At 38.1% G+C, this 144,179-nt stretch overlaps 3 protein-coding genes across 8 annotated transcripts in view; all 3 read left to right on the top strand.

Moving 5' to 3' along the window:
* tfdp2 (transcription factor Dp-2) overlaps positions 1–15,748 on the top strand; it is a 52,903-nt gene extending 37,155 nt beyond the window's left edge. For all 4 annotated transcript variants that reach the window (XM_079885864.1, XM_079885865.1, XM_079885863.1 and 1 more), the window contains 7 exons: positions 4,364–4,526; positions 5,329–5,475; positions 7,544–7,612; positions 10,852–11,003; positions 11,407–11,573; positions 13,738–13,780; positions 13,873–15,748. In XM_079885864.1, the coding sequence (XP_079741990.1) occupies positions 4,364–4,526; positions 5,329–5,475; positions 7,544–7,612; positions 10,852–11,003; positions 11,407–11,573; positions 13,738–13,780; positions 13,873–13,990 (859 nt within the window). In that variant the 3' untranslated portion in view covers positions 13,991–15,748. The remainder of the gene's footprint in view (positions 1–4,363; positions 4,527–5,328; positions 5,476–7,543; positions 7,613–10,851; positions 11,004–11,406; positions 11,574–13,737; positions 13,781–13,872) is intronic.
* Positions 15,749–16,772: 1,024 nt separating this feature from the next.
* On the top strand, positions 16,773–47,183 carry atp1b3b (ATPase Na+/K+ transporting subunit beta 3b). The gene is made up of 7 exons (XM_079886428.1): positions 16,773–17,051; positions 31,422–31,550; positions 35,107–35,205; positions 38,703–38,896; positions 39,447–39,497; positions 43,415–43,507; positions 46,196–47,183. The coding sequence occupies exons 1-7, from the start codon at positions 16,946–16,948 to the stop codon at positions 46,361–46,363; spliced, it is 840 nt and encodes a 279-aa protein (XP_079742554.1). The 5' UTR covers positions 16,773–16,945; the 3' UTR covers positions 46,364–47,183.
* A 22,360-nt stretch (positions 47,184–69,543) lies between these two features.
* On the top strand, positions 69,544–140,869 carry ece2b (endothelin converting enzyme 2b). Of its 3 annotated transcripts, XM_079885783.1 has the most exons (20): positions 69,544–69,697; positions 69,786–69,866; positions 97,519–97,605; positions 99,894–100,038; positions 101,204–101,419; positions 116,941–117,065; positions 120,601–120,747; positions 120,879–120,941; positions 121,046–121,234; positions 124,762–124,904; positions 125,190–125,304; positions 127,759–127,869; positions 128,049–128,147; positions 128,302–128,379; positions 133,106–133,209; positions 133,298–133,408; positions 133,504–133,571; positions 134,561–134,751; positions 135,613–135,708; positions 137,374–140,869. In XM_079885783.1, exons 2-20 carry the CDS (start codon positions 69,834–69,836, stop codon positions 137,548–137,550), a joined length of 2,298 nt encoding a protein of 765 aa, XP_079741909.1. In that variant the 5' UTR covers positions 69,544–69,697; positions 69,786–69,833; the 3' UTR covers positions 137,551–140,869. The 3 variants fall into 3 exon arrangements, with proteins under 3 accessions (XP_079741909.1, XP_079741910.1, XP_079741911.1); XM_079885784.1 differs by lacking the exons at positions 69,544–69,697; positions 69,786–69,866 and adding an exon at positions 83,373–83,459; XM_079885785.1 differs by lacking the exons at positions 69,544–69,697; positions 69,786–69,866 and adding an exon at positions 83,453–83,576.
* Positions 140,870–144,179: the final 3,310 nt, after the last annotated feature.

Raw genomic sequence — 144,179 nt, 5'->3', positions numbered from 1 at the left:
TTTAGAGCCATTTAAATCTTTAACTGCCGTCTTCTCAAAATGAGTTTTTTGTCATTCTCCAGTAGAAACATCTCAGCCTATGTAGCACCTATGTACACCAAACTTTCCAGTTATACACTTCTGAAGATATTTTCAGAGGGATTTGTTAATAAATCATTCCTGGCCTGATTTATGTGACATTTTAATTTAAAAAAATATGGCGAAAATCGATTTTTTAAGGCTATGGACAGTATATATATCCTGAAATCCCTCTGAATTTTTTTTTTCCATCTTGTGTGTAAACAAAATGAAAAAAGAATTTTGCACCTGGCTTTATCATATGTTCAGGTCTATCTACCGACAATATATGCAAAATCGTGCATATTTAATGAGATAATGCCTAATTTGCATAATTAAACATACACATTTCTAAAACTTGTAATACATTTTTTTTAAATACTTGCGTAAGTAATCAACTGAGGAAGTTTCATGGTGATATCTATTATTTTAAAATTTTACCCTATTCACCTGTAGTGTCTCGCCTTAATGGGCTTAAAGGGATACTCCACTTTTTTTTGGAAATAGGCTCATTTTACAACTCCCCCAGAGTTAAACAGTTGAGTTTTACCGTTTTCGAATCCATTCAGCCGAGTTTCTGATATTTAGAAGAATATCAGTAACCAGACAGTTTCTGGTCTCATTGACTTCCATAGTGGGAAAAAAATGTATACTATGGAAGTCAATGAGACCAGAAACTGTCTGTTTTACTCCAAAAAAAGTGGAGTATCCCTTTAAATATTATAAAAGCTTGTGTACTCCGGACCAGGCTGCCACATTGGCTCAAAGGGTTTGGAGCGGGACTGTCTAGGGCAGGGGTGCCCAAAGTGAATGGTGTCCGGGATGAATTTTAAATGGCCTGCACCTTGTTTATTAAAATGTTAAATGGCCCACCACATATAATTTACAAATCATGCAGTTTCACAGTGTCAGCACAAGGCGACCGCGCTAGATTTTAGGCCAGGTTTTGCTGTAAACCGTGAGCGAAACAAAATGTGATAACTGACAAGCACTGCCATTTGTGTTGCTTATGAGAAGCATTAAACGCGCCAGAAGTGGAACGAAACCGACGCACCATTTATTATCTCTGCTGCCCAAAGGACAGCACAGTACGAGCTCAGAACAAGTGCGCTTACTCGCTCACCAGTGATGATACAAACACAAATGTCTTGGTGATTTAAACGAATTAAAAGACATTCTCAACAACACTGACACAGAAAACACAACATTCAGTTCAGAATACCTTTCAATCCACAAATCACTAACATTTACCATGGATTTACTGTGGTAAGACTAACTGTAAATGGAATGTGGGATTTTCATATCGAGTTTTATTATATTATTAATATAGACATGTATTAAATATTAAAGGAGTAAATATAAATATAGGGCAAATTACAGAAACAAATAGTTGATTTTAATTAGAGTAGAGTTGTAACTCAGTAAAAATGTTACCCTTTAAAAATTAGTTTGTTGAAATTTTACAGATAGCATTCGGGAAACCTGTTTGAATATGGTCACTTCATCGTTAATAACTAAATATTTGCAATTTTATATTCCAGTTTGATAGATGTTTCCTGTTTAGGCCCCCGTGAATTATTTGTAGCGTTTCTTTGAATTGCTCACAGTACAAACACAGACACAGACCGTTACCCTTCTGTGACTCTCCTCGTTTTTGCTGCATTCTGGCAGATGTGTCTTCTCCTGCGAAAGGTCAGATGAATCTCCCTCCCCCTCTCCTCTCTTTCCACTTCCTCTTTTCCAGCCCTCCATCTCTCTCTCTCTCTCTCTCTCTCTCTCTCTCTCTCTCTCTCTCTCTCTCTCTCTCTCTCTCTCTCTCTCTCTCTCTCTCTTTTCTGTCCTGAGACTGCATTTCTCTGATGCTAAAACATTCTTCACAGGGGGGAACACATCTCCGCACTGTTGCTAAGCAGAAACCAGTGTGTGTGTGCATGTATGTTATGTGCAAATGCATGTCATATTCACAGTCTCACACACACACACACACACACACAGAGCTGCGTGAGAGTCCCTCTTACAGCATTGCAGTACTTCCATTCAATTAGGGGTGAATGTTGGTGAGCTGGGGGTCTGGAACTAATTTGTCCTGACGACTGAAACCCCAATCAGCCGCTACTGCACCACCCCCCCCACCCCTCCCCCCGTGTTCCTCCTGTTTCTCCGCACCTCTCTCCTTCATTGAGCGACAGTTACGTAATTCACCCCACAGTGCAGTGGCGTTTTTTCATACAGCATGTGTGTGAGAGAGAAAGAGTGAGTGAATTTTCCTCCGGACTTTTCCCGTTTGTGTACTTGGCACACCATCGAACCCTGAGCCCATCTCTTTGTTTTAACTCTCACAAGCCGCTCGCACGCACCACAGCCTCTGCGGCACACATGCACTCGACATCGGATGGTGCATCACGGCATGAGGAACAACGGTGTAATAATGTAATGATCCGTACACGGGTTATGTAACCTGCTAGTACCTGTAAAGCCCAGAGTATACTTCAGATTTTACGTCTGTTCTAGCGTATGCGTATAGCAGAATGCACGGCCTTTTAAATTATACTTAATTTGATAGCGATGGTTATTTTTATAGCGCTGGCATCATGAGCACAAGTCAGAATGATATTTAAATCTATTTTGTTATTCTCATGTTGTCTGTGTTATTCAAGCGGCAACCTTCCTGTCTCTCTGGAAGGGACTTAAACTGCAGTTCATCGACTGGCCACTAGAGACTGGATGCAAAAGAGAGTCAATCCCATAGACCCCCATGTTAATATGCCCAACTTTACAGCAGAAGAGATATGTTAACAGCCCGGAGAAAAAAAAAAAAGTGGTTTTGGTCTATATAGCTAATTTTGCCCTTCATGACAACTGTGAGGGGGGTGAATTTTTGTATAACTCACCTGTTTAAATTATATTAGCCTCAAAGTTGTGCATAATTAAGGGCGTGGTCACTTGAGTGACAGGTGGATTGCTTTAAGCTTAAAAAAGGCTCTTCAGAAACCTACGGGTGACTTCACGGACACTATGTCCATTGTTTTATACGGTCTATGGTTTTATTTGTGACACATGTTCACCGCCCCTTTCTCTGTCCTTCATTAATAAATTGAGTGAATGAGTGTGGTTGTATGCATTGCAGTGGTGCTGTCGACGTCACGTTGAGTCAGTCACTCGCACTCTCACACACGTATCATGTGTGTGCTTGATTTCCCACCTCTGTGGTTGAACTTGACGCATCTTGCAGTGAGCTACAGTGACACACGACCCAGGGCCAAGGACCCAGTGAAACACGAAGCACACATGAAAATGTGCACACACATGCATGCTGGGAGCACAAAGAGTGTCACAGCCCTGGACATGCTGTCTCTTTGCCAGATTGTGTGTGTGTTTTGGTTAGTGAGATATAGGATCACACGCTTGAATCAACAAATGACAAATAGGATATGATGGGTGTAAATGAAATATAGGGTGAAAAGTGATTGTGCAACATATATCTGCTATTTGTAACAGGAAAGAAGTGTCTCAAGGCAATCTCGAACGCGTCGTCTACAGTTACAGAGAACAGAGCTGTTTGCTGGTTCACAAACCACTTTAAACAACAGCCTGTCAGAAGACTTCCTAAGGCCACATCCACACGAAGCCAGAGCTTTCCCTCTCCGATGTTTTTTTTTTTTTTTTTTCTCGTTCAAAATTTTTTTTTCGTAAGCAAGAATATCTGCGTACACACAAAACCACTGAAACCGACTCAAATCGCAACAGCGTTTTGGTGGCCTAAAAATGCTAACTTTTAAAAACAGGTTTCAGAGTGCAAGTTTTTGAAAACGATACCATGATCGTCTCTGCGTAAACTACAAAAACATGAATTTGTGAAAACGGCGCATGTGTATTACATGTTCAGTCTATAGGCACGTAGTGTTTCTTTACAAAGTAGCATTGCCAACTACTGGCCTGGCATGAATAATACAGCATTTAAATCATTTTCGCGGATCCGTGTGAACAGAGATCATTTTGACATTGTTGTCGTCTGTTCGTGGAAAATGCAAAGGAAAAACTTTTCTATTTTTAGTATATCGTTGTCGTGTGAACGTACCCCTAGTATAAATGTTTTTTTGTATTATAGTATGTTTTACTACAATGCATTCATTTACATTTATTTTTATTTATGTGTGTGTGTGTGTGTGTGTGTGTGTGTGTGTGTGTGTGTTGAATATTGATTTGCTTTCTATTAAAAATGAATGCTACTAATCTTGACAATCTTTATTGTACTACTTAGTGTCCAACTAACAAAGAAACTCTCTCTTCCTCTGTGTCTCTGCAGTAAGAGATTGAAGAGGGCGGATAAGAACGGGAAAGGCCTGAGGCACTTCTCCATGAAGGTGTGCGAGAAGGTGCAAAAGAAAGGCACCACGTCTTACAACGAGGTGGCCGATGAGCTGGTGTCTGAGTTCACACACGCCAGCAGCCTGATGCCCGCCGACTCGGTGAGTGCCACGAGATCATGATAAGGCTTTAAGCTTGATTTCTAATTCTTTTTTACTGTTGGTCTGTTTAGAGATTTGAAAAAAAAAAGAAAAAAAAAACCTTTACCACAAGTATTAAAATTGGGCGCATAACTCCCGCACTCAGCCTTAAAAGTCATGGATTTTACATAATGCTTTCTTACAGAGCCATTTGATATTGATCTAAAAAGACTGTCCTTATCTTGTACTGCTCTTTCAGATATGAAATATGCATAGAGTAACCATTATGCCTCACTTAAATGACCATCACTTACTCAGTGTCTGTTTACACAACAGAATAATACAGAACTGGACCAATAAAACACGGTAAAGTTCTACAGGTTCCTCCTGCGGCCTCTCATGTTAATATGAGCTGTGATTCATCGGCCTGTGGTTTATGAAGAACGTTGAGCACTTCCAGTCGCACTGCACAGCGTCCACCTCTCGTCTGGCCGTATCCCAAAACCATAAGCAGGAGCAGACACTTAATGTTGATCTCAGATAATATGTCTTTTATAATGAGAGTTTGAGTTTGGGTTTTGACCGCTGGCCTCAGATCATTGCATAACAAGTGTTTCTACCTGGAGTGAGAGTGGCGTGTTGTGAATATTTTCCGGTATTAGTTCTGACAGTCCACCAGTTTTTAATCTCTCTGCCCTGGAATGCTAGAAGGACAAAGACTCAGAGTCAAAAGACTTTAGCGCAGACGCAAAGGGTTTGGGCTGCGACTGGACTCTTCATGTGCTTTGTGACATTAATAGATGGTGTGTGTTTGCACTTGCAGCAAGCGTACGACCAGAAGAACATCCGCCGGCGTGTGTATGACGCACTCAACGTGTTGATGGCCATGAACATCATCTCCAAAGAGAAGAAGGAGATACGCTGGATTGGCCTTCCCACCAACTCAGCCCAAGAGTGTCACAACTTAGAGGTGGGTGTGTGTGAAAAGACACATTCACTATCACAAATGACCTTCCCATTGATCCCAAAGAAGATACGTGCATGTGCGTCATCTTCCGGTTAAGCGTTCTGGCTAAAAGCCCCAATATACTTCAAGGGAAATTGTAAAACAAACTCGTGTGACGTCGTTTCAAACAAAATCTGGCCAAACGAAGGTTGTTTGGAATTCATTTAGGGAGATTGAAACAGCTTGCCAAAGTAATTGAATAATTACACATAATTATTTGTACATATGGGAGTAAACAAACTCACACACCAGTGAACTGCATTTTTGGCAAAGCCCTGCTGTGAACTGAGCCGGGCTGGGCACTTTAAAGTCTCAATTTTAATTTCAGGAGGGTTTAAATCTGGGGATGGGAAAACAAGAAATCACAATATTGCTTAGATGTGGTAATTAAACTTTAAATGGCTATGATTTAATCAATGAAATACCAGCACTGCATGTTTCAGTGTAAAGACGCAGTGCTGTTGAGCTTTTTACGTGCACGCGCTTTTAGAGCGGTTTGCTATCACCAAATAGCCCACATTTATGCCAAGTGTTTGTTTTGATCTACTGCTGATAAATAATAAATGTGTTTATAATGCGTATGTAATGCCTATGCTATGATGATAAGCGCAGCACTGCTTTATGTAACCGCTATAATCCTGCTGTTCCACAAGCGCCACCTTCTGGCATAGAGTGAATTTGCATTTTCACCTATATTTTACCCATACAGTATTTTTACGTTTTCTTTTACAAGTTTGGGTCTGTTTGACGGAGAGGTCGGGCCAGTACTGCATTCTTGTATATGTGTTTTATTTCTTGCAAACCTTAATGATTGTTTGTTTTGTTTTTGTTTTTTTTGTCATAAATTTAAATTTGTAGTTACAATTTGTCACCACTTGTGTACTACCATCTACCATCAGCTTGAAAGTATTTTTATGAAGTTATAGTAGTCAAAAGAGTTACATTTATATCTATAATATTACAAATCAATTGATTTAGTTTTTTGCTTGTTGGTTTTTTGTAAAGAAATTGACATTTGATGCGTATTATTAAATATTAATACAAATATTTTAACTTCAATAAAAATATTTATCAGTATTAATATTTTTATCGAGATATATAAGAATATATGGCTAAAAATATAAAGTTTTTATAGTGGAGCCAGTGTAAACGCTGACAGGGCAAGCAAAACTCTGATCTACTACAGAACGGGTCGACAGACTTTATTGTTGAACATACACTTGTTTATTCACTGATTTGGAATATCTCAATTATCTTCGACGGGGTCATTTTGCAAAATTGCCAGTGTTTTTGGCACCCAGAATCCAGATTAATACAGGCACATCTGTCTGTCTAATTCAGATTTCAACTAACCAGAATATTGGTTAAATTGGGGTATGGGAATCAATGCCCAAGACACAGTCTTACACAGATTGTGGTTAATAAGTGAACAGCTTGTTCTTTTATCAAGGAAAGGTCATGAATGTTTTAAGCAAAACCTAATCGACACGCACAGATTTTTGCCTGTTACCCAGTTCGCTTTGAGTGTGTAACAGGAGGAACAACCTGATCATTTCAAAGTCTTGTATAAATGCTAATGTCTATTGCCAGTTTATTGATTTGCATGTAAACCCAAATGCAAAGTTTTCAGCGTTTTGTAATGTATATGAACATATTCGCTGAAGACAATCAAGTAAGATTTATTTTTATTATTATTTATTTTATCTGGGCCATATCATTTGTGTTCTTGTATGTAATAGAGACACAGGTAGGTACTTTAATACTAGCCAGTCTAGCTTTGAGCAGGCATTGGCAATGAGGACACAATGTGTGTGTTTGTAAAGCCGGACACCATCTGTTAGTGTCACATCTGTGGTTGCCTGACAGACAGAAACACAGGGTGAATGGAGGATGATGATGATGAGAGGAAGGGTGGGGGGAGCAGCTCATACACCTTATCTGTTATCTGTGTGTTTCTGCACTCTAAATATAGAAATACATGACAGATATGTACATATTTACGTGTGTGTGTGTGTGTGTGGTCATCTTTCAGCTGGAAAAACAGAAGCGTTTGGAAAGAATCCGACAGAAAAGAGCCCAGCTAGAGGAGCTAATATTACAGGTTTGTACCACACCTGTTAGTGTGTGTGTGTGTGTGTGTGAGGTTTTGGTAGGGAAGCTTTCCGACCTCGCAGCAAAAATTCCAAACACCACTACATATGGGAATCATCTGTAGAAAATGAATTTAACGATTCCCATTCTGATTCCACTTAGTGATTCTGGTACTTTAACATTTAACTCTTCATTTATCCATCCATTTTAGTACTTTAGAGGAAGCTCACACCAATATAAGGACAGTTACTCAAAGTACTTCAGTGACTTAAAAGTACTCCAACTGATTGTTTATGAATGAGTCGTTAGACAATTCAAACGTTGATTTGTGAATTTAAGACAGATTCATGAGTCTTTTTGACTCAATCATAGAAATGACTCATGGTTCATGTGTTAGAATCAGTAACGGGACAATACTAGAGCTGAAAATATTTAAACCTCACAATCCAATCTGTTTCCAAATCGCAATCTGAAACAATTCATGATTTACTTTTTTTATTATTATTAATGAATGAGTTTACTGACTTTGAATATCAATTTTATTTGTTGATTTTTATTCAATTGTATAAAAAATTACTTTTTAAATGAGAAATTAATAATAAATCAAAACAATTGTATGTTAGAAATTATTAACTAACTAAATATAGCTTCCAAACACACACTGACTGTGTTGTATGTTGGCCGAGAGAGCTCAACACGCTGCAACTGAAGAAAACACACGCAAATAGAAAAAACACCAGCAAATTAGTAAACATCCTCATCAGTTTGACAGCACATGTGCTTCAAATACTCACAACTCAACCAAATACAGAAACTCGCTACAAATACTCACAACGCAACCAAATATGCAAACGTATTAAAAACACTCACAATGCAACCAAATGCACAAGCGTGTTGCAAATACTCACAACGCAACCAAGTACGCAAGCGTGTTGCAAATACTCACAACGCAACCAAGTACGCAAGCGTGTTGCAAATACTCACAACCAGGGCCTGAAGTTAACTTTTTTGACCACCAGCCACTGTGGCAGGTGGATTTAAAAATCCACCCGCCACAGTGACGTTTTACCAGCCAATTTTTTTTTTTTTTTTTTTGCCTCATAAAAGGTAAAAAAAAAAAAAAAGGATTTGCACAAACATTTGTTCTTTAACTTGTAAGAATACACATTTAAGTGCTGTCAAGTTATTAACGAGATCCATACAAGTAACTCTTAGAATACAGATATAGACCTAGTGCAGCTCGTATGCAAACAAATCACACGCGGCTGTACTAAATTAATATTGTTATTACTGGTAAAGTTACCGGGTAGGCTACCGGACATTTGGACACAACATCTGTGCATCTGTCATTGTAGGCTACTGTAGCCTATGTCAACGTTGCATTATCTCATCTCATCTCACCAACAGTTTAATACAACTCACACATTCAAACGTAACTTAGTCAGAGAAGACGCATCTTTCTCTCCGATCACATACGTTCCGAAACACTCAAACTGCGCTGCTTTCACAGATGCTTTCTTTACTCCAGTAATGTGCCGCCACATTTTTAGCTAAAATCCAACGAAACATACAACTTCGTTTGAATGTCAAAGAACAGTGGCAAAAAAAAAACACACACACACACACACACACACACACACACACACAAAAAAAAAACAATCGCCCCTTTAGTTACTGTTGCTATGTCCAACAAGCTACACCGCGCGCGCTCACGCCAAACCATGATGTCACGCAATGAAAAACACATCGCGCAGCAGAGACACTGACAACACGCTGACAGACAAGACAGTCCAGGTTACTTTTGATATTAAACAAAGTCTCAACGTTAAAATGTGGTCATTTTTAAAGAAATTTAGACAATACCGTTTTGTGGCTCTGTAATGTATCTTGACAGATAGCTGTGGTGCCTCAAGTTAAAGCTGCTCGTGAACCGATCATCTCTTCCTTCTAGTTAATTTATAGCATCAAATAAACATGAATGAACATAAGAAGGAATGTAGTTTTAACTGCGGAAAGATGTCAGTAGGCTTACTCAGTACACTCCGTTTTTTCAAGTTCAAATCCTCCAACGTTGAACTCTCCTGACTGCTTTGTCGGACAAAAAAGGCGGATTATGATTGGCCAGATCGCCTGTCAATCAAACTCCCCGCGAAGGGTCGATTCTCATTGGCTGCCTGCCAATGTGGCTGGTAGATTGACAGTGTTACCCGCCAATTGAAGAATTCACCCGCATTTGGCGTGTGGTCGGGTGTTAATTTCAGGCCCTGCTCACAACGCAACCAAGTACGCAAGCGTGTTGCAAATACTCACAACGCAACCAAGTACGCAAACGTGTTGCAAATACTCACAACGCAACGCAACGAGATCACCCTTGTATTTAGCTTCAACCTTATGCAAGTTACTTGTTTGATGGTTTTGTATGTGTGTTTGTGTGCAATTGCAGTAAGCAGAAAACAACTGTCTCTAGCATACACAAGTGCCATTGTACATGAACAGAAAAAAAAACAAATCGATTCTAAATCATTGAATAGCGAGTCGCGTTGCATCACATAATTTTTTTTTTCTCCAACCCCTACAAAACATATCAGCAACATGAAACTCAAAAACTGCTGAAAAAAATCTTTGTCTAGTTAGTGCCATCAATGCTAACCAGCCTCACTCCATTACCTCAGTAGAAGAGAAGAATAGAGGAGTAAAAGCAGCAGATGAGAGGGGGAATGAGACGTTAACAGTGGCCAGCTGTGGAAAAGCAGCAATCTCATATTATTGATTCATTTTTTTTAAAGTGAGATGAGACGGTCATTCATCTCCTGCAGTCAAATTAAAGCCCACACACAGGAAATCACTGCGGTCTGTTTGTGTTGATGTGTGACATTAACACCGAAAGTACGTACTATAGATGAGCGTAAGTGATACGCCATGTGATGCAACAGATCACATCTGATCCATCCACACATCACTGACTTCATCACGGAGGCCTTGGGATATTGATCAGGACTTGCACTGCCGCAGTCTTGGAGCTTGGAGGACTGCTGGAGCGCTAAATTAAAATGCATTGGCTCAGTTCTAGTCTCTGACCAACCCCCACACACCCCGAGACTAACATGAGTTAGCGTCTGTGTATGCATGTTAATGCTACGACTACTCAAAGCTTTGTATTTATCAACATGCTGACTGATTTAATGTCAATAAGTGCTGAAACGCTCTGTGTACATGTGTGGTGAATTGTGCATCTCTTCCCGCGAGCAGCAGATCGCCTTCAAGAATCTGGTGCAGAGGAACCAGGCCAACGAAGTGTCATCCCAGTCAACTCCCCCTCCAGGATCTGTCATTCAGCTTCCCTTCATCATTCTCAACACAGACGTGCGCACCGTCATCGACTGCTCCATCTCCAGTGACAAGTACGAGATTTCTCTTCTGTAGAAATATCCTCCACAGGGTGAAAGAGCAGATTTGTGCTCTTTTTATTTGATGTCTTTTTAATTAAAAGAGTAATTTCACAATATTACTGTTTTACTGTATTTTAGATGATTTTAGCATTTGTTTGCGCTTCATATTAGTTTCATTTAAGCGCAAGCATTTTCATGGTTGTCCGATTCTTTTCCACAAACTGGTTCTTTCGGACAGCTCTTTTCGATGAACCGATTTACTGGTTTGTTTACGCAATCACGCAATGACGTCAAATATATGCAATTCTATTATCAAAGAACCCAATAATGACGTGAAACATGAATGTTTTACATGTCTCAAGCATATAAAGTGAATAAAACTAAACTGAACACACAAACTCATTCCTCCAAACAGGTGTGAATACCTCTTTAACTTTGATAACACATTTGAGATCCATGATGACGTTGAGATCCTGAAGCGGATGGGCATGTCTTTGGGGCTTGAGAACGGCACATGCTCTCCAGAAAACCTCAACATGGCCAAATCTCTAGTGCCCAAGTCTCTGGAGGCTTATGTCACCAGTAAGTATCTCACGTCACACTTCTCTTAAACCTCCTTTTCAATCATTTTTGCTCGTGTGAATGCTTGTGCCTGACAGGATCTCTCCCAAAACATCAACATATCACAGTTCTGATAGATAATATAGTTTGAATAGATTAAGTAATTATCATGGATCTTAAAATAACTCTTCTTGCTTTTACTTTACTGATGCTAATGCATGATTGTAAATGGCTTCTTTGTCTCTTCAAAAGAGACACTTCACTACAGTCATCTTTGTGTAAAGGATTATTCAGCTCCCAATTATCTACAGCTCTCAAGTGTAATAAAGCAGGACAAAAAGAAAATGGAGTTAATGCAGGACTGTACTGTGGTTTCACCCCTCATCTCCCATGCGGACAGTAACAAGACACACAGATCAGTGCAGAGCCGAGAGTGTGATGTGTTTGTAGCTACATGCCCCATCTGCCACAAAATCTGCAAGTCACACTTTGGCAGAGTCCTAAATTAACACTCACCAAACCTCAATTTCTCAGTAATGAACATTTTTAGGCAGCTGATACTTGCTTAACCCTATAACGCCTGCTGTATCATGTTTGATACGCACATTTCTACAGCCTCTAAATTATCAACATGATCAAAACTTTACTGATAAACCTGTTGTACACAATCTACTACAAGCCTTCTGTCATCTGATTGATAGTTTAGTTTTTATAGTGACACTTGTTAAAAAAGTATAGAGAGCTTTGATCATAAAATTAAGCATTTTTAAAGGCTTATTATTAGGAGATATAGAGTGACGACTGATATTTATGCATAGAATGCAAGTATTCTCTTATACTGTCATAAAGATCTCATTGAGCACATTTACATGCATGGTAGTACGCTGATAACTCACAAAGTTTAATTAAGTTTATTGAAATAACCTGTTGCCCGGGTTTACATGCAAACCAATAACCCAACAACACAAGTAAACAGTGTTCACAAGACTGATAGTGTGGTTTTGGTGTGGCTTTCCTGAGAGTGTGGTTAAAACGTGAGCATTTCATTTATGTCGGTTGTGATGTTAAATAAAGCATTTAAAACCTTAAGAAGAGTATTGCAACTTGCAAACACACACACACACACACATATATATAAATGATGAAGATGATGATATTTGCAGCATGTGTGTGTTGTGTATATGTATGTTTTTTTCATATTTTTCATCAGGCTTTTATAATAGTACTAATATACTGTGTATGTGTGTGTATATATATATATATATATATATATGTATAAATATGTGTGTGTGTATGTATGTACTTTATTTATTTATTTATTTATTTATTTATTTATTGTTCAGGATCAATAAAGTACTAAAATGGATGGATAAATGAAGAGTTAAATGTTAAAGTACCAGAATCACTAAGTGGAATCAGAATGGGAATCGTTAAATTCATTTTCTACAGATGATTCCCATATGTAGTGGTGTTTGGAATTTTTGCTGCGAGGTCGGAAAGCTTCCCTACCAAAACCTCACACACACACACACACACACTAACAGGTGTGGTACAAACCTGTAATATTAGCTCCTCTAGCTGGGCTCTTTTCTGTCGGATTCTTTCCCAACGCTTCTGTTTCTCCAGCTGAAAGATGACCACACGAGATCAGGATCAATAAACTTCCATTTCAAAAATAAAATTCAGACTTTCTTTATTTTAGCTCCTCTAAAACTTTTTTATTTCATGTCAGGCTTTATAGGATTAATACAAACTATAATATAAATATATTTCAGGTAAATCAGAGACAGTCAGCTAAGAAAAAGTTACCATCTCAAAAATATAAAACATATAAATCAAATATAAAAAACTAAAACTAAAATATATGGAACAAAATAAGACATTGATGTGTTTTTTGCTGCAAATGAGAAAAGCAGCTAAATAATTTCTTTGTCACGGGGACAACAAAATTAATTATATTTTTAATGAATTAAAAATTTTAATTGGTACGATGTTGTGGGTTTTTTTTTTTTCTTTTTTTTCTTTTTTCGTATAAAGCATCAGTCACCGCTTTATACTTCAGCCACAGGCTTCCTTCCTGTTCGGTGAAAGTAAAGTGAAGTGCCTGTCGAGAAGCTGTCTTTATAATAGGGTTCTTGCGTTTGACTTATAATGTCTAAATAAACGTGTGGTTCTGTCCCAACAGACATGGCCAGAAACTCCAGCAGAACCCCTCTCAGCCTCACGAGGTACAGTATGTTGACCAGCACAGTGTCTCCACACATCCATCATTTACAGTAGATAACATGATCTCTCTCTCTCTCTCTCTCTCCGTCCACAGTCGCAGCAGCACTGCCCCTTCACACACCTCAGAGTCCCGCGGACAGACGCCCAGCTCCTTCAACGAGGAAGAGGACGACGAGGACGAAGACGACGACAACCCCTCTTCCCCGGAGTGACGCGCAGGATTCCCGAGCAGAACGCTACACAGGAAATAAGCTGCCACTCCTCTCTATATTACCATATTTTTAGCTTCCCTCACATTCTGTTTCTTCCTCTTTCCCAGTTTGGCTACAAAACGCCAGTAGTCTTTGGCTCCAGGGGAAACGGTTAACTGTACTTCTGTGGCGCTGTTCAGGCTAGAGAGACACAGGTCAGGCCTTAGAGGGAGCGATTAAGTGAAGTTTAACAGATGCCTCGGTCATCTCGGTGTACTTCCAGTCTCTGCTTCCCATCCGGAGGACTTTCAAATTCTTTCCAAACATGTATTTATTTCGGTCATATTTGAATATGACAGTATCTGCGTAGTCCAGTGGGCTAGTGCCACTTTATTTTCTTCTCCGTGGGGATCGGAAAGCAGCGTCCTGATCCGTTCACCGACTGGAAGGACTTTACATAAAAACAAAAATGGAAAATGTTCTTTTTTATAGGTTGATTCAGTGTGATTTTTTGTCATGTTGTATAGTTTATTCCTTGTCATTCATCACAATAGCTGAAGGTCATCTGCCGTTCTGGGTTCGGATAGCTTGCAGCTCGTTGCCTCAAGCTGTGTGAATGTTGCATGTTGGGAGATTTAGTCTTGTTGTGAGTGATTAAAAACACATTTTTGTTGGATTTGAGAGTGGCCGGTATAAAGGAAACAGCCCTGATCCACTCAGGTCGGCATTTTAAACCAACTCAACAGAACTGATATGAATTTTGGTTTGCAAATGTAAGTGTATGTACATGTATACATATATAAACATATAATTTTGGTTACCTCTGGTGTGGTGTTGTCTAGGAAAAAAAAACTGAATACTTCAAAACCATAATATGGTATTATTAAAAATACGAGTTATTAAACCTTGATATTCAGAAATGTAAATCATTTCAGCAGCAATGTCATTTAAGTATTGAAGATTTTAAGTATTTTGAAATACAGTAGTATAACTGCATCGGACATCTCCTTAAAGGGGCTATATGTAAGAATGTTCATATATTAATCACTTTTTTGTATTGCCAATGTGTGTAACGAAACAAACAAACAAAAAAACGACTTCCTAGGTTCTCTATGAAAGCCTGAAGATTGATTTTTATGTGAAGGATGTTTTTTGCCGGGAAAATCAAAAGGATGTGACGTTTGCACGCTCCACAAGCCACTCTTCCATTCAGTGACACGTGAAACGAATGCTTATACAATGTTCAGGATAATAATGAAAGAGCCATTCAGTACTGTAATATCAATGTGTCATGCAAAGAAAAGAGATTGATTCAAACTATAGTCTCACAGACATCTATATAGTCTATGTCTCAAATATAATCAATGTGTTATTCAGAGGGAAGGTGCAGCACATATTCATCAAACGTTGCTCTCTACAAGGTGGGTGGTGTTGGGATGTTCGCTACAAAGGCATTTCAAATGTTTTACTTCGAAGCAAAGAGCGGAAAATAACTTAGCCTTGAATCACATTCAGTCTTTAGTAAGTAACGTGAGCACAAGCAGGAAGTTGCCGTCTGCAGTTCACTTAACGGCCACCGGTGGCGCTAATGAGCTGAATTCTACATAAAGCCCCTTTAAACTGGAAATGAAATCAATATTTTTATGAGTTTGTAGTAAGAGGAAGAGAGGATGATCTAAGAGATTTTGCAAAAAAATATATAAAGCAGTGGTTTTTAACCAGTTGACCAGGACCCACTAGGGGGCAGCAAGATGGCATAAAATCATTTAAAATAAGACCAAAAAAAAAAAAAGGTTAAAATAAGCTAAAAAAAAATCTATGAAAAAAGATGCAATCTGAAATCACACTAGTTGTAATTTATTGTCTTAACAAAAACGGGGTTCTCATTATCTTGTACAACCTGCATATTTTGTATGTGGGGATTATAAAAGTGTGATTTCAAGACATGGAAACAAATTCATATACATTAAGATTTATATACAATTTTATTTGGTAGAATTTGCTTTTTTTTTAGTAAAAGAAACGTTTAGTTATTGGAATTATGGAATGTTATTATTTTATGTAGCCTAATTGCATATCAGAAATATTTTAAAGGGATAGTTTTTTTTTGTTTTTTGTCATCATTTACTCACCCTCGTGTTATTCCAAACCTGTATTACATCAAAAACAAAATAATGAGGAAAATTGTTCCATAAAGGATAACTGAGATCAGACGTCATTCTCAAGCCAAATATAGGCAATCACACAGGCTGACACAGCATTGTTTTATTTACAAAATAATAATGGTTCATCCTATAATTATCATAATGAGCATTTGTAAGAGCATCTGGGTAGCAATAAGGTGTTGAGTCAAAGTTGAGTTAGAATTACCTGAAAGAAAATATCCAATATACCATACATTTGGTATTTTTGTGGGCCTATGTTAACATACTAATAATGTTTATTTTTACTTTTTAAATTTTAGCTGGAAACCATTAACTAAATTGGACGACAAACTAGATATATTTTCATGTTTTAAGATTGTGACAACTTACCCCGGCGGACATGCTCAACACCTTTTTGTCGAGTCAAGATAAAAATAAAAAAATGACTCATTCCGAACCTGTGAATTAGTCAAAGGGGGGAAAAAAAGTGTAATAACTAGCTCCAGGCTCCCTATGAAGGTTTCAGTGGACGTTTTCTGTGCAGCGCAGTTTGCAAACTACGAGGCGTTTCGGTAAACCTTTTACAAATGATGTTGAACGCGCTTCATGCGGCTCCTGTAAATGCGGCGCGGCTCCACCGCGCATGCGCGTCAAGCGCAGTTCAAACGCTGCCAGTGAAGAGCTCGAGCGGACGCACTGCAGTCTCGAGCCTCGTGGAAACACCGCACACCTCTTTATTTCACAACGCGAAGTAGGCAAGCCCGAATCAACGCTTCTTTAGATCTATCCTCATCTACCGTTCTCAAACTGGTTTATTCATCCTGTTCACACCATGTCCAACAAAGAGGAGAAAGCTGACGAGAAACAGTCGAGTTGGAAAGATTTTATCTACAACCCAAGGACGGGGGAATTCATCGGGCGCACTGCGAGCAGTTGGGGTAAGTAATCGTTTTGGGGGGTTTTGTGTTGACAAGTGTCAATTGCACGCCTTTAAAACTAATGTTCAGACACCAAAAATATGATCTACCTAATGGTTGAGGTATTGTTTCACGCATTAAACGGCTACACACACTGTTCTTGACTGAATTGCCCCTAATGCAAAGCTCTGTTGTATTGATAATGATTCTCAAACACATTTGTAACCCAGCGACCTGATCTTTATGGCTCTGTGCTCCAGCCTACCTTTACAGTCCGTTACAATGTGTCAGCATGTGCAGCTCATCATGCATTAGATTTCATTGAGATGCATAAATCTCAAGCCACATACTAATCTAACCATTTAAAACTGTTCATTTAGACCATATCCTTGAGCCATAACCCGAGATGCATGTAATAAAAACGCTGGCAATCGATAGCATATTCTACGACTCCTCTTTATAGAAACCTGAAGTCAGCTAAAATAGATCCTGTTAAAAAAAAAGCTTTATAGAAGGCGTTTAGTAGTAAATGCTTGACTTTAAATCTTAAGCCTACATATGATTCCACTTACTGCAGTAAAAGAATATTACGGTACCATAATCACTTAATACTGTTGCTAAATCAAAACATTGCTTCATTGACGCGATGAATCGGTCGTCAAACATATAGCGAATTTCCGTGATTAATCGGGTTTTAATTTAACAGCATGGCAGATATTCCTCCGCGTTTGTATCCTGCAGTTTCACTTGAGGCTCGAGGTCTATGAATAGCTTTCCTTAATGTCATCACTGCGCTCTCTACAGTAGGCCGGCATGCCACATTAGCTGTGAAATCATGCGTTGAGAGAATAATTTGTACAATAGGCTACGTGTCTGTTATTCGGAACTCGATGAATGGCGGCTCCGAACTCACGGTGCCTCAAATAAACCTCATTTAAAGTCTCTTGTTTTATAGTTTAACTAAATTTGAGAAATCCCCCTCACACAAACACATTAGGGAATGGAATACCATCGCAAACGCGGGAAAAAAGTAACCTTTCATTGGAAATATTGCGATTAGTCGCAGCGATATTCGGCGAGCGAGTATCAACGCGCGCATTCTCTTGGAATGTTTCGGCTGTCAATCATTCACGGCCGTTGTGACGTAGCATCCGCATTCATTCAATATGCAAATTACCTTTGCTGTGGTTCACAGCCTTTGCTTGAGAGGATGAGAGGAAATTTCCACATCCCTTGACACAATTGGTTCACGGAGGGAGGTTGAGGAGAAAAAGCTTTCTGTTCTCTTATTTGAGAGCTTTTAGATATTCAGGAATTTCAGGGCTTGTTTTGCAATCCAGTTTACATGTATATTCTCCTCAAAGCTGTAAAGTGTCCATAATTATCGGTGGGGGTGGGGAGCAATGTCTTAAATACCCAGTTGCTTAGTAACCAGCTTTGCATGAAACTATTTTCTTGTAGTTATGTGCCTCGGTCAATCGATCAGTCGGTGGTGTTCGTGATGCTAAACTCTGCAGTACCTCTCCTTCGCTGGGATGGGTGTTTCTTGATGTGATGCATGAGCTCACGTTCAGCCCCTCCTCCCCGTCTTCCTCCCTGCTTTCCTCTCAAGGTCAAACCGGCTCTCCGCAGGCTCCTGAACCAATAGGCCTCTTGAAGGAAATCAATGTAATTTAAATGAAAACGATCTCCAGCCTTGAGGAATATGACGTGTTATGCAGATCTTTATTCATGGTCCATCAGTGCTTGCAGCTTTAATGGATCTTGGGATTGCTTTACATAATGAGGCCTGGTCATTCTGCTTACCTGGGCTTTTTCTTCTCGGCCTGTGTTCACGTTTTCATGAGAATTGCCTGTATTAGCGTTCAGCCGATGCTGGTATCAGTTTCTAGAGTGGTTGATGGGTTAATGATAGCTTGTAGTTCACATGTTGGATCAGTTGGATTTGTATAATTTGCATGCAACTATGCCTTGCACATCATGCTTTTTTCTGAACATTTGGTTGTGAATTCTGCTTGTCAACTTGCCCGCTAGGTTGAAACGGCTAACATAGTTTTGTCAAAATTGCAAGAATGACTTGTGATAATCTTGCTAGTGTCAGTAAGAATGGGTTTAAAAATTACAAACTAGTAATGTTTTTCCATTGATGCAATTCCATGGATATTTTTTTTTAAGTTATTTATGAAGTTCCCGTCTAATTGGAAGTACTATATAATTTCCTGCTTTGCAATTAAAAAGTAGCATTTGATGAAAAAGAAAATCAAATATAGGCTATGTGTAAAAAATATTTAATAATATTAAAACATAAGTGTAACAGTAGTCATTTTAAGTTGTATATCTAAATATAAATATTGTATAATACTGTAAAAAAAAAATGTTGGGCAGGGCAAATAGACAATTGAAAGCAGTTATAACTTTTTTATATATATATAAATATAGAGTGTAGTCTATTAATTGAGTCCATGAGAGAGGGTGCATCCCATAAAAATTCTCCAAAATAAGGCGAAATTAAATTATTCTACCTTTTTTTTATTTTTTTTTTATTTTTTTTTTCTCCAACGGTTGCAGTGTTTGGGTCCCAGAGCGACCTGTCCACAACTAAGTAATTGAAAAAAAATGTACACATAAGAGAAACCGTTTTGATTCCTAGGCTGCTTTTACTTTTCCCATGGGATGGGAAGGAGAACAAGAGTGATGGAGGGAAAGATGGGTAGTGAAGAGATAAAAGGATCAGGCTTGAGTTAATGGATGGGTCCGGCTCAGCGAGACATCTGCACCCTGATGCATGTCCGTTTGGATTAGCCCAGATTAACGCTTCCCAATCTAATGTTGACCTTGCTTGGGTTAGCGATCACGCTAATCTGTCCACAGCTTCTGGGATTTGTGGCGATGCGCGCAGTATGATGAGCCTGGAGCTGGGCTGGTAGGATCTCAGGATACGTTTACCACAGACAGTTTATACTGATGAAAGGGAACGTTGTTCTCCATCAGGAGTCCGACCATGTGGCAGTGATGCTTTCATATGCAACAATGACCTATTTTCTGCATTTCATCAATGAAACGTCCTGGTCTTGTTCGCCCCATTAACACGGCCTTGAGTGTGTGTGTGTGTTCAAGCATGTTTGGCTTGAGATTCACAACGTAGTAATTGAGGATCTGCACAACGGTGGCTTTTCATTCACAATTTAAATTGGAGAAAATGGTGATTTCATGAGCCATTTCACCCTTCATGAATTAGGTTAAAAGAATAGTTCGCTTAAAAAGAATAGAGTTCTTGTCATTTCAATTGTACTTTATGCTCTTATTCTGGGAAATATATTTAATCGAATTAGTTATATTGTGGATAAGCTACAGACATGGTAAGCATGTCTGCTGTGTGGATGCTAGGGCTAACGCTAGCTTTTAATGTTTTGAACATTATGACGTCAATTTGGCATATTGCATTGCCATGCCATTTTTTTTATCTTAATGTGTTGCACAGATTTCAAAGATTCAGCTGAGGGGAAGAAATTAATAACTTTAAAGCATTATAAACTCATTTACTCACCCTCATGTACCGGTAATTCCAAAATTATATGCATTTGCTTCATCTGCGGAACAAAAAAGAAGATATTTTGAAGAGTTTTGGGGTCCAAATGACACTGAACCCAGTTGACTTTCACTATATGGAACATTTTTAAAATCTCCTCGTGTTACGCAGAAAATGGTTTCGTACAACATAAGGGAGAGTACATGATGATAGATGTTTAATTGGTGAATTATTCCAGTAAATTCCATTCTGTTCTTCACTATCATCAGTATTCAGAAGACTTACGGAGAATTGTTACGGTTGATAGACGTGGTTATTGGTGCTGTATTGAGAAGAATTTAATAAAATACTTTCATAATTTATCCCTATAGTGCTAAAAATAACAGCATACAAGCTTGGAATGACATGAGATTGAGTAAATGATAACAGATTTTTCTTATTTGGGTGAACTATCCCTTTAACTCTTGGTGTTAAAATCCCTTTCCCAATATCTGGCTTGTCTCCATTTTCCTTCATGCCAAACGACGGGTGAGATTTGGCATCTTTCCTTGCTTGATTGGATTGTTGGAAACCCATTAGAATGATCTCTAGGGTATATTTTTACACTTTCTCTTATTTACTGCACTGTAGCATTTTAGAAGTCATTAATTAAAAATTGTTCACTTCAAATGTGCAGTAAGTAATGTGCAACTTGACAATTATGTTATGGTGTCATAATCACATTTCAGTTGCTCACACTTAATATTAGGGATGTCAACAAACTCCTAACCTCTAAGTATTAAACTTTGGCCTGAATGACCTAGCAACCATCCAGAAAAACCTAGCAACACCCTGGCAACCTGACAACATTAGCAACGTAGTGGTACGTTTACTTCAGAAAATTAAAAACTCATCTTTCATGCCTAGATTATTTTACGCCAATACATTTTCAGTGCTACTAATGAGAAGAGAGAAAGTGTAGTTGATGCCACTACCATGATCACGTGACTGAATTAGCACTAGCCTGAGGGAATGTAACTGTCTGTGTTTTGCCCGGAGGAGGGATTCTGGCAGGAAGGAAAGTCATACTGGGAGTCTCAGCTGTTCTCCTGGGCCGCTTCCTCTCACCATCACTGGGTGATCTGCCACTCTTCTCTAGAGCCAAGCTGGCCACGCTGTGTTACGCTTACCCCTGTTGATCGCGCTCTGGAGTAAACGTGCCTCACACCGAAATGCAGTTGATGATGGGTGGTGCAAGAAATTTCTTTGAAATGGTTTTAGCACGGTTTAGCCTACCTTCTTGTGGTAATGTATTTCCTATTGAAACAGGAAACATGGGCTGGAATATCTCAAAGTGCTGCTTTGTTGGATGGGCGGTAGCCTTAAATTAACACCTCAGCCGTTTGCTACTTGCTATTGCTAGCCGTGGGAGCAACATACTTATTCTGCAAGCTTTCGATTGGTTAGAAATATGGATGCGCCCAAAAGTGCTGGTTGAGTCATCAATATTTTTTTATCATGTTTCCTGGTAGATAAAGACAACTTTTTCTAAGTAAATTTGTGCTAAACGATTTTTTGGGCTTTTAGGAGTACACTTGATCTCCAGCAATAGATTTAGGCTACTGAAGTTAATGTGTCAAATAGGTTTGCAGAACGGATTTCTTTGAACCATTTGAAAAAAAAAACAATTCTTTCCAAAATTCTGTTTAAATTCAATATTCATTTGTCTGTTTAAAAAGTGTTTTCCCACACTCTGCATTCCCACTTTTCCACAGCTTTAAAGCGTTAGTTCACCCAAAAAGGAAAATTCTGTCATTAACTACTCACCCTCGACGTTCCAAACCCGCAAGACCTTCATTCATTTTCGTAACACAAATTAAGATATTTTTGATGAAATCCGAGAGCTTTCTGACCCTCCATAGATGGCAATGCAACAACCACTTTCAAGGCCAAGAAAGGTAGTTAAGATATCGTTAAAATAGTCCATGTGACTACAGCGGTTCAACCTTAAAGTTATGAAGTGACGAGAATACTTTTTGTGTGCGAAAAGTTTATCAAAAAAGACGGGTTTGGAACGACATGAGGGTGAGTAAATAATGACAGAAATGACATTTTTGGGTAAAATAACCCTTTAAGGCTCCGATATACGTCAAGCGAAATCAAAGACCAAACTGGTGTGACGTAATTTCAGGTCAAAATTACGTTTGTTCTTAGTCTGTTTCGGGAGTTCAAAACAGCTTTTTTTCTTAAATCTTTTCTATAAAGTGCTAGATAAATAAATGTGATGTGACTTTACTGGAGTGGTGAATTTCAGAGCTAGTTCAAACATATCCACATTGCTATGATCCGATGCTTTATTCACTGCTGTTTTCTCACCGCTGTCACTTATTTATTTTTTGTTGTTGAGAAGAAAAGCCACAGCGTTGGTTTGGGTGGTGTCGGGATGTGTTTTAACAGTAGAACGTTGCTCAGGTATTTCTAAATTCGTTTTACCCCCCAAGCGAAGGAAAAAAAAAAAGTACTTCTCTGTGAATATATCAGGGCTTTTACACTCCCATTTCAAGAACCCCTTTTGCAAATCTGAGGTGTGAATCATCAGTGCTAAAACGGGAGTTTCATGACACATGAGCTCTAGTAAATACAAATAAATTGTATTTAATGGTACAGTAACATAACACTATTTAATCTTCATACTTCATAATGCATTTCCTATTGTCTCGGAGTTGAGAAATGAAATCTGTGATAATCCTTCATGATACAATCCTACAGCTCATCTAGGCTCTTCTGTCCCGCACTGTTTTTTAATCCGGGTACAGGTTGTCTTTTCCTTACAGTGCAGGTGTATGTGATCATTGGCCCGTGCCATAGTTAATGGTGTAGGCTAATATGCAGCTCAAGCATGTCCAGTTACAGAAAAACAGACGCTTATGGGTGGTGCTCACTTTGTGAGCCACAGTCTCAGTACGGTACCCTAAATTACCCCCACGACACCACCGTTCTGCACCCTGGTGTGACGGCACACACCCTCACCCCCCCGGCCGGCTGCAGAGAAGTATTTTTATCCCAGCATTCCTCGGCACTGGAGGAGGACGAGTATCTGGTTCTTCGGAGGCTTGGGTTTCTCAACAGCTGTAAGAAGCCACTGATAAAGACTTGTCTTGTGGGCTTTTATTGTCTCCTGTCTTTCATTGTGGATCTTACTGTGTCTCATTCATTCACTCTGGGCATCTCTTCTCTCCGTATCTCCATCTCTTTCTTTTATTTCCTGTTTCAGTCCTGCCCCAAATTACAGACAGTTGATTACTATTGACTAGATTTTTGCCTTACATTTTTACATTTTACGTTACATTACATACATGTTTAGATAGTTGTATAGATATTTTTAGTGGCTGTGCTTTAATTAGCGTGCTGATCAAGGAATTCTGTAACAAGTAACATTCCAATTCATCAGACAGGGATAAACAAGTCACTAATAGAGAACATTGCAATACTTTAACATCTACATTCATTATTTTTTTGATGCTCTGAAATTGTAAAATTGCCATATTGCCCTTTTTTGAGTGATGCATGTATTATTTTTATTTTTTTAAAAGATGTGCATCTAGTTTAAACCTATCTTGTAAAAATGCATTTGAGACCACAGGGGCTGTTTACGCGGCACCGTTTTCAACTAAAAACGTAAAACTTTTTATGTGATTTGGCCATTTATTTACACGAAAAACAGCGTTTTGGGTGCCTGAAGACGATGACGTCATGCACACGCGTATTGCGTGTTCAGTTTATAGTGTTTCATCGCCATCTAATGGCCTGGCAGCAGAATACAGTGTGTTTAGTCGTTTTCACGGATCCGTGTGAATGGGGATCGCTTTGACAATGGTGCCGTCTGTATGTGGAAAACTCAAAGGAAAAACTTCTCCGTTTTAAGCATATCGTTGTCGTGTAAACGTACCCTTAGATACTTAAAGTATCTGCTGCCAATGTCTTGGTGCCAGAAACAAGGTACAAGTGGTACTGAAATTGAAAAATGTGACATTTTGAAAAATGTGTATTTCCCTCTAGCATTTTTAACACTGTTGAACGGATTTTTAAACTCCTGATTGGCCATTGTGTTCACACGCTCAACATATATGTCTATGATTGGCCATTGTGTTCACACGCTCAACATATATGTCTATGATTGGCCATTGTGTTCACACGCTCAACATGTCTATGATTGGCCATTGTGTTCACACGCTCAACATATATGTCTATGATTGGCCTAATTTGGCCATTGTGTTCACACGCTCAACATATATGTCTATGATTGGCCATTGTGTTCACACGCTCAACATATATGTCTATGATTGGCCTAATTTGGCCATTGTGTTCACACGCTCAACATATATGTCTATGATTGGTCATTGTGTTCACACGCTCAACATGTCTATGATTGGCCATTGTGTTCACACGCTCAACATATATTCTATGATTGGCCATTGTGTTCACACGCTCAACATATATGTCTATGATTGGCCATTGTGTTCACACGCTCAACATGTATGTCTATGATTGGTCATTGTTTTCACACGCTCAACATGTCTATGATTGGCCGGCGTCTATCAGCGGATCCCTAATATATCCACTGATAGACGGATCCGCTGATAGACACCTGCTTTCAAATGCTACCATGTGTAAGCGCTCAGAGCGTAAGACAACGTTTTTGAAGCGTTGATCATTGTAGCCAGTGTTGAGCGCCTCAACACAATGGCCAATCACAGACATGTTGAGCGCCTCAACACAATGGCCAATCACAGACATGTTGAGCGCCTCAACACAATGGCCAATCACAGACATGTTGAGCGCCTCAACACAATGGCCAATCACAGACATGTTGAGCGCCTCAACACAATGGCCAATCACAGACATGTTGAGCGCCTCAACACAATGGCCAATCACAGACATGTTGAGCGCCTCAACACAATGGCCAATCACAGACATGTTGAGCGCCTCAACACAATGGCCAATCACAGACATGTTGAGCGCCTCAACACAATGGCCAATCAATCAGGGATGTATATGTTGAGCACGTGAATGCAATGGCCAATCAGGGACATGTATGTTGAGCGCCTCATCACAAGGCCAATCAGGGACATGTATGTTGAGCACGTGAACCAGAGGTGTTTAAGAATCCTTTCAACAGCACTCAAAATGCTGGTATCACATTTTTAATTTCAGTACCGAAGTTGGTACTTTTGACAACTCCAGTACAATTGAAATAATAATGTTGAAATGTAATGAAGAATTTTTAAACGCCATTCAGTTAAAATTCAAACGTTGTTTTCATCCATTCCTTTTTTGCTATTTTGTTAGTGGTGAAAGTTTCCTGCCCACAGAATCGCACAGACACTCGAGCAGTGGATCTGTTGTGTTGAAGGCATGTCAGTTGTTTTGCCAGTATTGACCCGGTGAGATCAGATCTAAACCTAAGAGGCATTAGCGAGAGCATAGACCGAGATGCAGTGATATAGATTGAAGTGTAAGAGTGAAATGGAGGTGAAATGGTGATGAGCTGAGTGGCTTCCTGACAGCAATGACTGGCTACTGTTCTCAGTCATCATGCTCCGGTATTGATATCCCTTCTGACTGACTGAGGAGGAGTCTCGCTCTCTCTCTCTCTCTCTCGCTCTCTCTCTCGCTCTCTCTCTCGCTCTCTCTCTCACTCTCTCTCTCGCTCTCTCTCTCGCTCTCGCTCTCGCCCTCGCTCTCGCTCTCGCTCTCTCTCTCGCTCTCTCTCTCGCTCTCTCTCTCTCTCGCTCTCTCTCTCGCTCTCTCTCGCTCTCTCTCTCTCTCGCTCTCTCTCTCTCTCGCTCTCTCTCTCTCTCGCTCTCTCTCTCGCTCTCTCTCTCTCGCTCTCTCTCTCTCGCTCTCTCTCTCTCGCTCGCTCTCTCTCGCTCTCTCTCGCTCTCTCTCGCTCTCTCTCTTTAGTGTTATTGCTCATCTCTCCTCCTCAGCCTTCCCACATCAGCTTCTGGTCAAAGTTCAGAAACATACAGCATCCCAGCCGTATGTTGGGGTAATATCTTCCAAATGGAAATCTAATGAGAGCCAAGACCGCTTAATATCTCTTATAACGCCCATTCCTGAAACTAGCCAACATATTGTACCAGTGTACAGGTGTTTTATGACAGGGGAAGTCTTTTTAGGTGTCACATACAAGTAATGTATTATTTTCATTGGCACCCTTTCCAGAATAAACAGCCTCTTTGAATGACATTCACCTTCACATTCCATTCCAAATCTGTCAGATTTTTATTTATTTTTTCTTTAATGGAGCTTAAAATGTTTTTGAAAAATCTCTCAATCCATCAATGGGTCTATTCATGATATTTTATTATACTTTAATAAAACAGTTCTTTTTTTCATCTGTTTTGAAGCTCAACAGTCTCTGTCCACATTCACTTGGACACAGATACCAAGATATTTTGCAGAATAACTCAACTTGTGGTCCACCTATAAGAAATAATGTTAAAGTAAATTCTTTCACACTTCATTTTTGGATAAACCATTCATTGATGAAGAAACCTATATTTTTTTATTTGGTCAATGACACAAAAGTGACACATAATAATGAGAAAAATTAACAAGTTTAAATTTAATTTTAAATCACATGACATTTTTCAACTAACCTTTCCTTGTCATAAAATTGGTCAAATTATCTGAGATTAAGAGACTTACTGACCTTGCCAAATCAGAACATCAGGACATTTTTCAAATATGAATTATGCAGTGGAGGTTTTTTTTTACATAATTAAAAAAAATAATAAATTGTGCCAATCAACTTGTTTGTTTGTTTTTTTAAAGAATTGTATTATTTTAGTGAAGCTTTTTATATACAGTTGTGGTCAATCATTGGCACCCCTGGTAAATATGATCAAAGATGGCTGTAAAAATAAATCTGCATTGTTTATCCTTTTGACCTTTCATTCAAAAAAAAAAAAATGAATTGAAAGTGGGAGGGAAATCACATTATGAAATAATTATTATTATTATTATTATTATTATTATTATTATTATTTTAAAAAAGCAGTTTTGATGGAGAATGTCTTGCTTTTCAACCGCGGTAAGTAAAAATCCATACCGTCCCAGCCCTACTGATCTCGTCAGGTGTTCTCCAAACTTATCAGGCTTAGGAGAAAACTGTTATTTTGGCAAAAGGAGGTTTCAAAAAGGCAACAATTAATAAAAGGGTGCCAATAATTATGGCCAACGTGTTTTGGAGAAAAAACATTTCATAATGCGTTTTTTTTGTTGTTGTTGTTGTTTTTTCCAATTCATTTACTTCCATAAAATTTTTAATGAAAGATCAAAAGGATAAACAATGCAGATTTATTTTTACAGCCATCTTTGATCATATTTACCAGCGCTGCCAATCATTCTGACCACAAAAATCAAGATTTTTGTATTCTCTTACTTGTTACCAAAAAAAAATCATCATAATTTGGGAATTAGAAACATATTAAAAAACACCTCTATAGGCTATATTTCTATATATTTTTTTCCTATGAAATGCATTTTTATTGCCTTATTATCCAGGCTAATAAATGAGCGTCGTTTCATCAATCCTAATATAGAATTTTCTATTCTTCACCAGTGGAATATTATGAGAGACAGCAGAAAGCGCAAGTGTTTGTGTGTGCGCGTGCATTTCCTTAGGCCAGTGCTGTGCCATCACTAAACTGTCCTCCCCCAGATGCTATTTATAGTAAGAGTCTACCTCAGAGACATCTACAAAGAAGAAATGCATCTATAATTAAACTGAGCTTCTCTCTCACGCTCTTATACACACTGTCCCTTACTTTCCCCTCTTTTATCCTTTTACTCTCGCTATTTATATTTCTTTACTTTTCCTCAAATAGTATTTATGTTCCCTTACCTCAGACACCCCGTGTTATTCTCTGTATACCTACAAATACCATAGTGTTTCCATGTTTGGGTCGTTTGGTCGGGGCACCACTGTGGAATTTTGGGCATTTTGCATGGCATTCCTTGAAGTACCTTTTGAGTACATTTAAAATACCACAGTATATAAATATGGTATTTAAACCGTACTATTGTTTGTATTGAAATGCCATTAATACTGTACCATACTATCACCACAGTACTCTTTTGTAAGGGTTGCATTAAGTCTGCTGCAGAGTTATTAAAGTTGACTAAAATAAACATTAATTTAAATATTTAATTTTAAATATTATTGTATTAAAATTCTTTCATTTTATTTCAGCTAGTTGCCAAAGAAACTTCTCATTTTTAAGTTTAACTTGATGCAGTAAAATAACTAAAAGTAATAATAAAAATGAAAATAAATATAAAAATAATAAAAATGAATAGAAACAGTATAGACATTTAAACAACAAACAAAAATGCATAAAAAATAATTATAATTTAGTGATATTTTAAATTAATATTTTTCAGTAATACTAAAATAACACTGGTCTGTCCCGCCTTTTCTTAAGTGATTATCTTTTATGTAATTCTATTGAATCTGAAGCCACAAAATGTGGCAAATTTTGCAAAGATTTCCACAGGATCAGAACACACATAATTCACAAAGTTCTACAAATGCTGTGCCTCTTTAATGTACATTGTATTATAGATTTTAAATCCATTTTACAGGATTATGCAGATTTTCCCTAAAAATCAGCCCCGGAAATTGCAACAAAAAGTCATCAGATTTTGTCTTGGCCAGTCTATATGTACTTTTTATACAGGTTTTTTTTTATTTTATTTTATTTTATTTTTTTTAGCATTAACATAGGTGAACATGTTGATTTCTCTGAAGTCTTTAACCCTTGTTTCACCGCCCCCTGAAGTCTCTGTGCTGTAGACTGTCTCTCGGGCTGTAGTTATTCATTACTATGTTCTTCTCTGAACGTGCGATTTGTAAGTGGGAGGGATCCCATCAAGTCCCTACAATGTGCTTAATTTGTCACAAATGGATTGCTGGCCAATTATTATTTTTAATTTTTTTTTACTTTTCAATAATTCAACAGTCCATTTAGTTTCAATATCTAGGCACATTTCAAAAAAATTAAATGTCACGCCAGAATCAAAAGAGGAACTTTTTTTTTTTTTTTTTTGCATTTTCATGACATTTTCTTTAATATCACTCAAGTTTCCCATAGCCTATTTTAATCCAAAATAAAATAAGTAATTTTAAGTATGTTTATTTGTTGTAGTTGTAGTGCTTATACTTGTTTCTGCACATCATGATTCTCATTACATCTCATTCAACTAATTATACAGACTTTTTGCATTAAAGTAATTTGTAGAATTAAGAAACACTTTTTTTTTTTCAAATAGAGATCGCGATTATCCCACAATTTTTATAAACAACTAAAAAAGATAACATACAATTTACTAGGTTGAAAAGGACAAAATGTTAATTGCTGCAGTGTCTAAAAAAATGCTTAATTTGAATGAATTAAAAAAATTGGTTTTAATGAATGATTCAATGATTTATTCATAAAGATAATTTGTAACTTGATAACTTGTTTCATTACTGAATGAATCAGCGTTTTTTAACGAATCTCTTGAATGAATGATTCAATGACAAATACATTTTATTAACAGTCGCCACCTACTGGCGTAACAATGTAACGATACAATCTTTTTTTGAAGCGTCACTTTACTTTCAAAAGGTGATTGTCTTTTGATCGCTTCCATAGACATCAGGATTTGTATCCAAACTATAAACTTTTATCCCAGTACTTCTGTGATAATCTAAATTAATGTAACACATAAATAAGTATACTGTTTGTGAAGCCGTTTCATAACTATACATGACAACCGTTGTCATTTAGGAATAAGATTGCGTGGGTGTTTGAATCGAGATCATGATCTTTTAGCGATTTATCGTGCAGGTCTTGCTTGAATTGTGAATTTTTTTTTTTCAAGTGTCCAAAAACAATCTTTTTTAAATTGCAAACAAATTACGATTCAATTATATATATATATATATATATATATATATATATATATATATATATATATATATATATATATATATATATATATATATATATATATATATATATAGCAAATATTTTGACCTCAAAGCCACACCAGTAGTTCGATCCAGACATCCGCTCCCGTCAATTGTTTTGAAGAAAGTCACAATGGCAGAATCCATAATTGTGCAATACATATGCTTCATTTTCTTTTGTGTAAATATTCTTCCCATTGATTTGTGGAGAAATATGACCTGACCATTCCTTGGTGCCAATCTCCCTTTACATGATTCTCCCACATTAACCGCCATTCATTATTTTTCCACTTGTTGACAATGAGCAGATATGTTAGGCCTTTCTCTAAAGCATTCAGCTGTTACATTCCTCATTTTACTATTGCACGGTAACCTCTCCCCCTCCTCCCTTCCTCATTTCTGTTCTGACATGTCCTTTTCTAGTTACACTGTATGGAAGTGCAAACTGCCAGAACTAGTTTAATCCACACTGTTGTACTTCTACTAGCTTCAGACCACCAAGTCATCATATGAGTGTGTGAACTTCTGAACTTCTCAGACACACAGGCTCTTTCCTGCTTATTCCTCAGCTCCGGTTGGACGCTAGAGTAACTGACGTTTTGCTCGGTTTATGATTCAGAATGTTTGTGAATCCACTCTTTTTACAACGTTTATCACACGCTCATAAATAAAATGTGATGCTTTCCAGATGACACACTCTTAAATGTTCTGTGTTTGTGCCAACCACCGGTTGCTCCAAGTGGGCTTGTTCTGTGACGCTACATGGAAGAGTTATGGGAACAAATTCCCAATACTTTATAGGTTTGGGAAAGAAATTGTGACCATTCTGCCATGTTTGATAGTGTATTTCTTCTCTCTGCAGGTCTTATATTACTCTTTTATCTGGTCTTCTATGGCTTCCTGGCTGGGATGTTCAGTCTCACCATGTGGGTGATGCTACAGACGCTGGACGATCACACTCCCAAATACAGGGACCGAGTGGCCAATCCAGGTAACAATCCCACAACATTAAGGTACTATTCTTTGTTGAGCCCGTTTGGAAATGTATGTATTATGTAAAGCGGTACAAATTAATAGAAGTTGTAAACTGAAATTCAACAAGATGCAGCAATACATTTTTCAAACAGTAGTATGCCGCATTGAATATTGTACGTAATTTTAGCAAGGTTTTCTTGCAAAATAAATACGAAACTGAAAGAAATGTTAGTTCGTTGTACATGAGGAAGTTTTATTGGGGAATGTAGAGGGCTTCTAAATCAGCTCTATTGTGTAAAACTGTAGATGACAAAGACAAAATACTTTATCTACTTGTATATACACCTGCATTTTAATCTCTTAAAGCAAAGCTGTCTATTATCACAGCAAGCCTCACATGTGAAACGGTCCATCACACCCTATTTGATAATTTTGTAATGCATATCTCTGTGAAACCACTGTTTATTAAAAAAGAAAAATCAAATTCCTTTTTTCAACACTCCTTTTGTTTTCTTTGCCTTTGTTTTCTTTATGCGTGTGTGTGTGTATACACTATATACTGTACTAAGATATGGTCACACTTTAGATTAGGGTCCAATTCTCACTATTAACTACGACTTTTGCCTCAAACTCCTAATTACTTAATTATATATATATATATCTGAGTAGACACAGAGAGACTGACTGGCCAAAAATGATGCTTGCACAATTTGACATGATTTATTGCACAAATAAAACAATTGACTCTGTTATTTATTTATTTATTTATTTATTTATTTATTAATAATGGAAAGAATTAGAGCAGAATTTGTTTACTATAAAATTACCAACAATTAAATGTTTTTTAATGAAATTTTGAGAATTGGAAAAACTTTCTCTAGTTGACGAAGAGGAAAATGTCATTTTATTATTTTTATTTAAAAAAAATATATATATTGTTATATATATATAACAAAAAAAAATGTTTTTAATTTGGAGGAACATTTTGTAAATGGTTTATATTTTTAAATAGGAGTTGAAATTATAAAAGAAAAAGAATGTTAATAAAGGAGTGTAAAAATCTCTCTCTCTCTCTCTCTCTCTCTCTCTCTCTCTCTCTCTCTCTCTCTCTCTCTCTCTCTCTCTCTCTCTCTCTCTCTCTCTCTCTCTCTCTCTCTCTCTCTCTCTCTCTGGTAGTAGTAAATTTATATTGTATACTGCACTATTTATACAGGTAGGCTAAATAAATGTGTGATCATACTTGAAATATTTCAGTGGATTATTTACACGTTCTAAGACTTATTGATCTTCTCACGTAGTTACTGGTTCTGAAGTGACTTGAGATTTATAAATCCTTCTATATATACAAATTTTGACATTGAAAGTAACGGAAAAGACAGAACTTGCATTAGAGGTGCCATTTAGCTGGTGTGATTTATTCAGTGCTATTTTTATCATTACCTCTATTACAGTCAGAACACACAACACCAGTCTCAGCAGTGTTACACATCATCCATTAGCCTCCCACTCTCTCTCACACACACACACACGCACACATGGTTGTACGCTGTACAGCCCCCACACACTTGTGTACAGTGGTTGCGATGAGAGCGCTCCAAATCCATCCTCTCTCTCAATTATGAGCACCGTTAAACCCGGCAAGTGAGACACTCTCGCTCGCTATCATTCATCCTTCCCCAAGTGTCAATTTATTCCTCCCACTGATCTTTTTTTTTTCTTCCCTCAGCTTCCCCCACCTTTCTCGAGATCTTTTAGTAACAGAATGTTCTCAGTACAGACACAGTTGGACATCATGTCAGACAAGTTGCAGTTTAGTGTCTCCAATTATCAGTGCATTGAATGTTCCAAGCAAGATTTTGAGTGTTAATGATCACAAATGCGCATTGATTACGAATCGGAGCCGGTGTTCTGATACAATAATGATATACATTTCCCAATGAGCACACATACAGTCAGATGTCTTTTGAAGGTTTGCACCATTTTGAAAGCATATTATGCTGTCATATTTTTATATGGACATATTTTTAAGACATAAGTCTTAAATTCCCACATGGAATTTATATTTCAAGGAGTAGTGGAAATAATCAAAACCTTAAACTCCCTTCTAAAATATCTTAGTGAATATCATTATTAGTAATCCGACAAAGTTTTGCAGATGTGTCAACACTCTAAAAATGCACATATTGAATCAATGTATTGGGCACATATATGTAGGGCTGTACTCAACCAAAGAAAATCTTGGTCGACTGAAGTCCTGAAATTTTCGACTAAAAATCGACTAAAATCGACTAAAAATGATGTTAGAAAAAAAAACGTTAAATTAATTAGATGCGCACTGTGCGCAGTACTTGGTAGCCTTGTTGTCCGCCTAAATGAATTATAAATAAACATAAACAACTAGTAGGCTATTTGCAGTATATTAAATCGTTTTTGACCTAATTATTTTGCACTGAAATGAGTCTGACACTCGAGTCTGTCAGCTCTGACAGCGCTGCATCACGTGCACCTGCGCAATATCATAGCTTATGATTTCCGAAAATAGTACTATGTTGTCAACTAGTGATATCATCACAAGAACTGTTGAGGAATATGCAACATAATTTAGACAATTATTTTTGTCATATGTTATAATAATAAGTTATAACTGTCAGACACTATCATTTCACCGTGCATGTCCTCGCACCGAGCGAGGCTGAACATGAGCTCAGCTTCGCAGCTGAGACACGAATAGACTATTAACTTAAAGCTTTTACTCTTAATAAACACAAAAGGCACGTCCACTTTAATAAAAAAAAAATATTTATTAAACAAACCAGATCAAGAGCAGAAACGAAATAAAGTGCATAACTGAAAAATAAAGCATCCTAGGCTCAAAACTAACACAACCAACAGCACAGCGCAATTGCGCATTAGGCTCCAAATAAAAAATAAAAAAGTTAGGTTATCACACTAAAACATTGAAATATGCAAATTCTGATATGTTCATAGCCTACTCAAAACAGACTGGGCAAGCTAACGCAGACAAGTGAGCTTACCACTTTTAGATGATATGTCATGTTTGTCGTCAAGCTGTGGAAAACTGTTGCTTGCAAACTTTGCATTCGACCTTTTTCCTGTTATCAATTTTAACAAAATGCTGGCACACTGTCGATTTCTTTGTTGTTGACATGTTAGAAGAGGACTGACTATTAAACGCTCTCACAATTAAATAAATAATATTCAGCATCAAACCTTCTACGCTCGACGCTCTCTCTTGGGTTGAACTAATCCAAAAAAGGTGAAAACAAGGGGGGTGTTTTGAAGACAGACTGTTACAGTGAAACAAGGGTACTCTGAAAACACCCCCATTAGCAGTTAGTGCTTTCCACCTGATGAAATGAGCGCGCCTCAGCGCGGCAAAACTGATGAAATAAACGCGGCAGAAAATCGACCAATCAGAATTTTGGTCGAACCAGAACGTATCGACCAACTAATCGACTAATCGACTAGGACAGTACAGCCCTACATATATGTGCTCTAATCTGCATTAAATTTGTATGATGTTTATCTGCATGGCATATTTTTGTCCTCAGGGCTGATGATTAGGCCGAGGTCCTTGGAAATTGGATTTAACCGATCCATTCCCCAGCAATATAGCAAGTATGTGCAGCACCTGGAGTCGTTCCTGCAGCGTGAGTATCAACGCTCTTTTTAAGTACCTTACCTCTCGACATATTTGCCTTGTAAAGGTATAAAGTGATACTGAACATAGCACCACCTGAACCTAACCAGATAAATCAGAGGATACTATAACCCCCCCCCCCATTTAAGAACCAGAGTTGGAGTCAAGACCATATCCTCAAAGACTCAGACCAGTACCAGACTGCCTAAAACCCAAAACAGTAACACCTTCCAAGACCATGACCATTATCAGGCCTCCCCAATACCTTGACCATTTAAGACCCAGACCAAACTAGATCTCATAACACCTAAACCCAGAGTCTAATTCCAGCTAACCAAAAACCAGGCTGTCCATTTTAATGATTTGACATGGTTACAGCTCTAAGCAGGTCAGTCTTCTGTAAGAAGCTGTTCAGAGCCAGTAGTCTTGTGAAGCGGAGAGAAGGCACAAGATCAAGACTCCAATTCTGTTCAGAACCAGCCAACATTATCCATGTATGGCAGGCAATGGGTGGATAAAATAAATGTTTTGTAACAAATCATATTAGGAGGATATTGTTAATACAGCCAGATTTTAGATAAAATAATGACATTTTTACTAACATAGGTGTTTTTGTTACACTATTGCTCATCAAGGTCATATTTGGAACAAGCAACCGCTACACTTAAATTGTTAGATTTTGCTGTATTTGGCCGAGCAGTGGTTTGGGTGGCTCGCCAATGTATTAGATTTCTCCAATACATAAAATAAGTAAGCTTGACCAGAGTTCTTGTGGGGAGAAGAATTTATTGAAGGTTTGTAGTGTAGCAGTCCTTCAGTAGCGACGTTGGCATGCCGCCCTTCAAAGTTCTGTCTGTGGGACAGAACTTTATACATGAAGACAAATGGGCTACAAACAATAGAAAACTGTTAGGGCCTCCCACACGAGATCGATCTACTCTGAGCAATGCTGTTTCTTTGTCATTCACACCAATCAGTTTCTGTGGGCCATACACCTGTATGGGCCATTCAGTTTCTATAGACCATACACCTGTATGGGCCATTTGGTTCACACCTTTACAGACACAGATAGAGTTGATTACATCTGAGACACAGTAACAATGTAAATGCATCTGACTAAAGTTAACTGAAAATACACACTCTTTCAGTAATCAGGAGGAGGTGGTGTAGTCAGATATTTTGCAAGACAATAAGACGACTTAACATCCATCATAATATAAAAGGTATATTAGGAAGTGGTCTAAATAGTGAAATGTTTTCAGTTTCTTTTGATTTGCTTCTCTCAATACATAAACCTCTCAGATAATGTCCCCCTTGTGTAGCCTCTGTCTGGATGGTTTGAATGTGATCTTTGTAATACTCCCACTGCTTAAATGTGCTTGAATTTGCACAAATTGTTCTCAGCTGTATGCGATCACCACCCCACTTGAGGACGTAGAACTTAAAGGCTGCATCCGGAAACGTTGGCAGCTGACTTGTTGCCTCACTGCCTTATCAGGCAATGACTTTGTAGGCAGTGTTTGTGCATGAAGGTACCGCACGAAACCGATTTCGGACAGAATAACAGTTTAATGATCTACAACAAAATAGGGCGAACTTTGGTGACAACCAAGCAAATATTTCATTTCCACGATGGTAATTTCTAAAAGTAAAAGTGGAAAACGTTGGTCAAAAATGTACATTTACACACATGCTGTCCACCAACTGCAACTTTCAGACACCATCTTTATTTTTTAGCTCAACTGTCACATAATTGAAAGCACAGGATTGTGGGATATTCAAGGCAGTGAAGGATGCATCTATGCTGCCTTCAATCAGATGAAGGTATCTCAGGAGATAGGAAGGGAAGCTAACATTGGATTTGGACATGCCTTGATGCCTTCCTACCTTGCTCCGAAAGGGGCGTTCAAACTACATTTTTCGTTCCATTGACTTCCATTCATACACATGCGATTGCGTCAGGCCACAAACGCAAGCTCATGCAAAAAGTTTTTTTCTGTGATCAAAAGTTCAAGTTTGGTGAACACTGAGCCGCGAATTTGCATCACGTGAAGACGTGTGACAAGTAAAAGATCAATACATCACGGCGTGACCTTTTAGCTGAATTAATTCAACAATATCTTTGCTGTAAAGTCGAGTAGAGTAGATTAAAAAAACAAAAAAACATTTTCAGTTTATTACTATTTGTTATAAGTTAAGTTCATGTTTATAAATAAGACTCTGCAGACCGTGACGTCATATCATGACCATTGCAGTGTCCGAAGATATTTCGCATGCTCATATTCTAGTGTGACCGTGGCTGAAGGCAGCATTTTTCAGCTTTCGGACATGCAGCCAAAGTCTTTATTAAATAGATCACTAATGATCTGATACAGCAGTCATGAGTGACTCATTTAAGGACCCCATGCAATCAAAATTGGAGTCTTGTGGCTTTAAGTCAATTAGTTTTAAGGTTATCTAGATGTTAGTTTTAGGAGATACACTCATTTAAAGTGATTCTACTCTGGGAAAATGGACCAGAAATATAAATGACATCATCTGCTGCTCAGAGGCATTTAGACATTCTTGTCCGATAAAACACTTGTCCATCCCTAAATACACCTACCACTGATTAGCAATAGCAAATCATGGTTCAGTGGTTTGTCTGATGCTATGTTCAATTATCTTGCTTAAGTGCAAAGATCACCTCTTGAAGTCGCAATTCCAACTTGTATACTCTTTTGGAAATCCACAACTGTGATTTTAGTCGAGATGAGCAGGACCCAGGTCTGTGGTTAATGACAAACATGACATTAATTTTAGAACTAAAAGTCAATAAGTTCCTCCATTGCATTGTTAAACCCTGTTTCGAAAGTATGTGCAGAAACGGGTGTGTAAAACATGCCCTGCATTGGAATATGCCTACTTCCCTACTATATAGTGTAGGGTAAATGAGTATTTATAGTATTTAGAAAACCTCCTACTTCTGGCGAGATTCTGAACTGTGCATCTGATGGACATTTTACTATCCCTTTAGCCCAAAGGAGAGGAGTTGTGAAGTGTCGTAGGTCATATGACAAAGCAAACATGGCGGATGTAGTATGTCTGGATTTCATTACCATAATAGAACATACTTTTAACAGTCATAAAGTTCTTTCCTCATCAGATGTAGTGCCTACTGGGTGCTAAAGACAACTACGATTATTTTTCTTATGTTGGAGTTGATCTCAAGTAGAAATGTCCCAATTCTGACCTTGATTTTAAACTCAAACTATTAGCAATTGAAAGAGCAGTACAACTTTTGATATGTCTTTCCTCAACTGGACATATCAAACAGGAATGTTGCACTTCTCAAACCATTTTGGTGGGCATTTAAGCTCTTATTTGGAGCACTCAAAGACTTCCCAATTGGCCACACTTGTAGACAAGAAAAAATGTCTCCCAACCACACAATTGTATCAAACTACTGATGATTTTCAGCTCAGCACCGTTATCTCACTATCTGTTCTCTCTCTTTTGTTACTTTAGCGTACAATGACTCTCTGCAGGATGGGAACCAGATCTGTACCAAGGGGGAGTACTTTGAGCAAGGTGATGATGTTGTTGGGGAGAAGAAGGCCTGCCAGTTCAAGAGAAGTTTTCTACGACAGTGCTCTGGACTGGCTGATAGCAATTTTGGTTATTCAGAGGGCCAGCCATGCATCCTAGTCAAGATGAATCGAGTGAGTCACATGTTTTTATGCGCTTCCCAGTAAAAGGTACCTACTGGTGAAAACGCAGGCTAGCTGTTAGCATATGAAGACTTCAGATGCAAAAACCTCTAAGTCCATCTAAAGTTTTTGTTTAATAATATTAACATTTTTATCAGGCTCCTATGTATAGGTTTCTACCCAAGTACCGGCATTTCTGAATGGGCAGAGGCTGGAATTTAGTGAGTTTGAAGTGAAAGTATTTGATGAACATATAGTATGTGCGGAGAGCATTCACTCAATATTATCTCGTTTTTGGCAGAGGTGGCTTTTAGAGGCTTTTGCATCGGAGGTCTTCATATGTTCTCCAGACAAATTGAGCCATGGTGCTAATGCATGGACAAAAACTTGTAATTGCATCTCAGAAATTCAACACTTCCCCTTTGAAGAATGAGAGGCCAGTCTTGTTTATAAATTTCTGCGTTTCATTTGTTCGTCAACTGAAGCGTTATGCTGTTGTGGAATTAGTCGGATCATTATCTAAGGATGTTTGTTCAGTGTATATGTTCCTTATCCTTTGCAGGTTATTGGGCTTAGGCCAAAAGGAGACCCACGTATCAGCTGCGCAGCCAAGGTAATTCCTTCATCACACATTGTATTCTAGCTTAAATGTGTACAATATTAGGTGTAACGTGATTTCACCAAGTACAACATGTTCCTGGATCAACATCTTTGTTGATCCTGGAACAACATTCCAATCAACCAATCAGATTTGAGGGACAAGTTTACAGTTTATGTCAAGTTATAAGTAGGCCTATAACCAGGGTTAGTTGCTTCTACATCAGTGTTATTCACCTATCATTACCCTCTGATTTTAGGGAGAAGTAGGGAGAAGTTATGGGTCGGGTTAGGTTTAGGGGTAGGGATATGGATGAGGCTTAATTTTTCAGACAGAAAAGTTGTTCCATGATCAACAAAATAAGTTGAAGAATATGTCTTATTTGGCAGAATCACAGTAACGACAATGTCAGGATGAGTGTATCATGATGGTGCGAGTCTGAATTAATGTGCTTGGGTTTTCACACATCTGTTTGTATCTGGTCTCTCTCCACGCTGCCTATAGGGCCAGCAGTATTAATGGTGGGTAAGATGTTGGGCCCCCCTCCCTCCCCATTGTTTCCCCAGGGTCCTTGTCCCGGGCCTTTTCCATCTCTTTGCTGCCTCTCTCCTGTACTGCTTTGTCTATGGTGCTTTTAACTGCCCTCTTTCTAGAAATGATGTATACCTTCAGATCCCCCAGCCATTGAGAATGAAAGGCATAGTGTCTTGGTAGAACAACCCTAGCGGTGGATCCTTCCACACCATAGGCACCCCTTTTTATTCCTGATATTAACATCTGATTTGAACAATTCAATCACAAGATTTCCGTATACATCTAGCATTAACATGCAAATTGTGGAATGCTTTTAAACTAAGGGTGTGTGTCATTGCGTGTTCATTTTTGGGCATAGTGAAGACATTTCCAATCTGTCAGTTGTTTTCTTTTAGCGCTGACTTAGCAGGCAACCCTTTTTCGGTGGAAGGGTAGCATGTTAGGTGGTTTTCTCAGCCATACTTTGGACCAGGGGTATCCCATCATGCTCCACGAGGGCCGCTCTCCTGCAGAGTTCAGCTCCTGCCTGGGAGTTTCAAGTGATCCTGAAGCCCTTGATTAGATGGTTCAGGGATGCTTATTTGAGCCAGAGATCAACTCTACTGAAAGGTGGACCTCCAGTAGGATTAGACACCCCTAGTCCAAGGTATTGCTACGCAACGAGCATATTAACCCTTGTGTGGTGTTCATATTTTTGTTATTCAGCCAGTGTTCGTGGGTCTGGTGGACCCGCTGCATTTTTGGGTTTTTAATTCAACATAATCAAACAATTTCTGTTAAAATACTCAACAGATGTTTACTTCATCCCAATTACAAGCAATATAAACAGCATATATGGTTAATATTTTCCCTTTACCTTTGTTAGATCACATTTAAGAATTGCAACCTTGTGCGGGAACGGCAGGGGTAGAAACACAAAACTCACTCTTGCACTCACACTCTCTCACACTTGCACACAATCTCTCTCTCACACTCACTCTCCAAAGGCGTAATGGTTTTATTAATGTACAAACTATATGATCTATCCCCCTACACTAACCCTACCCCTAAACCTACCAATCACAGAAAACTTTTAGCCTTTTTGAATTTCAAAAAACACCATTTAGTATGTTTTTTTTTTTTTTTTTTTTTTTTTTTAAGCCGTTTGGTTTATGAGGACACAGATGTCCTCATAAACCATGTTTACGTTGTAATACCCATGTGTCATTATACACATTTGTGTCCTCATAAACCATTTACAAGAACACACACACACACACACACACAATAACAGCAAGCCCTGACAGGAGGAGGACAGAGTAAAGGTACACAGGACCTAAAATTTCCACACTTTTATTAGCCTGACCCGAACATCCTTTGTGTAATATAAATGTGTAAGGGGGGTGTACAGTGTGTGGTCATTGAAAATGTGTTCTGATATATGTTCTTCACAGAAAATGAGCCAAGGCCATTGAGTCTGAGGTTGAAAAAAATAATTAATCGTATCATTTTTCTTTTGATAAAAAATGAAAACGGGTCCTACAGACCCGAACACCATACAAGGGTTAAGGACTATTAGCAGAAGGTTTGCTACTCTTGACATCGTATTCTGGTCAGAAAGGACCAACTTGTATAGGAAAGGACCAAATTATGACATGTAAATGAACAAACAGTTTGTTTTACATTGACAATATCCTGTCCACTTGCTACTGAGTGCTCAAAATATCTTGATGCCATGTTCATGGCATCAAATCTGAACTAAAAATCACAGGATTTTGCCTTGTTCATGGCATCAAGATATTGATATGGCAGCCGGTTACCTTGTAAACATGACAGGTCTTTAGGGTTGTTCAGGCCACATAATGTTTACATTACAAGTGCTTATTGAGCACTTATTTTTGGATCACCATATCAGGTGTAAACAGTTGCTATTGGGAATCTACCACACATAAGTGAAATGTGTTTGGGTCAAATTCATGGTTTTTCCAGGGATTGCAATTGATTTTATTGACATAGTAATATTTTTTTTTCCTTGCAAAACATTGCCTTTTGACCTCAGAATCCTCTTACGAATTCTTATGAACACGTCCACAAACATCTAACTGATATCAGGCACGAGTTATGCAATGTTGGACCCATTTCAAACACTTGTTTGCTTCCTTGACGTAGTTCTTTGCCGCAGATGTGAGCCGTTCCTATCAGACCTGCACTGTTTTTGACTCGACTCCCACGAGAACTTCTTTACTGGCCTTATCATTTAGTCATTCTTGTACCTCATGACTTCTCTGAGAGCTCTCACCCGTGTGACCCTTGAAGGTATACAGCGGACACAAGGAAGTGCTCTCTCTGTCCTCTGAACTTTTAACGCTTTTGCAAAATTATGCTGATGGATTCTGCTGTTTCTATCTTGCCATTTCTTACTAAACAAACTTCCACAAATAGTCCTTGCAATGTTTCAGTGGGACTTTCACACAAGAAAAGCTAATGCGTTTTTGACGTTAACTTTTCCAGTGATTAATACCACATCTGTTAGCGCACAAGCAACTGTGTTTGGTGTTTTACACATTTTGATACCACCCCTTATCATCAAAATTGCATTAAAACCACTATTGTGAAAATATAGTGAATGCACAGTAGTGGTCATTCATAAATTGTAAGCAAATTATTCTTACATAAATTGTAGTATCGAACAGGAGTAAAGTGAATTTCTCTAACAATCTCTAGTTTGCGTTGAATGAATGCTGTATATTTACAGCAAAAGCAGTTTGTGTGAAAGCAACAAATGAAACGCTGCACTTTTTGAGCTTCTGTGCTGATTCTTAATAATTACATTCTTTATTTGAATTTGATTATTAAATCATGAATCATGGTCTGTAGTCTTTTGATGCTTTAAAATGACTGACTAAACATCTTCTTTTAGTGTTTTTTATTATCTTCTTTTTCGTTGGACTTACGCTGTCTGCAAGCATGCATCACTTTGACCTTTCTCTAGATACACAGCCATTTCAAAAGCTTCCAGCATATCATCTCATTCGGTTCACTTAATGAAAGATGAACTGATTACTGAATGCACATTAGGATCAGAACCTTGCAACTGTTCCTGAAACAGTTTGTTGCTTCTTCCTGCTACTGCTGGATGGACTGCGAGCAGAGAGTTATGGATTCATGCGTTCATATACAGTACATGATGCAAAATCCTGTCTGTATTGTATGAAAGGTTGTTCTGTGTGTGTGTGTGTAACATGCTTTATGAAATATCTGATGTCTTTGTGCATTTGAAGAGGGTCTTATTTTTCCTTGTCATCAGTTTGAGTGACGTGAGGGCAGTCTGTTGCTACTGGCAACTGCTCATGAGTCACATGACACATTGTCTATGAAGTGCAGCAGTGTGATCTCACCCTTTGTCGTCGTGTCTCCAGGTACAGAGAGAAACTTCCCTGCAGATGCAGTATTTCCCCGATGAGGGCATACTGGACAAGAGTTACTACCCCTATTATGGCAAGAAATTGCATGTGAGTACAATGCAGCTAGATCACAGTGTTTAAATGTGGAGATGCACAATATAGTGGTGACCATTGTCAGAATAAATACAGTGGAAAATATTACATGTATAAAATATAAATATATTTGACATATTTAAAAAATATAATAAAATATAAATATAACTTTTAATGAATTTTATTATGAATGAAAATGAATTATTTGATGTATAGAAAATGTATACATCTTTCATATAAAATATTTAAAATGCGTTTTAAAGTGTTATGTATGAAAATAGACGTATAAATAATATGTAAAATAAAATTAATTTTAAATGAACTGGTCTGATTACGCCTTTAATGGGAGATGTAAAAATAAGGGCTTGTTTTGTATGTATTAAACATAAAATATACATATAATATTTATTTTAAAATATTCTTGTGTGTAAATGTGTATATATTTTTAAATATTATATGTATATTTTGTATGTAGAAATGTATATAATTGTCATATTTATATATTATTTTAATGTTTACATTAAAAAAATATTCTTTGTATATTTGATATAAAATATATAATCTATAATATAAAATGCATATTTAAAAGTATTTAAATTTTAAAGTGTAATTTATAATATGTATATTCTATGTACAGAAAATATAGAAAATAAACAATTAAAATATTTTTTTTTAATGATTGGTATTTTGATTTTGCTGTTAATGGGATAAGTCATTAAGTATTAAACCCAAATATTTAAAAAAGAAAAAAAAAAAAAATTTATAGACGTTTTACACATGTATCAAACTAAAATATATAAGAATTTAGTCTATTTATTAGGATTAACCTCTTGAGATGTACAGTCTCATTTTCAAGGGGGCCAAACGCAACACAATCACAACGTAATAACAGAAACAAAACATAAAATACAATTATCAGTACATAAACAACAAATCAAAAAACAATACTGAGAAATATTACACTACCAAGTTACCAGAATAGTCAATAATAAATGCACAACAAAATATAATGATCTGTGAATATAAGTGTAAATGAACATCAAGTATAAAACAATAAATAAATAAAAAACAACCAAAAAAAAAAAAAACGTAAAATAAGATGACCAAGATTGTTTGAAATGACTGAAATGATGTACAGGATCTGTAATGTCTGCAAGTAAATTATTCCAGTCTATTCGGGCTTTAAATATAAAAATGTTTTTTTTTGTGTGTGCATGAGAAACAAGGAAATACGTCTGGGAAGAATGTCTAACTTGGTAGTTTTCACTGGGATAATTAAAGTGATGATATAAATTGAAGAGAATGATTGTCTTCTATGAGCATTGGAGTGCATCATGCATTATACTGTGAGTAAAAAAAGAACGATTCTGCAAAGATTATTATACGCCGTCTTAAGCGAAACGAGATCTAATTTTGATGCTGTTTTTTTTCTTCTGCCTTATTTATTTATAAAGGGACCATGTACAATTTTTTTTTTTTTAATATATATATATATTTATTTCCATTTCATGCATTGTACTGGATTTAGCCAAAGGCTAATTGTCATCTGTAGTCCCCAGGCATGTCAACAAACACTAACATAAAATTACACAGACAATACCCATGTGTTCACATACAATAAAATACATGCATACACACACATACAGGTACTATCAGGGCAAAAAAAAAAAAAAAAAAAAAAAATCAGTCAATTAAACTGCAATGTTTACAGAGTTGGTTTGATTTTAAAATTTGATTTTAACTTAAATTTAAAAAGACCAAGAGCTTTACACCCTTTTATATCCTCTGGTAGGGCTTTCAGAGTGAAAATGAACAAAGTCACATAATACAGAAGGAGCCAAGCCATTTCAGATTTTATAAACCATACACAAACTTGAAAAAAGTCTAAAATTGACAAAGTTCAAAAAAATATTTTTCTCTATGATCCTACAATTATGAAAATGTTTTTGTTTATCTAAAATTTTTAATGTCTGTTTATATAGGGATTTTAAGGGTTTAATCACAGTTTCACCAGCTTGACCCCAACATGTCAGACAATAAGACGTGAGAAAGGATTGTAGTATGCTTAAAAGTCTAAAAAGTCCAAGTTATATTTAATATTCCTCACCATTTTCTTTACATGTTTTTTAAAACTGAGATTTGAGTCCAATATTATGCCAAGATAATTGAACTCATTAACTATTTTATCTTTTCACCATTAATAAACACATCAACATCAGGAGATTGAACTTTTTTTTTTTTTTTTTTTTTACTAATGTTCAAGTTAAGATATGATTGTTCCAGCCACTGTGTAATAGCAGCTTTTAACTTCTCAGCCGCTAACTCTGCTGTTCTCTCATGTGTGAAAATAACAGTATCATCAGCATACATTTGCACTTGTATCCCTTCACACTGTTGCGGGAGATCATTAATATACAGACTAAATTGAATTTTTTTCTACGAAAGATTAATGTAAAATACTAATTCCAAAGTTGACTTTGTGTAAAACATGATTATGTGATTTGGTTCAGAATCAAGCCATACACCCAAGATATTTAATAGTATCTTCTTTACATGATCGAACACAAGAACAAGTTCTAGATTTGTTCAAGTTCTAGGAAAGTTTGTCTAGAACCAAAAATCACAATATAGGTAATCATAACCATATTTAATTATTGCCGAGTTTCTTACCATATTTCTCCATTTTTGTGTGGTCTCCACCAGGCGAGCTACGTCCAGCCCGTTGTAGCCGTGAAGCTTCTGCTGACTGAGGAAGACTACAACTCTGAGCTCCTCATCGAGTGCAAGGTGGAGGGATCGGACCTGATCAACAACGACGAGCGCGACAAGTTCATGGGCCGGGTCACCTTCCGGGTCAACGTGTCCAAGTAGCCTGGACCAATCCCCGGAGACGCACGATGTCAGTTCCTCTCACTCAAACCCGGTCCCTTCTCATGTTTATCACGTACACCTCGTCCCCTATGTGGCGTCCTGCGAGTTTAAATCAGGGTCGTACTGCGAATGCTCGTCTAGGGTCCGGTTTAAAACTCGTCCTGGATTACAGTGTAGTTCGATGCATGCAGACCTTCTCTGGCCCTGCGTCAGGGTTGGGAAAGTGTGCGGATGCGTGACGTTATTTAAGGTTTTAGGACTTATTTCTCATCAGAACCACCCTTTTATCCAAAAACACCCCACTGGAAAAGAAATGCAAAGGTAAAAAAAAGAAGTCACATTGATTCTCCTCTGATGCCTCCCCGTACGAGAGAACCTAGTGTCATCGTGTAGTAAGTATAGGGACCTGTAAATATATGCATCAACACATGATGTGCTCCCCTCATAGTACTGTTTAGCCTGCCGTGTGTGTGTGTGTGTGTGTGATGTGAAGCCTCTATGTACATATTTAATGGATTTTAAACACTTTTTCCTCTGTCATCGCTCTCACTTTGTCTGACTGCTGTAAGAAATCAAGAGTATGAAATTATATAATAGCTGTAATTTAAGATTATTGAGAAATTAAACATTATTAAGGAGGGGGGAGGGGGAGGGAAAACACCAAAAAAACATCTATATCAAGCCCTGTTTGAAAACCCGTCCACCATCTGAGGGAAGTGATTTTTTTTAAACCTCTGCAGAAACTGTTCTTTGTGCAGATGCCTTACGATCTGTATGAGTTTAAAAATCTTGAAATAAAAGTGATTTTAAACAAAGGTTTGTTTTGGCTGTATCGAGTGTTTTCTTCACAGAGCTGCTGAATAGTCCTACTTGTGGAAATTCATAACCGCAAATAATTAACTTCATGTTTTTTTAACTTGAAAATGCAAGTCAAGATGATAAAAGTGTCTTTTTCTCAATTATATATTTTTTCACTCAATGATGGCAGGATTAATTTACAAATCCTGCTATCATTGAGTGAAAAAATATATAATTGAAAAAAAGCCATTTTTGATTTTTAGGAGTCTTTGAATAATAGAAAATTTTTATTTCTATATTTTTTTTTTTTTTTTGAATAAGTGTTTTTATAATAGGTCTTTACTGTCACTTGATCAAGCTAATGCGTCCTTGCAGAACAAAAGTATTAATTTCTTATATTATTACTGACCCTAAACTTGATCAGTAGTGTATAACTGCTCATAATTCATAAATATGAAATGTTAAAATGCAACATGAGATGGCAACCTTTTCAGAATAATCCTGCTACCAATCAGAAAAAAGATTATATGTCAGTATGTACTCTTAAAAGCAATAGAAATAAATGACTTAAATGTTCAATCATTTACAATTGCCATATAGTCAAATGTAGGCTATCCATCACATAATTGGTTATTCAATGAAGTGATTTTCGTCATACAATACATTATAGGGGAGAGTGGGGTAAAATGAGCCAGTGGGTAAGTTGACCCACCCCGTTTCTAGGCAACTATGCACATTTGGTGTCATGGGACCATACATTTTGAAGGACTCCATCATTTATATATTGCTGTGAAGAGGAGAAGCACATGGGACCAGAGGGAAGTTGTCTTTTCCACAAAAACACCTTTTTTGCTTGTTAAAGTAAATTTTCTGCATTTCAGGTATATTAGCCGTTTTGTCAAAGCAAATTGATCTAGGTCTAAAGTTGTGTATGGTACATGTTGGTGATTTGTCAACATTTAAAACCATGTGAATCATTAAGCTAAAGGTTATCCTGAATTGCTAAGCTAGGCCATTTTTACCAAAATGGTGGCTATGGGGCAAAGTGAGCCAGATGGTGTGGGGTAAATTGAACCAGTGGTTCAACCTTTTTGAAATGGAGAAAATCGACTAAATTGTGTTGAAATAAAATGTCTTTGTATAAGCAACATATTAAACTGTAATTAACATTTATATGCCCTAATATTTCATAAAACCGATACATTCGGCCGGAATATGAAAGACAATATTTTGTTGACTAGTTTTGGATAAATTATAAAGTTTTTTAAAATAGACTACTGCCACATCAAATAAGCTTTTGTTTAGCAATTTCTGCTCATATGTTGTTATATATATATATATACACACTGTATTTATTTATTTTTTTGTCAAAAATAAAGTCATCAACTAAGATGTTACTATAGTATTTGTTCCAATGTAGGCTATATTCAAATAAATGAATACATATAGTAAATGTAGGCCTATAATTTATTTTTTACAAAAAAAGAGTACACTTGCAATATTGTTGAAATTGTAATTGTTGTTGTAATTGTAATCTTTTTAATAAAATAGCAAAACATATATTTACAAGGTAGATGTAAGCTAAATCTTAAAAGGTCAATATAAGCCTTCTCTTTAAATTATTTGTATTGTGCTTTATATTAGTGACACATTTGGGGAGAACATTTTGTTTTTTTTAATAACCACGCATAAACATTATACTCTCAAAAATACAAACATGTACATACATGTTGCTCACATATTATGGTAGCCCTATTTTGTGCTAAATAGTGCATTTACACCTTTGCCATTAATATGTGTATAAGCAACTGAAAAAAGCACAAATGTCAGGGCATTTCAAAACATCCCAAGGGCCCCAAAAACACCTCAGACCCCAGAGGGTTAACATTGTTTAGAAAGGTAAGTGTGTTATTAAATTATTATTTTAAAGAGGCAAGTTTTTATTATTATTATGCTTGCATAAAAAAGTTAAAGATAGGTTGGTCAATTTACCCCCAGATGGCTCAATTTACCCACTGACTGGGATCAACTTACCCCTAGCCTGGGGTAAGTTGAGTCACATGAACACTTTTTTTTCTGAGGTCATATTTTCAAGGCTCTTTGTCATAGGTGCATTTTTTAATTTTCAGTTTATAGGCAACATCCCAAATTAACAGTGGATGTCTTCATTGTACTTCTGTCTCAATTTCCCTTGCCTTGAGATCCACATAAGTAAAAACTGGCTCATCTTACCCCACTCTCCCCCTACTGTTTATCACACTAATATTTCTCTGTACCACTTAAATTCAGACGAATCGCCAAAACGTAGAATAGTTACAAATTGCTTTGAGACTGTAAAAAATTCTTACTGTCTGTCACCTGTTTAAAAATGATAGAATGACAGAAACACGTTGTAATTCTGCCCTCTAGCGGCTGTCATGCGTGTCACATGATTCTGTGAGAGAAGGGTTTTCTCAAAACAAACCGGGAATCGGGATTTTATACAGTGCATTGTAAAAGTATTTGTACCCCTTTATTTATTTTTTTCACATCAAAGCAAAATCCAAATAGTGAGGTAAAAGGAAATGCCTGTAGAGCTCAGAGACGGGACTGTATCAAGGCACCGATCTGGGGAAGACTACAAAAGCATTCTGCTGCATTGAAGGTTCAGAAGCGTATAGCCTCCAATGGAAGAAGACTGGGACTCTTCCGAGACCAGAACTGAGCAATCTATGGAGAAGGGCCTTGGTCCCTGTGGTTACCAAGAAGCTGATGGTTACTCTGGTTGAGCTCCATGATCATAGATGGAGAAATTTACTGAAATAAAGTGGCCAGACTCAAGCCTCTCCTCAGTGAAGATGCATGAAAACCCACTTAAGACCATGTGGTCTCAAGACAAAGACCACAAGATCTGTACAATATTTAGATCAAAGGGGTTCAAACAAACAGGCAGAAATGCATGAAATATTCAATGAATATAACTGTATAAAAACAACAATATAAGCAGATGTTACTGCTGGTAACATCATGAGAAAAGTTAGGCTAGGCTACGCACAACAACACTTTGTGACCTGACCTGACCTGGCACTTATGCCACTATCTACAAGGTACAAACCTCCAGCATGTGACTGGTGTGTGTGTCGACACTTCAGAGAGTTAATGTCTGAATTCTTGTGCCTCTTCACTGGCTTTCAGGCCTCAAATCTGCCCTGCTCTTGATAACAGAAGCATTAACACTCAGGGTCAAGAGCAGAAATCGGGGCTTGAGAGAAGAAGTGGCATGACCAAGTGGCTGGAGAGTGTGTTGATAAATGAGCTTTTGCCCTGCAGGAACCTGACCTCTGACCTGGAACCACTCTCAGTGGATTGCTATGAGAAAGCTGGTCCTGCTCGGCACAGATGTAGAACCATCATGTGAACTCTTTCTTTAAGTTTTGGACCACATGATGTGATAAACATTCATCACGACTCAGAAAGCTTTACCAGCCATTAGAGAAAACATCTGAACTAACAGTTGTTTGTTTCGTTAGGAACCATTGGGCCATCTGAACTGATTCCCAAAAGGGTCAGCTAACCCAAAAATTAAAATGATGACATTAATTACTCACCCTCATGTCTTTCCAAACCCGTAAGACTTTTGTTCATCTTCGGAACACAAATGAAGATCTTTTTGATTAACTGAGAGCTTTCTGTCCCTCCATTGACAGTCTAGCCACTTTGACGCTTCAAAAAGTTCATATAAAGAGATCGTAAAATGAATCCGTATGAATTGAGTGGTTTAGTCCCAAATTTTCTGAAGAGACTTGATTGCTTTAGCAATCCAAAAATATGCAGCTGGTTCCTTTGAGATTTCCCAATGTTTTTTTTATTTTATTTATGTGTTCAAATAAATCCTGTGGTAAACATAACTTGACCCATGCTTTGACTTTGACAAAACGTCAATGTATAGTCAAGTTATGTTTACCACAGGCTTTATTTTACACGTAAAAAAAAAAAAAAAAACCCATATGAAAATCTCAAAGGAATGGGCGGCAAATTAGTCTTCCGGGTTCTGGTGTAATACCTGCATCACTCTATAGAATGGAAGTATTCTTTGTGACTTTTAAAGGGTGTTTTTGGAGACTTATTTGGAGAAGGTTCCTCCTTGTACAGTGGCAGTGCAGTCAGGATCTGTTGACCAGTGGAGGGCAGTAGTGAACCGAACACTCAGTCTCAACCAATCAGTTCTGAACAGCAGAGCAGGGTTCGAAATGAGGGGGGTCTGGGGGGGTCCCGGACCCTCCATAAGTCATTAGGGACCCCCCATAAGGATTTATTTTTGGATTTTGGGGGGTCCCCGACAAATATATTTTAACATTAATAATGACTGTGAAAATTATAGGTCTTTAGTGACGTTTTATATTTATAACAGTAATTAATTTATTTCCTAGCGCGAGGCAGCAATAAGGGCAGCTATTAGCCGAGTGAGTTCCTACAGCGTCACAGATTGTTGTTGTGGTGCTCCCGCAGACACGCACTGTAGCTGAACGCGGCAAAACGAAACCTCACAAAGAGTGAAATCCTGAATGAAAATCCTGTAAGTGCTTCGATTATGTTTATATCTCCATAATTGCTTATAGTAAAATAATAGGAGTTCGAGTTCCTATATCAAAAGTTGCATTATACCCAGTGTAATGATTAGAAGAGTAGGCTACGTCAACGTTTCTTGCTGTATGTGTATGAAGCCAAATGATCTGCCAGCTAACACAGCAAACAATGGGAGCTTGTTTCCGCCACAGAGTGAAAAATAAAAAAGGTAATTGCGACTTTTTAATCTCACAATTCTGACTTTTTATCTCAGAATTAACGTTACGTGATATAAAGTCGCAATTGCAGGTTATAAAGTCATGCGTGATATAAAGTCGCAATTGCGCGGTGTGTTTTTAAGTCAGAATTGCGTGATATAAAGTCGCAATTGCGTGTTATAAAGTCAGAATTATGAGATACAAACTCGCAATTGCGAGAAATATACTTTTTATCTCACAATTCTGACTTTTTTTTCTCAGAATTGCATGTTTATATCTCGCAATTCTGACTTTATAATACGCAATTGGGAGATATAAAGTCAGAATTGCATGAAATAAAGTCGCAATTGCGTGTTATAAAGTCAGAATTGTGAGATATAACTTTTCTGAGGTAAAAAAAAAAAAATAAAATAAAAAGTCTGTCTTTTTTCCCTTAGAATGGATTTTTTCTGAGGTAAAAAAATAAAATAAAATAAAATAAAAAGTCTGTCTTTTTTCCCTTAGAATGGATTTTATATGAGTTTATATCTCACAATTCTGAGAAAATATATCAGAATTGCGTTATAAAGTCAGAATTGCGAGAAAAAAAGTCAGAATTCTGACTTTATAACATGCAATTGTGACTTTATTTCACGCAATTCTGACTTTATATCTCGCAATTCTGAGAAATAAAGTCAGAATTTCGAGATGTAACTCATGTGAGATAAAAAGTTGCAATTATCTTTTAAAATGTTTTATTCTGTGGCAGTAACGAGCTTCCATAGCAGACCTAGCAGCTAGACTAGTTATTCAAAGCTAGCTTAACAACCTACTTGTCCAGTCAGGGATTACGAAAGATAGCCAGTCCAGGACTTAATTCAAGTCTTTGAGTTGATTAAAGTGAATGTGATTTGAGCATGAATGAGTATACATGAGAGCTTGGTAAGCTATCTAGGAAGCTAATATTATGTTTCTTAATTTAGAATCCTGCATCATGGAGAGAAAAAGAGGAAAAAGAACTTGTAACTTTGTTGCTCCAGAGTTAGAGGTTTACCTGTTAGATTATAGCCACTTCTCCAGACACCACTACAATACTGGGCCTAGCCCAAACCATGAAAAACATCCCAAGACCATTATCCCACCTTCAACATTGGTCCATATAATTTTGCCTACAGTATATAATGTAGCAAGGTAGTCTTCAGAATTTTTAATAATTTAATCATAAATTTTAGGGGACCCCCCAAGAGTCTTAAGTCATTTCGAACCCTGCAGCAGAGCCCTATTACAACACGAAGAGAGCAAAACTGCACCTTAAATTTGTTTTGAGCCTTTTAAGGATTACTTATTTTTATACATGGTTGTTTCTTTAAAGTCCCTCTGTGGTGAAAATCAAGCTTTTACTGTAGTTTATATGTCTATGTAGTGTTTTTGATATGCTTTAAGACAAACCATGTGCAAATTCATTAGTCAACATCATTGCTGAGTATTTCCTCCTTAAAACTGCAGTGAACCAAATACAGTCTCAAAAACGCAGTTTGAAATCGCTGGTGTTTCTGACGTCACAAACTACCTTGTAGCCAATCAGGTCAACAGTGATCGGCAACGAGTGGATCTCTAAGGTGGTGTGAGTGAGTGGAGGTGGGGCTCATTTGCATATTCATAGAACCAGGTATACTAAATGAGGCAAGGGTGTAGAGTTACATTGAAGCTATTTAAGGCATGAATCATTTTTTTCAAGAAGAAAACGTTTAAATATGTCATTTTGGTGATCAAAGATGAGTTTTAAGGGATACAACTATTGACTATGGCCATGGGAGACTTTAACTTTATAGACTGTCACGCCTGTCAGCTGGAGTGCCGACGATAGCCACCAGAGGGCACTCCTCCTGTCTCCTTGATCTTATAATGAACTGCATTTCCCATCATTCATTGCCTGGTTATGTTCTGCTTCCTTCCACCTGTGTAATCAAGTCTGCAACTCCGAGTAGTAGACTTCACACAGACACTTTCATGTCCCAGGGATTGAAGTCTTTAAAAACAGATTCAAATTTATAGGCCTATACTGAAGGACACATTCAAACTGTATTGGATCATGCATTCATAATTTATTTATGCTACTTTTCAAATAGGCCTACATTTCATGTACACTTTTTATTGTTTACCATTGCTCCAGAAACAGACTTTAAATTAAAATAATAATAAGATTATTAATAATAATAATATTACATTCCATCTTTCCATGTTCTCCACTTTCTTATCCTGTAAAGGCAAATTGTAAAAATGTGACACTTTCTTGTAGTCAAACATGTCCATAGTCAAAGTAGCTATGTTTCCATCCAAAGTTGCGAATTTAACTTAAGCACAAAATTGGAATATTGCATAAAACATTTGCAAATAAAACAGCGTTTCCACCCAGCAGGGTTTTTTTTAATGCGATATCCCAAAATGTGCCTAAAAATAGGTGGATGGAAATGATGATCTACACTTGTGGTTACTCTGTCAGAACACCTGTGTGAAACTGAGGAGATCTTCACATCCACTGAACTCACTGCTGCAGATGGTCAAAACTTATTAAATAACACAAAATTTCAAAGACAATTTGACAATCTGCTCACAGCTCTTGGCTGGAAGCATAAGATACAATTTGAAAGGCAGCGTAGAAGTGTGTCCAGGAAAGTATTGCTTTAAAAAAGATTAAATGGCAGGATTTAAAAGAGTAGTTCACTTTCAAATGAAAATTAGCCCATGGTTTACTCACCCTCAAGCCATCCTAGGTGAATGTGACTTTCTTCTTTCAGACGAATACAATCAGAGTTATATTAAAAAATATCCTGGCTCTTTCAAGTTTTATAATGGCAGTGGATTGCAACCAACAGATTGAAAACGTGCATCTATCCGTCATAAACTAACTTCACACGGCTCCGGGGGGTTAATAAAGGCATTCTGAAGCAAAACGATGAGTTTGTACAAGAACAATCTTAATATTTAACACGTTACAATGTAAAATTCTAGCTTCTCGTCTACTCGTGCCTACTGCACAACTTAAGCCGTCAGAAGTTGCGTAGTGCGTCATGGCGTCACATTACTCGCATAAATTGCGTTTTACACTTAAGTGGAATCCGTATGTTCGTTTGGCCGGAAGCTAATTATTTTAATTTATAAAGTTTTCATTATTAATATTTTTCTTGCACAAACGCATTGTTTTGCTTCAGAATGCCTTTATTATCCCCTCAGAGCCGTGTGAAGTTCGTTTATGTCGGATAGATGCACGTTTTTGAGCTTCAATCTGTTGGTTGCAATCCACTGCTTTTATAAAACTTGGAAGAGCCAGGATATTTTTTAATATAACTCTGATTGTATTCGTCTGAAAGAAGAAAGTCATATTCACCTAGGATGGCTTGAGGGCGAGTAAATCATGGGCTAATTTTCAATTTAAAGTGAACTACTCCTTTAATTTGACTGACATGCCAATATTAATTCAGGCATTACAACTCAAATCAATATTGGTTTGTTCAATCTACTAATATACAGACGAAATAAAAAAAGAATGAAACTGTTCATATTGACAGAAAAATAAGCAATCAGGAAGGCATTATTGATTCCTGAGGGCAAATTCTTTATATACCATGTTGGAAAGCACAGTGGGCCCTAAACCCGAATGAGGATTGGATTATTGGGTTTAGGGAAGGCCACGGTTAGTGCTGCCATCACAACTCACCCGCAGTGGATAGGAGTCTTTCTGGACTGTGAGAGAGGACAGATCACTTTCTATGTGCAGACAGAAGGATACGTTTGGATTTATCTTCTCGTATCAAGCTGAGCTGCAGGGCAAAGTGTCTGTTTGATGTGTGCTGGCATGAGTATAGTATCTCCCTGCCACTATTACTTACTGAGAGCTTTAATGCCTCCAACAGCATGGCCATTTACAGTTTAAGATCAAATCCGTTTGGTGCCTTCAATGCTAATCTTATTGGTGCTGTCCTCTTTTCTGTTGATTTCAATGTAAAACACGCAAGACCTCCCCATTATAATTATGCAATCCCTTCTAAATTAAATTAGTATCTTGCATGTTATGTAATAGTTGGCTTGGCATGCAGAATGACTGCCTTTGTTTAATGGGACTGTATAAGAAGCAATGAAGCTGATGCTGCGTCCATGCCATGCCGTAACTAATTACAAGATGACAACACGTGATGTTCTACTCTGAGATGTTCACGTCATCGAACAAAATGAATCTGCAGTGGTCAGGTGGCAGCGGTCACGGGGAACAAGGCGGAGGTCTCAGAAATGATCAGTTTACAAGTTGGACGCACCTTTATTCTTAGGAAATGTACATTTCTACATTTCTATATAGTAAAATCATAATGATTGTTCAAGCCATGATGGAACTTCTTTAAGCCCTGAGTTTACGAGTCAGTGAGAAATGTGGCGGAATACCACAATACTTACAGGTATTTAGCAGTGACATTGTCAGAATTTTTTTTATTCACAACAAAATCCTGCACAAAATATAATAGCACTGTAATACACCAATGTATGTAATGATAAAGATAACAGTGGCTTAATAAATTAATTATTATGAAAGACACACCTTTCTTCATTTTCTAGAAGTAGAGTTTAAAAACCCTGCAGTATTTTTGTGTAGATAATTAAGGTACACCGCCATCTTGCTTCGACGAAAGTGTCTTGAACGCACCTGACATCTTACGATTTCCTAACTTGTAAATACGAACTTCGCAGGACTTGAACGCAGCAATCTTAATATACAGTACAGTGCAGATATGATTTCCCCCTTGCTGTGTACTATTTATAAAAGTGTTCACGTAATCAAGGACAAATAATGTTTACTTACAGTGGCCTTGGAACAGTTTCGCAAAGCTAGTAAGGAAAGCATAAAATACAGCCTAGACTTTCTGAGTAAAATCTTAGCAGAGCTTGAGTGTGCAAAACTTGTGAGTTATTATTAGTCAGTGGAAAGGTCTAATCACTGAGAAAGGTAATAGCACACCTCAACTGCACGATTTGAGGCATCACTCACAAAGAACAAAGTTCTGACAAGTTACAAAGTTTGTTCAAACCCCTAACCCATGTATGAGAGCTAGGCTAGTCTAAATGTAAATGTCCACATTAGCATAGCTCGCTCGTGATTTAGTTCACAAACAAGTCGTTTGCAGCTCAAATGATTTTACCTTTATAAATAACAATAAAGTTAAATATAGTCAATAAAGTGAAAGTTCTCTATAGGCCTAATTAAAATACTTGGAAAATATATAGTATGTAAAAGACTGCCCACGAGACAGTTGTCTTGGCAAAATCACTCATCTTCAACTCATTGTGAGAGGTTGGTAATGTAACTCTTCTGGTTACCACAAGGTGGTGATGTATTAGCAGTTAAATGAGCAGGACCCAAATGTAGATGGTTATACAAGTGCACATTATTATTTAATAGAAACTGAAGCTTTATAGATTCATAATCACTTCAAAATCATTATATTGAGCTTCCTCCAGTTTGCTGAGATGGTTAACACAGAAAACGGAGCATCATGAAACCAACGCATTTGGATCAAAGCGTTTAAGGTGCCCTATTGTGACAGGTGATTTCAGCATTAATGAATAAACAGGTGTTCTGTCTTGGTCTTTATGATGAAAGGCACCCGTATTTGATTTGCAAGACTAATTTACAACTCTTTCAGCCAGGTTTTCTTCCTCTTGAATAATAGATCTTTTAATACAAGAGCACCTGAATAATTGACAGGACAGCAATTTGCTTGCCGCATGTTTTTGGTATTAAGCCAATGCAAAGATGTGTTTCACCTTCAAGTTATTTATAGGTGGACAAAATCATTTGAAGGTGTGATCTAGGGCAAAGCTTGAGGTGTAACAACTAAAGGTGCCTCAAATGTAATTAAACTTTATGCCTAAAGCTCAGGACCAATGCTTGTCTTAATAGTTTCCATTCATCTTAATACAGTTGAGACATTAATATAATACAACTGATAAAATGTTGAAATTCGCATGTAAATCAGGGATTCTCAAACAAAACACCTTGGTAATGAAACAGAAGATCACTGTTACAGTAGCTCCCCCCTCCTAGACGGCGCGGCCTCGCGCTGATAATCGAAACGGAGAGAAGGCGGAGCCCGATGGAGCCGAAGGAGTGAACGGACGAAGTGTAGCTGAAGGCCTGGAAATCCATGGCACAGGCAGAGCGACGTCAGACCAAAGCGGCGCCAGAGGGACGAGGGAGCCCGGTGGAGCCGTAAGGACGATGGTCCCAGGTGGAACAGAGGGAGGGAGTAGCCAAAGTGGAGCCGTCTGGTCGACGAGCCGAGCTGGAGTGACAGGCTTTGAGCTGGAGACTGGAAGACCTCAGGCAGATCTCCACAACAGGGTTAGGGGAGATGTCGAGGGGCTGAAGGGAACCAGTGAAAGCAGGGCTGACGGACTGGCTGATTTTAGAAGAGGCAGGAGAGGGAGGCTGGGTGGGAACTCTGGAGACACAGGAGACTTTGAACTGGACGGGACCAGCATGGGTGGGAGATTAATAGAAGCATCCTCTTTCAAATCATAAAAAAATATAAAGGTCAGCTCCAGCTCACCCTCAGTGGTGGGAGTGTGGGCAGGGTCTTCGTCCATTCCCTCGTACACGGTCAGAAATAGGGGTACAGTAGGAGTCAGTGGCGATTTATTTAAGACTGCAAGGGAAGCTCGGCTTCCCCTATAATGTCAAAAAAATTAATGGTCAAATATGTAGCCTACTATTGTATTAACATTTTATTGACTAAAATGCGTTAGAAGACGTTCGTCTCAAAGACGAGTTTGTTCAGAATCAGTTACATACAGCAGGTCGGCTGACTCGATTTCCTTACATTCCCGTAGCGTCACAGTGCATTTCCCCGTTGAAGCCCAGCTTCCATTGACTTCTATGGGGCTGCTTCAAACGTTTTTTTCAGTGCTTCGAAACTAGACGGTCATTGGATAAATGCTGCGATTATGTCCCGCCCATGGAAGCTCAGCTTCTCTGGGGGTGAACGGGGAGTGGGCTGGCCCGGACTCCGGGCTTCCGCGTTCTGATTGGAGGGTCTGTCGAAAGGCTGTGTCTCCTTTTGATTGACAGCGATTTCATACAATAAAAAGTCGCTGATGTTGAAGCTGTTCGAGCTCAGTCCCATCGCGGATTTTTCAAAGACAAACTGCTGCAACTTATTTCTTGGTATTTGGTAATACATTTCACACAATTATACATTTATACCTTTATTATATTATTACTTATTATATTTTTTTAATATTATTATTATTAGTAATAATTCAAAAAAAAAAAAAAAAATCTTATTAGTAGAATTATTATTATACTTTATTATATTATTATTTCTACCTTTATTATATTATTACATTCATTTTTCACAGAGCATTTTCTTGAAAAGGAACGTAGAATAAATGAATAATTTTTATAATGTAGGCCGAAAATGAGCTTCCCCTCTTTGAAAGACCAGCAGCCGCCACTGGTAGGAGTCCATTTCTGTCCCCCAAGGTACAGTCTACACTAACGTACCCCATAGGGCTTATTATTGGACCTCAAGGTACATATATGTACCTTTTTGAGGGTCAAAAAGCATTCAAAGTTACATATACCGTTTCTTTTAAAGGTTAACACTGTGTAACTTTTTTAGTTGATTCTTAGCAAAAAACACTTGTTCTTTCAAAAATATATGTGCTCATTAATGTATATTTACTTCTTTCAAGTAATAAAGTATTCTCTTAAGTTTATAATCTGCCATTGAAAGTACATACGGGTGAGGGGTTCGTATGCCGGTCGCCATGTTGCCCCTCCATCTTGAAACTACATTAGCCAAAGAGGGACATGCCTGTAAATTCAAGCTTCGCCTTTTGCGTTTTTCACTCAGTGATACCGTGACGAATGCGAGGGGGAGATTACTCGCGAGCTCGCGAGTGCCGGCAGATTTGAAAGATAGTGTGTGTGTGTGTGTGTGTGTGTGTGTGTGTGCGTGCGTGCGTGCGTGCGTACTCACATTTGAAAGAGAGAATTAAAACGTCAACGCGACAGACAAATCAGCAAGACCATAGTCAATATTGGAGTAACTTTTCCCAGATGGAAAGAGCTCATGAGGAGAAGATTTTAAAACGGACGCCGAGGTTGCCTGCTTTCTTCTCGACAGGTAATTCAGCCTGTTGTAATTCATTTGTGTAAATTCGAAGTTTTATAGTTGCTTGTCTAACCATAGCATGGTTGTGCATAACGCCAGAACGACCTCTAGTATAACTTCATCCTCGCGTCAATGGGGAAAATTTACCTTGTAACATAAATCTGTGCTGTGACGGATCACAGGTGATGAATAGTTTTAAAGGCGCAATTTTTTAAGCTATATAAAAAAAGGACACTGTAAATTTTAGTTATTTTTAATTGCTTTTACTTTGTACACATTGTAACGTTAGCCTAATCTGATTATGCTGGGATAGCCGATTCCAAGGGTGACGTTTACCTCCTGACATCTGTCCTGTAGTTTTATTCATTTTAGACATATTGTTTATTGTTGTCATGGAAGTCGATAACTGGAAGCCATGTTAACCTTGGAATAATACGGCCACCGTAGGAGTTAAAACGCCCTCGGAATTGAGAGGAACAGAAACTAATTTTCACTGGGTAGTCATATACAATTTCACCGCTAGATGGGGGTAAAAATCACACAGTGTAGCTTTAAGGTACAATATTGTACCCTTGCGGGTACAGCCCCAGTGAAAAGCCATTGTACCCCTAAAGGTACAATTATGTACTTTATTTTCTGAGCCTGTACTCTATAAGTAATCCTCGTAATCCCACGGCGGCACATGATGTTGCCGGCTCACACATGTGGTCAGACAAATTGTGAAGCTCAGGCTCCGGGCGATGGCTTGCTCAGTCCTTGTTTCTGACACTGGCTGGCTGGGCTCTGGGTCCGAAGTAGAGCTGGTGATGTCCTCCGCTGGGCAGATGGTGAACGCCGATCCGATGTAAGCCAGCACCCACTCCACAAACGTGGCTAAACCTCCCCGAGGACCATCCACTGCCAGACATGCCTTGGACTGGAATAATGAAAAACACACAAGCGAGAGGTCAGGGAAGTTGGTGAGGATCGCCAGGTCTAAAACTTTCCTTGTGTGGTCCTCGAGGCTTTGTTCCTCCTGCCCGAGGCAGAGCAGCTGGACGGCTTGCAAATCCATAGCGAAACAAAAAGAAAAAGTCAGCAAAAAATCTTGTCTAGGTCTGGTATTCTGTCACATATGCCTGAAGTAAAGCGCACAAAGACGAGGAATCAAACAAGAACAGTCTTTAATAAATCCAAAAACAGAAACTCAGGTAATGGCAGGAGAAGAATGTAACATAACCACATTAACATTGATGATATCAGACAAATGAACCTGGGAAACTCACGGCGAGTAATTAACATGAACAGAAACAGGTTGGGTATAATTAATATACAAGGAAACTAACTATGAACACACACAGGCAAACAGGGAAACCAAAATAGCATGGTAATAAAACAGAACATAACTTTTACATCTTGCAGATAATATAATATTTATGAAATAAAAAGGCCATTTAAATCTACTTGAAGAGTGTACACTTTCATGAAAGTGCACACTTAAGTACACTTTTAAAAATTGCATTTTGTAATAATTTCTAATTAAATGTCTTACATTTTAAATAATTGTTTTAACTTTTTGTCAAGCTTTAAATAAATACACTTATATTTGTGTTGACTAACGTACTAAAACACATGTATAGTACTTTTTAATTAATTTTAATTAATTTTAGTGTTAAGTCATTTTAACTGTAGTTTTGTTTGATATAACTTTTAAAGTAATATATTTTATGTCCTAAACTGCAATATCCTCTTATCAATTGTTTAATTAAAGTATAGTGACATTAAACTAGGTTACCTTTATTGCTTGCCAGTATAAAAAAAGCTTGACAAATGACAAATACACACATAAAAAACAAAAAACAAAACTGGAAGTATGCAGTTTCATCCGCTGAAATCCGTCCCAACAGCTTAACAGGGAATAAGGCCAACACAGTTTTGAAGATGTATTTGTTATGTACTTTCTCATTATATAGCCTAAATATTGTTAATTTTTAACCTAAAAATTACATAGTGTTGCTTTAACCTCATCAGTTCTACAGTATCCGTAAGCCTTTTAACATTTTCCCAACCTTAAGCATGAAACCCCAACCCAACCCTAATCCAAAACCCTTAACCCCATCCATCTTCTTATTCTAAACTCTCACTTCCAGTTCAAGTCCCAATGCTACAGAGGAAAACCACATTAGCAGTCCTAAAATGAGCCTAACCCCTTTTCCTATCCGTATCAATCTGGCTGATTGATAGGAATGTTGATCTGGGAACATCACAATAAGAATGAGGGTTTTCTGTTTATTTTACATCAAGGATTTCATAAATAAATAAGTGCTCTAAATACGGGCTGTTTACAACATCAAATTGCCACTTTTAATGTTGAACTCAAAGCAACTAATAGAGCTCGGAGGCAAAATAGCATAACAAAGCATACATTTATTAACAGCCCAGCAAGCATTTATAAAGTTCTTTGGCGTAGGCCCCGTCCATAGCTCGCAATCCGAGGGTAGCGGACCTGCATTTCCTGCCTGAAGACGAAGGCAGGGGCGCAGCCGACCCCCGGGAGGTATGGACAGGGACCATCCTGGTGGTGTTGGGGAGGATGGAGGTAATTGATGGCGTCCGCATCTGCAAACTCAGACGTGTGTAAGAACCGATCTTTTATACTGCAAGTATTAGAACACGATTGGTTAGATGTGAAGGTAGTAAGTGACGTAACAATTGAGTCTTCCTGGCAGAACTCACGCTAAAGATTTCATTTCAGTACAACTCAATGGAATGATAAAAATAAGTCTGTAAGTTGAGAAAACACTCTTGTTTTTTCCCCCCAGACGCTGCTGTCAGCCCACCATCCTCCCACACCACTCATTCTCGCCACAGGAAAAAAGGATTTAAGGCTTCCAACTGGCTGGAAACGGTTGCCATGGCAATACTATGACAGCGCCTTAGTCCATCTCATTATTGATGCTATGACCACATCAGAACATGAGACTCTTATGGCACAATGGTATCCTGCCAACGCAGAACGTATGACGGCCTGTGTGCGCCGTGAATGCTCAGTCATGCAAACGTGACGCTTTTACATAATGCTTTAAAAATACAGCACTAAGATACAAAACACTTTGCCTGTTTTGTTTGGTCATCTCTGGGATGTGTCCATTATTCTGACAGCATAGTAGCACAAAGTCCTTTTAAGATCGCTGTTTTGTTTGTTAGTCAGGTAATGATGACGACAACACCTCGTAAAAAAAAACAAAAAAAAAACATGCTGGAATAAAAAGCTCTATAACATGAATATATGACATTCAGGCGTGAAAGGTTTCCAGTGACATGTCTTTTTTTTTCTTCAAAAGAAAATACTGTGCATCACAACACAGTATCAGGCTAAATAAACATATTTAATATGCATATGAGTGGATTTTGGACCAGTGAATTTCAGAATGCTGCTGAATGGCTGACAAAGTGTCTTCTCATTTGTTTTGAATGGTTAGGACAAAAACTCATTGGAGAGACGAAGGTTATGACATTTAACCAACCGTAACCGTTGGTTAAACCATTGTTAATTTAATGGGTGTAAAACACTTGTGTAATTGTACTTTATTACAGTACTAAAGGATTATTTTGGAGGATTTGTATTTTGTTCAAGTGCAGTTTAAATTGAATAGAAAGAAAAGAAAAACACACCTTAAAGGGTTAGTTCACCCAAAAATGAAAATTCTGTCAGTAATTACTCACCCTCATGTTGTTCCAACCCCGTAAGACCTTCGTTCATCTTCGGAACACAAATTAAGATATTTTTGATGAAATCTGAGCTATGTCTCACTCCTCCATAGGCTGCTATGTGACCGAAACTTGCTGGCCCAGAAAAGTTATTAAAGAGATCGTTAATATAGTCCAAGTGACTACAGTGGCTTAATCTTAAGTATATCAAGCGACGAGAATACTTTTTGTGCGCAAAAACAAACAAAAATAACGACTTTATTCCACTTTTCATTTCCTTCTCTCTGGGCCTCGTAGTGTTTTTGCGCTGCGCGTCTGTGTTGTACGTCATCACGCATCACACACATGACCGGCGTCGGCCAATAGTGAGCCTACGTGGTGACGTGTAACACAGACGCGCTGCGCAAAAAGACTACGCGAACCAACTAGAGGCCCAGAGAGAAGGAAATGAAAAGTGGAATAAAGTCGTTATTTTTGTTTGTTTTTGCGCACAAAAAGTATTCTCGTCGCTTGATATACTTAAGATTGAGCCACTGGAGTCACTTGGACTATATTAACGATCTCTTTGATGACTTTTCTGGGCCAGCAAGTTTCGGTCACATAGCAGCCTATGGAGGAGTGAGACATAGCTCAGATTTCATCAAAAATATCTTAATTTGTGTTCCGAAGATGAACGAAGGTCTTACGCGGTTGGAACAACATGAGGGTGAGTAATTACTGACAGAATTTTCATTTTTGGGTGAACTAACCCTTTAAAAACGTATTTTCGACTTGAAAAGTACTTGTGGGTTTGACAGTCAGTTAATATCCATAAAGGGTTTTCAGGTGTTTTTTTTCTGTGATTTAACTCAGCAATAGAGTGCAACAATATGGCTCTGGAAGTAAAAATGCCATTTAAAAAAATCCATAAAAACAGATAAAAAAAAAAAGGTATTTATAAACCTTTTAAGAGAGACCTTTTGTGAGCTCTGAGGTTAAGAGATAGTAGCTATATGTCAATACGACTTAATGTTTAACAGCGAAATCAATTGGTCCATTGTAACTGTCCACTACAGTGCAAATGAGAATAAAATAAGTATTTTTTCAGCAATATTGATGTAAATATTTGTATTTTGATGGCCATTATTTAATGCTATAAATCTCAAAACAATTAGTGTTTAAAATGAACATTATAAACACATTGTAACCTCGTTTAATGATGTTCTTCTTTTCTCTTGTTTTTATTTTTTCTAGGTTACTTTCTTTTTTAATACTTTAAAAAGTATTAAATTTAAAGTTAAAATTTGACTTTTTTACTTTAACTCAAGTATGTTTTTGGCTATATACTTGGACTTTTAATTGAGTCAAATTTTCGCTCAGTATCCCTGTCACTCGAGTATAATTTTTGAGAGTGTTTTACACCCCTGATAACAAGAAGCACTGTGGATGTAAAGACAGTTCTGCTGGTGCTATTTATGCATGCTATGCCCTGTCCTGACACACACCTCTATTGTGGTTGAACAGCATGTTATTAGTCTTCCATTATATGCCACTATCTGAAACAAGATTGCGTCTTGCACGGCTGCACTTTCATTCTGGTGAGAGGATCCGGGACACAAGCGGTACAGTTTGGGAATTCAAACTTGCAAAGAGTTTTAGAGTTGGCAGTTTAATAGCCTGTGGAAAAGACCAGCGTATTATGCGCTTTGGATCCTGGGATTCTTCTTCACTACAGTCAACATTTGAAGTGGATTAAAACGTTTCATCAAAGTTATACATGAATTTTGAACAATACCCGTTCTTGTCTTAGGACTTTGATGAACTTTTTTGATCCACTTCAAATGTTGAACACTGTAGTAACACTCAAGGTGTGATCACATTTGATATTGGAACACAGCCATAATGAAAATGTTAAAATTAATTCAGACAGCTAATTTACCAATCGTATATTTGAGAACAGGGAATTGTTTACTCTCAAAACAATCCATTTATATAGCGCTTTATACAATACAGATTGTTTCAAATCAGCTTTGAAGTGATGAACAGGGAATTCAGTGATGCAAACAGAATTCACCTCTTCTGTAAAACAGCGAAGTCGTCATCCAGCTAAGTTGAGATCTCATCCAATAGTGTCAGTGAAGTCAATATCGCTGAATATTAAGTGAGTCTGTGAACGAATCAGTCCGAATCATGTATGAATCAGTCCTATCCTTCACATATCATTCAGCCTGATTTGTAAAATGGCAAACTTTCCTTTTTTGATTAACCAATTCCTTCAACGTGTTTTGAACCCTAGAATATTCCTCTAAGAATGTGACAAGGCCACATGCAGAGCTTGTTCATTTCGCCCAATGGCAAGAGCTGACCTTCTAGCAGAAAGGAGGGAGGAGGTGAACAGAAATCTGTTGGAGGCAGACACAAAAACATCATTGAGCAGGAGGCCAAGAGAGACAGCCAGAAATAAGCAGGAGAGATTGTGAAGGCGAACAGAAATGAAGTCTATAGAACTAACTTGGAAGAGGAACAAGAAATGTGTCAAACTGCAGTGCTTCTCACTTCACAGCGCCCCAAGCTTTCTCCAGAGAAACTCTTCTGCAGAATGTCGTTTGGAAACTGAATAGTCAATCACACTTTAATGAAATAGAAAGGAGAGAATGTATGCGGTTGCATCAGATCATTGGGTTTCTGGCAGGCCTTGATGTTGTTCAAGGTGAGAGATGAGAATGGCAGCAGACGGGGAAATCAGCAGACGTATCTGCCCGCTGACCTTGCTTTCCCATCTGGCCAAAGTTGAGAGCTGAGTTATATTATGCATGGGGCACTTTATGAAAACCTTCCAAGAGTTACAGCCTTCAGCTATTGATCACAGAGAGCATTTAGACTGAGATAAAGACTTCACTGTTGCTGCTTCTCCTTGGTAGGGGATGTTTGTTTTCATGCTCTAATTTCGAAACATGAAAAACGTTTCTGCTCTCTACCGTGCGTCAAATGTTTTGGCAGTTAATGTTCAATAATTAAAATAAAAGTTACATGGTTTATTCATTTTGTTCAAAGTGACTTATAAATGAAAGAACAGTTCTGTCATCATTTACCCACTCTCATGTCAATTTATAAACTTTCTGTCCTTGGAAAGCAAAATGCATAAATTTGACTTTTTCATTAATTACATAAACTTTCATTTCTCACAAAAGCATCGCTTTAGAACACTTGGAATATGTATTTATACACTCTAAAGACCAGTTCACACCAAGGACGATAACTTTAAAGCAACACTAACTAACGTTTACTACAGGTTGGAAGGGGAATTGTCCATTACCGCTGTCGTAAATAATTTCGCCGCCCGCAGCCTACCGTCGCACGCACACACGCTCGCTGTTCCCGCTCGCTGCGGGATGGTTGTGGTTTGCTATTGGTGGATCTCATGTGAGTGACAGGTTGCCCCGCCCTCACGCCAGTAAACACATCATCAGAGAAGAGAAGAGATGAGCTGCAAGAGAGAGGGGAAGTTATTTTGATTAAAGATGAATAGAAAATAATATATAATGTGTACGGAATATATGGATAAATCATTAATGAATACTGCATTAATACTGGTGACTTTAAGTACTGTCTCTAAAGTGTTGCATTCATTGATCATGTTTTCATGTCTGGCAAACTTGAACATTTAGCTTTGGAATGAACGATGTCCACAGACAAGGTAGAGTATGTCGCATTATTTCATGAAAGTATTGCGACATCAGAAACATCAGAAATAATTACTATTGTAACGCTTGACGTAAAGCAAGTCAAATTTGTAGTTTTCTTATCTCTCATTCGAACTACAGAAATCTGGCAAACTTGCATAGTGCGGTTACAGCAGATATAGGGCTGCAAAGCGAATCCAGAAGTGCCTTTCACCCTGTTACGACTTGATTAACCACTGATACAATTTTAGAAACATTATTTTAAGGTAAACAATGTTACTTAGTGTTGCTTTAAAGATAATAATAGCTATAAAAATCGTTCTCAATAATAAAGAATAGCAGAGTTCACACCACAACTATAACGATAACGGCACAGAGAAACGATATTGTTGAAATCACTTTCAGAACATTTTATCCAACCGATGAACAAAACTAGGGGCATGCTTATAATAAACAGAACAAGAACTTTTGTTCATTATAGTTATTTATCGTTATTTATATGTTATTGTTAGTTATCGTTCACCAGGCGCAATGCAGATCCAGGCGCGACGCAAGTGGTTTTTTTTTGCTAGTTTCAGCCCGACGCAGTTATCATTTTCACGTTTTAATAAAATCTGAGAGCTTTCTGTTTCTATTGACATCCCACGCAACTACCACTTTTAAGTCTCAGAAAGGCGCGTTCGTATTGTTGCATTGTGTATATACTGATTCTCATGCCATTTTAGACAGTTAAGGATGGATCCAGACAACGGTGAAACTCAGCTGGTGGATACACTTGAGAAACCTCAGTCTCTGTATCTTCATCTTGTGTAAAAGCTAATCAGTCTAATCTGCTTTCTGATATTGGGCCAGAACTTTACTGCAGTTTCCATTTCATTTAAACGATGCAGGGGTTGGGTGGGCTCCAAGATGCAGAGATATTTGCATTCATTCCTAGACGAGAGAGAGAGAGAGAGAAGCAGAGAGAGCGGCTCAAATCTGTTGCATAACCCTACACAGGCTCAAGTCATTTAAAACATATGTTTTCAATCAGCTTCGAGATCCAGCGCTGAGCTATGTCTGTTTCTTCACGTGGGAACCCATCGATCCGGCTCTCATGACCCCGGGGCCAGTGTTCAAGTTGATATGAAACAGAAGTTGCGATTGTGACGCATTTCTGAGTGAAACGGCTTCTCGAACAAGAAACAAATGTAGGGCGGGATGGTTGTGGTTTGCTATTGGTGGATCTCATGTGAGTGACAGGTTGCCCCGCCCTCACGCCAGTAAACACATCATCAGAGAAGAGAAGAGATGAGCTGCAAGAGAGAGGGGAAGTTATTTTGATTAAAGATGAATAGAAAATAATATATAATGTATACGGAATATATGGATAAATCATTAATGAATACTGCATTAATACTGGTGACTTTAAGTACTGTCTCTAAAGTGTTGCATTCATTGATCATGTTTTTATGTCTGGCAAACTTGACCATTTAGTTTTCTGTGATGTTTTAAACAATGTACTGTGAAATCTGCTCATGTAAAATTATTTAGAGTGATTTATCAGTTGAGGGTTGAAAATGCTAAACAAATCATTTATATTTTGCATGCATGTGCCATCGATTTCCAGCAAAATAATATCCATATATTATGTTAGCATGCCATTTTATATGTTGTATTTATGCATTTTTAATATGTCGTTTTAGATATACTCTTAAACGATAGATAGATAGATAGATAGATAGATAGATAGATAGATAGATAGATAGATAGATAGATAGATAGATAGATAGATAGATAGTTTTACACATAGAAGCGACTTCGAATAACTTAAAAAAAAAAAAAAAAACATAATTCTTTAGAAAACTATCTAGCACCATAACCAGTGGAGAATCTATAATGTAACGTCAAGACGTTTTAATCTCCAAAGAACCATATACAACTCAAGAACGATATACAGGTGTTTTTTAAGAGTACATGAAGAGGCTATTAGCGCTCATCTCTCTTGATGCTTATGACAGCGTCAGCATCACCTCCATCCATACAGATGCGGCAGGAGATCGAGATCGGAGCCGGCGCGCATGAGAGCGAAAGGGGCGGGGGAATGAGAGAGAGAGAGAGAGAGAGAGAGAGAGAGAGAGAGAGAGAGAGAGAGAGAGAGAACGAGCGCACAGGCTGATCTCTATCTATCTCCCACAGACATCTTTCTATGTTGTAACACACAGAGCATAGGACTTGCTGGACGTTGACGGTGGCACAGCAACCCATAATGCGCGCCGTCTTCTGAAACGTACAGCGGTAGGGTAAACGTCTGTTTTCAATATCTAATAGCGCCTGCGAATGGATGAACGATGGTTTTAACTCTCACGGGTCATGTTTGTTTCAGGCGCGAGGGATGATGGCTTAGTCGCGTGCGGAGCGCCGATGCTGCACGATGAGTGTAGCGCTGCAAGATTTACGAAATAACGTGAGTCGCACTGATGCTTTTTATTATTATTATTTTTTTTGTTTATCACATCACAGCATCTGCAAGCCGTGTCATTGAGCGAATTGATCGAAACTGCTTTAAATTGATTCTTGGCACGTAAAAAGGCAAATTGTGCACATTTGGAGATGCACCACATCATGGTTATCGCGCGTCTGTTTTTTTATGTTTACACTTCGGTTGCGCAATGACTGATGTAACGAAACTCATGACAAATGATGTTCTACTCTTGTATAACGCAACAAACTGTTTATTTTAAACCAACGTTTTATTGTATTCGTGTTTCCTGGTTTCCACATTCGTTTCCGCGTTTCATTGAGCCCGAAGCATTTTTTTAATGGAAATAAACAGTTGATGTACGTCAAAATGTTCGTGGGGCTGAATTGTGACATCGCTATCGGCTATCGCTGCTCTCTATCACAAACAAACTATTTCTTGTACGCTTGTAGATTCCCTGAAACCATAAACTATTCCCCGAAGACAACTCGACATGCCGAACTCGTTGGTTTTCTAGAATAACACAGATTCCTTTTTACTGTAGAACAGCTTCCCAACTCCAGACGAACTGGTTTTTATCCCTTGACTCTTTGTTTGTTCGAGGTTTCGCTCGTTTGTTTACAGGGAGTGGCTTCGAGAGCATCTTGAGTTGCACAGCGCTTTATAGACTGGCGTACGCTACCATGGCAACTGGGGGGTCGCGCGAGGATAGTTGTACTGGTTGTACTGTAACAGGTAGGACTATGCTATTCTCGCGTGAGCTCTCCTTTAGTGCTACGATGTGAAACCTGCGGTTTTATTATTATTATTATTATTTTTTTTTCATTTTAAATTAGAGTCATGTCGTTTGATTAATGTTTGTTAATTAGATAGGATAGCCTTCAAACAAGACATGGACTATTATGCAACTGTGAGTGATGCTCGTGCAAAACTCAGGACCATCTTACACGCACACTGCAAAATGGGCAGATAACCAGAAATGCACTGTACACTTACTAAAGAATCAATCTGAAAATATTAGGTTGAAGGCCGTAACCACCATAGACATTGAGGGAGACTTGTTTTATTATTATTATTATTCTGGTCTGATTGTCAATGTCGAAATTGTTTAGATGGCCAATCAAATCAAAGTAGGCGGGGTTTACAGTTACAGATGCAGAGCGCCAATTCCAGCGCTAAGCGTCAGTTTAACGTCGAACTGAGAGTAAGATGCAAATAGGGAAACATTTAAATATGTCAAATGTTTTGCAAAAGAAATGTTAAAAGGCCAACAGTAACATCCACCTTTTTCTTATATATGGCCGTTTTGAATTGCAAATATAGTGATTCATGTAATCGAAACAGTTGTTGACATATTAGGTATAGATGCAAATAAAAGCGTGCAAGACATGGTAACGGCCTTGGGTTACCTACACAAACTAATTTAATTTTAAGCTCAGGTAGAAGTAACTTCTTAAAGTCCCCCTGTGGTGAAAATCAAGTTTTTAATGTTGTTTATCTATGTGGTGTTTTTAATATATGCTTTAAGACAAACCATGTACAAGTTCATAAGTCATCACCATTGCTGTGAGTATTTTCTCCTTAAAACGGCATTGAACCAAAGATAGTCTCAAAAATGCAGTTTGAAATCGCTGGTGTTTCTGACGTCACAAACATATTGTGATAGTCAACGAGTGGATCTCTGAGCTGCTGTGAGTGAGTGGAGGCGGGGCTAATTTGCATATTCATAGAACCTTGTATACTAAATGAGGCAAGGGTGTAAAGATACATTCAAGCTATTTTAAGGCATGAAGATTTTTTTTCCAAGGAAAGAAACGTTTAAATATGTCATTTTGGTGATGAAAGATGAGTTTTAAGGGGTACAATTATTGATTACAGGGGGATTTTAAGTTAAAAACTGCATTGTGTGTGCTTGCCAGAGAGGTGCTGTACAGTAACGGTGGTGTTTTAAGTGGTTGTCACACATTGCTATGTGGTTGCTAGGCTGATATGATAGTTGCTATGGTGTTGCCAAGTTGTTGCTACGTGGATCCTTACTGGCTCACGTTCTTATCTTATCTTATTTAACCTTTATTTAACCAGGCAAGCCACTTAAGAATTAATTCTTATTTACAACAGCCTGACAGGAGAATAATCTCCCTGGAGGACATACAGACAGACATTGTACAAATACAATAAATCAAACTATAAAACAAAGAAAAGGGGATTAGTGAAAGCATTTACAAATAGTAACCGAAAGCTAATAATATTTTAAAGCAGAGATTGAATATGTCTCTATTTTCAGTGATTTTGTAACACATTCCAATCATTTGTCAAAGTTGAAAGCAGAACAGCCTTAAACACTTTTCTTTTATCTAAAAATCACAGATAAGCCTACAGAGAATATACACTACATTTCAGTAAAACCATTATTTAAAAAAAGCATCTAAAGGTGTGGGAACCTGGTCCCTGGGTATGGTTCAGACCTCTCATATATTTAAAGTCTACTGGAATTTTATGCTTAATTTATTGTCTGTCTAGTAAAAATCGTACGTCTAATCACAGCACACCCCTCCTAAACAGCCCACACGCTTTCAGGTATCACTCATGTCTTAAATAGTGTGGGACTCGCTGAAGTGTTAAAACTAAGAAAAAGGGGTTTTGAAGAACTTAGCAATCACCACTAATAAGTGCAACTAATTTCTGTAAATTGAATGTACCTCGAGCAGATGTGAAGGCACACATTAGGGAGGAGTGCTCAGAGGTCATGATGGAGCTGCTCTAATTAGCCCAGTTCAATAGGCTGTAAATCAATTACTGCTTGCAGAACGAGAGCCATTTCCACAACTTTGTTATCCGGATCTGCAAGATTATTTATTTGTAGACTGATGCATGTTGTACACTGTGTTCCCACATGCTGTACTAATGTTATAAAAAATGATGAATGAGTTCACCACTGTTCCTGTCAAGAAAAGCCACTAGTTCAGTATTACTCCTGAACATAGGCATACAGTATAGGCTACTGAATGTACAGCATATACCCTTTTTATTTGAGTGAATGATGGCCTTGTATATTATTGCGGGCTTTTTGACAAAATGCTTTTATTCCTCTTTTTTAAGTCACTTTGGTTAAGTGTCTGCTAAATGTAAAATGTAAATATCTGTTAAATGCATAAATGAATATTTCAGTTTCAATTAAGTATAAAAATTTAGCAAATAATTTGAAACCGATGCAGTTTGTAGTTTGGTTCACAGAGTTCAGTATATCTGAATGGTATACTGTAGCTCAGGTGTCACCAACCCTGCTCCTGGAGGGCTACTGTCCTGCAGACTTTAGGTCCAACCCTGTTCCAACACACCTGCCTGTAATTATCAAGCAACCCTGAACAGCTTGATTAGCTGGTCCAGGTGTGTTTGATTGGGGTTGGAGCTGAAATCTGCAGGACTGTAGCCCTCCAGGAGCAGGGTTGGTGACACCTGCTGTAGCTAGACATAGTTTCACTAGTTTCACATAGTTCCATCAGTCCTGGGATTTCACGGGATAGTTCCAACACACTTTCATTGCAATTTGGCGAATTGGTATGTTTTCGTACAATTTTATTCAATTTCATACAATCTGCTTAGCCTTTTTTCTGAAAATTTTACATTTATGTACTATGGAGCCCCACACATGACATGACAAAAAAATATGCGTATCGTGGTCACGAACTAACAAAACGTTTCCACGACTTAATAATACGTCAGCACGTTTTACTAATTTGTTCCCTTGTTTTAAGTAAATCATGTGCACAATAAATTTGTTCATTACTTTTAAGTAGCCTAAATCTTGTGCGCAATATAGTAATTTGTTCCTTTGTTTTAGTTTCAAAACGAGGGAACAAATTAGTACGTGTATTGTAAGACCCAAATTGTAAAAAATTATATCAATTCACAACCAATTTGCCAAAACGTAAAATAGTTACGTTTTCTCATTCGGGTTCGGGTTTCATAGTTCACCTAAAAATGTAAATTTCACTAATCATTTACTCATCCTCATGTTGTTCCAAACCTCTACAACTATCTTTCTTCCACTTGCCCATATAATGAAAGTAAGATATTTTATTAATAAATATAATGTTGTTTTGGACCGCATTGACTTTCATTGTATGAACAAAAAATGCTGAGACATTTTTCAAAATATCTTCTTTTGTGTTCTACAGAAAAAAAGAAAGTCATACAGGGTTTGATTGACATAGAGTGAGTAAAGAATGAGAGAATTTTCATTTTTGGGTGGATTATCCCTTCAAGATGTTTTTGGCAAATATCAGTTTTTAGGATGTGGAAAGATCCGAGACAATCCACAATTATATAATGTTTTATAAGCAAAGTTCAGAAGGAGCATGTTAAGATAATCAGCACGAGAGGAGGCTTACAGAGCCGACTTACCTCTGTTCCACGATAGTTTTTCCAGCATCCCTCCTCCACCCCAACTTCTCACTCTCGATTATTCCTATCCCAGCCAGGGGGAGGGTGTTGGGGGAAGAGAGATCTGGATTCAGGCCAGATTCCAAGCTCGGAGCCCTCTCCTTGGACAGCACGCCAAATACACATATTTAATACTGCATGTATATCTGATTATACGCAAGTGTGGTTTCGTCAAACAAGAATATGGCAAATTGCATTTCTAAAAGCACTTACCCCACCGCTCTCTGACATTCATATTGGATGCTACTACGTCGGAGTGCATCGCATCAAAACTTTCACCAAATTTGCAGTGTACTTCGGATTGAACTCTAGTGTACAAGGCCGCTGATAGCTTACTTCTTTATCTTATCTTCCACTTCCTCTGTGTTTCTGCACTTTGTGCATCATAGAAATAGTAACAGCGTCAGTTTTTTGGTGGTTTTTGCACATTTAAATAGCAATGCTATTGTTTAGAAATTTCCAGAGGCTTGCTGTAAACTTTCGGCCAAGCTTTACCGATGTTTGTTATGGCCAGAGACGCACTGGCTTGTGTCGACAGTTATTGGATTATTTGGTTGTGTAGATAAAGATGTTATAACCAGCATCATCCTGTTTGCATGTTTATGCTTCATGCACACTATCTCCATCAACGCTTTCTGAAAATTAACCCATACTTATCTGGAATAGTGTTGTCTTTATCTCAACATGGTACCATTTTAGGCTTAGCACTGCATACTGTGGTATGGTAGTAGTAATAAAATGATTTTTTGAGCAGCAGTTGCCCTTTCGGTCTAATCTAGGAGCGGCTAGTCAAATCCCGATCCAAACCGTAACCATCTTTGGAGAGAACACAGCACTGGCTTCAGATCAGAAAGACAGGGAGACTCCAGGGTGTGGCTTGCTGTGGGAAAGGCTGGTTGTTAAGCTCTCTGGAGGTGGAGTGCACTCTCTAGTCATCCCCTGCGTGACCCCTGAAGCACTGCTCAGGGCTCGAGAGCACTGGTACATCCTGCCATTGGGTGTGTGAGAGCAGGGAGATGGCCACACTTTCCTGTCTACGCCAAGACTCCATCTGTACCGGTGTGTGTGTGTGTGTGTGTGTGTTCAGGGTCCAAGTTAAGGTCAGCAATCTAGCAATCCACCTTCTCAGTCACCATCTGATGTTCCTTAGAGAAGGTCTTTTTGAACAGTGTTTCCCTTGACTCTGGAACATTTGGTTTTCTCTTATACAAAGTCACAATACTGGACTTCTAGGCTAGAGGTCGACCTCTGTTTTTTAAATGGCCAATGGCAATGTCTTAATAGCCAAAGGCCAATATAATGTCAATAATATAATCTATTGCTAATAAATCAGACATAAATAAATCAGATAGAGGAACATTTTTCCAATGAGCCTGTTGCAGCAATAAATGTTCAAGTTCTAATCTTTCATTGAAGTAAAAGAATTGAAAGTGGGGGAAAAATCACATTATGAAATAAATGTTTTCCTCCAAAACACGTTGGCCACAATTATTGGCACCCCTAGAATGTATTATCAGTAAAATATCTCTGAAGTATATTCCCATTAATTTTAATTTTTTAGCACACCAGGGTGACTAGGAACATGAAATTGTCCAGCTATGACTTCTTGTTTCAAAGGAGTTTAAATATGAGGAAACACAAAGGCCAAATTCCCTTAATCATCCATCACAATGAGTAAAACCAAAGAATATAGTTCTGATGTGCAGCAAAAGATTGTTAAGCTTCAGAAAATAGAAAGTGGCTGTAAAAAAATAGCTACAGCATTGAAAATCCTCATTTTGACCATCAGGGCAATAATTAATTGTGAATCTGCGTGGAAGAGGACGTGTGTTTATATCATCCTAATGCACGGTGAGGAGGAGAGTTCGAGTGGCCAAAGACTCTCCAAGGATCACAGATGGAGAATTGCAGAGATTGGTTGAGTCTTGGGGTCAAAAAGCCTTAAAAAAATTGCTTGAGGGCTTATCAATATTATTTAGCTTATTATTCTTAATGAAAAACACACCAACAAAACAGTAGAATGACAAACTCGCTTAAATAGGCTCTTTTACATTTGTCTTTGAAACCAAATCTTCTGCCATCGTCTTGTCAGTCTAGAGTGAGGTGAATGGGCAAAGTGAGGTGAAATCTGACTCCTGCTGCTGATCTGAGCTGTGACTCTCTTCAGCTCATGCTAAATTGAGCAGACGCCTTCAGTTTTTGTCGTAGTGTCTGTTCTAAATGAACTAAATTATTTTTATTTCTATAAAAAATCAAAACAACGGCGGGGATGTAACCTGAAACCTTACAGATTCAGATCTTTTAAAATCTGTTGTTATTTGCTATTATTTGCATGACCTTTAGTAAGCCTTAACTAGCATTCAAAACAAACAAACAAAAAAAAAAATATTGAAAAGTTGGAAACTTTATTTTTTAATAGTCTAGGTGCTGTCGTTTAAGAAGCGGAGCATAGTATTTAATTTTAATTAAATTTGATGAAAACACGTATATGCGTATTAACCTTCATGTTCTTTTAAGATTGACTTTCCAGTTGTTTTGCTTCCCAGAGGCCCTAGTGATGAATGTATGCAGATAATGATAGTAATTGTGCAATTAACCTCTTATGTTCCCTTCGGATTCTTTTAATTTGTTCCTCTGACCTAATCAAAATTCACTCGAGAGACATTACTGAAGCTTTAATCTTGTGTTGTTTCAGAAAGTAGACTTTTCAGAAAAACAACTATTATCAAATGATCTTCCATCTGCTTCTGTAGAAAAATGCATTGGAAAAAAAAACCTGTCAAAAGTGTTTCTTCAGCTTAAACATCAATCGGTGTGAAAATTCATTGCATTTATTTATGCTTATCTGGTAAGTAATGTAAAAAAAAAAAAGAAAAAAAATTCTTAGAGGCCGTTTGAAGTGTGTTATCAAGTTGATATTTTGTTTACAAACAGTTCTCATAAGATTAGGAAACCTCATGAAATATTAACCAGATACTTCAATGTTAATTATGTTTTTTTGAGCTATTAAAACAGAATATGAAGGTTAAGAGAGTAAAAAGACTCACTATTGATTTCTAGGGACTGTCTGTCCTGCCTGTCATGTCGTTCTTTCATCTTTTCAAAGCAGCTACTTTATCATCAGCATTTGTCCTTCAGCTTTGCCCCCTGTTGTCTTTACCCTCTTTGCTCACTTTATACCTTCTCTTTATAACTTTCTTTTTTATTTCTCTGTGTCTCTATTATTCCTCCATGCTGCCATTATTGGCTTGTTTAACATTCTGCCAGCTCTGCACTGCAGTACCTGAAAACTGGCATGAAAATGACAAAGGAGAGAGAGAGTGAGCGAGAGAGTGAGAGAGAGAGTGTGAGAGAGAGAGAGAGAGAGAGAGAGAGAGAGAGAGAGAGAGAGAGAGAGAGAGAGAGTGAGAGTGAGAGAGAGAGAGAGAGAGAGAGAGAGAGAGAGAGTGTGAGGGAAGACGAGGTTTGGCTTTGCATGCTGCGATCTCTCTTTGTCAACTGTGAAGAACTCAATTCCTCTTTCTCTTAATCACATCCTCCCGAAGTAAATTTACAGCTTGTCTAGATCGCTTACAGATTGCATGTTAGATCTAAACAATATTATTATGATTTGTTCTCTATGTTTTTTGCTCATTCTTTTACAGACTGCATTTTGTCTTGTTGTTCAGCATAAACTGCTCATTTAAATTTTGATTTGTTTGACAGCCCTATAATCTAAACAAGATAAATTCACATGAGAATCAAAATCTATAGGACAGTAATATTTATTTTCAGAAAATATATCTTTAATTAATTCACCTTTTTTCTTTACTTCAGTTTTATGCTTAAACAAGAAAAAAGTGTTTGGCAAAAATAAAAAAATATGCATGTAATGAAAGGCGCTATATGAATAAAATTGTATTCTTTTAAGTTTTACACATTTTTATTATTACTCTCCGAAAGGAAGTATCTTACACATTATTTCCTCTCAAGAAGATTTAACTTGTTGTTTTCATAGTGTTTAGATTTGTACTGGACAACTATACAAAACTACTTCTTAAGAAAATGTGTTTTGCAGTGTAAGCTTTCTGTGCGCAAACACACCTGCGTGAAAGCTGGGACAACAGGAGGGAAGCTGTTTGAAGTCTGTCAGGGTTGCACAGGCAGAAATCCACAGGAAGACAGGAAGTAAGCAGTTAATAGATGACGATATGCTGTGAAGAACAGCTCTACAGCAGAGTGTGACGTTCGGACGGCTCCCTCCCATGATTCCTGTGGTGCATTACCACTCGAGCTCGGAGGAAAGCTGTATGTGTTTGCATAATTTGCTTATTATAAGTCCTAAATGTTCCTTTCAAATGTGCGTTGGTCAACAGTTTGTGTTTTTAAAAAGAGAATCATTGTTTGATGCTCATGATCTGATGTGGTAAACTGTTTCAAAGAAAAAGAGCACAGTATCATTGCAAACCAATCAAAACTCTTTGCACTCTCTCCACTGTCTTTTCTTTTCCTTCCTTCCTTCTGTTTTTCCTCCGTTCCTCCCTTCTTCCTCTCACAGTCTGCCTGCGGGGAGTGAGGTAACCTTGATGCCCAGATGGGTGACGTCATTCGGGCACCCTGGGGAACATACTCTCTCTCTTTCTCAGAAACACACAAAAACACACACACTGAGTGTGGTTCTTTTTGCTTAATCGATGACACACTCAAACTGAGGGTGGCATAGCAAACGGAAAAGAAAATGTACATTCTCATAAGCAGATGCCTTTATTACCCTTAATGGCTGCATGCACACTGCTGTTGAACGTGGCTAAAATGAAATTTTTCCACGTGTGAACAGCAAAGATCATATTGAATCTGATATTTTCAGTTCAGATCTGAGCCTTTCAAATGTGGAAATACATTTAATATACTCGTGGCATGTTGGAAAATAAAATAAAAATGTAATCTAATTTAATTTAATATAAAACATCAGATTTAATATAAACCATTCTGACTGAAACTTCACTCTATCTGCTGTAGTTTGGACTAGTTGAAGTTTGTTGAATAAACCTGCAGTAATGCATTACAGGAATCTAGTCATGAGGTCATGAATGCATGAATTAGCTTTTTTGAATTTAAGAGATAATGCAGCCTGATCTCACGGCAATTCGTACGAATTCTACGAGGTGGTTAATTCGTACGAATTCATACGACCTCACTCGTACGAATTCGTACGGTTTTTGCTAAATCTTACATATTTTACGAATTGCCCAATTCGTATGAATTCATACGAATGACCTACCCCTGACCCCGCCCCTAAACCTACCCATCACGTGGGTTTAGACAAATCGTACAAATTCGTACGAGTGAGGTCGTACGAATTCGTACGAATTAGCCACTTTTTTATCACTCGTACGAATTCGTACGAATTGGTCGTGAGATAGCGTTGGATAATGTTATAATTTTGCGATATTTCTGAGATGGTAGAATGCTGTTTTACAAATACTAGCAATGTGGCTTTCAGATGACAAATTGTTATCGAATAGCACACACACAGGTTCCTAACTGAAGACTAAGACCTTGACAGTACATCCATTTAGATACAGATTATATTCTGTTACTACAATAATTAAGGTTTTTGGTACAATAATTAAGACCTCTGTTTTTTTTCCATCGGAGAATTGGTAGATTTTGTCAGACCTCAAAGAAATATAGAGCTAAGCATCATCTGAGAAAAGCAACGGTCCTAGTACTGAGCCTTGTGGTACACCATACTGAACGTGTGATTCATCTTTATTTATTATCTGACTATAACAGTCAGATAAAAAAGATTTAAACCATGCAAATGCCATTCCACTAATACCAACATAATTTTTGAGCAATATTGTGGTCAATGGTATCAAAGGCAACATTAAGGTCCAAGTAATACTAAAATAGATATACAACCACGATCAGATGATAAGAGCAAGTAATTTATACTCTTATCTAACTCTGATGAGAGCAGTCTGGGTGCTGTTATATGGTCTACATCCTGGTATGGTATTCTCACAGATACAATTTCTCTTTAAAATTAATAATTACCATGTTTATTTCCTTAATAAAAATTCCTAGATTTTTATGAATGATTCACCAGTGCATGGCATTACAAAAATGTTTGTCTGCCTAATAACTTGTTCCGCCTGTGATACAACTGATGTCACCAGTCTCGCTTACTTATCGACTCCTCCCTTCAAACAACCGGCCTCCGTTCTATTATAAAACACCCACTCTTATGATCTAATAAATTCCTTGCAGATAAAATTAAATCCAGCCCTGCTTTCTTCGACATTTGACATTCCTGTTAGTCCTGTTAAATGAGTTGCAGCTGGCATTTCACTTTGACTTGATTGTCAAAAACAATATTTCATTAAAAAAGCTGCTATCAGCAGGTCTACATACATTGTGCGTATTGGTTTACAGTGGAAGGGGGGCTCGTGTGAAGTGCGCTCAAGTGTCTAACTACTTCAGGGCATGTTGGGCTGCCGGCACAGAACAGAATGGCCTTTTGTACCACAACAGTACGACTCTCTGTCCTTGTACCCTTTAAACGGCCACAATGGAAGCCCCCTCTAACGGTGCAGAAGTGTTAGCACACTCTGAGCGGTCAGCCTGAATGAAGTCCCTATGAATGAGTGGTCAGAGGACTGTGGGAATAGGGGGTGGTGGAGTGATTTTGAATGGGAGTTACTGTGGAGCGAATGTGTATGTAGGAAAGGAAGGGTTGCGGTTTGTTTTTACGGGGAATGCCTTGAACTCTGTGGATACTCTAAATAGTTTGATGTAAATGTATGTTACTGTATAAACTGCGAGATGGTGGAGTCCATGCTATTTTAGCTGTTATTTCCTTTTTCTCACTCTTTTTAAAGAAGAGTTCACCCCAAATAAAAATTCTGTCATAAGTTACTCACCCTCGTGTCATTTCCAAGTCGTATGACTTTATTTCTTCTGTGAAACACTAATGGAGATGTTGAAACCAATGATTCAGAAATATAGTGTAAATTTAGATTTAAAGTGCATGAGTCATTAATTTTCCAATGTTTTTATGGTGTTATTTTTTACCTTTTAGGAGCTTGATAGCTAATAGTCTCCAACCATTTGGATTGTATAGAAAAGAGCAAAATGAACATTCTGCAAAATATGTGACTCTGGGTCACAAAACCAGTCATAAGTCGCACGGGTATATTTGTGGCAATAGCCAACGATACATTGTGTGGGTCAAAATTGACCCAAAACAGGTCAAAATTATAGATTTTTCTTTTATGCCAAAAATCATTAGGATATTAAGTAAATAACATGTTCCATGAAGATATTTAGTAAATTTCCTACAGTAAATATATAAAACATTTATTTTTGTGAGTGAATGCAGCACAATCGTTAACATAAATGGACAACTTTAAAGGCGATTTTCTCAATGTTTTGATTTTTTTGCACCCTCAGATTCCAGATTTTCAAATAGTTGCATCTCGGCCAAATATTGTCCTATCCTAACAAACCATACATCAATGGAAAGCTTATTTATTCAGCTTTACGGTGATGTATGAATCTCAATTTTAAAAAAATGCCCCATGTGACTGGTTTTGTGGTCCAGGGTTACATATATAATTTTGTGTTCAACTTTAAAAAGAAAATCATACAGGTTTTAAAATTATACATACATGAATGATACCTCAAACCATGTGGCTTGTTTCTTTTCTAAACAATCAGACTTTTTGACTTGGGGGATGAACATTTTTGCAAGCAAGATTTGAATTTGAGTTGCCTACATAAGCACCATGGCTCAAATTGTGAATAAATTATTGCAACATTTTCGTTTTTTGGCTAAACTATCCCTATTTTTGGGCATTTTAGTGGGCAAACATCATTACATTAAAGGGATAGTTCACCCCAAAATGAAAATTCTGTCATCATTTCACCCTCAAGTTGATTCAAACCTGTATGGATTTCTTTCTTCTGCTGAACACAAAAGAAGTTATTGTGAAGAATGTCAGTAACCAAACAGTTGATGGACCCCATTGACTTCCATAGTATATATATTTTTTCAAACTATGGAGGTCAATGTGGTCCATCATCTGTTTAGTTACCCATGTTCTTCAAAATATCTTTAATTTTATTCATCGGTTGCTGAATGGATTTTGAGATGTAGGCGTTGCATTAAAATGTGGAGTGGGCTAAATTTGGTATACGTCAGAGAACTGGACTTTTCACCAATTGATAAACATTGAAAAACATTACAAGGTAAAAAAGGTAAAAAATAGACAAGGATGAATCAGTCACACAAATATCTACAACATGCATTTTCAAAATAGCGAATTTTCATTTCATGCTGACTTCTCTCACAAGAGCATTGAAATGTTGTTTTCTCGCAAAACGTTTGTTCTTAGGCAGAACTATTGTTTTTCCCGAGAAACTTTGCATTCGCTAGTAAAACATTTACGTTCTGTGGCAAAACTATTGTTTATCTCGACAACATTACTAAAATATAGTTGTTCCTCCCATCTCATATTTTTCCATCACAAAAGTTCTGAGAGTGAATGCAAAGTTTCTCGGGGTAACACAAAAAAGAAATTTGACCTCCCATCTTTAATTTTTTAACATCACCTCGTCCCATTAGGGGCTTCAAATTGTTGCCTGGCAGAATACGTTAATGTTAATGTTGCGAGCAAGATTCAAACGTATGTTTCCCATAGGAGCACCAGGGCTCAGTGTGTCAGCAACATTAGGCCAAAGCTCCTATTCTGACATCTCTCTCTCTTTCACTGGGTGTTACATTCATTTATAAGGAACTTTCCTCTATTTTGTCATAATGTGGAATGAAACAAGCAGCCGCCCCAGGCATTTTTCATAGCACTTTACTTTTCCCACTATCTTCATCCCTTCAGAGAACTCCCCTGTTGATTCTCTCTCATCCCTGTCTCAAACCCCCTCCTACCCTCACAGACCCTCCTGACTGTGATTTTCAAACTCCCCTGCATGTGTTGTTTGTCTGTGCGTTCATTCTTCCCTCCCGCCCCTGTCTGAAAGCGTTCTGCTCGCTGTTTATGGTCTCTCTGTGACGGAGGCCACCACCAGAGAGAGAGAGACGAGAAAAGGAAATGAGAGGGGGAAGGCAGTGTCTTTCATGTGTTTGTGGCGTGTGAGGTACGTTACAGTGCTTGTTCTCGGTTCTGTATGATGCGCCGTGTTGAATGAGGGATTGATTTATTGTTTTGTTTTCCTGCTGTCCGGGGCGCAGCCGTTGCTGACTTAACAGAGCTGGTGAGAATATATGCACAACTAAAGTGTTTACTACGGGCTGTTTCATTATGTTTATGGCAGTGTTTCTGCCCACTTTTGCTCAGACAATTTACACTTAGAACAAATAGCTTATTTCAACTTTGTGTGAATTGCGTTTATCGCCATTTGCACTATATTCAAACAAGATGCTATGTTTTTTTAGCTATTTACTTTGGTGCACAGCATGTACATCAATATACGCCTGGTCTAAATAGCATCTGGCTCAATGAGCCAGAAGAAAAACTTAGTTTATAAGAAAATCTAAATGAAAGAGCTCTCAAGTTCTTAGAAATTGTATATCTGTCACAGTTTTCAGTTGTAAAGATGCTAAAATGTCAAGTGGTGTAACCAACAAGTAAAAAGTTCTACCTCTGCACATGATATATATATATGGTGTATATGTATATATCTTTTGATTAAACTAAAACAAGGGAACAAATTATTACAACATGGCCATGATTTAGTAAAACAAGAGACTGAATTATCATATCATATGCACGATTAACTTAAAATGAGGGAACAATTGAGTAAAACGTGCTGACGTGGGAATTCATTTTTAATTCGTGGCAAAGATATACATATTTTTCGTTGTTTTTTTTTCCTATGGGAAGGCTTGGGCTAGTGGCTTGAACAACAATCATTTCATCCAAACATTTCCCTCTGATTGTAGCTGTAGTCAATGGTAATGTTTAGGAATGTTTCACAGGAACTTTGTTTGAAGAACCACAAAAGATGTTGATCTGTCTTGCCGAGCAAAAACAGTCACTGTTTGGATACAATAACGTGTCTGAGGATATGTCTAAGAGATAATTAGTGGTTTGCTCAGTCTGCATTAACAGGTGTGTGTGTGTTGTGGTTGTTTGTGTACATGTGTGAGTTATTGAGCGGGTCTCGCTGTCGGAGTGTGGAGAGAGGTCATGAATTGAAGAAAAGAGGAAAAGGAGATTGCTGAACCCTGACTTCCGTTTCGTGTCACCACTGAGAGCTCGGGCCAGCAGTCTCTCTCTCTCTCTCTCTCTCTCTCTCTCTCTCTCTCTCTCTCTCTCTCTCTCGTTTGCTCTCTCACCCTTGTTTTGCCCTCTCTCACCCACTCGTATTCGCTCTATTAGATTCGTAGCATTTATTAGAATTACGTTACAATATGGAAGGTGTAATGTGTAGCGACTGTAAGCCATTGGTAGGTTGACTTCCTGAAAAACTGTGACTCTTTGTTTTTTAAAAAAAACATATTTCTGTTTTTAAGCGGTCCAGTGGTGTGAGTTTGGGGCGGGACAATCTGTTGATCGGCCAAGGAGTTGAAAGATTTTGTTTATAGTATTTCTTAAGAATTCAAACAGGTCATTTCATACATAGAGCCATATGTAATTGTTTTACATGAGATAATAATAAGTGAATCATCACATCTTTAAAGTTATATAAAAAGATGAAGCAGAAGCAAAGATATCGGCGAGAATATTCCCACTTAAAGATGAAGCACTGTTCTTCTCTGATCACCCCACACCAGTTGATTTATGACTTTTGACAGAGCATAGCTGAAAATAAATTTATTAGATTGATTAGATTTAACTTTTTAGCTGATTCATTTAGAACAATGTAAAAACAACCACGTAGAAACACACCAAAAACCACATTAACAACCACCTACAACACACAAGTGGTGGAGAGTTTTGCACAGACAAGTTTTGTGTGTGTGTTTTTTTAATACTTGGTATCATAAGTGGCACAGAAATCAGGCATAGGGATACTTAATGGCATAGTTCACCCAAAATGTTTTATTCTGTCATTAATTACTCACCCTCACATTATTCCAAACCCATAAGATTTTCATTAATCTTCGAAAACACAATACTTTTAATGAGCGGAATGAAGGGAGTATTTATTTACACTCAGTGCAAAACCTTGTTGGCAGAGGCTATGTTCATTAACCCTGTTCACCATTATCTGATTGAGACAAAGTTACAAAATAAATCTGATAACAGGATCAGTGGCGTGGGGCGTAAAGCGTGACTGACCTGAGTTTGAATCCACCATTTTCCGAACTCATTCTTCTCTCTTTTCCCCTTGCGCATCCGCTAGGAGAGGCGTTCCTTTTAAATAATAGTTAAGAAGATATTAGAAAAGTGGGAAAAATGCGCCAAATGTGTATTTAATGCTGGGGCAAGTCATGTCCCAATAAGGCAACATCCACTTATGATTTTAATAAATATAATCTTATACACTGAATATTATTCCATTTTATAATATGCTACAATACCTAGAGGTGCAAATAGCCTGAAGAAGCATGAAGGCACTTGATTCGATGATGTCTGTGAGTTAGGGCTGTGCAATTAATCGTAATTCATTTTCGATTTCGATTTTGGCTTCCAACGATTATGAAAACAAGATAATCGAGGTAAAAATTAATATTGTGCCGTCCAGCGCACCTTCCTTTCCTTCGCAGCAGTGCGCTTTCATTCCTCCCTAAAAGCCTTAGCTTAACATTCAAATCAGCCAAATAAGTGAGTGTTGTAAAATGCAGTCTACTGTTGCTAAACTGCGGGATGTGTTTGATATTAAACAGTGTTAAAAAAGCCCATTAAGCTGCAAAAGAGACACTGTTCCCTGGGCGGCTTTCTCTGTGTGCACTCCGAGTCGGAGTCGAATGCGGAAAAGCAAATGGACTTTGTGTGTAACATTATAGTTTAAAGTGACAGCAGCCTAATAAATCTGCTGCAGTCTGTCATTAATGATGATCAAACAACAGATGTACATTATCCCACTTATTATATGGCTACTTGCCACATAAGCAGTGTTATTTTACATTTGATTATTAAATCTGAATACCACTCTAAAACTTAAAACACTGTTTATTTAATTTGTATTTTTGTTCTGTTGTCCGTTTTGTTCGTAATTAGTTTCTTTGTTCTTATTGTATTGCTGACTGTGAACTTTTTCTTACATTAGTGAACCTAGTATTAGTTATTTTCTAGTATTGATAATTGTGAAAATTTCACTATATTACTCAAATCATGAAATAAGACTTTGATCATATCGCCGATCAATAATAATGTTAAATAATCGTGATTACAATATTGACCAAATGTAATGGTGATTATGATTTTTGCCTTAATCGAGCAGCCCTGCTGTGAGTTCACTTCTCTGTAGAGCACTGGCCTAATTACAGATCTGGTGTCATCCAATTTATCAGAGCTTTCCCAGCTGCTCAATATCCACTTTCGGCGAGGCAATGTTTTTCCGTGCGTAAGTGTGTTTTGTTTGTGTAATCCACACCCTGCGAGGAATTCCACTTCCTCAAATGATCAGGCAAGGTCACTTAGGCCCTGACATTTGCTGTTAAGATTATACAGATTTTGTCTGTGTGTGTGTGAGTGTGCGTCACACCTCAAAGCCCTGATTAAACTGGAAAGTGCCACTCACTTCCTCTAAAAAAGTCAGTAGTGTAGTCAGTAGGAGAATATTTTTTGTACAACTGAGACCATTAGCAAATTTTTTATTTTTTTCATGTTTTAAGCTTAAACCTTACCAAACATTGTTTTATATATATATATATATATATATATATATATATAGGTTAGGTGTTTTCCAGTCATAATAATAAGAAAAGTAATATTTATAGCTGTAATGTAAAATAAATAAAAAAAAAAAGAATAAATAAATACAAATGTCCACATAATTTGTTTTAATTGTTTACAGTGAAACATTTTAATAGTACTATTTCTTGTTTTGTTTTTATTTTAGTATTTTTTATATTTTTATATTATTATTATTATTATTATTATTTTATAGCCATGTTTGTATATAATCACAAAATCTTTGCCAAATTTTGTAGCTGTACAAACAATTTTTATACATTTTTTTAATAAGAAAAATCACAATTAGATTCCCTGCCAAATCATGCAGCCCTATTTTTGCATGAACAATATTTGTAGTCATCATTCGTCTGCGAGTGCACTCATATTTAGCAAGTCAGACAATGTAGATTGTGTGTGTAATTATGTATGTGAATGTGATTATTTGTTCTTGGACCTCACCCACGTCTGCTGGCGACAGAATGTCTGAGCACCTTCATTTGGACGACTGCAGACCGATGCTGGCCTGGCTCTCGGACTTGCGCTGTTTCCCACCCTTTCTGTTCACCCTTCTTCTGTATTCTTCTCACTTGGTTCGAGTAATGCCCATGCTGGCTGTTCAAAGCAGGCTTTGTTACTTCATCTTGCCTTCGGATGGTCTCAGGGGGCTGATTAAAACGTGTGTGGCCCCGTTAGTCTCTTAATAACTGTTCAGAGAGTTTGTTGTATAGCTGGCGTTCCCTCCCTTCAAGGTGGCTTTGGCTTGGCTTGGGTGGGTTTCTTGGGGCAGGAGTGTGAGGGTATTTCTAGCTCTCGGGGGCAGAGGTTGGGCTATGCCAGCCTTCCCCCCACCGAGCTGTTTCCTTTCAAAAACACTCCTCAGGAAACCACTTCAAACAATCACATTCCGCACAGAGAAAGGTCCGCACCACTCCTGGAACTTGGGAAAACCTCTCCCTTCCCCTCGTAAGGCTACTCTTTTTCTCCATCTCACTCTCATGAGTGAGTCTCCATCTCGCCGTAGGTTTCTTGTTGGCCATCAACACATACGGGCGATTGTTTTCTCTTAGAATTACATCAACCTTTTTTTTGCTATTGTTTCTTTAAGTAATATTATATGTAAATGAGGTCCGTTGTGATTAGTTCATCTCCTGCATCTCGTACAATCAGAACATTTTCTGATTGAATAACATGCACTGGCCTTGGTTTGCATAAAATATACAGTCTATGGACGAAAGTATTGGGACACGCTTCTTAATTTGATTGAATTCAGTCGCCACAGGTGTATCAGATCAAGCACCTAGCCGTGCGGTCTGCATTCACCAACATTTGTGGGTCGTTCTGAAGAGCTCAGTGAATTCAGACGTGGTACTGTGATAGATTGCCACCTTTCCAATAAGTCACTTTCCAATAAAATTTCATCCCTGCTAGATGTTCCACACTCAACATTAAGTTTCATTATTGGAAACGAAGCAAAGCGTTTTTGGAACTGAAGCAACTCATTCACAAGCGAAAGACCAGGTAAAGTCACAGAGCGGGGTCACCGAGTGCTGAAGTCGCCAACTCTGAAATCTTCCACTGACATTAAAATCGGCACAAAAACTGCGTGGTGGGAGCTTCATGGATTGGGTTTCCATGGACGAGCAGCTGCATGCAAGCCTCGCATAACCAAGTGCAATGCCAAGCGTCGGGTGGAGTGTGTAAAGCACGCCACCACTGGACTTCAGAGCAGTGGATACGACCAGTCACGCTTCTCTGTTTGGCAGTCTGATGGGCGAGAACGTTACCTGCCCAACTGCACTAACTGTAAAGTTTGGTGGAGGAGGGATTATGGTGTGGGGCTGTTTTTCAGGGGTTGTGCTAGGCTAGGGGTGCCCAATCCTGCTCCTGCCGATCGACTGTCCTGGACAGTTCATCTCCAACCCTAATCAAACACACCTGCCTTTAATTTTCAAGTGATCCTGAAGACCTTAATTGGTTGCTTCAGGTGTGTTTGATTGGGGTTGGAGATGAACTGTGCAGGACAGTCGATCGGCAGGAGCAGGATTGGGCACCTCTGTGCTAGGCCCTTTACTTCCAGTGAGGGGGAATTGTAATGCTTGAGCAAAAGGAGGAGCCAACCCCATATTAATGTCTATGTATTTAGAATGTCATTACAGTCCCTGTTGCTGTAATGGTCAGGTGTATCAATACTTTTGACCATAGTGGGTATTTAATTATGCATGGTCATATTCCCTTAGAAAGATTTGCTGTCATCTAATGCTCACTGAAATTTAATATTTAAAATAACCAATGAGTATGTTAATATATTAAGTGGTTAAATCTCAACTCGATTGCTATATTTTCAAAACTATATTATATTTTCTTCCCTATTGTTATGTATATCCGAGTCAAACGGCTTCTTGAACAAGAACAATAAAGGGTGAGACTTGTTTTTGTCCATGGGGAATTGACTGGATGGTTGTGGTTGTCAGGATTCAGAGAAGGGAGGACCCAAGCGCAGAATGAGCAGGGAGTGAGATTTATTAAAGACAAAACACAGGCAGGAACACAGTCCCAGACAATAGGGCAGGAGAACAGGCTGGTCAGGTGAGACGTAACCAGCACTCGGCACTAGAGCGGCTTACCAGGACAATACTCAAAGAGACAACTATGACTAGCGAACACAAAATAGACTAAACAACTGAAGCTAGCAAAAGGGGAAAATAACGTAAATAAAATTAATTCTAGGAATAAGTAACTGGAACTTACAAACAAAAATAATATTTGTGAGAACCACATACACACAAAACAAACCAGCAAAGACCTGTAGGAAAAAGACACAATATAAAGGGAACAGCACACGAGGATCAGGTGAAAACATTCAAGCAAACGAGGACTAGACAAGGACTAAACAAGGGGGCGTGGTAACGGGAAACAAGGAGGCGGAACAAGAGCAGCACATGGCAAACACAAACAAAGACAAAGCGTGCTGACACACAACACAAACATAGAGACACGAAACAAAGATAACACAGACAAGGCTGCCAGGGCAGAACCCTGACAGTGGTTTGCTATTGGTGGATCCAGTAAACACATCATAGAAGAGGGAGGGGAAGTTATTTTGATTAAAGATTATGAGGGCACAACAATTTTAACAAAAATATTGATGTGCACGGATAAATAATTTATAATAATTACTGCATTATTCCATAAAAAATAAGAATTGTCCATTTTGATAACATGATGACTTTAAGATATGATAAACATTAACATCAGGATTTTCTGTAAAGGTATAAGTCTGTAATTGGTTGTTTTAATATTATATATTTTTAATAATGCATTTTTTATATTTATTTATGTTACACTGTGAAATGTAGTCTTTAGCAGATGCCTAAATTTACTTGGATTGTTTATATTATATACATTAAAAATGGATTGATTACATTTTTTTATTTTTAATATTATTTGTAAATGATTGGTGTATCGTATCAGTCAGAATTTTTATATTGTTTCATCTCTATGGTATATTTTCACTAAAAGACTGTTTTAGTGATATCTGAGCACATGCAGATTTATTTTACATGTGAAATTCGAACCAGCTTTGATGTCGGATTGAAATATTCAAGGACCTTGAATATAAACTCCAGCCTCTGTTTCATAACACTGGAATATATTTAGATAATATATCATGTTCACCTTTAAAAGTATCATGGCTGATGTAGAGAGACCTTCACTTTTCCTCCATTGCGTCAAGGCTTTAAAAAGACCTTCGTAAATAACAATTATAGCTTGTTTCATGACCTCCATGTGCATGTACTGTAAGTATTATTATCTCCATATTGCTGTTTTTTGTTTGTGTGTAATTGTGTTTCCTTGTCGTGATGCACCAATGGCCTCTCGCTCTTTGAGTCCTGGTGACCCCACACGACCTCACAGCTGTTCTTGCTAAAGGCTTCTGATTAGAGAGTTCTCTATACAGTCAAATAGCCTGTGAAAGGATATAGAACATATTGATTTAATTAGTGATAGTTCACTTGATGGGCGCCTTGTTGCCATGGCGATGGGATGGGCAGTGAGATCTCCGGCAGTAGAGAGTGTATGATGGCCTTTAAACAGAGCTTTGACCTTTGAGCCATCACCGTATCTTTCACACATATACACACGTGACAAGGCAGGGTTTGAGTCCCTCAGTGTTTTTTTTTTTGTTTTTTTTACATCTGTTGTTTTGTCTGTATTTGTTAATTTATAAAAAAAATACATAAACTGTACAATTGATAAAAAACAACAACTTTAATACACCACTTGTGCGACGCAGTGTTGTGAGTGTTAACTAAAACTAAAACTTTTTTTGTTCAATGAAATAATGCTGAGATAGAAGAAAGTATATAGATAATAAATTAAAGGTTTAAATTGAAGTACTAACTAAAAACTAAACCGATAAAATAAAGCTAAATATAAACGTTAACAAAAATAATAAAAGTAATAAAAGCACATAACAAAATTCCTTAAAACTAGTGCTGTCAAATCGATTAATCGCGATTAATTGTGATTAATATCAGCTAACATAAAAGTTTGTGTGTGTATATATATACACACATATACTATATATTTAGAAACTTTTATGTCAGATGCGATTAAAAATGTCATAAATATTTGGGTGGAAAAAACAGCATATGATATCATCCAGGTCAGTAAGTCTCTGGTCTCTGATTTTTTTATGACATAAGTCTTGTTCAGATTGTAGAATATCATCTGATACAACTTCCCCAAAATCTTATTTATGATAAGATATTTATGAATAATTTATTATGGTAGCACATTATTTTACAGTATTTTACTGTTCCCCATGTGCATACTATGTATTTATAGCAATAACAATAACTGGGTTATAACTATGTACTAACCCTGAACCTAAACTTAAACCCAACCTGAACCCACATTACCAGTACGTTCATGGGTAAGTTCACTGTAATGAACTTAATACACGTAATTAATTTATTCAAGGTGTATGAAAAATACTACCTTATGCAAGACTTTTATTAAAATATGGCTTTTCTGGTAAACTTTTATGGTTATTCGTTATAGATATGAGTGTTTTCAAAGAAATATCCAATACAAATATTTAAGAAATATTTACTGAACAGGAGTAGGCTTATTGAGTCACAACGGCTGTTTCTGGAATGAGGACGGTTTACAGAAGAATAAAAGTGCAGCAAGCTGCCTGATCGTCCGCATGATTAGACGAGTGTGACATGGAACAGATGAAGATGAATATTTGGCAAGATTTTAGCATGTCATTGTCAAAACATGAATTATGTTAAAGCAACACTACCTTACTTTTTTTACCTTAAAATAATGTTTCCAAAATCGTTTCAGTGGTTAATCAAGTCGTAACAGGGTGAAAGGCACTTCTGCATTCGCTTTGCAGCCCTATATCTGCTGTAACCGCACTATGCAAGTTTGCCAGATCGGGTCACGTTTCTGTAGTTCGAATGAGACATAAGAAAACTACAAATTTGACTTGCTTTACGGCAAGCGTTACGATTGTCATTATTTCATTTTTCTTCGTTTCTGATGTTGTAATAATCATACTTTCATAAAATCATGCAACATACTCTACCTTGTCTGTGGACATCGTTCGTTCCAAAGCCGGTGCTAGATAAACAGCGAGCGTGCGTGCGACGGTAGGCTAAAGTATTTACGACAGCGGTAATGGACAATTCCGCTTCCAACCTGTAGGGCGACCGAAGAGGAAAAGTTCTTTAGTGTTGCTTTAATAAATGTGTGTTATGCCACTTTCAAGCCCTCTTGAAAACTCATAATTATGACATGATGTGCATTCAAGTCGTCGGACGTGTTGAGCAATTTCATATTTCCTGTCTTTTTAACTTATTGTTCAATAACAAGAAGTTTATTCGTGCCAGTGCATCAAAAACAAATGCAGATGTTTGGTGTCTGGTTACACATGGTTAGCATCCCACATTATCCCATATCCTCACAACATCCATCAGTGGTTCAGTCCACAACTGCTGTTTAATGTAACTTCAGTGACTTTTTTACAACTTCCCCATATGCGTGTGTTTCACGATTACCCGTGTAACCGAGGTAGGAGTCTCCTTTTCGGAAGTGAGGTTTATCTGTTCCTCATTCCCAGCAGCTTTCCCTCTCCCACGGTAGCGACTTGCCCTTTCTGGGTCATGTTAACAAAACATTGGCTTTCCTCCCCCCCATTCTCCAGTGGATGGTTTATTCCATTCATTCCACAGCAGTGGCACCAGTTCACTTCTGCTTTTGCATTGCTGGTGTGTCTTATACTGCGTTGATGAACGGTAAGTCCATCAATGGTTTTGTCTGGGCTGCTGTATAATGTTGCTTGTTGGAGTCTGTAATGACGTTCTGTATCTGTTATTATATAAGAATATGGCTCTGTTCACATACTGTGCAAAACTGCACTTTGTACTGCATATGCTGCACATACTTTGCATGTTTAATGCCACATCCTGCTATCTTCTTCGGATTATTTTGCATTTTGACTGTAATTTTAACTTCTGGCTGTCCAGTCAAATAATGAGTGAATGCTAATATATCCCTGATGTTTAATATCTTAAACCAGCTTAAGCTGTTTGTCAGGTCTTTTCAAAACCCTAAGGCCTGGTTTCACAGACAGGGCTTAGATTAAGCCAGAATTAGGCCTAAGTGCAGTTAGGACATTTAAGTAGCTTCTATAAACATGCCTTAGAAAAAAAAAAAAAAACATTACTGGTGTGCATCGTGAGACAAAACAATGGCACTGGCATATTTTGAGATATGTTAGTACAAGTTGCTTTCAGTTAAAACAGCTAAAACATGCATTTTAGTCTGGGAATAGCTTAATCCTTGTCTGTGAAACCAGGGGTAAAAGTTTGTATATTTTCAGGTTTAATTTAGGGGCTGTTTACATGAACTAAACACAGAACACCTTTTATGAGTTTTGGACTTTCATTTACTCAACAATAGTGTTTGGGGGCCTCAAAACGCTAGCTTTTGAAAAAGAATTCAAAGTTTTTAAAAAACAATGGCATTATGCGCATGTGTTTTACCTGTTCAGTCTATAGGCGCGTAGTGTTTCTTCACAGAGTGACATCGGCAACTACTGGCTTGGCAGCAGAATTTAGCGTTTTTAGTCGTTTTCACGGATCCGTGTGAACAACAGAGCGTTTTGCCAACGTTGCCACCTGTATGCGAAAAACACTAAGGAAAAACGTTTCCGTTTTTTGGTGCATCATTGCGGTGTAAGACTTTGAATAACAGATTTCCAGTGTGACCCTACTGAACTCCACAGAACGTTGTTGTTCACACGCCACCGTCATTGGGATTTGTGTGTGGAATGTGAAGGATTCTGTATACTGAGTTGAAAATCTCCAACACTGATAGTGGTAATTTCTTTTATATGAAAGCTAAGAGTAGCAAACAAAGTTGAACAAACTCCTCTCTCGCGGTTGTTTGCATGCCAGTGATTATCTATCATGCCATCATTTACTGACCCCTGTTCTAGATTATTCATCACAATGGAAATTAGCAGTCAGGTGTATTGCAGTAGGTTCAGTACATTTTGCCAATAAAATGTAAAATATATATATTAGTCGTATGCTGTTCCCAACATAGCCTTAGAGACTAAAATACTGAATTTCACATGACTCCATGTCATGAATGTGTCAGTTAGAGTTAAAAGAAGAACTTCAGTACTAGTATGCATGGGTAGTTTTCACACCAAGGTGTCCAACATTGTTTTTCCTTCCTCTAAGGCTATGTCTACACTAAATTTGGCCTTACGTTCACACTGAGATGGTGTTTTTGGATAAATTTGAAAACTTGTAGTGTAGACTTTGAAAACCAAGGTATTTAAAAAGGATGCCACATGATGTTTAGTCATGTGACGCATATTGTACCCATAGATATCTTATACTGACATGTGTTTGCTATGTGCTTTTCACTCTTCAGTGTTGCTAAAGATAAATGTTACTTTGTACAATCTTCATATTACATTACTGCAATGATGGCAGAAAATGTACTCGCAATTACAGTCCTGTGGCAAAACATGAGTGCAGTTGCGTTTCAGACCATACATGGATAGGCGATTGAGTGCGAACTGGACGTACCAGTAAGTAGTGGGATATTCTGCTAATGAAATGATCATGTTAAAATAATAGCGAGCATCTCTGTGAGATTTTATTATGTTTTACGCATGTGCAGTAAAATATTTTTTGAGTTTTGATGAGAAACTTTTGGGAAACTCTTGAAAACACTAGTATGAACTGTTTTCAAATTGATTCAGATTAATGTAGACGTAGCCTAAGAAGCTTCCATGTCCAGCCACCCAGGAATCATGTCCAGACCTCAGGAGGGAATCTTGTGGATATGACTTCTTAAAACTACATCCATCTTCCAAACCACGGTCATTGCATTGCAAAGTAGTATGGGAACTTATGACAAACAAGTGTGTCAATTGACTGCTTATGAGGAACAAAAAAAAAAAAAAAAAATGATGGGAAACTATCAAGCCAGTCATTAGCAGTTGTTAAGATGCATGTTTGTGTAGGCTTAGCATGTGTGCATGCATTTGTTTCACATCACCATGTCCATGAGTCAGTGTTTTCGTCTTTGTAATATCATTTACTGTTTCCCGTACAAGCCCATTGAGGAATAGCTTACCGAAACTCCAAATCTGGCTGTGAAGATGCAACATTTATTTAACTCAGACACTAACAGCCAAGATGATTGAGTGTGGCGTTCCAGTTGAACTTTAAAGCATGTTGCAAAGGGCTCCAAATGCTTTCTTGTGTCTTACTTGCTCTGGTGTGTGTGTGTGTGTGTGTGTGCAAAACCTTCAATACAATCATCTGTCCTTTTAGACGAGGGCTTTTAGCAGATGAAAGTATGTAAAGTGTGTTACATAATGTTGGCCAAGAAATCTTTTTTTCTCTTGTCTGTTCCAATTCTACTGATATACTTAGATAAATGTTTACTTTTATTTTTATATTGACTCCTCAGTAAAAATTGCATAAAATGTGTTCATTTAATATAAGTTTTGTGTATGTTTCATTTGCAATAAGATTTTCACCCTGATCTTTAGATACCTGAACTGTTATCGGTCACTGAAAAGGAAAGATATCCATAGGAATGAAAAATACAAACCAGTATCACCATTGAGACTGTACAGAAAGCGAATGGAACATTTTCCTCCTGAGAAAAATACACCAGTCTCGCATTGTTTCTTTTAAAGTTGACACTTAAATGTAACAATTGAGAACTCCATTAAGTCTCCAAAGAGCAAACTTTGAGCAATACAGTTTTCCTACGGGTACATCTCTTTGTTTAATGTCCGTGTTTTAAGTTAGCTTAGCTAGACTTTCTGGACAAATTTGTCTTCAGAAGTTATATAAATCTGCCAAACCTCCAGGTACATCTTCAGCTGATAAAGCAATTCATAAAACAAAATGTGTTATTGTAGAAATGCACAAAGGGTCAGGGTTTGGATTAGTCAGTAGCATTTAATATAAAACATTTATATTAATTAAATATATTTTTTTATATGTATATGAAAGGTAGTGGTATTGGCCTCATTAAGTCAATGTGTGAGAGAGATTCTCTGGCTGTCTTGTTTAGTCTGCTCTTGTAGAGAAACCTGGGTGGGAGTTTTTGCTCTAGGCCAATGCGTCTGCTGTCTACATGGCTGTCAGTGCCGGCAGTGAGATATCAATAGACAGCATAAAAAAGGACACATTTAACTAAGAGTTTCTGTTCTCTGTAGGGTAATGTTTATAACACTGAGACTAACGCAGCAAAGTGCGACCTTTGTGTGTAGATTAGTCACCTCCTCAATTGTGAACAGTGGGAGTTGTGTTTGTGTGTGTGCAAATGTGTGTTTGTTTAAATTCCTGTCCAATGTCCAAGACGGGGGTGAGGAAACAAGGCATACCTCCCAACCCAACATTCATCTCCATTTCACACTCTCTTGCAGTCTCTCTTTTCTTCAGACTCAAGGCCTTTAAATTTTGTTCTGTAGACTCTGTTGGAACAAATATAAAGAAAGTAAATAGGGTCAATTTTGATTTCATGTTGCATCTTTCTCAATTGGCATACAGTTTAAAGTGGCTGTGTGAAAAATCTCAACATATAAATGACAAATTTCTTTATGTTCTACCAGTGCCTGGTTGTTTTGGATGGTCTCGTAAAACTGCGAAAAGGACTATTTTGTCTTGTCTAATAGTTGCCCTGTCTGCTGCTGTTCACATCACATCTGATCTTTTTTTTTTCATATTTGCTGTAAATTGACCTTCATTGCTAACCATGGTAATATTTCAACACATTTATACTTTGTCTCTCCCTTTCAGATGTCTAACTACAAGCGTGCAACGTTTGAGGAGGAGGACGGGACAGACATCCCTGCTGATGGAGCCATCTCTCCTGACAGTGTGGAGGTGAGTGTGGGTCAGGGCTCAGTGTGGATGTGTGCATTTTATGTTTACTTTCAGACTTTTTTTTATCCAATGCCACATACAAATAAATAAATCAACCATTTAAGCTGTTAGTTTTTACAGAGACGATGGGACGTATTACTGTCGCACAATTCCCATGAAAAGTAGAAGATCAGAAATGACGCTAAAACACGGTAAAACAGCAGTGAGAGAATAGTGAATTGCTGGGTAGTTGTGATGTTCTCTGTGAAGTTCAGCTGTTTCCTGGCTGACTTGGATGCTTTTACCGCTGACAAATCTAGCTGACGGTCATGTTGTGGTGAATTGCTCGGCTAGCAGGAATGAAACTCTGTAATGAGTTGGTGGTGAAGTTCTTTCTTCTTGGCTGAGATATCCAGGCAAGCCGAAATACATACAGACAATGTAGGAACACCAGGTACATACAACATAGGAAAATACACTCCTAACAAACCGTTACAAAACAAACTGTTTTGGGTTCCCCAAATAAACTTTAGTAACAGTTCTTTTAAGAACCATTTTTCTTCTTAGTTTGTCAACATTAAAAAAAAAATATATATATATGTATATATATATATATATATATATATATATATATATCGTTTGTGCTTTGGAAAGGTTCTATGGATGTTAAAGGTTCTTCACTGAACAATCAATGCCAATAAATAACTTTTATTTTTAAGTGTGTAGATCTCACGTATTGTGAATATTTTGAGAACAGGAAGGGGCCAAGCACCGAACCCTGAGGTACTTCGGTGGTTAGCTGATATTGCTTAGATACTGCTTCCAGTGTGTAAAGGGTAGATTATTTACTGTGAGGAATGCCCAGCCGAATGAAGATTCACTTTTTGTGAATTCACTTTTATCAGACATTTTTGTGCAGTCTCCCTTCAGTCGTTCTCTTTCAGAGTTTTAAAACTCATGATTTTTTTTTTTCTTGTTCATGAACATGATTTTTTCTTGTTCTTTTGCAGTACAAGAATGTGTTTATTTCACACAACTTCCTCACCAGTTAAACAAATCAAACTAATCCAAACTAAACAAGCAAGGCAGAAATTGTCACAGATATTATGTCACAGCTAATAAACATCAATGTATTACCACCCACATTTACAGTCAGTACACAAACACATTCAGTATTTCAGTATGAAGTCGTTAATATAAGAAGTCATAAACATAAACAAGTCACAAGTAGTCTGGACATACAGTACATGGCTAGGTGATTATTACATAATGACTCATGACTAAATGGGCAAACATCTTGTGGATAAGGATATTTTTCTTTTGTTGTTGTTGTTGTTGTTGTTGTTATAGAAAGGCTAAATAAATCTGAACAATTATCCAGGCATGAATAATGGTCTCAAAACACATAAAACCTTTTAAAATTATCAAATGGTGGACTAATATGTAATTGGAAAGAGATCATGGATAACAGTGTAATAAAAATCAGCATTATTTCTCATGCAGACATTTGCATTAGCGATGACTTTTAAGTGACGGAAACAGCAGGTCAGATATCCAGGGAATTTACTTCAATGAATTATGAGTGACATTTGATATGAATTCAAAGCGATTTATGTGGCCCCTTTCATTTTCTGCTCAGTTTTATCTCAGGTAGGAAATGTGATACCTCTTCTGTTGGCTTTCTGTTCAAGCAATGATATGAATCATGTATTTGATATGGTATCCCTCAGGCAACTTGATTTATGTTCTTTGGGTGCTGAATGATGAATGATGAAGAGATGTGCAGTATATTTTGACAGAAAAAAAAAAAAAACTCTGTTCCTAGAGTTTCTACACAAGGAGACTTCGTCTTTGGGAACATTTGTATGAGAATATTTTTTATTATAAGGGAAAGAAAGGAAGAATGAGATTAGTATTTGTCAGTGGCCATTTCAGGAGAAAATGTTTCAACTGCAATGCCACAATTTGTCTTTTATTTTTACATTGAACATTTTTATTCTCACAAAAATGTACTGTGGTGTTGAAGTGATAGTATCAGCTGTAATGCTGCTTTCACTATCATGGCACTTAATGACTACCATGACTACCATGTTCAGAAACCATGGTATTTACATAACATAAAATGCCAAAGAAAATTGTACTAACGTGGTACATATCCAAAAAGCACGGTATTACGGAAACTCTATCAAATAAATGCATAAGATTATCCCAAACTTTTTGAGAGTTTGGTATGTTAACCAGCAAATAGTAACAATTTCAAAAAATCGAACTTAAAAAGACTCTATGATCAATATTTGACTCTCTTTTAGGTGGGTTTCCGTAAGGGTGGTGTTCAGTTGTTTGGTCCCCTGGGCAGGAGGACTCAGCTGGAGGTGGTTTTGGCCGGTCTGCTTCTCACTTCACTTCTAGCACTATTTGGCTGTGCGATCACACTGGGAGTCCGCTATAACAGAGGTAACACACACACACACACATGCACGCATGCACACAGTAAAATGTGTGTAATGTACAATAACTTACTGATAAATATAGTGCCATGTACCACTGATTTATATAAAGCAGGCATGCTTTTATGACATCAGTTTAGTATATTTATTTAGTAAATAATTTCCCAGATTTACGCCATCAATTTGACTAGGAACATCCCCTTATAGATACTTAAAGGGGTCACCCCAAAATGATAAATCTTTCATTATTACATACTCACATTTGTTTCAAACTTTTTTTATATATATTTATTTTAGAAACATAATTTAATGAGTAATTTAATAATTAAATGAATATCTGTTTTAGTGAATGCCAAACATTTCATCATCAAAAAATAATTTCCTGTGATTAAAGTCCTGTTCAAATCAAGATGAATGTGTGAACATTTGGTGCCATAAACATTTCAAGTAATGAAAGACTGTTAATGCGTCTGTCAAGACATGAACATTTGCATGCTGTTCTAATCTAACTAGGGCTGTGTTCAAAATCGCCCCCTATGCCCTCATTCACTATTCCCTACACTAATATGGTGCACTTGAAGGAGTGAATGAAAACGAGTGAGTGAATTCGGCTGCTCCAGTAGTTAGGAAAGGATTTATGTCATGTCATGGAAACTAGCATGTATAAACCTTAATAAAACAATTTAATCAATAAAAATATTACTTTGGACTAGCGGTTTGGAAAATGGATGGATGGACGATTCAGCTACGGTCGCCGACTCTCACAGTGCATTACGGGTATTCTCTAGCCATTGTGCGTACATCGGTTGTACACTCGTTATTGGTGCATTGTGGGATTGAATGAGTGCACTGGATAATGTCCAATATGGTTTCGGACACCACTGCAAATGGCTGCTCCCTCAAATAGGGAATAGGGGGGCGATTTCGGACACATCCTATGACTTCATTGCGACTTGGGCAAATGGTATGGGAAAACCTTTTGTGACAAACATTTGTGTTGTATGAACAGGTCTTAATATTATTACTATAATAAAATAATTCAAGTATTATCATTCACAATCCAATGAAATCCCAATGGTTAAAATCAATGCCCTCCTTTTATAACTTTTAAAATTCAGTCTTATGTCACATTATGGGAGTTCAAGTTATTTCTTGTTGTTTCTAACCCCCAGATCCAGCCCGTAGTATCTGTCTAACGGAGGCGTGTGTAACCGTGGCCAGTAAGATCGTGGAAGCTCTGGACCGCTCCGTCGACCCATGTCAGGATTTTTACCAGTACGCCTGTGGAGGATGGGTCCGCAAAAACCCCCTGCCAGATGGCCGCTCCCGCTGGAGCACATTTAACAGCATCTGGGACCAGAACCAGGCTGTGCTCAAACACCTGCTGGGTAAGTGCCGGAAAACACACACGCACACACACACACACACACACACACACACACACACACACACACACACACACGTGCACGCTTGTCCTTTTTGTAGGATGGGATTTGCTCAGTAAATCTTTATCTGTGTTCACAAAATGGAATATATTTAGAAAGACATCTTAATGATTTACTTGATTTTCCTGCATTCATGCGTTTTGAAGAGTTTTACACTTCAGTTCTCTGTACTTGGGTTGTTTTTTTATTGTAGATCTGCACTGAAACTTTCATCGATTCCTGCTCTGTGACCTGATTTCTTGTTTTCTCTGAGTGCAGCCAGCCCTGTCTGATTGTTCGATTAGGGACGATGACTTTCTGCACTCATTCTCTGTTTCTGTAACTTTAAATCCCTCCATTATTCACCCTCACATGGATTTACAGTATAGTGCTTGCAAGGCCTTTTATTGGTTATACTTTTTTCAAGAAAATTACAGTTAAAGATTTAAAAACTTCTATTCAAACTGGCAGTGATGATGCCATTGACTTGTACTTGTAGACTATGTAAAATGCAATGCCACCACAAAGCTAGGGTGTTCTGAATGTTTCCCAGGGTGTTACTAGAATGTTCTGAGGGGTTGCTGGGATGTTTCTAGGTGGTTGCCACGGTATTACTCTGTGTTGTTAGGCTGTTCTGTAATTGTTGTAATTGGTCATTTGCTTGGGTATTCTGGGTGATTCCAGAGTACTGCTGTACACAGCTCTTGTTGATTGGCAGGGTGTTGCTAAAGGGTTGCTATGCTGTTCCTGATAGTTGCCAGGGTATTGCTAATAGGTTGTTAGGGTATTCTGAGTAGTTGTCAGTGCAATGTAAATGGTTTGCTATGTTGTTCTGGGTGGTTGCCATAGTGTTTCAATATGGTGGCTATGGTTTCTGGGTGGTTACTACTCAGTTCTAGATGGTTGCTGGATTGTTGTTAAGTGGTTGCTATACTGTTCTTGATGGTTGCTAGGATATTCTGACTAGTTATCAGGACGCTGCAAGTTGTTTGCTAGGCTGTTCTGGGTGGTTGCCGGTGTGGTGAACAAATGAGTCCTACTGAAGAGATGAGTCCGAGCTTAGGACCCCTTTACCCCGAGCTTGCGCTGATTATTACGATAAAAAATAATGACATAATTATAATTGCTGTGAATACGGTAAGGCAGTATAAGCTCAGGAAAAGCTCAGCTAGCACGATCATCGGATAACGTTAGCTCAGATGTATGCTATGCTACTATCTAAGCTAACTAAAAATCAAACTAACAACGAGAAATGTTTAATTTCACAATCTATAGCTTCGGTTACATACTAGTATATGAAACGTATAAGTTAAAATACATTAATGACTCGTTATAATGTAGTACAAACGTCTTCTATAATAAAGTGATTTTGTATGATTTGTAACTAAACCGATTACCCATAAAACGTGCTTTGAACCAATCGGATTGCTTGGGTCCTAAGTTCGGACTCATCTCTTCAGTAGGACTCATTTGTTCACCACACCGGAGTGATGCTAGGTCATTTGCTAGGGTGTTTGAAGGCGGTTGCTACACAGTTCATGATGACTGCCAGGGCGTTTCTAAATGGTTGCTGGAATATTCTCAGTAGGTGTCTGGTACTGCAAGTGGTTTGCTAGCTTGTTCTGGGTGGTAGCTATGGTGTTTCAAGATGGTTGCTAGGCTATTGATACTTTGCACGTGACGTCACAAGTACTGGCTGGCGGGCAAGAATGTCGTTCTCCAGCAATGAAACCCAGTAAACTAATCAAGGGTCGCCAGTTTTGCTATACAAAAGTTGGTGTTTTGAGGTGTAAACGACATGCCAGATAGTTGTGCAATTGGATGCACTAACCGCAGATGAGATAAGCAACCTTCACAGTAGGCTACACGTCTGTGCAAATTACCATCAAAGGTAATTTCAACATTTGTTTGAATACAATGGGTGTATGATCATGTAATTAATCGTGTCTTTAAGTTACTGTAGTTTTGTCAATCAACACCACCAGTATTCACCAGCTGGTTCGGCGAGTCAGCTGTTTGCGTTATGAATCTAAGCTAGGCTAACTGTACGTTCACACCGCCGCCAGCGAGAGCGGCAAAATTCATTGAAAATGAATGATTTCCGGGCACTTTGATGCTCTCGCCTGTGGCGGTGTGAACGCACAGTAACAGCTGTCGTCTTTTGCTAACAATAACAGAAGTGTGTGATAGGTTGTTTTGAGGTTTGTGATATCTATGATTTTCAATGAGAACCAGAGATGACCCAACAGTAGAGCTAGATTATTTACGGAGGAATTATTACTGCTCGATTATCTTAAAAAAAACTTGTCTGCTTTACACAATTTAGCTACCTTGGAGTGAATCCTAGTCCATAGTTATGCAGCTAGCTCGCTAACAGACTTGATATCTACTAGAAAGACTGGACTCAACGTTGAAAATACCCGTTTGTTGCCCGCCAGGTATCCGTGGTAGTCACGTGACTGCAAAGTATCAATTGTCAGGTGGTTTGCTCTGGTGTTCTTGGTGGTTGCTAGGTGGTTATTTAAAAGATCAAAAGAGTCTACCCACTGAAGTCCTTCCTTTGATGGAAGTCTGAGGGATTTTTTTCACCCATTTATTGTCCACCAGGCAAAAAAACCCCAAAAACATATGTCTGAAGGTTGGCCCACACTAAAACATTAAAAAGTCTTATCAGTCTTATCCGAAAAAGTCTTATCAGATTTTCAAAATGTGAGAGACCACAAACATGACGATAAAAATAATGAAACATGAAAATAATAGATTTAACAGTTTTGTTCCTATAGTGTGTGGAGTGCCGCGATGTGACCAGGAAAGCATAACACACACTAAAAGATTCCATTCACAAACAACCAGAGTCTTACAAAATCTGTTGCAGTAAAGAAATGGCGATAATAATGCTTGAACTGCTTTTTACAGAAAAATTGAGTAAAAAAAGAAAAAAACATTCCACGTGATAATCTACTACAGAGTGTGTGCGCATTTGTCCTCATCCTCCACACAACAGGATTTCTGATCATGTTGAATATTTACGATTTGAGATCGGTGCGGCCCCAACATTCTTTTGAGCAGATTCAATCACCCCTAATACACCTCACACCACAGTAAAATCTGATAGGATAATCTGTAGAACAATAAAGATAATCGGCACTTCACTTAGGATTGTTGGACGGGGAGAATTGGGCCCAAAATCAGCACAATTATCTTGTAGTGAGTGGGGGCCTTTAGAAAAGTAAGAGCACCTCTCCTTAAGCCACGTGACTTTACATAGGCTAAGCATATGTTACATACTGTATTGTACAAACCTAAAACTCTAAGTATAACAAATAGCAGTATTGATGTTTGTCTTAGCAAACAACACTAATTAGTGGAAAATCATCCATATTTTGGAAGTCTCATCAATCTCTCTCCCCCTCTAATTCCCATGATGTATATCTGAATGCAACGTTTCATTTTTCAACAAACTGTTTATTGAACTCTCGGGTTTACTTATTTGCTGCCTTGCGAGCTCTAGAGTTCTGCACAGGAATGCTAATGTAATTTATTTTGTGTTTAAACGCATTGCTCCATCCCTCTCTCTAATTGTTGGTCTATCAGACTATTTAATAACCTGTTGTAATGCACTGGCTGTGATCAAGCTCTCTCTCTCTCTGTCTAATGAATGCGCTCTCACACTGGGGTCCCTGTAGCCGTTTTGCTCTGATGATACTCCATCACATTGACACTGCATGTTGCATCACACCCACAGGCACCCTCTCACCCTTCTGCACATTTAATAACACTCGCCTTACATGAACATATTTTTGATCTCAAATTACTTTTAGATATGTGATACATCTTTTGTGGTTCTTTGTGGTGTGTGTGATTGGGCCAGTGAACACCTCTGCATGCTGAAGTGAACACAACGCTCCAGTGAACAGTAAATGAAGAGTATTCCCTAATGACCTGCGTCAGAGAACTGGTGCAGCCCCCTGCAGAGAGAGAGAGAGAGAGAGAGAGAGAGAGAGAGAGAGAGGGAGGGGGGAATAGGAAAACAGAAAAGAAGAAAAGGTTGAGAAGAAGGAGTGGTGGGATAAACTCACACTGGATTTTATGAGTTTGATACTATGAGTATGGTCAACAGTACATGACATCACACTCCAGGGCTTCCGTATTGCAAAAATGATAAATGATCCTGCCAGGATGTTGCTAATGGGTGTTCAAGGTTATTACCAGGGTGTTGCTAAGGGTTTGGCAGGGTGTTCTGGGTGATTGTTTGATTGTTGCTAGGTGTTTGCTATGGGGATATGGGTGGTTGCCAGGAAATTGCTAGGTGGATGCTGTGGTGTTTGATGGAATGTTCTGATTGGTTGCTGGGTTATTGCTAGGTGGTTACTAGGATGTTCTATTGTAGGTGGTTGCCAGGGTGTTGCTAAGTGGTTGCTAGGGTGCTCAAGGTTTGTTACCAGAGAATTGCTAGGTGGTTCCCTTGGTGTTCTGGGTTGTTGCTGGGTGTATGCTAGGGTATTCTGGTTGGTAGCAGGTTGTTGTTGGGTGGTTACGGTATTTAGGTGGTTGCCAATGTGTTGGTAAGTAGTTGCTTGGGTCTTCTGGGTTGTTGCCACAGTATTTCTTGGTTGTCACTAGGGTGTTCAAGGTTGGTTACTAGAGCATTGCTAGGTGGTTACCAGGATGTTCTGTGTGGTTTCCAGTGTGTTGCTGGAGGTTTGCTAGGGTTGTATGGATATTTTCTAGAGAATTGCTTGGTGGTTTGCTAATGTCAAGTCAAGTCAAGTCACCTTTATTTATATAGCACTTTTTACAATACAGATTGTTTCAAAGCAGCTTTACAGAGATAACAAGAAAATAATGCAACAAAGTTTGTTAGTACATTTATAAATATAGCCGCTCTGGAGAAAACCGTGATGTCATCGTCCAGCTCAGTTCAGTTTTCATATAATGGTGTCAATGCAGCAGATCCATAATATTGTTGCATATTAAATTAAATGTCCCCAACTAAGCAAGCCAAAAGCAAATGGTGACAAAGGCGAAGAAAGGCGAAAAAGGCGACAGTGGCATGGAACCAAAACTCCATCAGGTGACAGAATGGAGAAAAAACCCTTGTGAGAAACCAGGTTCAGTCGGGGGGCCAACGAACAAACGAAACATGTATGATTATGATTCAGGCAGCATTATAAATCAGAAGTCAGATTGGATTGGAACAATCAGAATATTATCCAGTTCCATATGGTTGAAGATCGGAGTCATCACGCCAGTATGGAGACGGGTTTGTTGAGGATCAGGCTGTCGTGTTGATGAGGCCTTCACAGGGGAGAGTCTAGTTGACACAACCTCTGCTGACACTTCAGGGATGCGTTGTGGTCGTGTCTAGGCGCAGGTCCACCATCTGATCTGGATACGGTCCGGATCTGGCTGACTACATCATGCGTTGTGGTCGTGTCTATGTGAAGGTCCACCATCTGATCTGGATACGGCCCGGATCCGGCTGATTACAGTTAACCTCGGATTAAACAGAAAGACTGAAATTAGCGTAGATGCCATTCTTTTTATGATGTAACGAGTACATCAGGTGTTATAGGAAGTGTTCCCGGTTCCGGCTGACCTAATCTATGCAGCCTAATCATAATGCCAGGGACACACTTAACTACTCGCTGAAACATTCTAATACTGAACTGAACACACTTACAGACTGTTCCCAACAACTGGAGTAGATTTTAAACACCGACTGAACGCAACTGTCTCTGACTCTGCGCATTTGGGCATGATCAGTCATAAGTATCAAATTATATTCATAATCGGCCTTACAGTCGTTAAGTGTGTCCCCAGCATAAGGTGACTACTTTCTGGTCCAAGTCATAAAATAAATAATTTTTTGCACTTCAGAGTTTTGGCATAAATTACTTAAGATAAAAATATGATTTGAAATGAAACAATACAATAAATATTTTATCATGACGTATTATATTGTAGTTTTTGCAGATATTTATTATGTTGCAATAATATCTGCATATTAAAATATGGACTGGGTGGTGTACTGTGTAATGGGAGAAATGTTTCAACCATGAGTTTTTTTTACATTGCAGTGATATTTACACAATAGTTGACTAAAATAGAAAGAATGAAAAGTGTAGATGATACATCAAATTGAGTGCTGGAAAGGGAAATTATTTCAACAAAAACAAAAACGGGGGAGTTGTGAAGTCAGATTATGTGTTTGTAAGCGTACGCTTTGCCCTCACATGGAGGAACTCTGAAAAAGACAAATTAGCTCTTTGTGCCAATGCGCCTGGTTGATGGTCACTTTTTGCCCAGCGAACACAAACAAACACAAGCAAAATCTGGAAATAGAATGAGATCAGCTCTGAATTCTGCCAGACGAGCAGCGAGACATGCCAAAGCCCATTCCTTTCTCAACGTGTGTCCTCTCTCTAGACTAGACCTGCTGACCGGTAATTGGACTGCCACTGTTCCCATGAGAATTTATTACTTGAATATTCCTGCCTCCTGTTCCTTAATGTAATTGCGCTGTTAGGAGGATAAAATACTACAGAAAAGAAAAATGAGCAAGAATAGAGGGGAATGTGAAACGAATTTGAAATGTAAGAGCTGGTTTAGGGATTGTTTGCTTGAACGATCATGTTTTAGATTAATTACGCCGTCTCACTTTCACACAACACAGATGTGTATACAAACACAAAGAGCAGAGTGAATTATTCCTCCTCCAAAGAAGTGTGAGGTGTATTACCATGACAACAACTAAGAGCACCAATCAAAGATCACGATGGCAAGCATAATTGTGTGTTCAGGAGTGGGTGGTTTCATGTATGTTTGCGACTCATTATTTGTGTGCCTTTATCTGTTTGTTCACACCTCTGTGTGTTCCTTGTTTGGTTGAGATGTTTAAAAATAAAGTGTCTAATTTATGTGCCAATAGAAACACAAAATGAAATTGCAACATTAAATTAGATTACTTTTTGGTCCAGATCCATTTTTTTATACAATTCATTAAACATGGAATGCACACATACAATTACACATCTTCTATAATGAATATAAGCAGTGACGCAATTTTGTCATAAACGGTTGTCTGCCAAGTCATGTGGTGCAAGAAGCATGCAGAGAACAAGGAAATTATATCATGAGAAGAACCCTGGTATGACAAGGTATATGTCAAGGTCAGTAAGTCTTATAAAATATTAAAATAATTTGACCGTTTTATATGACATGGTAAAGTTTTGATTGTCACTTGGTGATGCTCCCCCAAAACATTGAATTAGCAATGAAAAATATACATACAAAAACTTTTTCTGAAAATAATGGATAGGATATATTTACATGTTTTTATGGTGTACATTTTTTTTATTATTACTTTTTACTTAATGGTTACGCCACATGACATTAAGTTATTATTTTTTTTTTTTTTTTTAAATGTTTGAAAAACCATTTGAAACCAACATGAATACAAAGAGTCCATTTGGCAAGTGTTTTATAGTGTTTGGCACGTGTTTAATCTCGGAGGCACATTTAGCTAATGCTGGGAACTTCCCGGCTGCAACTGCAACATGCAGGAAGTGTAAAAAGATTGAACATTACGCTAAACTGTGCCGATCAGTGTAATCAAATACACATGAGGTCCATAAAATTTAATTACCAGAAGTTACTGTACTGTACGTGGAATATTCAGCTCTTACTCCCAGCATTACAAGTACAATGGCTATACCTACTTCTGACTCACAGACTTGTGTGGTAGATTTGGTGGTTGACACAGGGTCTTCCGTATCTATCCTGCCCTACAGCACTTATGCATACCACTTAAGTAACGTTGTGCTGTCACAACCGACAGCCAGGCTTGTAACGTATTCAAAAGCCCAAATTCTGGTGTTTAGATGTTTGTCCGTGGACGTTCCTCTTCGTGACCAATCAGTTCCTGCTACATTCTTCATTGTGGACAAAGAGACACCACTCATGGGGAGGGATCTACTCTGTACTGCATGTGAGGATTGAAAACAATCAAGTCCTGCCTCCTGATGCCCTTCCTGTGCCTGCTTCTCCTGTGCCAGTCTTTCAGTGCACTGTTGCTGAGTCAACTGAGCTGGATGTGCTAAAAACTTTATACACTGCGTAAAGCTGGATGAAACGTCACAACTGTGTTTGTATTGCTTGCAAGCAGTAGGGGTGATAGAACACATTGACCAAGTCAGGTAAAATTGGGATGTGTGTTGACCTCAGGGGTCCAAATAAAGCAGTGATTGTGGACTCTTTTCCATTGCCACACATGGATGAACTACTCTCTGCTACAAAAGGTTCTACTATTTTCTCTACCATCGACCTGATTAACGCTTACTACCAAGTGCCCCTGAGGACAGTCGTGGCCTCACAGCCTTTATTACTCACAACAGACTGGATTGGCTTCAGCACCTGCAGCATTTCAGAAAATGAGGTGTTGAAAATTACCTGGACAACATTATCATCCACGGATGTGACATGTCTATGCATGACAAAGCACTTCAAGCAGTCTTACAATGACTAGAAGGTGCTGGCTTGCAGCTCAATAAAGACAAGTGTTGTTTCCGCCAAACCAGCCTGCTGTTCTTAGGTCATAATCTTTTAATGGAGTCTCCTTCCTGATGAATCACATGTACAGGCGATTCAAATTGCTCCTGCTGATTATCTGTCATGTTTGCCCTTACCTGCCTCTCCTGCAGATAATGCGATTGCTCCAGCTCTGAGGACTTTGTTGCTTTTCTGCTGCTAGTAATTCTCTTTCTATTGTTGATGCTGCAAATGCTTCTTGTCCTGTTCTAACCAAACTTTGTACACAGATTTCTCATTGTTGACCTCCTTCACACAAGGGTCTGGACAGTGAGTCGTTGCCGTACTATAATCTGCATCTGGAAATGTCTGTTAAGTGCAACTTCATCTTTTGAGGCTCATGGCTGATTGCACCTGCTGCTCTTCGATCTGTGCTGGTCTCAATAGTGCACGAAGGACATCAGGGAGAACCAAACAACGCTTTTGTGACCTCTATTGGTGGTCAGGGATGGATGTTCAGGTTCATGATGCTGTCCGTTCCAGCCATGTGTGTCAGCTCAATGACAAAACTGTTAAGCCACATCCTGCTCCTCTCCAGCCATGGCAGAAAGTGGCTGTGGATATAGTCGGGCAATTTGACATTGCTGCATCCGACTACAGGTTTGCTATAACATTAATGGATTATTACAGCAAATGGCCTGAGGTCACTTTTACTCACACTGTCACTATGGATTCTGGGGTTTTGTTTCTGTCATCAGTCTTCAGCCGCCATGGAAATCCATTGAGTATAGTTACAGTTAACAGTATTTACCTCTGCTGCTTTCACTGTTTTTCTGGAACGAAGGAATATTCGTCACCATCGTTCCTCTCTCTACTACCCGGCAGCTAATGGTGCTGTAGAGAGGTTCAACCGTGTGCTCAAACACTCTGTCCAAATGGCCATCCAGCAACATCAACCATGGAAAACAGTGGTAACTGACTTGCAGGTGCACCGTAGCACTCCACATGCTGCAACTGGTACTTTACCCTTTTATCTACTTTATGGCAGGCAAATGCGCACAGGCTGTATATTTTGTCATCTGCCTCTGTGCACCTGGCAACTGACATGAATGGTCGTCAAAGGGTAACGTGGCTGCAACACAAAATGAAAAAGTAAACTGATACACAGAAAGCACAGAAAGTTTTCCAATCTTCTCACAGTTGCCAAAAGACTGTTGGTGGGTACATTGGTTCTTAGTGATGGAAAGACATAGAATGCTTCAGATCTCACTGCATTTCCATGCACACCAACATCTCTGGGTAAGAACACAGCTCACTAGACAGACACTCATGCCACTAGACCTAAACATGATTTTTTGGAAGCCTAGTTGGTTAAAGGACCATCTAACTTAACTCCGATGTAATATTCTGTTCTTTAAAAAAGGGGGAAATGTTGTGTTTATAACTGAATTGTTGTTGACTACTATTTTGAAAAGTGTATTGTGACATAATGTGTGAGAACTGAAGAATAAATAAGATTGAAGTTTGCTACTCCTGTCTCTTGTGCTTCATTGATTTATAATTCCTGTCAGATACCACAGTCTTCTCTTGTCAGTCTCTGACATAAAATGCAAGGCATACAGCACCGTACACGGACATTCTTTTCAGATTTGCTGGTGCTCAAAACTATTTTCTAGGAATTGATTTAGTTTATTGCTGTTGCTGTAGCAGCCAACAATAGCACAGCTTAACACTGCACTCATTTTTATTTGTAGTAATCTTCAAAAAGTTTCTGTATAATTAATTGATTCTCTCTTTTTACCCCGTTTTACAAACGGAAGTATAATGTACAATAATTTACTCAGGAAAAAAGTGGATACATATGGAGCAGGCTGTGTGATGCAAACATCAAGATGTATTAGCTTACAAATCTTGCAGTATGGTAAAAGGGTTTTGAGGTCACATAAGTATTGTGCAAGGAACTGCACAAAATAAGTATTTTTTAATTGATAATCTGACCCTGTAATTGTAATTTGTGTGAAAAATAATAAAAGTTTTTGGTGCCAATAATGTTAATTTCAACTGGAAATATATCAGGTTACGCATGTAACCATGGTTCCCTGAGAATAGCATGAATCTAAACACGATAATGAACTTGACCTTTGACACTGGAAGGCGGCAGGAGGTAGTGGTAGCAAGGGAGGCTCCTAGAGAGCCTAACAATCCAGTATACTACCCTACCATCTAGCCAAGTTCTAGGAACGGAGGACTAAGTAAGAAGATTCTCTAAATCGAGAGGAGACCTAGCTTCGTTCCACGCTCAGGACAGCTTACAAGGAGAATCACAGAGAGCCAACAACTTGCAATTGCTATCCTAGCGGAACTCAAGGGAGTGGAGGCCTTGAACATATGACTCTCTCTAACGAGAGGAGGCCTGACAATGCTTGCTGTAGCCAAGGAGGCTGACAGAGAGCCTAACAACTCAGCAGACTCAAGGGAGCAGAAGCCTCAAACAAATAACTCCCTACAGCAAGAGGAGGCCTGTCAACGCTCACGATAGCCAAGGAACTCACAGAGAGCCTAGCTACTTAGCAAAACATAGCCGAGCTCTAGGAGAGGAGGCCTCAGCATATTGACTCTCTAAATTGAGAGGAGACCTAATGACGCCCCACTCTTAGGACATCTGGCAAGGAGGCTTACAGAGAACCTGCAACTCGCAATTACTATCCTGGCGGAGCTCTTACAGAGTGAAAGCGCAGTAGCCAGGGATGCTCACAGAGAGCCTAACAACTTAGCAAACAGCTAGGTGAGCTCTTGGAGTGGAGGCCTCAACATGACAACTCTCTGAATTGAGAGGATTCCTAACTACAGCACACGCTCAGGACGTCTTACAGTGAGGCTCGCAAAGAACCTACAACACGTAAGGCTGTCCCAGTGGAGCTCTGGGAAGCAGAAGCGGAAGCCTCATAGGATAACTCTCTTTAGCGAGTGGAGGCCTAGCAACGCTCGCCTAAAGCTTAACCTACGACTGAGCTTATAGGACAAAATAACAGTATGTCCTATGTCTGTCAAGGAGGCTACACAACAGTGCTAGCAGCCCGACACAATAATAAGAGCTAAAAGGAGCAGAGGCCTCTAACAGAATGACTAAGTGAGAGGAAGCCTAACAACGCTTTGGTTAAACAGTGACCAAGGAGATGAGAGCCTAGCAACTTAGACCCAAGGAGGGGGGAAGGAGGCAGATGCTATTTCGCCCCTGGGACCTTGAAACGCTGATTGTGTTTATTCTCGATCACTTCCCTCAGATCTTTCCTTCTCCCTCAGGCTTCAGGCCTCCTCAGTGCTCTACCCCTCGAAGGAGGAGCGTACCTTCGCCTCTCTAAACTTCACCTAACACCGTCTCGACAGATGTGCCGATGTGCTCAGATGGCAAAACAGGTGCATCGAGGAGAAAGAAATCTGTGGTGCGGCGCAGCTCCTCTACCGCCTCTGGGGGGAGCCCCTGGCCCTAGTCCAGGTCCTTCAGCAGGTTGGCCTGGTAGGCCTGCAGCACTGCCACAGTGTGTAGCATCGCACCAGCCTGACCTGCTGCCGCATATGCTCTGCCATTAAGATGCGATTAAGAACACGCAACAGTTTCGTAGGCAGAGTCAGAGCCTTCAATGTGGATGCCTTGCACACTGAGAGATAGCTAGCCTGCGTCTCTTCAATCGGAGGCATGGGCGCATACCCATACAACTGCATCCTCTCAACATCAGCTTAATTCACCTGAGTGTGGAAGCGTACATCAAGGAAGCGCTCATCGACGTGGCTACGAGGGAGCTTGCACGCGTTTCCATCGCAGATCTAATCTCGCTGTGGAATGGGACATAACTTCCAGTAACTTGTCATATGCAGGGCAGGCAGGCTGAGAGCGCTCGGAAGCATCATCGATCTCATCAGCCTTGTCCTGCTTGTCATGGCTTGAAGCCAGGAGCGTGCTCGCTGCCGGATCGGATGGCGTGAGACAACACATCATCATCATCCGGCAGCTCACTCTCGTCAGCCGCAGATGAATGATAAATATTCATACCTTTCTCAAATTCATCGCAAGCTCCATCTGCGAGCCCCACAACCTCAGTTTCCTACTCGTCTCAGTTGCAGCAGGTCCTGAACCGTAAAGCCTGTCCTGATTCCCTCAAGATAAAGGAAAGACGAGAGCGAAGTTTCTTCATAGAAAGGCGCTCACAATGCATGCAAACAGCCCCCCAAGGACTAAGCATGCATGCTTCTCGCCCATGCAATGACGCACATTTCGTGTGTGTCATTGTGTGTCACGCTGACATGGATGCACACACTGCCTGAAAGACTTTGCACCAGTTGCCATAATCGCCTTGTTTAGACACATGTTCAAACAAACAGGTATTCTGAAGACAAGAAAGAGAATGACATATTTCACAGTTGCCCTTTTATCTCACGGTCGCACTGGTGATGACGTCATAGGCTTTCGTCTGCCAATGTCAAGTTCACTGTCGTGTTTAGCTTCATGCTTCAGACACAGATAATGCCGGAGGCATTCCACCCATAGCGACCCCTAGGGGACAAAGTGTGAGTTCCCTTTTTAAAGGGAACTGCAGTTAATTGTATGTATAGGTACGCTTTTGGAGTTTTGCCAAGCACTGCCAATCACCTGTCCTGGATTTATCCTCTTTATTTTGCCATTTCTCATGTGAATAAAGTTAGCATGACAGTGGCAGTGCTTTCCCCCTCTGCATGTCTTCCCGCTGGCAGCTGCGGCACACAGTGTTTTGACTGCGACTGATGGCAGAGGTTATTGAGGATGAAAACCACCCTGGTTGTTTGGCTCGCCAATGCCATCTGAATTTCGTCATGTTTTGTCGTGCGAGGGCAGCTGTCATGGATGTATCATTAAAAAGATGGATGAAGGGACCCTTTTTGCAGTTCTTCCAGTTCTGACTCAGTTTACCTCAACTGCATTGCTTCTGCTTACTTACCATCATTACGTGCAACATGACGGGAGCCAATCAGAGGGCACCGTCTTGTCAGCTTGTCAGGCAGCTGGAGAAACTCAGATGGCTGTTTCATGACCCTGTGCAGTGACCCGCGCACAACTTGTTCTCCCTGCTGTCATGTTTGTTTACCCTAGTGATGGTGCGCTCCAAGCTTCTCCCTTATCTATGTGACGTTCCTGTCTCTTGTCCTTCATCTCCTTTTATTTCTGTGGGGGACTTCTAAAATATTAGAAGCTGTATTATAAATATATATATATATAAATATTAGAATATTAGAAGCTCTAGAATATTTCCCCTAAAAATGAAAATGGTCATGTTTTAGTCACACTTTTAGTCACCCAATGTTGTTCCAAACACAAAAGTAATTTTGAAGAATAATTTGATGAAAGCATAACATCGAAAAAGTAAAAAAATAAAATAAAAATAAAACCTATAACTATACCTTGGCCTATACCTCAAATTTTGTTTTGCAGTTTTTCTCGATTGCTTAAACACATTTCTTGAAACTATGCCTCGTATTCTCAAAACTATAAACACAAATCCATAACGTCTCACCTAATTCTCCAAACATCCTATTTTCAGGTCAAAATGAAGCTCTACACTCAAAACCATTCACTCTTGCTGAAAAACCTAACTTTGCCCTCAGACAGGACACACAAGCCCTCAAAATCACACACACTACAACATAGTCTAAGAGTGCAATAAATTCAAAACAACATTTCCAAAACTGGTAAGTTATGTTGCTTGTGGTTCCCCCATCACAAACCTTTTCACATGATGAATACAAAAGACACAACCAGTGGATACATTGGCACATTTTTATTCATACACAGAAAACACATACACACAAAAACATTTTTTTTTCCTGTTTTACTTTTTTTTTTTTTTTTACTCTCTCCTCAATTTTTTTTGTTATATTTACTTACAGTAAGATGTGTGTGACCAACATATGACAGTAAAAGAGCACACACAAACCTTATTCTAATATGGAATTTGAATTGTATTGGAATGGTAAAGAGTGTTGGTCGTAACAGGAGGGCCTCCACTCAAGGAGACAATATGATGGACACGTCTATGCCCTCACTTCACTGTCACACTCTGCAGCCACTCTGTGTGACTGTATGCTTCCTTCTCTGCTGGCCTTTTCATGCAAGAAAATAAACCTCATCAAAGACTATTGGAAATGTTTGTCTCTTATTCACTGATGGAATTTTGTTTGCCACCACTCCTCCCTGAAGGTTCTCGAGGCGACGGTAAAGCGACTCAAATTTGGCCTTACTTGTAGCCCAGCCTCCCTCATAGTCATACCATTGACAAAGACATGGGCAACTAGAGTGGCTTGAATTTCATCTGAGACTGCTTGTCTTCTTGCCCTTCCTCCTCCTCATTCTTATCCCTCTTCCTTCATGTCTTTCTGGATCCATTGTTCCAAAACACAATAAACTGATTTGGGCCCTTTTATATATCTATTGAAGGTTCTGATTGATGTGTGTTAAATTTTGACTCTTAGTGTTTCCACTTGGGTAATTGTGTGCTAACTGAGCTGAAGCTGTGCTGACTTGAGTGAACAATATTGAATGCTAGTGCTTTCTAAATGACAACATGGGTCTAAGCAATGAGAAATGAAGGGATTTGTGTGTAGAGTTTTGCAGTGACAGTTCAACAAATCTGACTCATGTGTCAAAACAGGGAATAGTGTTTATAGTTTAGTGAAATGGGTGTGCTTTTTGATAAATGGCGTTATGGTTTTGAAATTTTAGTTCAAAAGCCTGGTTATAGCGTTTAAGCAATCGTGAAAAACTGTAAGTTAAAGAGCAGCTTGAAAATTTATTTTGTATTATATGGAAGAAAGAAATTTGGATATAATGTTTGGAATAACATGAGGGTGAGTAAATTATGACAGTTTTCATCTTTTGGTGATACAATTTTTTTAACTCAAATGCAATTTCTTATGTGTTCCTGTAGAAAATGGCACCTTTAATTCAAGCAGTGAGGCAGAGAGAAAGACGCAGTCCTACTATCTTTCCTGTCTCAATGAACAACGAATAGAAGAGCTCGGAGCCCAACCACTCATCGACTTGATTGCAAAGGTAAGTGTTTCTGTGGCGCCTGCTCTGGTGTGGAGGGTAAACAGTGCAAACAGGAATTGGGAACCCGTTCCATTTCAAGGTTTCTTTAAAGTAAAGCTAATGCAAATGTTTATATCCGATTTTTAATTGTTTACTATACAAAATCATGGTAACATGATCCTTTAAACTGTAAAACCAACTGATAAAAAAGAGGATAACTTTATTTGTCCTTGTAGAGATGCAGAAATCAGGATGATGATGATTTTATGGTTACACATAGGCATATATAATGCAATTTGCATATTTACTACAGCAAAACACGGGTGAGGAGGCACAAAGGTATCCTTTGTGAAGAAAAAGAAAATTAATTTTAAAATCAATGAAAATAAAATAAAAGCCATTGGATTTTTTTTGTGTTTAGAAAAATGCTTATAACAACACAGTAAAAGTTGGTGTCAGCTATTTATTTGTAGTCATTTCTATGTATATTAATTAAGGACACAAAAATACCAATTTTGTAGAATGACCTTTGATTTTGGATTAATTTTCTGTTTGTTAGCCTTTATTTGAACTGAGCTAGATAACTTGTCTCAAATGGCTACGATACTATCAATTCCTCTTGGTTTAAAATCAGCGAGCCTTGAAATTATGTAGACATCCTTCAGTGAAAGATGTTTTCATTCACTTATATCTCTCTGAATCAGCCAATTTGAAGAAGAAAGCTCTGAAACTAACTCTCAGCACAGACCTGAAAGATTAATCCGTGTAACATACACAAAGCAGTGATATCAAACTACTTAATTTACATCCCTCCCCACACACCTGCCTTCTGGAAGGTTTAAAAGAGATACGGCTGGGAAGATGGAAGACGAAAAATTTACACTTGCTCTGATGAGCTGCCTTTTGAACACACTTTTACAAATGCTACCCTTCTCTTATGTCCTCCTCTCAATCTGTCGTTCTTTTTGTCATCCTGTGTCTTTGGGATCACAGTGATAGAGCGTATAGTGTTGAAGAGAGCCGAGAATAGTTTTATTCTCAGAGGTGAGAAATTTAATTGACTTTGATATTAGGTGTCAGCCCGAATCATGCACTTCAAGTTTTTGTCTTATTTCACTATTCCAGAGCAGAATACCTTTGATCTTAACATTTTAAAATCAACATGAAATAGCAGTTGCATCTTATTTTGCTTCTGTAATGTGACATATTTCAACTAGAAAATGAATGTGAGTTGGAAATTGGGCTTTAAACATCATAATGAAAAAAGAGATCTGAATGTAAATTTGCAGTCAATTGTAGAGATAATTCAGCAGTCCTCGTTGTTACATATGAAATCAGTTGTTTATTGCATTATTTTTTCAGCTAATAAAATATGCATCATAATGCAACCGCCCACGTTGCGAACTTTGTGCCAGCCGCCGTCACCGTCTCAAAGGGCGATAACAGAGCCTGCCGCGATGCCAGAGCCAATGCCTGAGCTATATATCACCCTGGAGCCCGAGCCGAACATGTCTGACCAGATGCGTGAGCTGGCAACATTGTCCGTCACCTAGGGAATACTGGTGGAATATGAGGGGATGGTGTAGAGCCCTGACCCGTCAGTAAAGGTGGATGTGGATGCGGTGAATTCTGAGCCCCTGATTGATTTGGAGGAGAGCACAATTGTTAGCACTGTTTTGCCATCTTGAATCAATCCTGTTTTGTCACTCAGAACTAAGTTATTGATGTCTTTGATGTCTCCTCCCTGCCTCCTGCTCCCACCTCCTCAGCCTGTTCCTGAGATGTCTGTCTGTTCCGCTTCGGCCAAGTAGGCCGTTCTTAGACTGTGTCCAGTATAGGCAAGAAAGACTGTTTATTAAACTCCTGTCTATACTGCCAGAGTCCTTCTGCTCTGTCTTCACTGCCTCTCATCAGTCCTTTGTCTCCACCTATGCTGTCTGCTCAGTGCATCATGGTCTTGCCTTGGACTGATAGTTCGTCAGGTTAACCCTGGACTGTCGACCTGTTTGCTCCGCCTAGAACCTCCAAGCCCATCACTCCACTTCGGCTCGTCGACCTGTCGGCTCCACAATGGCTCCTCGCCCCCTTTGGCTCCACCTGGGACCATCGTCGCCTACAGCTCCACTGGGCTTCCTCGTCCTTCCGCCTCAGCCTTGGTCAGTCGTCGCTCTACCATTGCCATGGATATACGGGCCTTTGTCTTTCACTCATCCCTCCACCCCTTTGGCTCCGTTGGGCTCCACCTTCCCTCCGGCTCCACCTCAGTCCTCGGGCAAACCAGCTCTGCCTCAGTATGCCGGCACCCTGGCTTTGCCTTGGCCGTTTGCCCCCACAGCTCTGCCTTGGTTTTCAGGACCTTCTGTGTCGCCCTCAGCCTCATCTCAGTCAGTTGTCCCCCTGGTTCTGCCTGCCAAGCCTCCACCATGGCTCATCTCTCCCTCAACTCCGCTGTGGGCTTAAGTTTTAGGATTCCTGCTGGGGGTTCCGCCCTGGCTCCTCTTACTGCTAACTCCACCCTGGCTTCTGCTGCCGTCGTCTCATCCCTGCTCTCTTCATGTTGTCTGCTGCGCCCTGGCTCCAGTGGTCATCCCTTATGCCTGGACTGGTAACCCGAAGGTTGTGGGTTTGATTCTCAATACCGGCAGGAATCGCTACCTTGGCGCCACAGTGTGTCCATGGTTTGCACTGTGTGTTCACTACTCACTACTCCTAATGTGTGTGCACTAACTTGGATGGGTTAAATGCAGTGGACAAAATCCAAGTATGGGTTACCATACTTGACCTTCACGTCACTTTCACTTTCACTGCTCAGCGTCCCCCACCTAAGCCCCTTCCAGCACTCCTCTGTTGGACTATTTATAATTTTTATAGTTAATGACGCAAGGCCGCACCTTCTTGATTGGGGGATATGTTACGGATGTTCTGTGTTAGTTTCTGTTTTTGGTTGGGTTGGATACGTGTTCTAGCTCTGTTTCCTGTGTTTGAGTTTGTTGATTTGATCATCAGTTACAGCTGTTCATATCGTTGATTAGTTTGCCTTTTATATTTAAGCCCTGTATTTTGTTCAGTTAATTTGTCTGTTCTCCTCTGATTTACCGGTTGTTTTGTTCCAGTTTATATAGTCTAATTACTCTGAATATTTTGTTTCTTTGAGTTTTGTTTAATAAATCTACTGCCACATTTGGATCCTGCCATTTCTTGTTGTTATTGCAACTGTTGCTGACATTAACATTAAAATATGTGAATTGTAATGCAATTTTGGAATTGTTGTGTTTTCTTCACATTCTTTACATTTCTCAATATGAAACATTAATGAAATATGTTAGATAATAAACAGATAATTTCTTGCCCCCACATTTACAATTTCTGGGAATTTTTTTCTTGGTTAAATTCATACATTTAGCGAACACATTTATCCAAAAAAAAAAAAAAAAAAAAAGATGAACATAGTAAAAGATAGTAAATAGGGTCACTTTTGATTTCTACAGTAGGACCACCTCAGTCTTTTTGCTACAAACTGATGTTTTTCCTTTTCTTTGTGTTTGTATGTGTGTAGATAGGAGGCTGGAACATCACAGAGTCCTGGGATAAAGATAATTTTCTGGACGTTTTAAAGATAGTTTCTGGACCTTACAGAGCTCAGCCCTTCTTCACTGTTGGCGTCAGCGTGGACCCTAAAAACTCTAACAGTAATGTCATTCAGGTACATTGACTCAGTTATCAGGTTTTAATGAACATCTGCTGTTTGAAAGTTTTTGTTCCATGTTTGTTTTATTGTATTTGCTATATTTATCACACCTGTGGTGTTTGCTCACCTGTGTAAACTTCCTCCAGGCTGACCAATCAGGACTCTTCCTCCCATCCCGAGATTATTACCTCAATAAAACAAACGAGAAGGTATCATGGAGAAGAACTTAAAGTATCAATATTTAAAGACATTTTGTAATATTTAAAGTAGCTTTTAGTCCATGTCTAATAGCCTGCCACTGATCTGGGTTTAGGTGTTGAAGGCTTATCTGGATTACATGATAGAGTTGGGATTGTTGTTGGGAGGTGACAAGAATTCCACTCGGGGTCAGATGCAGCAAATTCTGGACTTCGAGACAGCACTGGCTAACATCACGGTTCCTCAGGACGAACGGCGAGACGAGGAAAAGATCTACCACAAGATAACGATAGCTGAACTCCAGGTGCGTGTGCAGGTTCACGAGTGTTTAGTTAGACACCAAGTTAGAGGGTTGGTGTAGTATTGCGGTAAATAGATGAAAGTGTGTTGAGTAAGCTATGAAATTCTGAGCTGAAAATTTGGGATCATTAGTTGATCATTAGTATCATTAATGAGTGTGTTTCAGACATTGCTTATTAAAAGTGTTTGTTTGAGATACAAGAAGAGAGAGTTCATGAATAATGCACAACGCATGGAGTCAGGTTTGCCATTGTGTGTCTGTGTAAATTTGTAGATCGATCTATCTATCTATCTATCTATCTATCTATCTATCTATCTATCTATTTATCTGTCTGTCTGTCTGTCTGTCTGTCTGTCTGTCTGTCTGTCTGTCTGTCTGTCTGTCTGTCTATCTATCTATCTATCTATCTATCTATCTATCTATCTATCTATCTATCTATCTATCTATCTATCTCTGTCTATCTCTGGCTCATATATCTGGCTCAACAGAACACCATATCTTTTATCCTTCTGAGCATAAATATTCATTTCTTTTTGTGTCTTCTGGCTTTTTTCCTCCCCATCATTTAATTATTACGATTTTTTTCTTTGAGCACCTGCGTTGAAACTTTTGTTTTATGAAGGCTCCTGTGATTTCCGTGGAAACAGTTGCTGAGCAACTGTACAGTGAAGTAGTGAGGTGGAGGGGTGAGCATGACAGTTGATCACTTACTGATTACATTATGTCTGCTGTCAGTATAAAGGGAATAAGTCCACTCTTTTCAAAAAGGTTTTTGTTACAAATACATTTTTGATGATTATTATTATTGTTGTTTTTGTTAATATTATTTAATGCTTATGGTATTATACTAACCCTAACCCATTCTAAAATAATAATTGTATATAGTTGTTTCACAATTGATGTCTAGTTGGTTATATACATGTGTAGTACTTGTTTGTATCTCCGTTTATAGAATATTTTCCTTACGCAATTTGTAAGAAAACTATCTTAAGCAAGAGTGTGCAAAATTACCAGCAGTTCTTCAGCCTTAAAGCTGAAGACAAATACATTATATATTCATGTCACTATTCTCTTGAATGTGATGAGCAAACGTCTCTGGCAGCCGTGGAGCTCAGATGTGTGGTGACACCTGGGAGTATTCTTATGTTTGACTTAACATGCTGAGCTCTTTTTTAAAGGAAAGAAAGCAATATAACATAAAAAGTGTAATATTTAGGTTATGCATTTTGTGAAGGTGACACAAATTTATAAAAGTGCTCTTTACTCGCTCTCGCAAAAAAAAAAAAAAAAAAAAAAAGAGAAAACCACAATGAAATTAACAGAACTTGACAGTTATGTCTGAGTTTGAGTTTAGTTTGAGTTGTTTATTGGTTCTTTGTTGGTTTTGCTTCGTTTCCTGTTCCGTTTCCATTGTTGGCGTTTGTTTCCATGGTTATTCATTGTTTGATTAATGCACCACACCTGTTTCTCGTTTCTCTCATTGGTTCGAGTTAGTATATATTGAGCCTGTTTTCAGTTAGTCTTTGTTCCGTCTGTGTTGCATTATTGTAGGTTGTTCTGTTCATGTTTCTGATGTCTGAGCACATAATGGATTTTTCATAAATGGATTTTATCCATCATTTACTGATTAACGGGTGCTTAGGCTTAGGAACTTGATGGTATTAAGATGTATCTGCGATCAGTTCCAATCAGATCAGAAGGTTCTAAGCAGTTTGTGGAAATAATAAAGAACAGAATGAATCATTTATAAAGTGAAATACTTATGTTAATTTAACTGCATGAACCATGTTTAATTAATCTTATATTTTAACATTTTAAGTGTGACAGCTCTCATTTTAACAGAAGAAAATACATACTTTTTTAAAGGCATTTCTGAATTTAATTGTATTTTACCTCATAAGACAAAGCTTGCAACAGTCACTTCATATTTTGCATGTAACAGAAAAAGAAAAGAAAAAAAAACACTTTTTAAGGGCATTTCTGAATGTAATTGTATTTTACCTCATTAGACAAAGCTTGCAACTGTCACTTCTTATTTTGCATGTCTTTATGCAGAGCAACCTCAAGGGTTTGCTTGGTTTTGAGTTTATTAAAAAAAAAAACACAGCTTCTCAAACCATACGAGATGGAAAATAGTCCATTTTAGTCACCTCATTTGTTTTCATCTGCCAGAAATCCACACTAGAGATGAAGGCTATGTGGGGAATGAGGGTAGATGGGGGCTTTCAGCTGTGTTTACGATGGAGGTCTTTGTTATATTACACCCTAGGGCAGAGCGTCTAGAATTGCATCTAGGTTTCAGGAATGCAAACATGCAGGTCATTGACTCTAGCCTGCTGATTATTTGAGGATTTTGTGTGAGAGCGAATCCGAACATGCATTCTGTGTCCTTTTCATGGCTGAAAGAGAAATCATTAAGGGAAAACATTGAGACGAGCAAAGCTTTCACAGCCAAGGTTATGGAAAAATGGAAATTGGTCATAATTAAATGTAACTCTCCATGTTTTAGTGGCCTACAAAAGGTTTAATTAAAGTGCATCACCACTTAATGATGGCTATGTTATGTTGAGATATGAACAGTTGAATAATATTCAGCCTAACCCCTATTACTGAAGCTTCAACTGTAGAGTCACATATTTGTGAGTGACAAAACAAAGTCAGATTGTGTGATATAATATCACCTAGTGAGATATGAAGATACTATTGTCAGATATAAAGTGATAATTACAGGGAAAAAAAGTTGTCATTGCAAGATATAGTCACATTGCAAAATATTAAATCACATTATGAGAGAAAGTCACAGATGTGAGATATAAAGTGACAATCATGAGAAATTCGCAATTGCAAGATATAAAGTCACAATGTGTGATACAATTACAATTGTAAGATTGTTAAAGTGACACTGCAAGATATAAACTCAGTCTGTGAGAAATAGTCACATTGTGAATTATTTAGCCGCATTTACAAAAAAAAAACGCAATTGTTAGATATGAAGTGACAATTACGTGAAATACAATTGCTATAGAAAGATAAAGACAGTCACATTGTGAGATTTAAAGTCCAAGTTATGATATTTAAATTCACATTGTGAGTTATAAAGCTGCATTTTCAATAAAGAGTCACATTGCGAAATTTAAAGTCACAATTGTGACATATAAAGTCACAGTTATGAGAAATAAAGTCACAATCGCAACATATAAACTCACATTAATATATAAAGTCATATTGTGAGATATAAAGTAATATTGCGACATTTAAATTTGTAATTATGAAATATAAAATTACAATTATTATATTTTTTTTAATTCTCAAGGGAGACAAGTTCCATAATTGTGCTGCATTTCGTAACTGAAAACTTTTGCTGTCGTGTAACACAGCTCCACACCAATAGGTGTCAGTGGTGGTCAAGGGCCGTTTTTGCTTTTTTTCGTAATTGTTCTTAACGTGATTTTACACTCTAACATTGCATTAGACTGAAATGAATGAGGAAATATTCACTGATGACATTATGACATTTGTTTCGGTCATAGGTGTTGGCTCCGGCAGTTGAATGGTTGGATTATCTGAACTCGGTCCTTTCCCCGCTAGAGTTAAACGACACAGAGCCGGTGGTGGTCTATGCCAAGGAATACATGCAACAAGTTTCGGAGCTCATCAACAAGACCGACCGCAAGTATGGCTTTCTCTACGGTTTCAACTATAGAGTTCAGGAAGAGGACGTCCCCTCGGAGAGCGTCTGTTTAGATTGTGTATCAGAACATTCAGTACTAATAACAGTCTCTCTCTCGCTCTCTCTCACTCTTCTGCCTCTCCGTCTAAGAATATGAATGCATTTATTCCTTCTTAGATCTTCTGTAACACTGTCTCTCTCTCTCTACCTGTATAAATAAATTAATACACATGTAGGAATGGTCCTTTTTTTAGATATTATGATGCACTCTTTCTCTTTCTTCTCCAGTCTTCTGAATAATTACATGATCTGGAATCTGGTGCAGAAAGGAGCGTCCAGTCTCGACCAGAGGTTTGACAACGCTCAGGATAAGCTCCTGGAGAGCCTCTATGGCACTAAGAAGGTGTGTGTAGTTGGGGTGTGTATGGATGAATTAAAGAAATAGTTAACGCAAAAGTGTTAATTTGGTTGTCAGTTATTTACTCGCCTTCATGTTGTTCCAATCCCAAATGACATGTTTCATGGAACACAAAAATGTGCTTTCTTCTCCATGTAATGGAAGTGAATGGGGACTGGGATTATCAAGCATGGGAAATGACAAAAAAAAAAAAAAAAAAAAAAAAATTACAGATCTTATGAAGTCATATGATAAGCTTTATGTGAAGAACAGATGACTCATTTGACAACAAATTTGAGTCATTATTGAAAATATTTGAATTTGCCCATATTCAAACTTGATGAGTCAAACATTCAGTGTGTTCTTCATGCTTAGCAATCATATGGATTCAGAAGACTTGAAATATGCTACCTAGTGTCATTTGGACTACTTTTATAATACATTTATTGTATTTTTAGAGCTCAACTGCCCCACTCCCCATTCACTTACATTGTATGGATTAAAAAAGCGGTAACACTTTGCAATAAGGTTTCATTAGTAAACAAATGTAGTTAACATGAACAAAGAATGAGCAATACTTCTGCATTTATTAATCTAGGATAATGTCAGTTTTAACATTTACTTATACATTATTATAATCAAAAGTTGTATTTGTTAAAGGCACACTATGCAAGATTTGTACCTTAATATAACAGCTTCGAAATCATTTCGATGGTAAACGAACTCGTAGTTGGGCGAATCATCCCGATAGCAAAACGAGCAAAACCAGTAATGCAGGTTTGAGAGGTGGCGCCCCGACAAATCTCGCGAGAATCACGACTTGCTTTACGGCACGACGTCACATACATCAACAACATATGAAGCAGCCTCTATGGAAGACACTAGCACACATTTCAGACGTGAATCATGGCTGAGTCGACGAAGAAAGCGAAGAAAGTGCGGTCGGAAGAGTGCAGAGACGGCTCTGCGTGAGCGGTATTTACGACAGTAACGTTAAATACAAGTACTCGTCGCTGTTTAAGAAAAACGGAAACTGCATAGTGTGCCTTTAACATTAGTTAATGCACTTTGAAATAACATGAACAAACAACGAACAAGTGTATTTTTATTAACTAACATTAACGAAGATTAATAAATATTGTAACAAATGTATTGCTCACTGTTAGTTCATTAACAAATGAAACCTTATTGTAAAGAGTTTCCAAAAACAGTACTTATTATGGAAAAATATACTTTAAAAGAATATTCTTAAGTGTGAACTGAATGTAATGTTTTATAACATGTAATTGCATGTTATTTAAATTAGGACTTTATTTGTACATCTTTATTTATATTTTTTTCATTTTTTCTATTGCTTTTGAAATATGCTTTAAAAGTACAGCTAAATTGTATGCGTTTTGGCCATTCATTTGCATGACAACGCCCAATCTTTTGAAAACGGTTTTCGAATTGCAAGGTTTTGAAAACGATACCTTTCTCCATGTAAACAACAAAAACGTAAATCTGTGAAAATGGTGGCATTTTACGTGTTCAATCTATAGGCGTGGGGTTTCTCTTTATAAAAGTGACATCGCCAACTACTGGCCTGGCAGCAGAATACAGCATTTGGTCACACTTTATTACTTTACTATTACTTTACAGTGTAATTATATATTTGAGTACTCAGTAATAATAATTAACCACATGTACTTACTATAGGGTTAGGTTTAGGAGTAGGGTGTTGTTTGGGGTTAGTTGCATGTAATTATGCACAATTTATAGTAATTCCTACAGTAACTACATGTAATGTGTAACAAGGACACTGTAAAGTAAAGTGTTACCCAGCGTTTTTAGTCGTATATGTGAACGATGATCGCTTTGACAACGTTGTCATCTGTTTTTAGTACATTGTGGTCATGTAAACATACTCTAAGTTCTTGTACGGTATTGTCGTGTCTACACTCTGTTTCGTTGCCTTCTTTGTACCTGTGGATTAACTGTGTTTGTTTTATTTAATAAATACTTTCATCTAAATATTATCATCATCTGGACTAAAACGTGACAATTATTAGGAATTGCACTTTTAAAAAATGTGATAAGAAACATTGTCATGAAAGTGTGCTCTCTTTTTCATTGCTATTATATTATCTGTAACTACTACAGTTCTTAAAATTTTAAGATTTGAAGTACACCACAAGTGCACATTTAATGCAATTAAGCACATTTCTATTTCATAATGAGAAAAAAATCTGAATTTCATAACTATGTGAACTGTTCCTTTAAAGAGAGAGAGTCATTTTCTTGAGATAATGTGTATGCGATCAGTATGATTGAAGAAAGATTATATAGTGATGCGTTGTTGTTTAGTTGGAGCATGTTTTATATTGACACAATGACATCGACAATCTGGTCCCCATTTTGTGATTTTATGACTGCTTGTTTCATGTGTGTAATTTGTCAATATGTCTGTTTTTTGTTCAGTCCTGTACCCCACGCTGGCAGACGTGTATTGGGAACACAGATGACACTCTTGGTTTTGCACTGGGTGCTCTTTTCGTCAAAGCCACCTTCGACAAACAGAGCAAAGAAATAGTGAGTTACTCAAAGCCATTTGTCATTGTAAGACTAAAACCTCCTCTATACGTATTTGACAATGCAAGTTTATGTCCTCATGTTTAATTTAGAATCTCATTGGTGATGCATGTTTGCCATCATGTGGCAGCAATGTGAATTATACAGTTCACAACCTCATCTTTTCTGTCAAAATGCAGGCGGAGGGAATGATCAATGAAATCCGCTCAGCTTTCAAAAACGCGCTAGATGATTTGAACTGGATGGATGAACAAACCCGACAAGCTGCCAAGGACAAGGTGAGAGAGAATGAGAATGACAGAGACATCAGCATGACTGGATAACTGAAACTTGCGGATTTGTCTGGGATTCAGGACGGCAAAAACAGCTTAACTGTAAACACTTTGCATTGCTTGTCAAGAAATCAGGATAAAGTGTGTTTTCTGGCTCTAGGCGGATGCCATCTACGACATGATTGGATTTCCAGACTTCATTCTGGACTCCAAAGAGCTTGATGATGTGTATGATGGGGTGAGTCAGCAAATAGCTTTCGTTTACATTTTTTAGAATCCTAAAACTTTTTTCCAGGTTTAAATTATTTTCAATGCATCTCAGATTTAGCGTTGTGTTGTGCTTCAATGTAAAAATATAGCGGTTCATATTGATTGAATGATCCTTAAATTATTTAAATATTAAAAATAATTTGTATTTTACATTAAATTAGTAATTGTGGATAAATAATAAGTTTAATTTAATTTTAATCTATTTGCACTATCATTCAAAAGCTTGAAGTATGTTTTTTTTTAATGATAATTCAGCAAGGATGCATTAAATTGATCAAAAATGTCAGTAAAACATTTACATTCTGAAAAAAAAAAAAAGATATTTCAAACAAATTCTATTCTTTGAATTTCAGAGAATCTTTAAAAAATGTGTCTGACAAAAACAATAAAAAAAAAATAGGACAACTGTTTTCAGCATCAATAATAATCCGAAATGTTTCTTGAGCATCAAATCATCATATTAGAATGATTTCTGAAGGATCATGTGACACTGAGTAATGATGCTGAAAATTCAGCTTTAACATCACAAGAATAAAAAACATTTTAAAATATATTAAAATAGAACACGGGTACTTTAAATTGTATAACTTTTTTCACAATATTACTGTTGTTATTGTGTTTTCTGATAAATGCAGACAGTCAAAAACAACAAAATCTTACCGACCCAAATCTTTTAAAACGTAGAGGGTTAAATTATATTATATTATATTATATTATATTATATTATATTATATTATATTATATTATATTATATGTAAGGGATAATGTATAGTGAGCCGGTTGTTATAGTGAATAACAACCCCGACAGGCTGAACGGGATCCCGACGCGAAGCGGAGGGATCTTGAATCAGCCTGAAGGGGTTGTTATTCACTATAACAACCGGCTCACTATACATTATCCCGCTTATTACATGGCTACCTACAAAATAAATAAATAATTTGACACAAATTATTTATTTAAAAAGGAGTTTATTGATTTAAAAACGATTGTATTGCTTCCGCCAAAGAAAATAGTCCGTTCCGCGTCCATAGCAACGCGCTGTTTTTCATGGCAACGGTCTGTTATACTTCGCAGCGGTCTGTTATCAAGAAATAACAGACCGCATTCTACATTGGAATTCAGCCAAGCCATGTAATAATATATTATATTATATTATATTATATTAGGGACCGTTCGGTATTTATGAAATGGACCACCGGAGGAAAATAGGGGAGGGTCATGTCTTTTTATTCTTTGTTGAGGGGAGGGTCATCCAACTTTTTTTAGTCTAGGGGGAGGGTCATCCAACTTTTTTTAGTCTAGGGGGAGGGTCACCCAACTTTTGTATTCATGAAAACAGCAATATTTCAAAGTGGCTTGTTTGGTGCATATTTTTCCATGTAGCTCCATGTAGCTCTCTCAGTCTCGGCTCCCCATCGCTAGCAGATGGGTCTGACCCAACAAAAAATCCAGTTTGGCGCTGTTTGACAGTGCGCGTGCACTTCTGGCGTACGCACTCAGAAAAAGTGCATCATGTCAGAACAGAACGCCAATGAAATGTTTACCCAGCAAAGCTTTAAAGCACTAGCAAATAATGAACTTTTGTGATTGCGAATAAGTGCAGTGTCCTGTGAGTGTAACTCTACCGCTGCATTAACATGTGATGTGAATGTACGTCGAGTTTTACAGTATTGGGACTGAGGCGCCAGAACTGCAGCTGATAGAATGTGCGCTGTAGCGCGATACTAACATATTTTATTTTTCATGCTTATTGTGTTTCCACAACAATGTTAGTGAGTAAATCTACTGAAATGGCCACCATAATAGTGGAGTGTGATGTGTAAAATGTAGGGCTGTAATAGCCTGGAAATCCAGACCTAAGTCTAAAAGATTAATGGTCTGGCGTCGACTAATGAAAATCGCCCAGCTCGAGGGGTGGCACCAAGCATGCATTTGAAAATCTCACTGCACGCAACTGGATAAAACTATGACCAATCACAACAATAAACCCTATACGCTTAGCTACCAGCAGAGCTAACTGGTAGATTATACTCTTACCGTATCCGGTCGGCAAAACAGCAAAAACGCCCTTCTTGCAAAGGAATGATTCGAGCGGCGTCTTCTGTTCCTGTTTTAGATAAAAAGCCAAGTCTAACTCGTTCATTGTAGCGGCCAAAGCCATTTCAAACAACTGGTGTTCATCCATAGCCATCTTGCAATGTTTACTAATGACTTCGCCTCTGGCCCGCCTATATCAGATAACCCGATGTGATTGGTGCAGCTCAGATCGAGGGGCATATTTAATGAGCATCATTACTCGACACCAGAGTAACTCGCTGAGCAAATTCAACTTGTGCTCTCGCGAGAACTCTGGATTACTAGGGTAGGGCTGTAACGATATGCGATATGAAACCGAAATCGCGACACTCAGATCCACGAACCTGTGTCACGGTGTGAGAAGGCAGAATAGCGACACAACCCTTCCAACTCCCAGAGTTATACTTCCAGTCCAGATCCAAAGCTACCACATCTTTAAATTATTATTAGTATTATTTGAAGTTAACATTATACCACAAAACTAGTTGAGGATAAATTCTTTAAAATTGGGCAATTCCAGTGTAATGGACGTGACATTTGCAGTCAAAATTTCAGAAAATGCATTTAATACCAATATATTGAAACGTCTGTTTATATATCCATACTCCCAGTCCCAAGGAGTCCAGACATTAGAAAAATATCAGTCTACACATGCGTTTTATATTTAATATGAGGGAAATACACATGCGTTACGGACGTGACACAAAAAATGTTTAACTTTTAGGTGGCAAAATATTTTTTTGTAATTCTGTGAATTAAACTGTGCAAACCAAAAGTAATACTACCCACTGGATGAAGAAGGGTTGGCTCTCCACAGAACATAATATATTCATTTTATTTTATTTTCGTGTTCGCATTTATGAGGAAGAAACAATGTTACGGACAGTTCTCCGTTACGGACGTGACCGCTCTGAAAGCGGCACTAAAAGACTGCTTTAAAACTTCCACAGAGACCTCAAACAAAACAGCTGCCTTTCTTTAAAGTGAATTTCGTTTTGAATTAATTGTATCTTAATTTTCATCAATGTTTCATGAACCAATTGCCTGGATTTAATAAATAAGTAAATATAGCAGACAATAAATAATCAGAAAGTCAGAGGCGCCGAGCTTGTCTCATAAATGAACCAAAACTCAGCGTATAAGGTAGCCTACTTGCCTCACAGACCTGAGAAAAATATAGAAAGCTTGAAATGTCTACTTTTAAACAGAACAATTCAAAACGAAAGAAAACAGACTGCTCTCTCTGCTTATGTAATCCGTATGAAATGTGCATTTCTCTCAGGCGCGTTCACTGGGAAGATCGCGAATCAAGCATCGTCAACTTCATCTTTGCAGCCGACACTGACACAGAAAACACTTGTTTATTAATAAACAATTAAAATGTCTCCTTGCTATATTTGACATATTCATAATCATTACTGTTTTTGGTTCTTTGTTACAACTTTTAGGTGCTTTATTGGCAGCGCCATAGCCTGGGAAAACCCAGACAACTTCCGGCAAATTTAGATTTGCTCTGCAAGTAGTCTGGCAAAGAGCTCATTCAAGCCCATTTCTAATCCGTCGAAATCGCGGCACCAATCAGAAACGTTGGGGCGGGCTTTACACGATGACGATCGTTCTGATTGGTTTTAGGTCTATCCAATTGCGCCCATTGAGCGACGTCTGTTGGTGAAGCGCAGCAACTTTTAAATGCATTATTATATTCAAATTGCAAACACATGAGGACAGTCTCCATGAAAGACCCACTGGCAGATGAACGTGCTACTACATTTCTCTCCGAAACGGTAGGAAATTAATTAGATTTAATAGAGGATTTTAACTGTGACAAGATGATTGACAGGGCAGTTTAAGTGACAGGATGCACGCGACAGATCCGTCCGATAAAGATGATGAAGTAGTATGTCTCAAAGCTTGCCTACTTTTTTGCTACACATTCAAAAGTAAATACCTTTTCTTCACAAAAAGAGTACATACTTTTATGGTGTAGTGTAACTTAGGCGAATTGGGATGCAGCATATGGCTTTACACGATGACGATCGCTCTGATTGGTTTTAGGTCTATCCAACTGCGCCCAGAGGCATTTGAGCGACGTCCGTTGGTGACGCCCCTTTGGAAATGAGTTATTAATGAAGTTTTGCCAGACCATAACTCAGTTACTACTGAGAATGGTCTGGTTTTAACCAGGCTAGCAGCGCCACCCACATGTTACATGAACGCGTCACCACCGCATCAGCACCGAAAACATGGAGATTTTTTTCAAATCAAAAATCGTGATACCAGATTGTGGGTTTTGGTCTGTTACAGCCCTAGTAAGATGAGAACGCAGAGTTTAAGTCGTTTGTCATAGTTGTAAAAAATAATGACTATCTGAACATCTTTGCCAAGCGCAAACCAGTACAGAAGTAATCAATAAATTATCGGGGAGTGTCATGGCTTTTTTCACAATCATTTTGGAGGGTCATAGAAAAATGTATTGCTGGCGAAGGGAGGGTCAAGTCTATTTTGACTATAGATCTCAAAACTCCTCCAGTAGCCCCTTAAATTAAAAACGAACAGTCCCTTATATTATATTATATTATATTATAATTATATTATTATATTGTGTTTTTTCCTGTAGTATGAGGTTACAGAAGACAACTTCTTCCAGAATATGATCAACTTCTATAACTTCTCAGCACGAGTGATGGCAGACCAGCTCCGCAAGCCACCAAACAGAGACCAGTGAGTTTAACAGTGTGTGATAAGAGAGAAGAGAGGCTCCCTGTAAGACGGTGGCTGATTTGTGATTGCGCTATCTTTGAATCTGTAGATGGAGTATGACTCCACCCACGGTGAACGCTTACTACATGCCAACCAAGAATGGCATCGTCTTCCCCGCTGGCATCTTACAGGCCCCGTTCTACGCCCACGATCACCCCAAGTGAGCAGACATGGCTGAAATAGTTAGCATGTTGCTAAAAAAAAAAAAACCCTCCTGAGTTTATAACAACTATGATGTTTTGGTGTGTTTCACAGAGCTTTAAACTTTGGTGGTATTGGAGTGGTCATGGGACATGAGTTAACGCATGCATTTGATGATCAAGGTTAGTACACTGGGGATCATATCATATATCATTTATATTTTCTTTCCCTGATGGCCAAAAATATTATTAGAAAAGATTTTAAAAAAAAAATCCATTAACATTCTCAATGTTCTCTCTGGCCCTTAAAATTAAACTGATTGTGATTGTCCTTTTTGAAAAAGAAGTACACTTTAGCATACTTTAAAAAAAAGAGTATTTATTATGAAAATGATATACTTTAAAATAATATACTTAAGTGTGAACTGAATTTAAAAGAATATACTTAAGTGTGAACTGAATATCAATTTAATTAAATTTCTACTAAATGCAATTAGCTAACCTTTCGAGTGCTTTTTGACCCACTTAAATAGGACTTAAGTTAATCTTTATAAGTAATTTCATAATTACTTCTATTGTCTTTGAAATGTAGTTAAATATATATACTGACAAGCATTTATGTAAATTAAAATATACTTTAATGTCATTTCTATTGAAACTTGTCATATATCTTAAACTTCATCATTACAAAGAGATTTAAATACATTAACTTTAAATGTTAAATTGAATAACACATCAGTTAAAATTGTAATTAAGTATTTTACATGTGCTTTAGTATGTTAGTCAACACATCAAAATTAGTGCACTTTAAAGCATGACAAAAGATTATTAAAACAATGATTTAAACTGCATTTTACAGTAAAACTTTTAATTTGACGTTATTACTAAGTGGACTTAAGTGTGTAAAGAAACATTCATGAAAGTGTACTCTCTTTAAGTACACTTAAGTGACCTTATTTCATCAATACTTGTAATACATTAAAGTGCACTTTTTCCAGCAGGTTTAAGTTTTGTCAGAGTAACAAAACAAATCCATGCATGTTTACAGAACGTTTTGGTGGCTTAATTTCAATGAAGGTCTTTTTGAGTTCTTAAAGTTGCGATACATTTTTTTATAGTGCATCAATAAAATTCAATATTTCATTATATAACCGTTTAATTGTATTACACAGGCAGAGAGTATGACAAAGATGGAAACCTTCGACCGTGGTGGCAGAACTCCTCGGTGGAGGCGTTTAAGAACCGCACCGAGTGTATGGTGGATCAGTACACTCAGTACACCATCAATGGAGAGCACATTAATGGAAAACAGACGCTGGGAGAAAACATAGCAGACAACGGTGGTCTGAAAGCTGCCTATCACGTAGGTTACATTCAGTTTTGGGTATAGTGCATTACTACAGTAAGTCATTAATTACTGTGATTTAATTACAGTAAAGTAAGACACTACTCTTATTTTTCTGTAATTTTATTACAGATTTCATTTTTCATCAATTTAACGTCATCTAATGTTAAAATGTATGTTTTTATGCAACCCTCACTCTTTAAATGCTTTGTCAGTTCAAGAATAATTTAATGCAGTTTTGTATGATTTATTTGAAAGAATTAAATAAGCAGTTCAATGTCTATCCTTGTATTGTTCAACTGGTCGATGAACAATTGGTTGATATGGGATTTAGAATAAATAGTAATAAGTGATGCAATACTTTTGAAAAACTGAGTAATTAGGAAAGTAATCCAATTGCACTGTTGAAGTGTAACTTACCTGACACTGGTTACATTTCTTTTCTTTTAATTTTTTGCTTTTTTGTCATTTAATAAATGTGCATATACAACATGGGGTGTAGGCTACATTTTTGTAAATAAAGCAGACATCAGCCCTGCAAAACTCACTTTCCTAAATACCCAGTATTTGTATGGGCACTCACGTAATTTATTTATAACCATTTAATAATTTAAACGACAGGCCTAAGAATTTACAGTATGCTCTGTCCACATTAAGAGTGGATGGTCATTTAGAGCCTTTTAAAGCCATTAAAGAAGTACATTTTATAAAAACATCCCATGGAAATGTTTATGTTTTTGAAGATTTTGTGGTTCCCGGGGCTCCCCCTTCTGGTGATGGATAGAAATCACTAGACATTCTTTTCCCCAAGCTAATGCAAATGCTGCAGTTAAATTGAACAAAGACAAATGTCTGATTTTGAGATCTTTGTTTGGACAGGCGTATAGGTCATGGGTGAAGAAAAACGGTGAAGAGAAAAGACTCCCCGCTGTCAATCTGACAAACGACCAGCTCTTCTTCTTAGGTTTTGCACAGGTATGAAAAGACACACAAAAAGAGTAGCAAGTATGCAAAAATAATAACAAGTATGACGTGAAACACCTGTTCACCCAACTACTGTGTACCTGGTAAACATGCTGTGCCTCACCAATACAAGCCAAATATTAAACTTATTTACATGTCAGGCACTAAACGATGTGGTGGCAGTATAAGTAATGAATTTGCTGAATAAAATAACACTTTTTTTATATTTTTAAATAATAAAGTAACACTTTAAAGTCAATGCTTCAGGATCTAACAACTTTTTTTTTTTTGATTGTTTCTTAATATATTTAAAATTTAAAATATTAATTATAAAATTAATGTAAACGTATTATTATAGTATATATTAACCAAGATTAATAAACTACCAGTGATTTGAATTTTGATCTTCTTACAGCACATCTTAATCTTGGTAAATGCTGTAATATGTAATATTATAGAATAATATGGAATATATAATAAATGATTTCTGTAATTTCATAAATAAATATATTTAGTTAATATATTAACATTATCTAACTTATAATGTTAATATATTACTACATGTAGAAATTAATATTGCCTTGATAAATCTTAAAAAAAGGAATTTTGGTTAGTGTTCATATACTGTGTTATATATTATAAACTTAACCTTATTTTAGGCACTATATGATGTGGTGACAGAAAAAGTAATGACTTTTCTTAATAAAATAACAATTTAATGTTCTTTAATGATAAAATAATATTTAAAGATGAATACATTATAAATAATTAGATTTTTTTGAGAATTTCTAAATCTAATGTTAATATGTAATATCAAAGAAATATGTATATTCATACATACACACACACACATATATATAGCTCAGGTCCATTTAATAATACTAACAGAATTGTTAGAATTAGAAATTGTTAGAAAATACAACTTTTGAATTGAATAATGTATTATCAATGTTGATATTAACATTGTCTAAGATTACTTAATGTTTTAGAAGTATTTTTCATTGTTAGTTCATGGTAACTAATGTAGTTAACTAATGGTAACAAATGAAACCTTATTGTAAAGTGTTACCATTATAATATATAACATCATACATTTATCTGAAGGCTAACCAGAATTAATTTAATTAAGATAAACCCAGACAATTACTATATAATATTAACATTATTTTCTAATTCTAACAATTCTATTAGTATTATTAAATGGACCTGAGCTGACATGAACCTATGAACAGTTGTATTTTTTATTAACTAACCTGAACAAAGATTATTAAAAACTGTAGCAAATGTCTTCCTCATTGTTAGTTAGGTAATGCGTTATCTAATGGGACCTTATTGTAAAATGTTACTATTACAATGTTAGTATATTATTATATGTATAAATTAATATGAATTAATATTTGCTGTAAATCATAAAAAACAGTGTTACCGATATGTGACCCTGGACCACAAAACCAGTCACAAGGGGGATAGTTTTTTTTTCAATTGAGACCTATACATCATCTGAAAGCTAAATAAATAAGCTCTCCATTGATGTATGGTTTGTTAGGACAGGGCAATATTTGGCCGAGATACAACTATTTGAAAATCTATTTAAAGCACTGCTGTGCTATATTCATAGAAAAATGATTGTGAAAACATGTGGTCTCAGAAACGTATTCCTTTGGCTCTTCTTCTCAGGTCTGGTGCTCTGTCCGAACGCCAGAAAGCGCTCACGAGGGCCTGATGACGGACCCTCACAGCCCACCCAAATACCGCGTCATCGGCACCCTGTCCAACTCGCCCGACTTCGCAGAGCACTTCCAGTGTCCGCTGGGCTCTCCCATGAACTCAGGCCACCGCTGTGAGGTGTGGTAGGACTGGCACCCACAAAACACCAGCTTGCTTACACAGACCAGCCTGGCCAAAAAAACACACGCTGAACGGACAGTTTGGGCTCTTTCTCAAGCACTGTTTTTTAATTTATGTGCTAAAGTTGTTTGAGGAGTTGGGCCGAATGCAGGAGGATGAGGCGAGCGCCTGCCAACGTTGATGTTCTCCAGTGTTCGAATCGACCGATATCAAATTTTCCTCTGCCGCCACATCAGCCCACGTGGGCTCGCTTTATTTATTTGTTTGCTGAACTCGATGGACATTAATGGGCCCCGTCCAACGCTTACATGTGTGATTCTGCACTTCATACCCTGATTGCTTGTCTTCGGATTTGGAAGATATGACCACTGTGACGCCACTGGGAATATGTGTCTCCGTGACCTCACAGGAAACGTTTGGCTCCATCTGTGATGACTTCACAGGGAGATTCACGTTCTCATGGTGACCTCACAGGAAGTGATGAACGACATCTGTGGAACGACATCCCCATCCCCCCCCCCCCACAGGAAAGGAAGGAAGCAAGCATATTTCCCAATTGTGATTTCTTAGAAATGCTATCTAATGACAGGGAGAGCCACTGTTTGTTCATCCCACCTGTGTATCATGTTTAGATCTTGACAAAGTTGAAATGAAATGTTCATTTTAAACTGCTCTTTGCCAAAGAACAATTTTAGTTTTGTTCCTTGTGTAAGCGAAAGTGGAAATTTGCACTGCTTCGACCTTCAGTAATTCAATTCCAGTGTAAATCCAGTGTGTTTGCCTAAAGTCATTTACTTGTATGTGAACGCTGTGTTTCCGTGTCAGTGTGTCTGTGAAGGGACGTCTCCACGTTGTTTGAACTTTGTCAAGTCTGCTGAAAAACTCACGTTACGTTCTCAAAACCACTAAAAGGGTGAATCTCACAAATGTTCGAATCATATTTCACCCCGAAATCAATAGATTATTAGGATTATTTGCATTAAAAATGTATATTTTTAGAACTATTTCAAATTTTTCATGACAATCTAACACATTATTCCTCAAATTCCCTACAGTTCATTAGATTATACTCTGTAAATAATGTTCCAGTAAACAAATACTGTAATACAATAACTTTTTTTAAATCAACATAAATTAGAGTTTGTACAACAAAGATGATCTTCTTTTGACCTTTTTATTCATCAGAGAATCCTGAAAAAAAACGGTATCAAGGTTTCCACAAGAATATTAAGTGGCACAACTGTTTTCAGAATTGATAATAATAATAAGAAATCAGCGTATTAGAATGATTTATGAAGGATAATGATGCTGAAAATTCAACTTTGATATCACAGGAATAAATTAAATCTTCAAATATATTAAATAAGAAAACAGTAAATTGTAATAATATTTCACAATACCACTGATTTTACTGTATTTTTGATTAAACTAAATCAGTCTTGGTGAGCATTTATTTCAAAAACATAAAAAAATTCTTACCCCAATTTTATTATGGTGATAATGACATTGTTTCTTCTTTTGCATGATAATAATGAGATTTGTGGGATAAACGTTTGAAAAATAATGTCACAATGCAAGAAATCCTAATAACAGGCTTCATTTTCAATCAAGTTTAGTTGAAATATGACATTTTCTTGACATATTTCTTGAGATTCACCCATTTGCTAAACTTTCCAGCATGCCTAAAGTGTTTCAGAGAGTTGCATCAGACATCATTGTATGTGTAGAGTGATAAAATTACTCATTTCAGATTGGATTGCTGTGTCCAATCCCATCTCCTGAGTTTTCAGTTGCTGTAAATTGACCTTGCGAGGACATTTTAATCTGAATGTTTGTTCTGTTGAAGTGTTGATTGGCCAGTTTTTCTTTTGAGCCTGGCTTTTGCTTTCCTGAAGCAGGCCGGTTGTGTCATTTGATGTATTTTGAATGCTGCTGACTTCACCTTTTGTTTATTTTAAACCACAGTTGAATTGCACCATTTTAAAAGCTGTAAGTGTGTTTGGCATCTTATTCCGACAGCTGACATATAAACATCCACATTTCAACTCTATTTTCTACATAGCCAGAGGCTGAGAGCGCTACAGTTATTAGCTACGCCGAGATGAGGTTAACCGATGAATGTTACTGCCATTAAATTAGAAAATTCGAACTGTTAACAAGCACTGTAGATTATTGTGACACGCTCATTTGGTAAAGCTATTTAAGGTATAATGAACCCAAAAATGAAAATTCTGAATGCTTCACTGTATGCTTTCTCTGAATGGAAAACAGCATGAACATTTTTCAAAATATCTCCTTTTTTGTTCCATTGATGGGACTGAGGCAAATGATGGCAGAATTTTCATTTTTGGGTGAATTATTCCTTGAACTGTTTAGTCAGTCTTTCTTCATGTTGTCTATCAACACTCTTGGAAGTTTTAGTGCTTTGTTTTAAGTTTGATTGAATAATGTTACTGAACGCTTCCAGACTTCCGCTTTGTATAACACCATGAATATTTTTCAATTCATGGGCTCCATGAGGATTATGGGGCAGATGTCAGTCTTATGTTTTGCCATGGAGAGGCATTTGGTTTTGGCCTTAATTATTTACTGTAGACCTATGGAATACGATGTACATAGATAGACTTAAATATATTCCAATTTATGTTGAAAAAAATGGAAACTTGAAATGTTTCAAGCCTTTAATAGCCAGTAAATGCCATTTAAGTGTGTTATAAGCCTGCTTTATTTGCCATTTCAGTCTCAAATACCAAAATGCCAATCGAGAATTTCCTTTTGAGAACTGAAAGACTGATTATCTTAATGTTTTTGCTGGATGAAAGCCATTTATTGAGCTTTGGCTTGAGTGTAATTGGAGGTATCTATCACATTCTGACACTCACACTTCACTTTCAGAGTTTCAAAGAAGTTCAACTTATAGAAATGATAGATGCGAATCGTTATTTTCCAGAATGTCATTAAATGTGCCACATACCACATTCCGTTCAAAATTATGGGATGATACAGGGTGATATTATCCACCCACTCACCGTTAAAATACTGACATTGTCAATCATCTTCAAGAAGATGCCTTATTTAATTTATAGAGTGTACATTCACCATTTAATCAACTGTAGTTTGTTGTCATGTCTCTTGTGTAAGGCTGGCATTGATATTTGAGAGGTTACACTGTCTAATAGTTGTGTTTTTATTTTCTTTCTTTTTTTTAATCAGACAACATTCCCTGAAATATTAGTTGAGAGGGGGATATGCTCTGCCCAGTGTGTAGTGCTACATTCAACCTAGAGAACTGTCAATGAACATGAAATAAAGGATATATATATTATAAAAAAAGCCTAAATTTTCACTTGGTTTTTCAAACTATTTACTTTGTTACTTATGAAATATTTTTGGTGTAATTTATGTAGGTAATGTAGTAATAATATTGTTTTTATATTATTTATATTTTAATGTTTTATTGTTTCTGTCACATTTCCCCTGTAACGGTACCCCTGTGTGCCAAACAATCAGTTACCATAGTTACCAATAACCCGCACCTGATCCTCATCACTTCATTCATCTTCACTCCTTTATAAGCACACACACGCATTCAGTCAGTGTTTGGCTTATAAGGATACAGAGTTCTTAGCTGCTTTACTCACCTGTGGATCTCGTAAGAATTACCTTTGTGTTCCAGTGATCTCCAGCAGAGGCCGCTGTCCCAGTCAGTTCCAAGCTTCCTTTTCTCGGCCAAGATGGGCGTACCAAGCCCCCTCTTCTCGGCCAAGGAGGCCGTTCCAAGCTTCCTCTTCTCATCCTAGGTGGGTGTACCAAGCTCCCTCTTTTCGGCCAAGGAGGCCACTCCAAACTCCCTCGGCTCAGGTGGCCGTACCAAGCTTCCTCATCTCGGGCACAAAGGTCACCCCATGCTCCCTCGCCTCAGGCAAGGTTGTCATTTATTTCCACCTCAATCCGACCAGAGGGAACATCTTTGAATTTCTCCAGTCCCCAGTTCATGCTCTACTGGCTCATCCCTGGCTCCCTGCCCTGCCGGACACTTCCTTCTCAATCGACATTCTAGAGATCCTTAGTCATTCAGCTGGCATTCCTGAGACCTTTTTCTCAGCTGGTCCTCCAGATATCAACCACTCAACCGGTCCACCAGAGGTCATTCCCACTGTCAGCCTTCCAGAATCCCTCCTCACAGCCGGTCTTCCTAAGTCTCTGCTTGCAGCTGGCCCTACAGACGCTCCCAGCTCTGCCGGCTATCTAGACCAGGGATGGGCAACTTCAGTCCTGAAGGGCCACTGTCCTGCAGGGTTTAGCTCCAACCCTGATAAAACTCACCTGCCTGTAGCTTTCTAATTATCCTAAGACACTGATTAGCTTGTTCAGGTGTGTTTGATTAGGGTTGGAGCTAAACTCTGCAGGACAGTGGGGCCCTCCAGGACTGAAGTTGCCCATCCCTGATCTAGACGTTTCCAGCTCTGCCAGCTCTCCAGAAGCATCCCGTTCTGCCAGCTCTCCCACTGTCAGCCTGCCAGAGTCCCTCCTCACAGCCGGTCTTCCAGAGTCTCTCCTTGCAGCTGGCCCTACAGACGCTTTACAGATGTTAGGGTTAGGACTAACCCTCTCTGCCAGCTCTCAAGCTGCATCCCTTTCTGCCAACTCTCCAGAGGCTACCAGCTCTGCCGGCTATCCAGACGTTGCCAGATCTCAAGAGGCGTCCCATTCTGCCAGCTCTGCCGGTTAGCCAGACGTTCTCAGCTCTCCAGAGGCTCCCAGCTCTGCCGGTTAGACAGACATTGCCATTTCTCCAGAGGCGTCCCACTGTGTCGGCTCTCCAGATGCTAGAGGCCCCGTACTTAGATGGCTCTGCCCAGGACTCCAGCCCTGCCGGCTCCGCCCTGAATCCCTGCACTGTCGGCTCAGTCCTGGCTCCAAACTCCTCTGACTACACTTTGGCTTTGGGTCCCCATTTGCCCATGAGAGGCAGCACCCTCCAGGGCTGTAAAGAATTTGTAGGTGTCAGGAGCCACCTCCAGAGAAAGGGGGAGCAATGTCACGTTTCCCCTGTCAATCAGTTACCATAGTTACCAATCACCCACACTCGATGCTCATTGCACTCACACATTCAGTCAATGTCTGACCTACAACAAGGATACAGATGCCTTACCTGGTCTAAGACTGTAGATTCTCTCATAAGACTTGCCTTTGTGTGCCAGTGATCTCAATTGCTATCTCAGCGAACTCCATCGTAATCTCCAGTGTTCTCCAGATTGTGGTGATGCTTACTTCCTTTGTTTATCGTGTGTGTGTTTGCTCTCTTCTCGTCTTATCATCTCTGGGTGTGTGATTCCATCTTCAGCCTGTGATAAAGACGAAAGGCAAGTTAATTCCTATACTTCACTGTTTGAACTGTTATCCAGTTATATACTCGCCTGCTTGTTTATACTGCTGTTGTCAATAAATACCTGCATTTGGGTTTTCGCATCTCTTCTCCTGCTTTGAGTCTGGTTACCCTGACAATTTAATTTACAGAAATATTTAAGGAACATGCAACATTATGTGTTGCAGGCCCAGGCTCAGTAGGCCCAGCTGACAGATTACTGTAACCTGTAAAACAGGATAAAATGATAAGAACGGGAGAGTCGCGTCTGCTCTTTTACAGCTCCTCTGCAGATATATTTATTTAATGCACAATAAGTCAATTACAATTGATACCAACTGTTTTTGTGTACAGATCTCAGAGCCTAGGCTGCCTACAGAGACGTGTTTTTTTTGACGGCCTGCTTATGGGGCGGGCAGCTAGTGGATCGTTAGGAAAGATTAGATGAATGTGATAATTTATGTTTGGGCCTGAAATCGCTGATACAACCTTTAACTTATGTATATATATCTATATCATATTTTAAAAAACAGTACTACCAATATTCATTAACACAATGATATTAAGTATTCACTTAATATGAACTCTGAAAGTGTGTATTCCAAAAGGCACTTGCTCCTTAAAACCATTGTGCAACACAATTCACTCTTTTACCTCCACAGGAATTAATTATTGATATACACAGAGATTGTGGCTTTCTATGCTTCTCTCAGTGCCTGGTCACGTGACTGGCAAGCGCGCCAAATGCGATCACAGAGTGAGTTTCAAAGATACACTTAAGGCTAGCCTACCTATTAACTCATTACCATGAGTAAACAAACTTATTATGACCCAGAAACTATCAATACAAAACTATTGTTAAGATATAATGAAAACTGGAGCATACTTATCTTATTTTCCTCATGTTATTTAGTGAGCTTACATCAAGACAAACAAAACGTCATCAATACATTTAACACTTTACATTCACCAAACATGGTAATAGTGTGATCACTATCCTATCGTTAAAGTTTTCTCTTTTGAATGTCCATGTTTTTACCTGTAAAACAGGATAAAATGATAAGAACGGGAGAGTCGTGTCAGCTCCTCTGCAGATATGAGGGAACATGCAGTTCACTGTTTCGTTCGCGACTCTCCAACTAAAGTATCAAAATAAGAGTCCTTTATTTCTCTCCAAATAAATGTAAATATACATTTGTTAATTAGAATTTCAACACAACATAAGAAAATAATGCAATAATTTTACTCATAAAAATATACATATTCA

The sequence above is a fragment of the Squalius cephalus genome, assembly GCF_949319135.1.
Source record: "Squalius cephalus genome assembly, chromosome: 11".
NCBI classification, from domain to species: domain Eukaryota; kingdom Metazoa; phylum Chordata; class Actinopteri; order Cypriniformes; family Leuciscidae; genus Squalius; species Squalius cephalus.
The sequence above is the reverse complement of the archived record's forward strand: the minus strand, read 5'-3'. Positions and strand labels throughout refer to the sequence as shown.

Excerpts from the sequence above, each read along its gene's own strand:
- atp1b3b (XM_079886428.1), top strand. The coding sequence starts at position 16,946 with ATGTCCAACAAAGAGGAGAAAGCTGACGAGAAACAGTCGAGTTGGAAA. Across the intron at positions 31,551-35,106 it reads GGACCGAGTGGCCAATCCAG|GGCTGATGATTAGGCCGAGG; the intron begins GTAACAATCCCA and ends TTTTGTCCTCAG. Across the intron at positions 43,508-46,195 it reads ATTATGGCAAGAAATTGCAT|GCGAGCTACGTCCAGCCCGT; the intron begins GTGAGTACAATG and ends GGTCTCCACCAG.
- ece2b (XM_079885783.1), top strand. The coding sequence starts at position 69,834 with ATGAGTGTAGCGCTGCAAGATTTACGAAATAAC. Across the intron at positions 100,039-101,203 it reads GGGAGTCCGCTATAACAGAG|ATCCAGCCCGTAGTATCTGT; the intron begins GTAACACACACA and ends TCTAACCCCCAG. Across the intron at positions 120,748-120,878 it reads CTAACAGTAATGTCATTCAG|GCTGACCAATCAGGACTCTT; the intron begins GTACATTGACTC and ends AACTTCCTCCAG.